At 49.1% G+C, this 144,179-nt stretch overlaps 1 protein-coding gene across 1 annotated transcript; it reads right to left on the reverse strand.

Moving 5' to 3' along the window:
• Nucleotides 1-24,561: 24,561 nt before the first annotated feature.
• PPP1R14C (protein phosphatase 1 regulatory inhibitor subunit 14C) lies at nt 24,562-109,652 on the reverse strand. The gene is made up of 4 exons (XM_075553885.1): nt 109,341-109,652; nt 50,386-50,469; nt 48,705-48,737; nt 24,562-26,164 (listed from the first exon to the last, which is right to left on the reverse strand). The coding sequence occupies exons 1-4, from the start codon at nt 109,650-109,652 to the stop codon at nt 26,090-26,092; spliced, it is 504 nt and encodes a 167-aa protein (XP_075410000.1). The 3' UTR covers nt 24,562-26,089.
• Nucleotides 109,653-144,179: the final 34,527 nt, after the last annotated feature.

Genomic DNA, 144,179 nt, shown 5'->3' on the forward strand with positions numbered 1-144,179 from the left:
CCCTTTGGCGGTCGAACGACTCTTTCACAGGGATCACCCGATTCATAACAGTAGCAAAATAACAGTTATGAAGTAGCAGCAAAAATAATTTGCTGGTTGGGGGGTCACCACCACATGAGGAACTGTATGAAAGGGTCGCGGCATTGGGAAGGTGGAGAACCACTGCTCAAGGACATGGCCCATCCCACCTGGTCCAGAAATCTGATTTCAAGAGCAGAGACTGGTAAGCCACTATGTTGATGAAGACAGCAATGTGTAGGCTTCCAGCAACCCCCTAAGGAGCGGAGAACCTCAACTTGATGGCGAACCACTGTCGCCCACATAGTTGGGAAGAACTGAAGAGAAAGACAAAGAGATGAGCGGCCTTCCGCTGCCCCAGCTGTGTCTGTGTCTCTGGTCTAGGAAAGTGGATCTAGTGATCAGTGCTCCTGGACCAGCCTGGTTTGATGAGTCATTTCTCCAAACCATGATTACCCTGGGTACTGATTGAAGGTGGGAGAGGGTAAACCATTTGGTTCTTTTAAAGAAAATATCTTGACTCATGTGTGCTCCAAAGCCTCACAACTGGCCCAATAAGCAGCCTCCTGAGAAGCAGGGAAGAGATTGAAGTCGCTAAGGTTTCCTTTTACTCGGATTCATAGTCAATGTCCCTGGAAGCAGCAGTTAAGGAATCAATCAGCAGAGTGCACTGGGCACATCTGCTGAAGAAAAGCAAACCCTTTCAGGTGTTGAAGAGCAGAGATGTTGCTTTGAAACCTAAGGGGCGTCTGACCCAAGCCTTGGTATTTCCAATGGCTTCCTTTGCGTGTGAACGCTGGACAACGACTAAGGACGTGCTGAGAAAAGTTGATGCCTTTGAATGATGATGCTGGTGACGAATTTGAAGATACCATAGACTGCCAGAAGAACCATGTGTTAGTCTGGGGAGAATAGAGAAACAAATTCAGGGTGACTCCTATGTGTACAAGAAAGAACTTTATATACAAGAGCAATTGAATATTGAGAAAACATCCCAGCCCAGTCCAGATCAAGTCCATAAGTCTGGTATTGACCCATAGGTCCAATACCAGTCTGTAAATTCCTTTTCAGACTCACGCAACACATGTGATGACACTGAATGCAGGAAAATCACAAGCCAGTGGGTGGAAAGTCTTGTGGATCCAGTGGCAGTGGAAGCATCTTAGCTCTGGCATGCATCTCCATGTGGCTTCTCCAGCAATAAGGCTCTGGTTGCCATCAGCATAGCTCCATGTGGCTTGCCAACAAGAAAATCTCCCAGAGAGCGTATATGTGTGCCTGTCCTCCAGTGAGCTATTTATCTCCATAACGCCTCCAAGTGAGGTCATCAAGCTGCGACCTGACTGACAGACTAAACTCCACCCCTTCACTCTTAATAGTCTCAAGTTGACACTAGATTATGTAACTGCGACAAACCAATAAATCTGTCTTGGAGGAAGTACAGACAGAATGATCCTTAGACATCACACACGTGCTTCTGGGTGTGCTGTCAGGAAGGACCAGTCTTCAGAGAAGGGCTTGACCCTTGGTTTAGTGAAGGATCAGCACAAAAGAGGAAGACCTCCCATGGAGTGGACTGACCACGAGGCAGCAGCAGAGAATGCAAACAAAGCAGTCATATGAGGACTGTGTGGGCGGGCAGTGTTTCGTCCTGCTGTGCTCGGGATTGTTACAGGTAGGAACCAACGTCATGGCACCTGTCAACAAACTGAATTGCTCAGGCTTTGTTTCCTAAAGCCCTGCTTCCTGTCCTGACCATTCCTTGTACGGCCTCACCACCTCACTCTTCAGCTACCTTGTTCTCCAGCCAAGTTGGTTTCTCCGGGGTTCACATCTCACTGTCTTTGCTCTACTTTTTCTGAATTCCTACAGCGCTGGGGGTCACACTCACAATTATATGCTCAGCCTGTGTCCCTTGGGGCCTCCTTGTCATTGTTAGACCTCTGCTGAGCTTGCTTCGTCACCTCCGAGAAGCAGGAGATTAGACACCAATATGTGGATGCTGTTCGACAAGTGTGTGAAGCATCCTGACCTCCACCGTGCCTCACCCGCATTGCCCATGGCGCCCCCCTGGCCGTGCTCTGAAGTTCTCTGAAGTGAGAGCTACAGGAAGAGGAGCAAGGAGGAGGGAGGATCCGTGTGTGCGTGTGTGCGGGGGTGGGAGGAGGGGGGAAGGGACAAGGCCAGCGTGAACCCGGAAGTCCTGAGAACTGGTGCATCTGAGTTGTGATGTTGCAAACAATATGGAATGTCCCATGCTCCGTCACCCGGGAGGTGGGCGAGACTCAAGGCAATCAGGTGAAGAGAAAAGGAAAATGACTTCGGAGTCAGGCTGGCCGATCCTTCTCTGTCCTCATGCCGGAGCATCATTTGGGGACTCACAGGGGAGTGACAACAAAGCAGCCCCAATTCCCAGTCCAATAAACTCACTGCCATCAAGTCAGGACCGATTCACAGCGACTCTGAAGGACAGGGGAGGGCTGCCCCTGTGAGTTTCAAGACTGTAACTCTTAAGGGGAGTAGAAAGCCTCAACTTTCTTTCTCCAGTAGAGCAGTCAGTGATTCCAAACTGCTGGTCTTTCAAATCACAGCCCCGTGAGTACCCAGTACAGCACCAGAGTTCCTATTTTTTTGTTTTGTTTAAATTTTAGGTCATTATTAGACTAGATATTTTTAGGCGATTATCTAGTCCAATAATGCCCTAAAAATCAAACAAACCATACACTCGCAGTGTGTGAAGTCCCAGTCCCCAGCAGCTCACATCACACAAACCAGGGGCATTGTCTAAGAGCCTTCCCTCGATCGCCAACACTCTGGTCGCAAAGGCAACCTCCCGCCACCATGTGCTGCCCACCCTCCTGCTGAGAGTGAAGTCTGCTTGTCCTCCTCTGGGAGCCCAGGAACATAAAGCCCTTCTCCTAGGCCAGACGGATTTTCAATTTGGAGATGGCTTTCGAAAGTCTTAGCCGTGTGTGTGTTTAATCCCCAGAGAGCCCCTCACTTTCCAGTGGAAGGTCCCATCTGAACTGCCCTCATAGGGGTTCTAGGCTTTGAATTACAGGACCAGCTGGCCAAGTCTTCCTCCAGAGGAGCTCCTGCCTGGGTTTGAACCACCAACCTTTTGGTCCCCAGTCAAGCTCTTAACCATTGTGTCCCAGGGCTCCTTGCCTGTAGCATGAGCATCAACAAATACCAAGCAGGCACAGGGACCTACAGGGCTGGATAAAGGACCCCATTGGAAATCAGGAACAGAGCCCCCGCCATCCCCAGGGACTTCTCCCAGGTGTCATAGCTGCGTGCGGCGGCCCCTGAGGTGGAAAATGCCCCCTAACATCAGAGGGCCGCCCAGCAGCTGGAAATCACCTGTCTGCAGGAGAAAGAGGAGGCTGTCTACTTCGATAGAGTTCTAGTCTCGGGAACTGACAGGGGCAGTTCAACACTGCCTAAGGATCCGCTCGAGTCAGGTGGAGTGCATGGGAGAGGCATCGCAGCTCCTGGGTGCCCCTGGAGACTCACTGGCCATGCTTGCCCAGTCCAAGGGCAATGTGAAGGTTCCTCCTTGGCTGAAGTCCCAAGTGTGGCTGCTGCCAAGCCCAGGGCCTTAGCATGCCTCCCCCGTGGCACCCTGGCTTCCTGCGATTCTGACAACCAGCTAGGCCCATCATTCTCTCAATAGTCTCAGCCCCCAAAGAGCCCAGAGAAAGGTTAAAGCACTTAGTGAGGGCCGCTTGTTTACCTACAAGCCTTTAAGATCCCAGATGCTATATCTTTTGATAGCCAGGAACCATCACCTTTCTTCACCACATTTGCTTATGCACTCTTTTGTCTTCAGCAATCATATCGGGGAGTGAGCACACAATGATATGAATTTTTTTTTGTTCTTTGATGCTTGATAACTGATCCTTTTGGCACCTCATGATCACACAGGCTGGTGTGCTTCTTCCATGTGGGCTTTCCTGCTTCTCAGCTAAATGGCTTCTTGTTTACTTCAAGCCTTTAACATCCCAGATGCTATATCTTTTGAGAGCTGGGCACCATCAGCTTTCTTCACCACATTTGCTTATGCACCCATTTGTCTTCAGCAATGGTGTTGGGAAGGTGAGCATCATGGAATGCCAGTTTAATAGAACAAAGTCTTCTTTCATAGAGGGAGTACTTGAGTGGAGGCCCCCAACTCCATCAGCTACCTTAATACTAAACCTGTAAATATATACACATAGATCTATTTCCCCAGCCTCATAATATATTTTCATATGTCCATGCCTTTATTCAGACCTCTAAAATTGTCCTTTGCCTCCTAGATCTTTCCTCTATTTCTTTTTACTTTCCTCTTGTTCCACTACCATGCTCAGCCTTCATTTGGGTTTCAGTAATTCCTCTCGGTTACATTACCCTTGATCAAGTCCTACCAGGCCTCCTTCACCCTCCTCACCACTGAATCGGATCACTTGTTGTTCCCTTGTCCCTGGGTTTGTTAACACCACTTCCTTTCTCCCCACAGGCCCTCTAACTTCTTACTGGAACCACTGCCACCTCACTGCAGCCCCTCCCACCTCTCACCCCTATAGCCATCCTGTCACTGCAGGCCCTGCCCATCTCTCACTGTAAGTCCCTCCCCCACCCCACCCCCCATCAACATAGCCCCTCCAAAACATTTTCAAAAAGGATTCCTGGTGGCCCACTGGTTAAGCACTCGCTGCTAATTAAAGGTTTGTGGTTCAAAATTCGTTTCCTTCTGTCCTCTAGGGTTGCTCCGGTGACCGTGATGTTGTCGTTGGTCCTGTGGTGGGATGTGGTTTCTTTACATTGAGTTGTCCTCCAGACTGAAGGCTGCAGTCCTTGGTTTGCATCAGCAAGTGCTGCAAGTCCTCCTTGTCTCCTGCAAGCACGATTGTGTCCTCGGCCTATCAAAGGTTGCTAAATAGCCGCCCTCCAATCCCGAGGCTGCATTCTTCTTCACGTGCCAGGCTCCCTGCATCATGCACAACAGAGAAAAGACGGAAGTTGTCAAGGATTTCATTTCACTTGGCTCCACAGTCAACACTCAAAGAAGCAGCAGTCAGGGCGTCCTCCAGTGACAGATTGCATTGAGCAAATCTGCCGCCTAAGACCTCTTTAAAGTGTGAAGAGCAAAGTTATTGCTGTCAGACGAAGGTGGACCTGACCCAAGCCAGGATATTTTCAATTGCCTCTAGGCACGTGAGAGTTAGACGTTGAATAAAGAAGTCCAAAGAAGAACCAATGCACTTAATTTATGGGGTTGGCGAAGAACATTGAACATATCATGGATGGTTCTTTCTTAGAAGAAGCACAGCCAGAATGCTCCTTAGAAACAAAGACGTTGAGGCTTCCTCGTAAGGCCTTTGGATATGCTATTGGAGAGAGCAGTCCCTGGAAAAGGACACCATGCTTGGTAACGCAGAGGGTCGGGGGAAGATCCGTGGGGAGACGGATCGACACACGGCTGCAACAAAGGGTTCAAGCAGAGCTCTATTACGAAGATGGCGTGGGACCAGGCAGCGTTTCCTTCTGTCATGCGCAGGGTCGCTAGGAGCAGGACCTGACTTGGTGGCACCTATCAACAACAACGATCACCTAAGATTGCGGTTCGTCAGCACCAACTCACAGCCATGGGCTTGGTTTTAGGATGTGGTTGCGTCTCACCCCAAAGCTGAAAGTCGGAAGGGCAAAAATGGAGGGGGAGGGCCCTCTGTCTCTAGACGGCACTTATTCTGCTTGAGTGTTCTGTATGCGTCTGCACAGCCTGCCCTACAGGGAATTTCCAGTCCTGATCTGCACTTGCCAGCTCCAGTCAGATGAGCCAGTTCCTTAGAATAGTCAGATGTGGGCTGTAGGGATACAGATATGGCGGGGAGGGGATCTTGGAGGACACAGGCAGTCAGCACACCAGCACTCACTGGCACCTCTCTCTGTGCCCTGCCCCGGGTGGACACCAGGACATGTGATAAGCAAACAGTCCCAGTCCCTGTGGTGGGACAGGATCAGGACAGGTGCCCCTGTGGCAGATCCTTCTCTATAATCCTTCCAGGGGCCCCCAGTCCTCACCAGACAAGTGGATGTCCTTCTTCTCTGCCTGCCCCACCCTCATCAGAGGCCCCATCCCTTCATCTCACTCTTCTCCTTTGCTTACCTGTCTCTTCCAGCGGGCCGTCAGTTCCTTGATGTATTTACAGTGCAACGAAGACCCTGCTCTGAGTCAAACCACCTGGGCTCAAAGCCTGACTCTCTCCTCTCCCTCCATCTGTACACCTCTCTCCTCTCCCTCCATCTGTACACCTGGGTGCGTTTGTTCTCCACCCCGTGCCTTGGTTTCCTCATCTGTAACAGGGCACAGTCACAGTACTTCTCATCTCACAGAAATGCTATCACTCTACTTCTGCTACTTGCTGTGGAGGCTCCGGTACCCAGCACACTCCCGGGCACATGGCAGGCTCTTGTGGATGAGACAGCTGAATGCCCCAGGTCCTCAGGCTCCATGACTTCCACTGTCCATCTGGAGTTCTGTTTCCTGTCCTGTTGGGAAATGGGTGTGTCTGTACCCAACATTGACTCTGGACCCCAGAGTTCTTCCCGAACCTCAGGTTCTTCCTCAACCTTGCTACTATTTCCGTCCCTAACAGCAGGCTCAGTGGGGAGGGAAAGTGTCTAATCACCGCAGAAATAAGATGCGGAGCAGGTGGGCAGCTCTTGTGGAAGGCCATGGAGTACTCAAAGCAGCTGGACCAAGAAGCATTGCCACAGATAATGGACACCTTAGGAATGGGTCCATAGCTCTAACGGTTAAGCATTCTGTTACTAACTAGAAGATTGGCTGTCCTTGGAAGAAAGGCCTGCCAGTTTGCTCCTAAAAGTTTAGTCCTGGACACTCTGGGGAGTAGTTCCACTCTGTGCACACGGGGCTGCCGGGAGTCAGCATCAGGTGGATGTCAAGGAGTAATGCTCAGCTTGTCTTTGGGAGCCCACACCAAAGCCAGCTTGACATTCGTGGAAGCGAAGACTGACGTTCACCATACTTGTTCCATCTGTATGCTGAGCAAAGCATCAGAGAAGCTGGAGGAACGCGGCATCAGGATTGGAGGGAGGCTTCCTAGCAACCTGAGATATGCAGATGTCGCAACCTTGCTGGTGCAAAGTGAGGAGGACTTGAAGCATCTACGGATGAAGATCAAGATGGCAGCCTTCAGTGTGGATAACAACTCAATGTACAGAAGACCCCTAATCCTTACGCTAGGCCAATAGGTAACATCATGATAAATGGAGAAAGGTTGGAAGTTGTCAAGGATTTTGACTTGCTTAGATCCACAATCAATGCTCATGGGAGCATCAGTCAAAAGATCAAGAGACACCTTTGTTAGGTAAGTCTGCGGCACAAGACCACTTAGAGTATTGCAAAGCAAGGATGTTACTTTGGGGACTAAGGTGCTCCTGACCCAATCCATGGTATTTTCCATGGCCTCATATGCCTGTGAAAGTTGGACATTGAATAAGGAAGACCAAAGAAGAATTAATGCATTTGAATTGTGGTGCTGGGGGAGAATATTGGAAGTACCATAGACTGCTAAAAGGACAAACCGATCAAGACTTTGTCTTACATACTTAGGACAAATTGTCAGGACAGACCAGTCCCTGCAGAGGAACATCATGCTGGGTAAGGTGGAGGGGCAGCCAAAAAGAGGAAGGCCCTCAATGAGATGGGCTGGCACAGTGGCTGTAACAATGGGCTCAGGCGTGGGAGCAATTGCAAGGATGCTGCAGGCCTGTGCACTCTCGCGTCCTGTTGTGCACTGGGTCGCTATGGGTCAGGATTGACGCGAAGGTGCCAAACAACAACAAAAGGCTGACTTCAGACAATTTTTTAAATTTTGAACTAGTCATTTAAAAAGAAAGAGACCCCACGAGAACCCATTATCAACCACCCAGTCTGAGCTCATAGTGGGCAATTCCAACCCTTCCCATTGGGAGCCCTTCCCACCATCTGTGCAGGGTTAGGAGCAGCTCATTGGACAGTTAGTTCTAGCTCAGGCGTGAAAGGGTGGCACCTCCCTCCCACTGCAGTCTTCCTCCTGGGGCCTCAGAATGAGCCCTCCATCCTACCCTCCCAGTGTCCGAGTCACCTCCTTTGTAAGGTGGGACCGGCCCTTCAGAGGCTCACAGAGGTAATATGATGACAGGGTGTGGAGAGTATGCAGGGCAGGCAGTGGGTGCCGATCAAGAGTTAAGCCTTTGTCAGCGCTCGCTAGAGAAACAGAACCAGTAAGGGATTCATTCATTCATTCATTCAAGCTGGAAACGTTGACAGCAACAAGTTAGGTTTGGGTTAACATGTGCCCTGTAGTCGATAGGGGATGAGGTGGGAGGGGAGGGAAGTTGGGTCAGACCCCTTGATGTTGGGTTGATTCTGACTCTTGGGACTCTCTGGGGAGAGTAGACCTATCCTATAGGGTCTCCAAGGCTGAAATCTTTTAGGGAAGCAGACTGCCACCTCTTTCTCCCTTAGGGAGAAATACAGACTCAGAGTTACCTATAGGACAGCATAGAACTGGCTCTGTGGGTTTCCTAGACTGCAACTCTTTATGGGAGAATTGAGGCTGGCGGTGTCCAATCACCCAGCTCTCTATTGGAAGCCAAGAGCTTAACCATCTGCCATCAGCAAGCCTCTCTGGAATTTTGGCAGGGTGTCTATTTACAGTGTGGAAACAGAACGAACCTTTTCTTTTTAATTAATTTAATAATTTATTTATTTGCTCATAAGGATTCAACTTAGTGGAGGTCCACTAATCTGCTTTATGTAAAACCAGCTGCTTTAAATGCTAATCACACGTGGCTCCGCAGCCACATCTACCCCTGGGGTCTGGCCAAACACTGCTCTCCGACAGAGCGAACTGATCCTCATAACCTTGTAGAATGTTCTCAAGAGCATACCTGCCGGGGAGGGATTGAGGTGGGGTGGAGGGGGATGGACAATGTCTTCTCAGAGCCTGAGGGCTTCAAAAAGCTCAAGGAAAAACAAAACAAAAAGATGGGGGAATGCCCTCCCCGCCCTCTATCCCCTTCACAATTGCTGAAGACAAAATGGGTGCATAAGCAGATGTGGTGAAGACAGAGGAGGGTGCCTGGCTATTAAAATATATAGTGCCTGGGGTCTTAAAGGCTTGAAGTTAAACAAGCGGCACCCAACAGTGAAGCAACAAGCCCACATGGAAGAAGCACACCAGCCAGTGCAATTGTGAGATATCATTGAGACCAGGCAACAGGCATCAGAAGATTCACAACAAACACTAAACAAACAAAAATGCATTGATGAGAACAGAGGGGCATTGGAGCAGGGACCCAAAGCCCATCAATGGACAATGGAACATCCCCCCACAGAGGGGTCGCAGGGAGGGGGTGAGTCAATCAAGGTGCAATGGAGCACTAAGGGGTCACGCAATATACCTCTGATCCCTGGATGCCTCCTCACCCCAACCCCCTGCTATCATGACCTCAATACCGCCTCCCAATCTAGACTAGACGGGAGCATGTACATGGGTATAGGAAAGAGATAAAACTCGCAACACATGGAACCCAGGAACAGGACTGGAAATAGAGATAAAAGGGCTGGGAGAAAGAAGGGAGAGGTGGGGAGGGGGGAGGCCACCAAACGCATTGAATGGCACGTAACCACACACCCCTATCCAGGGGAAGAACAACAGAAACCAGAGGGGAAAGAAGACTGTGGTAGATGTGAGATGTGAAAATAATTAACAATCTATCAAGGGGCCACGAGGGTTGCGGTGGGGAGGGAGGGAAAAAAGAGGAGCTGATCCCATGGGCTCAATGGAAAGTAAAAGTCTAGAAAAGAACGATGGAATATCTGTACGAATATGTCAGATACAATTGATGTATGGTTTGTAACAAGAGTTGTAAGAGCCCCCAATAAAATAATTTTTTTAAAAGATCATGGAATCCACCCTTTCATGAAAGCCCCTGGTCAACCCACCACCGTGCAATCCTCCTGTCTCTGCCCCCGGGGCAGGAGAGGGAGTGGAGATGGGGGGGGGGGGCTAGCTTGGTGTTGGTGCTTGTTTTTCCTTCTCCTTCTAAGGCTCCCTGTCAGCACCAGCACCACCAACTAGCTGAGTGCTTAATGCATGACAGAAAAGGGGGGGGGGTAAAATACGACCAAACCCTGAGTGCCAAGCACACTGCCATCAAGTCGGTACCAACTCATAGCCACCCCTGGGACAGAGTGGACGTGCCCGTGGGTCTCCTGGGCTGACGTCTGTACAGAAGCAGACAGCCGCATCTCTCCTGAGGAGCTGCTGGTGGGTTCGAACTGCCGACCTTTTATGGTTAACAGCTGTGCACTTCACCAGGGTTCCTGTAAATTACAGCCACAGTGCGTGTGAAAATAGCAGGCCTTGGCCACTCTTCAGGCCTGGACCTAAATTGATCCTCCTCACCCCACCACACACACCCTTGAACACCACTCCCCGCCCCAGCCCCTGAGGCTCAGCTTTCAGACAAAGCTCTCAGGCCTAGAGGGTGAACAGTAACCCCCAGGTTCCGTAGGGCAACCAGCCTTAGGAAATCGAGGGCGGCATTTTCCTGGAGATGAAGTTCAGAAGGCAGGAAGGGATGTTAAGAAGAAGGAAGGGAAAGAGGAAGCACAGGAAGTGGGTAGAGTGCTCGTACGTTGTGAAGACTACAGCCAATATCATGCGACAAAATGCGTAGGGATTATTGAATGGAAAACCGATTTGCTCTAAGTGTTCACTCACGTCTCAGGAGAAAGGTGAGGCTTTTCATTCCCGTAAAGAGTTAGTCTTAGAAACCCACAGGGGCAGCTCCAACCTAGCCGATAGAGTCGCTTAGACTCAGAATCCAGTTGGCGGTAGTGAGTCTGAGTTTTGAGACAGTACTACACTGGTGGCAATACGAGGTAAACATTGGGCTGCTAACCATGAGGTCAGTGGTTCAAAGCCACCAGCCACTCTGAGAGAGGAAGTCGAGGCTTCAAACCCCTTAAATGGATATATATCAGAATCCAGTCAATGTCCGTGGAATTTTAAAACTTTAATATAGTTACCTTCCATCTAAGGTACAATCACCTTCAGGAATGCCATCTAATACAGTGTTCTCAATTCATCAGTTGAGGTGGGATCAGGTTGAGTGGGTCCTAGATCTAATAACTTCTGTGTTATAAAGGACAAAACAGACACAGGCAAACACTAACATGAGGAGCGGCCCATGGAAGGTATTGACACAGTCAGGAGCCTAGTTTAGACTTACAGCCCCCATAACTGAGAAAATAAATGTCTGCACTTTACAATCACCCATCTGGGGCATCTCTGTTATGGAGGCACCTACCAGGTTGAAGAACCAAAGCTGGACTAGGTGCAGACCTTGCCTCCTGGGGACGTCATCCCTGGGACACCGGGCCAACGCAAGACTCCAATCTCCTGCGCAGGCCTCTGTGCGAGTGCCCAGGTCTGCCTGCCACAAAGTGATGACCTGCAGTAGGAACATTTCTCTAAAAGCTCACTGCCATCGAGTCGACTCATAGTGACTCCATAGGACAGGGGAGGACTGCCCCTGTGGGTTTCCAAGCCTGTAGCTCTACGCGGGACTCGGAAGACTCATCTTACCCCCTCAGAGCAGTTGGCGTTGTTGAACTACTGACCCTGTCGTTAGCAGCCCTACGTGCAAACGCACCGTCAGAGACCCTTTCTAGAACCTAGCTTAGCTGAAAACTCGCAGGACAGAGAGTGGAAGGCGTGGGTTCGAGCCCCACATCCACCAGGTTTCAACTCTTGGAGCTCCAGAAAGCCTTTCAATTCCTCACCTGTAACTCGACCATAAAGAAGGCAGTTTTAAAGTAACCATATGGTCACCTTCTTCATGGAGACGCATCTGTTCACATTGAGCAGATGAAAGGACGTTTTCCATGACCAAATCGGTCATAAAATTGCCACGCGTGTCTGTGTGGGTTTGGTTTTTACAAATGAGTCAACCATTTCTCATTCTTTCAGACTTTTCCAATTGGCCCGAAGGCAGGGCTCTCTTGGCAACGCTGTTCACAATAGCCAAGAAGTGCAAACCGTCTGAACGTCCACCAAGAGGACAGAGGACAAGCAAATGGCCTTACGACCACTCCCGGGAGTGCGGCTGAGCCCGGGACAGAGGGGATGTGCTGGAACACGCCTCGGTGTGGAGCCTCATGCCGAGTGAAGACAGGCAGGCACACCAACACCAGAGGCTCCCACTGGAATAGAAGCGCTAAATAAACTTAACCCCCTTCCAGCGAGTCCAGGCTGGCTCACAGCGAGCCGATAGGGGAGGGTAGACGTGAGTGGCTGAGACTGTCACTGGTGATGGGAGTAGAAAGCCCCATCTTTCTCGTGCCGAGTGCCGGGTGGAATCAAACTGCTGACCTTGCTGATAGCAGCCCAGCGTGCCACCCCTCCAGTCTCAGGGCTCCCAGATGGGATATCCAGAGCAGCCAGTACTCAGGATGCAGGTTTATCGGGGGTTACCCGGGGCAGAAGGAGGGCGCAGGGAGGCATTGCTTAGGGGGCTGAACTTCCGAGAAGAGGGATGAAAGACTTGGAAACGGATGGTTGCCTGGCATGAAGAGGGTAATGAACGTAATAATGAATTATGCAGGTAAACCATGTTGAAATGGGAGCTTGGGGTTCTTTATAGTTTTACTGTTGCTTTTGATTTTTTTTTCTCTCTTTTGAAAACAGAAGGTGATCAGCTTCCGTGACATGATCAAAGTCCAAGTCAGGCCCGAGGGCTCCATGAATCAGGTCAAGCAGAGAATTGATAACCTCCTTCTGTGGGCTGTCGGTCCCACCCCCGGGTGAGGGAGAGATGGACACTGAGCCTGTTCCTGTAAGCTCGCTGTTGGCATGGAGACAGAGGAAGGAAAACCTTGCAATCCCCTTAAGAGACTCTTAGTTACCCTGCAGCTCTGCGGGGGGCCTGCTGTCTGCAGCCTGGCCCTGAGGGTTGATGCTGGCCCAGCCATCTCTCAGCAGAACTGCAGGAGGGCCTGCCCGACCTTCCCAGAGCCTGACGCAGGCCTTCTAGGCAGGCTGTCACCGGAGAGTCTAAATATCCCTCTGCTGGTGTGTTCTCGTCAAACCCAAACCAGACTCACTGCCATGAAGTTGAGTCTGACATCATAGTGACCCCAGAGGACAGGGTAGAACTGCCCCTGTGGGTTTCCAAGACTGTAGCTCTTGGTGGGAGTAGAAAGCCTCCTCTTCCTCCCGCAGAGTGGCTAGTGGTTTCAAACTGTGGACCCTGTGTTTAGCAGCCCACCTGGTAGTCCACGATGCCACCTTGTCCAGACTCAGCTCTGCCATTTCCACTCTGACTGATCTACAGATGGGAAGCAGTGTTTGAGGGGGTGGGGTGCCGGTCAAACCAGGGCAGGGTGTGTGCTGTGGGTGTGGGGCGGGGGTGGGGTGTGCAGTGTGGAGGGGGTGTGGGTGCATGAAGCAGCTGTGACCCATCAAAGAGTCGTTCCCCTACTTGCACAGTGTGGTGGCCCCACGGCTGGCGCTGTGGAGTCCCAGCTGGGCGGCTGGTGGCGGCTTGGTCTGCTCTAGTGCTGGCCAAAGCTGCACCCCATCACCTCTCTGAAGCGCTCCCGGACAGCAGGCTGCACGGAGGCCAGGAAGCCCCTGGCTGGTGCAAACTGGTCATGTGCTGGGCTGCTAACCGAAGTGTTGGAGGGAGGCGTCCTTCCACCGAGGCACCGTGGAAGAAAGGCCTGGCAATCTTCTTCTGAAATCTCACTGCTGAGGACCCTGAGGGGTGCAGCTCTCCTCAGACACACATCGGGCTGCCAGAGGCAGGACCGAACTCCGTGGCACCTGCAGACGGAAGCCAATTGACACCCCTCCAGGGTCCCCAGCCTTGATCATTTCCCCCATCTCCCTGGACACCGGGTTTCACCCAAAGCAGCACACGAATTCTGGACACAAGCTGCTTTCTTCTGGATGCCAAGCATAACCAACTCATCCCGCTCCCTGAGATTGTCCCTAAGGCCACGTCCACTTCCCGGGGGCGGGGGGGTGGCTCCTCATGTCCTGAGAGCCCCTCACCACACATTCTTCGTACCTCACTCACCCCCTCACGGCTTCCCCCTTTCCTTGTGTTCTTTCGAGATTGTCCTGTGTTCAGACTTTCTTTCTGGTCTTCCAGGATCCCCCCTCGCCCCCATGTACTTTTTCCTCAAAAGAAGGGCCTGCACCTACCTGCCTCCTTCCTGGAAGCAGCAGGGAAATGCTGGTTTCCAATTTTGATTCAATTGGTCAGGACAGCTGGAAGATATACGGGCAGAGCAAGGATGATGAGACTTCAGCGGGCGTGTTGTCAGGAGAGACCAGTCCCTGGAGAAGGACATCATGTTTGGTGAAGTGGCAGGAAGGTGGGAAAGAGGAAGGTTCTCGAGGAGAGGGATTGACAATGGGCTCCGCTGCAGAAACCACAGACCGGAGGGTACTTCCTTCTGCTGTGCCTGGGGTCGCTATGGGTGGGAACTGACCCTCTGGCCGCTAGCAACAAGATTGCCGCTAGCAAGTTGCTGCTAGCAACTTCACACCACTGATTTTGAACCGGCCATGTGTATGGGACGCAGACAGTTGGAGACAGAGGCAGAGGCAAGCTGGTGTCACCAGGGGATAGGCTAGGGTGGGGGTATAGCCCACGGCGCAGGCTCTGCCCTCCGCCGAACTCTTAGCAACAGAGACAGGCTGGGAGAGAAAACAAGCTAACAGAAGGGGCTTCCTGGGAGAAGCGGAGCTCTTGGAGAACAGCCAGACCTGCCCGAGGCCAGGAGAAAGGCTCCGCGGATTGAAGACCATCCCTGACAGGTGAACACAGCCCAAAGCCCAAGGGACAGGCTGCAGGCTTAATGAAACATGAGTTTTCTTGCTGTTACCCTTGATTCGGAAAACTTCAGCTCTGAGAAATGCTCAGAAAGAACAAAACCATGTATCTTTTGGATGGATTTCCTCTTTGTTGAATCTTAACCATAGAGACCCTTTTCCCTGCCTGGAATTTGGTCCACAGGGGAAAGTTGCTGGAGGCAGGCGTCTTGCTTCCCTGCCAACCTCCCGCCGCAGCCTAGTGCACCCTCAAGGAGGCAGAGGGACAGAAAGGGCATTTCTAAAGCAAAATGTGGACCGCGTGCCACGCAGACCCACACATCAGTGGCTGTTTTCAGATCCTCTGGGCCCCTAACTGTGGGATTTAAGAGCTTTACAATCCCTGGGGTGTGGGCACTTGTCTCACAGGGGCAAGGCCCAGCTTCACAAGGCATCTTCTGCCAACTGCGGCCTCTCATAGATGTGAAAAATCTCTGAAGTTTCCCACTTGTGGCTCGAGAGACACCGACTGAGGCCTGAATGAGATGGTTCCCAGCTATCATGCCCGAATGTCTTGATCAAAATGTCCACAGGTGGCTTTTGAGCCAGGGGAGGAGGAAATGCAAGGCAGACTCTCAAGTTCTCACAGACTCTAGACTTTATGGAGACACGGAGGATCGACGGACCCTCCCAACGATTGAGAATCTTTCAACGTTAAACCAAAACGATACCCTCAAGGGATCATCTTAAAACCAAATCGTATTTTGGCTCCACCCTTGTGAACCCTTGATAAATTATTTATTATTATTATTTTCATATCTTACACTGTCCGTTGTCTCCACTCACCCATATTTCTGTTGTTCATTCCCCTGGTGGGGTGGTGGTGGTGGTAATGCATCGATCATTGCCACTGCTTCCTCCTTTCTCCCCCTTCCCTACCCTCCTAGTGTCACTACCCCAGGTACTATTCCTAAGGGTGTTATCTGTCCTGGATTCTATATATCAAGAGCTCTTATCTGTACCAGTGTAAGTGCTCCTGTCTAGCTGGAGTTTTAAGGTAGAACTGGGTTCATAATAGTGTTGGGAGAGGAGGCATTCAATAACTAGAGGAAGGCTGTATGTTTTGTCGGTGCTATACCGCACCCTGGCTGACTCCCACTCATCCCTTCCCTGTGACCCTTCATCCCATTGTTTACAGATGAGCTTTGGGTCTCCACTCCGACAACCCATTGTTCACATCAATATGATTGTTTGTTTTGGATCTTCTGATACCTGAGAACTGATCCCGTCAACACCTATAATTATTGTTTTTCCTATTAGATTTTCACCTCTTAAATGTCTTGTGCAATGTGGCTGGATTAGCTGCTCAAAAGCAAATTTAAAAATTGGGTAGGATCAAAAAAAGAAATATGCTTGTATCTGGTTGCTCATATATTTAGTCATTGTTAGGTGCTATCAAGTCAGCTCTACCAAATCGTGGTCTCCCCTACAGACCACCCAATGAAACACTGCCCAGTCCAGCTTCACTTCCACTCCCAAGGCCAGCTTCCCCACCTACTGCTCTTTCCTCTTTGTTTCAAATTTCCCATTCTAATCACCATTAACTATCCATGCATAGTTCATTGCCAAGCTGATGAATGTCAGACTGAGGAAGTGAACTCGGTAGAATTCTTCAACTCATCATTGGTGCCTAAATGAGAATAATAGTTGTTGTATATGTAGACAGATATTATCCTATCACAGACAGCATTGTACTTCAAGATGGGTCTAGAAATCGTTTCTCTGATAAGGAATGTGATGCCCTTCCTTTTGAATTTGTCATTTCTGGCATATAGAATTATATGACTGGAAATGGCCAGTATCAGTCCGTTCCGGGTCACGAATGCCTAAGAAATCTACCGTGATGCATTTTAATTAACATTTGATCACTTTCAACTCTCCAAGGTTCATACTTTGTACATTCAACCTTCCAACGATCAATGGATGGCTGCAGTTTTCTTCTCGTGTTGCATTGCACCATCAGCAAAGGAAGGTTCTGAAATCCGTGCTCCTTCAATGTCATTAAGGTTGACTCTCTTTTGAGAAGGCAGCTCTTCCCCACTCATTTGAAGTGCCTTCCAACACGAGCACTATATCAGACAATGTTCCGGGATATTCACAAAGTTTTGAATGGCTAATCTCTCAGAAGTGGACGGTCGGTGTTCTTACATCTGGAAGCTCTGCTAAAACTTGTTCACCACGGATGACCCTGCTGGTCTCTGAGAAACCAGTGACCCACTCCTGGCATCATGGCAACAGGCCAGCCACCACAGTGTGACAAACGGACAGCTGCATTGAAGCCGACCTACTTCAGGTGGCAGGGGGGCAGCAAGCCATCAAGCAAGCGTGGTTCCCATTTCCAGTGCTACGCGTGCCACGCATGCCCTCTGTGAAGGGCACTCCGAAGTTCCTTTAGATGTCTTTCACATGAAGTCATAAACTAGCGATTAAATAAGGCTGGTGATAAAACACGAGCAAAACCAGAAATGAAGGGTTTGCATCCTCCTAGGAATTGTAAAATATTTTGAGATTTAAATCCCCAGACCGAAGAAAATGCCGTAGCCTTGTTTCATTGTACAGCTAGGTCAGAACAAAAGAATGTATTAAAAATGCAAAGGGCTTAAGTGGAGAGAAAATGCTTTGAAAATGATGAGGACAAAGAATGTACAGATGTGCTTTATACAATTGATGTATGTATATGTATGGATTGTAGTAAGAGTTGTATGAGCCCCTGATAAAATGTTTTTTAAAAAATGAGGTTTGTCAAGTAGCCAGTCTTTCTCTTACCATTTTCATCTTCATTTTTTCCAAGGACAGGATGATGAAATATGATTTCTTCTTCCACCCATTGCTCTGTATTAAACACCAGGGGTCACACATCTGTCATTTTTTTTTTTGGCTTGGTGTGATAGCTGGGTTTTGTGTCAATTTGGCTGGGCCAGGAATTCTCAGTAGTTTGGCAGTTGAGGCCTCCCCCATGATGGGATCTAACATAATGTAATCAATTCTAAGATAGGATCTACTGTGAGCGGCCACACAAGTGTGGGAAGATGAAGGTGGAGTGAAACCTCTTACTCTGGTCACAGTCCTGTAATGTCCCCTTGGGGCTGTGGTTTACTTTGTATATATAAGTACATGCTGTGGAGAACTTCTTCACTTCTTACTGCATCTGACCCATTGACTTCTGATTCTTGGAGTTGGAGCCAACGGCCCGCTATACTGCATGTCAACCCTGGGAGCCATCAGAGCCCAATAGTTGGCCTGCCAATTTCGGACTTACTCACTTCTAGATCCACCAGCTGTGGTCTTCCTGCCTCCTCCTTTGTCAGTCCCGGCAGCACCTTGAGCCAGGAAAAGCCTTCAGCTAACAGCTGGCCCGTGGGCTTGAACCAGACTGGATTTAGCCGTTCCTATGACTGTGTGAGCTACTTAATGCGCACACATGCACACGCACAGGAATGCATATGTAAGCATCACTGGGAGAGCCCAGCCTCACGCACTTTGTAACCTACAGAAGAGTGTGAGTCAATCAGATCCTACGGGTAATTTATCAGCACTCACGGTGTGGTAGCAAGGGGAGATTTTCTGCCCATAAAGATTTATAGCCTCGGAAACCCAAAGGGACGATTCTACTTTATCCTACAGAGTTGCTATGAGGAAAAAATGGCTTCACAGCAGTGAGCTTTCAGGTACCGGGTGCTGGGTATTGGCAAATGAAGTAGTGCGTCAAATTGAATGTACCGGTGTGGATCTTCCAAAGAGCTTATTGTCAGGAGAAACAATACAAGATTATGGGAAGCAGACCTGGAGCCCACCTCAGGCACAAGCCCATGTCTCTGTGTGAGGGGCTATGAAGTGAGCCATTTCCCAGGGCTCCCTGCCAGGTAGACTGATAGCAGGTGGGGAGAATCTATGGTCAGCATGGACGCTGTAGGTATGAAGAGGGAAGGAAGGAAACCAGGAGGCCCAAACAGGGAGCTGCTGTCAGCAGCAGAGTGTGACATGAGCTCCTCTGGGATGCCTGGCAGCACTGGCCTCCCGAGTAGCTGTGGCCTCAGGTGGTCCTGGCCTCCAAGGCTTTGGTCTCTGCGTTGGCACCTGTTCTGGGGTTTGTCTCTGCTTTTTTCTCTCTTCCTCTTGTCTGTGTCTCTCTTCCTTCTGGCAGTCTCTGTCACTCTGCATCTCTGTGTCAATTTGTCTGCACATACTTACTCCAGCCTTTTAGGAAATTTTAGCTTAAAGTGTTTCCAGTGCTAAGAGTATCACAGACATGAAGCTGAATTTTTTTCTGAAATGGCACAAAATGGGTTCCATGCATAAACGGACAGACAGATGATAGATAGATAGATAGATAGATAGATAGATAGATAGATAGATAGATAGATAGAGATGGATGACACCAGACACTACAAACCGTTTGAGAGCTTTTGTTGGACGCTCACCCCTCACCAGTTTCAGAAGAACTGGTTCTCGGGGGCGCTTGGAGAGTGGGGTTAGAACAATACAAGTCTGAGCTGTAGATCTGTACAGATCACACCCTCATGCTGGAATGCCGCACAACAAGAGCAAAGTGCAAGAAGATATTTTTAAAAGACACATAAAATAATAGTATTTGTCCTCTTATTCCGGAGTTATTAGAAAGGTGGTTTGAGTTAAAAAGTACCCTCACCCCTTTAAAAAATCTGATTAGCACCAACAGGAGCCCTGGTTGTATGTTCTGAGTTGGACTGTGAATGACAAGTTAAGTAGTTTGAAACCACCAGCTGCTTAGAGGGAGAAAGAGGAGGCTTTCTGCTCCTGTAAAGAGTTACAGCTTCAGAAAGACAAAGGAGCAGTTGTGCCCTGTCCTTGCGTGGCTATGAGTTACAATTCATGGGATGGCAGTTGTTTTGTTTCTTTTAGAATTAGCACCAAGGGAGTAAGTTTCCAACTAAGAAGATCTGGTGACCTGCAACTAAACTCTCTGGAAACTCAGGTATCGGAACCCAGCCACCGCTCCACCTGAGAAAGACGTGGTGGTCTGCTCCCGTAAAGATGGCCACCTTGGAAACCGGTGGACTGTTCAAGTCCGTCCGAGAGGGATGCTCTGTTACAGACTGCACAGCATGCTTGTTCGCTTAGGAAGGGTGCCGACTCTGCTCTATAGGCTTTACAGGACATCTATCTTCCAAGACTGTTTGCTACGCAAGTACAAGCATCCTTGAAGATTGTCCAGAATGAGGACAGCTGGTGCCTTGCTCACAAGACGCATGGGGACTTGAGAACATGCGAGAACCACAGAGAAGCCTGGCCCTGAACATATAGCTATAACGGGATCAAATCTATATGGCACCTGTGGTACAAGGGCCCTTTCTTTATCCCTAGATGATTGCTAGGATGACCTACCTCTGGATCCCACCACAACCATACACAGAAGGCAGGCTACTTGGCCAGTTTCATTTCACACGTGACTCAGGAGTTGAAGGCAGTATGTACCAGAGATATTGCTGGTTCTATTTATTCAACTGCCCCAAGGAAGACACCAGAGAACTAGGTTGTTGGGACCTGTTTTAATGTGGGTAGCATTGAAATGCAAGTCTGGGGTGTTGTGATAAGAACACTCCCATAGCCAAGTCAAGTAGGGAAGAATCACATCTCAAATGATTCATCCCCAGGCAAGACACTGGTCCACCAGCCAATGAGAGAGGCCTCTATGTGGTATAGGAAGGCCCCAGGGAACATGGTGCCTCTCCATTGGTCCCTGAAGTTGCCGTGGGGGAAAATGGCATGAAGTCTGGATAGCTGCTCACCCACAGAAAACCTTGAGACTCCCCTGGATTTTGCACCGACAAGTTACCGCCCCAGAGTTATACCTCACGTCCTAAAGAAAGTGGCATACATTTTTAGGAGTAAACTCTTCAGGATTGTTTGGGTGGAAATAAGTAAAGAAATTTTAAGCCAGGAGAAGTATCAGTGGGGGAAAGAGTGGTAGCCACATCTTTGTCTCCTTTGACAAGGATTCTACAAGGTTCTGACAACCAAAGATGTTCGCTTACTCTGGTTTTTAATTTTAATGAAAATCAATTTTTATGCAGGTCACAACAAGGGCTCCCTGCACCCACAGCACTCCCTATACCTTCTAAGGAAAGGGACTCCAAAAGATGGGGTGCTCTGCTTCTGAGAAGGTGGCCCATGAGAGTTGGTGGTAAACCAGAGAGTGGCAGCTTGCTCTCGAAGTACGTGCTTCAGAGTAGACTGCATACCCAAGGGAGGGAGCCCTGGTGATGGAGCAAGTTACATGTTGTGCTGCTAACAGCAAGGTCAGTAGTTCAAAACCCCCAGCCACGCAGTGGGAGCAATACGAGGCTCTCTGATCCCGCAGGGGCAGTTCTACTCTGTCCCATGGGGTTGCTATGAGTTGGACTTAACTAGATGACAGTGAGCTTGATTTGGGGTTTGCCTGGAAGCCTGTCTAGGCATGTCCTTTATGATTCACCAAAAGAGGCCCATCAGGAGTCAAATCAGACTAGATTTGACTGTTCATTCCTGGTCTTTTAATATATAAGCCTTATGTGGCCACTGAGCGTGGCTCTCTTTGTAACGACTTGGTTGCTCTCTGTGGCCCCATTGGGGAATCGCTCTAGACTTCAGTAACTGCCCCCTTCTTGCTTTTACTCTAAGTAGCTGCTGTTCCACGTGGCTATTAAGCAGTCCTGTCTAGCAAGCATGTAGACAGGAGTCTGAGTGACCACAGGTCAGCACTTCCAAAATGACTGGATTCCAGGAAGTTTTCCAGAAGTTGGTGTATGTGTGTAAGCCCTGGGATCTCTGGCTCAGACATTGAGAAGGGGTGGGGGGTTCCCCTCAGGCGTAGGACTCGCCATTCTCCAGGCTGCCAGACTCGGGAAGGGCTAGCCCGATACATTGTGCAGCAATACTGGAGGGATGGAAAGTTCAGTCCTACTGCTGAGAACCCAATCTTGTTAACCGTCACTGAAATACAATAAAACAGTATTCAAAAAAAATTAAACTCAATCCCAGAAGGATGGGGGTAGGGGCAGTGTGGTTCAGTGGGAGAATTCACCCCTCTCATGCAGGCGGACCAGGTTTGATTCCCAGTCAATGCACCACCTGTCCAGCCACTACCCATCAGCCAGTGAAGGGCTACCCATTGTTCTCATGCAAAGGACTGTCTAGATAGAAAGGCCCGGCAATCCCCTACAGAAAATCAACCAATGAAAGCCCACCAGTGGGTCACAGCGTCTCATCTACCTATTACTGATCATGGGGCTGGTGCAGAGTGGTCAGCATTTTGTTCTGTTGGACATGGGGATGGTCCTCAGCCCGGGGTGACTTAAGGGCAGCAACTAGCTGCAGCAGAGGGTCGGGGTTGGCATGGTGCCCATTGCAGAATAGGCTGGGGGGAAATTATAGGCTCCCACCGCAGATTACTCTCACCCAAAAGGGGAAAACACGCAGAGGCTTCTCTGGGGGGCTAAGCACCAGGCCACACCGGTCATCTTGTGTCGGCAGCCCCTCCAAGGCAGCATCCCCAGAAGGTGAGTCATGGCTGGGGAAGAACCTAAGCTCCGATGGTCACGTCTCCTTCGAGAAGCAGGCGTGCTCCTCACTCTCCTGTCATTGACACGTGAATTCTGCCTCGCTCACTGTCTGCTCAGAGATTCGGGGGGTGGGGGGCGGGAATCAGCTGTGCATTTCTGGGTCTGGAAATAATCTCACTCCAAGCTGCTCTTTCTCCCAGGAGCAGAGATAAATGGTTTTCGGAACTCAGCCAGGAAGCCTGCGTGAGGGGACGGGAGAGGAGAGTCTGGGGACGTGGGCTCGGCTGGGCTGCCAGGGAGGGGTGGGCAGTGGGGAAGGACCCCAGAGACAACTGAGGACCCCCCAGCCACAAAGCTCCCCTACCCCAGTTCCTCTTGTAGCGGCAGACAGCCCAGTGAGGATGAGGCTTTGGAATCAAATAAGCCGGGGTGGCTATGTGGCCTCCGGTGAGCTGTTTCACCTCTCTGAGGTGACCGACTTATAAACCGAAGATACCCAGCCTTCCTCAGACGGTTACTGCCAAGATTCAAGAATTTAGCAGTGGGGGGTGGTATCAGTGACAGCCAGTTATAACCTACATAAACGGATGTCCATTCAGATTCAGTGAACACCGAATTGGCAGGGGGGTATATGGGTGTCTTTCGCCAAGCTCTGAGCTCTGTGCTTCAGTTCCCCCCCAGAAGTCGATGTGTTACATTATATATCTATATCTATATAGATATATGATGTCACACACACACACATATATATACACATATCCTATAGCACCAATATGGGGAGGTTACAACCTCTGGTTTGCCACGCATTCACAGATGGCCCCAGGATACTTGGTGCTGGGGAGCTTAAGACACCCCGCCTCTGGGCTGATTCGGATTTCATTAGCCAGGACTGGGGTCAGCTGCCCTGGAGATCCAGATGTGCACTCAGGTCTCAGGACCACTATCCTAGCCTGTCTGGAGCCCGGAGAGTGTAGTGGGGGTTACGAGTTAGGCTGCTAACTGCAAGGACAGCGGTTCAAACCCACCAGCCCCTCTAAGGTAGAAGAGTGGGGCCATCTGCTCCCCTGAAGATTGGCAGTCTTAGGAACCCCACAGGGGATGTTCTACCCCACCCTGTGAGGTCACTCTGAGTCCAAGTTGACTGCAAGGCAGTGGGTGTTGGTCGGCTCACCTGGGCAGGAATCCTTGGGCATTACCAATGGTTGACGTGCTTGCTGGCCACCACCCGGAGAGGGCTCATCACCTGCTTCCAAACAACCAGCCACCAAACGTGGAGTCCTTGATGGCCACCGACTAGCCATTACGGGAGGCCAAATGAGGAGGAGGGGCGGGCGGGGATGATTCCTTAGGAGGATGTTCCTCAGAGGGATCACAGCCAACTTCCAGAAAGAGCACTTGGCTCCTGGGTGGAGACCGGATCCAAGAGAGGTAAGGGGGTGGAGGGACCGCTTGGGGAGGGGGCACAGTTCTAAGATGCTATTCGAGATCGTGGAAGATGTGGCACGGAGCAGACCGGAGCGGTAGCAGCAACAGAAGAGCATCGCGGCTGAGAGCATGTGAAGAGGGAGAGGGAGTCAGGGGTGCAACCGGACATCCGGCTGAAGCCCTTGGGGGGCGTCAGTGGCAGAATGTCAGGTCCGGAGCAAGGGAAGGGAGTGTGTGCTGAGGGTTGGGACCCAGGACTTTGGAGGACAAAGGCATTTTCGCTTCACTTGGAAACCGTAACCTGAGAGACATCCTGCACGATCGGGGCTTTTCTATATTTCTCAGAGTGTGGCATTCCCCCGGTAACTGCAATGTCTGCCTCATTCTAAAGCCAGCCCAAGGGTTTATAACAGGTTGGGAAAAGAACGTTTCAATGGCACCCAGGGGTCCTGGCCTAGGGGAGGGCTGGCGGAGAAGTCAGGCAGGGTGGGAAGGGTAGCAGCATGGACCAGGGTGTCCCCACGCTTGTTTAACCCATGGTTAAATGCCCAAAGGCACCTTCAGAGTTTGAAGCTGGCGGCAGGTGCTGGCTGCTCTCGGCCACAGGACAGAGCACGTGGCTGGGTTTGGGGAGGGACACAATTATGTAAGCAGAGTTGTACGCGACTCCATTTATTCGAGTAAATAGCTTGTAAATAAATCATCGGTAAACATTACAAAAGTAAATACATTTTCCAAAGCCTGCCAGTATACGTAAAATCCACAAACAGAGTTCTTTTAAAAAATAAAATATGTTCAGAGCACCCTTGGTATAAAATGCCTGGCCCCCGCCCTCTCTGACAGGGCCACCTGGAGACATTCCCTGGCAGGTGGGGTCTCAGAGGGGGTGGCCTGGAGCCTCCTGGGTGGAGCACGGGGCTTCTGCTCCTACATGTCACCCCACCCAGGTCCCATCTGGACTTGAATCCTTCTCCAAGGAGCTAGTGTGGAGCTGTGGAGGCAGGTGCCCAGACCTAACTCCAGATAAGGGGTACGAGGTGTGCAATCAGGGTCAGGCAGCTCCCTTGCCCCCTACCGCCCTGGGTCCTACCACACCCATTACTAGCATTGAGACCAGCAAGTGCCCATGTGATCTATCATTTTGAGAGATGGTGAGGCTTTATTGTGGAGTGGAGGGTGGAGGATGGAGTGGGCACTGTGCCCCATACCCACCTCGTACCTGCTCCAATGCTCAATTCACCCCCACTCCGCTCTGAGGCTGCCCAAATACAGGAGCAGCCTGAATCTTCTCCTAAGGAGGAAGATTCTTACTTTGCTGCCTTCCTCCAGATCTGCTTCCACGGAGAGAATCCACAGCACGGGGTGGCAAGGACTTCCCAGTCCCACGACAACACACCACTCAGAGAGCGTGGGGACGTCTCTAGCAACCCACAGAGTTCCTCAAATTCAGGGTCCAGACAACACTTAGAAGACCACCAACGAGCCACTAAGGACTAGGCCTGGCAAAGGGGTCCAACCAAGGAACTCATCTGCCGTCCATGCAGCCAGTCCCGGACCAGCTCGCACCATTTTGGAGCATGGCTCATCAACAGGGAAGACACCTGTAAACGCTTCACTTTGGGGCACCAAGGGCACCTGGAAGGTCGGCAGACGCGTGGCAAGAGTGCCTAGTGGCCGCTGTGATCTTCAAAGAAAAGACCAGCCCAAGTCTAATCCACCCATGGGAAGTGGAACTCACCTCTCCACGTAACTTGGTGTCTGCAAATCTACACGAGAAATGTGACATTGGAGTCAAACGGTACAGCTTCAGGGGGGCGGGACGGGGAGTCTTATCCATCTAGTTGTAAGAAAAACATTTGCCCTGTAGAATAGGGTCCTAAATATCGGGAGCTTCGCAGAAACCACTGCCTGCTGGAGCCCGTCTGGTCATCCACCTGCTGTAGCAGACCCTGGTCGCGCTGCAGCCAGAGACGGGGGATCTTCGCTATTAAAACACTACACTAACAGAAACCTTTAAAAACAGCAAAGGAACGCTCTGGAATAAATGTCTAATACAATCCTTCCCCCCACCCTAGGGAAAAAAAATCTGTTCACAAGGACATCTATCCTTTAATAAATGCCGTCTTGTAGTCCAAGCCCCAGGCTCCTTCTTCATCTCCGGAAGGGCGTCCTCCTGGGCCACACTCATACACCCTTCTTCTGCGGAGGGCTCAGCTTCCTCATGCCTCGTATTCGAGAGAGCAGCTCTTTGATAAATTCCTAAAAGAGATCAGAAGTGGGAGTGTGAGCGGGACCATCCGGGTCAGGTGTGTGTGTGTTTGAAGTCTGGCTGAAGGAAGAACGACCAACTGCAGTAGACCCCCACCCCTCACCCCCAAACCATGAACTGGTGGGGAGACGCAAACCCAACTGGAACAATACAGGAGGGCTCCAGCTTCAAAGCCTTTTCACTGCTACGGGATCTTTAACAGTGATCGCCGGGTTCCCGTTACTCACTTGTGTGCCCCTCCCTGGCCCCTGAAATCCCCTGTGGTTCGAAGCAGGCTTCCCTAGCCTTTAACAAGTGCATTCTATCACTTGGGGAGCTCCTTCCGATGTACATTCTGATTGTTCTAATTGGGGTTGGGGGGTTGAGAGTTTAACAAACTACCAGGTGATGCCCATGTTGGTGCCGGAGCCACAACTCGTCCAGTGTGCACCCCAGGTATGGGTTTAGGGTGGTGTGGGGCGGGGGGACACACAACACTGGCAGAGCAAGGCCTAACTGAATCTCCGGGGCGGGGGGGCTGTGAAAACACAGATTTCCGGGCCCCATTCCCAGAGTGTCTGAGTCAGTAGCACCTGAGAATTGGCATTTCTAACAAACTTCTAGGGTAGTGCTCACCAAACACTTTTAGAAATAAGTACTTTAGGGGAGCCCCCCCCTCCAAAGAATTCCATGGTCTAGTGAAACCAGCCTAGAGGGGTTCTCACTTCATCCCACCAGGAACCTTGGCTGTCTTTTGTTGCAAGAGGATTGGCCACCAATCATTCAAATCATCTCCCTAATGTACTTTTGCCGCAGATCCAGCTGACAGCCAGCCAAATAGACCACGGATGGACGATGCGGATCAACCTCTGCGCAGCCAGTCAAGGACAGTCCAGGAGGGAGCACATCATAGCTCGTGCTCAAGTTGAAAATCCAAGAGCCCGTACTCACTGTGAACCCAACTGCCAGCGTGGATCCCCACTCCCGTGTGCCAGGGTGGAACTATGCTCTGGGGGGTTTCCATGCCTGTGGTTTGGGAAGGGGACAGCCAGACTTTTCTTCCACAGTGCCTCTGGGCGGGCTAGGGCACCTCCGACCTTTGGGTAATAGCCAAGTACAGGAACTGTCTGTACTACCAGGGGGTCCTACTTTCCATTAAAAAGCCCCTGAAGAGGCCAGCCCCAATCCCAACTACTACATGGACACCTGCCCCTCCCACAGAAGAACTTATTTCAAAGGACGGCATTGAATCTGCAGCTCCGGGAGAGGGACTTATCTGATCAGAGCACACAGGAGCAGATGAAGGGGGAGCAGGAGAGAGTGGAGCACATCCTGGCCCACCAGGCCTTGAGGACTATGTTCCTGATTAGAGCAGCCAGTCCACAGAGAGGACCACATGGCCCACCCCACTATGAGACATGACATCCTTCACTGACCCATAACCCTACAAGGGACAACACCGGAGACACAGTGTGGGAATTGCGCCTGATCTGATCCCACCACACTGAGGCAAAACACTAAGGGGGTGCAACAGAACAGCAAGAGAATGGAGCAGCGAGGTCCCCAGGGAATGCCGAAGGTGGACTTTGGGGTCAGGGCTTAGTGCCCCAACAGACTGGACTTGAAAACAATCCTAAAGACCAACAAATAGTCCTTGAACTAACTACAAGCTTTTCTTTCTTGTTGTTGTTGTTTTGTTATATATTGTTGTTTGGTTTTGCTCTGTCTTGTTTTTGTGCATGTTATCTCAGCAGGTCTGTCTAAATAAGATAAGTTGGATGAACAATCTGGAGGAGAAAACAATGGGACCGACAGTTCTAGGCGGACATGGGATGGCGGGGGGGGGAGGGGCGGGAAGGTAGTGGCATTAACAAATCCAGGGACAAGGGAACAACAAGTGATCCAAATCGGTTGGGAGGTGGGTGTAGGAGGCCTGATAGGGCGTGATCAAGGGTAATGTAACCAAGAGGAATTGCTGAAACCCTGGTGGGGACTGAGCATGATAGTGGGACAGGAGGAAAGTGAAAGAAAATACAGGAAAAAGCTAGGAGGAAAAGGGCATTTAAAGAGGTCTAAATACAAAATAACGATGTATAAATTACCAAGGGCACATGAGGGAGGGGGGAAAGGGGAGGGAGGGGGAAAAAAAAGAGGACCTGATGCAAGGGGCTTAAGTGGAGAGCAAATGCCTTGAGAATGATTGGGGCAGGGAAGGTATGGATGTGCTTTATACAATTGATGTATGTATGTGTATGGATTGTGATAAGAGTTGTATGAGTCCGTAATAAAATGTAAAAAAAAAGGGGTCTAAATAAAGGCATGTACATATGAAAATATATGTAAATATGAGGATGGGGAAATAGATCTATGTGCATATATTTATAGGTTTAGTATTGAGATAGCAGATGGACATTGAGCTTCCACTCAAGTACTCCCTCAATGCAAGAATACTTTCTTCTATTAAATTGGCATTCTATGATGCTCACCTTCCCGACACAACCACTGAAGACAAGTAAATGTGGTGAAGAAAGCTGATGGTGCCTGGCTATCAAAAGATATAGCATCTGGGGTCTTAGCAGCTTTAAGGTAAACAAGCGGCCATCTAGCTCAGAAGCAACAAAGCCCACATGGAAGAAGCACACCAGCCTGTGCGATCACAAGGTGTCAAAGAGATCAGGTATCAGGCATCATCAGAACAAAAAATCATATCATAGTGAAGTGAGGGGGTACGGAGTGGAGACCCAAAGCCCACTGGACATTCCCTTGCAGAAGGGTCTCAGGGAGGAGATGAGCCATTCAGGGTGTGATGTAGCAATGATGAAATATACAACTTTCCTCTAGTTCCTAAATGCTTCCCCCCGACCCCCTACTATCATGATCCCAATTCTACCTTACAAATCTGGCTAGACCAGAGGATGTACACTGGTACAGAGAGGAACTGGAAACACAGGGAATCCAGGGCGGATGATCCTTTCAGGACCAGTGGTGTGAGTGGCGATACTGGGAGGGTGGAGGGAGGGTGGGGGAACCGATTACACGGATCTACATGTAACCTCCTCCCTGGGGGACAGACAACAGAAAAGTGGGTGAAGGGAGACATCGGACAGGGCAAGATATGATAAAATAATAATTTATAAATTATCAAGGGCTCATGAGGGAAAGGGGAGTGGGGAGGGAGGGATAAAATAGGAGCTGATGCCAGGGGCTTAGGTGGGGAGCAAATGTTTTGAGAATGATGAGGGCAATGAATGTACAAATGTGCTTTACACAATTGATGTATGTATGGATTGTGATATGAGCTGTATGAGCCCTTAATAAAATGATTTTTTAAAAGCCCCTGAAGAACTGAAAACCACTCTCAGACAGCTCCCCCACCAATTGTAGTGCTCAGTCAGCCCCCACCATTAAAACCCTCAGTCAGTACCCCCCCCCAATTACAACCCTCAGTCAGCCCCCCATTAATTACAGCCCTCACTCACTCAGGAGCTCACACTCAACGCCCCAGGGGTCCCCTCCAGCTCAAACACAACACTTACTTAGTGGTTCATTAAACAACATCATTTATTCTCTTCTAAAGACTTTTATGCTATCATTAAAGTCATATGTGCCTTTTCTAGAAAACTTGAACAATACAAACCAGTGACCATCTATGCCTTCAAATTAGCCACGATGAGCATATTTTCTTCTATGGACATTGTTCTCTCCAATTACAAAACTCGTATAAACATATCCTTTGTTCGGTGTGTCAGAAGCTTCCCCCACCCGCCACAATGTCAAGTATTCTTCCTAAAATTTAATTTTAATAGCTTGGTAATTCTTCATTGTATGGGTGTTTTATAACTAGCTTAAAACCCCATTGTTATGTATTTGAATGGTCTGGGCTCTTTGAAATGACAAACAACGCCAAGCTAACAGCTTTGGGCATGAAGCTTTGCCTAGATTTTGGATGACTTCCTTTGGGTCACTGGCCCAGAAGTGTGGGTCAAAGGATATAAACATTTTAATCACTACCATTTCTGAACGTAAAACGAAGCCCTAGTTTAATTCTCTGAACACTGTCTATTCTACCCAATTTACAGAGAATTTTCCAGGATGAAATAATGCCCCATTTTCACATTTCTATTGTTTTCCTTTCAAAAACCCAAATGTGTTTCCTATTGCCCCCTTTACAGTGTGGCTTAAACAATACATCGTATTCTGCACATATACTTTTAATTTTAGGTTTCTGGAACCCGTTACTCAAATGACTGCTGCAAAGAGTTTTGGCATTTTAATATCTATTTCTTCCTTCTTTTAGAGCAAATGCCAGAATCGCAAACCCTATAACTTATCATGGTGACAGCTCGGGCTGGTGTCTTTCACAAAGATCACTTTTAAAAGTAAAGACTCGATTGCATAAGGTACAATAATGACCTTTTAGATGAAACTAATTTGATAATTTAAACAAAAATCAAAGTCTAGCTGAAAACCAATCATGATAGGCACAAGTCTCAGTAACTCAAATTTCTTTTTAATTTTTACTTATCATCTTAAATGATACAGTATCATTACCTTATGTCTATGATATAGCAGTAGGACTGGGAGCCAGTCATTTCAAATTTCTTAACATCTACACCTTTCCCCCCCATTTTATTTGTGCAACATAACACACACAAGAGGGGCCCTGGAGGCACAGTGGCTACATGTTTGGCTGCGATCGCCAAGGTCAGTGGTTTGAAACTGCCAGCTGCTCCCAGGGAGTAAGCTGGGGCTTTCTAGTCCTGTAAGAGTTGCCGTCTTGGAAACTGACAGGGCAGTTCCCCCCTGTCCTATGTGGTCGCTGAGAGGTGGCACTGACTTGATGGCCGTGAGAGTGAGGACACATACGAAGAAACACAGACTCGATGCAGAGAACCGGGAGACACCATCTTCCACATTATCTAAAGTCAGATAAAAAAGGCTAAAGAGAACAATGACAGGAGTCCCAGAGTGACAGGACAACTTCCAGGGGCTTCTAATTGGAATTATGCATATAATTGGCCTGCCATCAAAACAGCAACAGTGTCCAAGAAAGCCCCTAGGTGGTTCTTTCTACCCTCACCCCTGCCCCACACTCTAATTCATTTACTGTCCTCCCCAGATTTCAGCCTCTTTATCTCTGCCGTTCCCATTCCTCTGGATAGACCCGTTTTCCTTCTGGTTTTGAGAAATTTCATTGTGATGTACCTTTTGGAACTTTTACTTGATTTTTTTCTTGTGGTTCAGGCCTGCTCAGCTTCTTAGATGTAAGTTTACAGTTTTCACCTATTTTGGGAAAGTGAATTCTTTTCTACCAGGCTGTTTGATCACAAGGTGTCAATGGGATCAGATATCAGGCATCAGAACACCCCAAACAAACAATTGTATCTATGTGAGTGAGGGAGTTCAGAGTGAAGACCCAAAGCCATCTGTAGACAATTGGACATTTCTTTTTCCTAGGATTCCAATTATACACTTATTATAAGGTGACCAGATTTTAACATGGGTAAAGCGGGACACCATTGATAAAACTCAGATCCGGAGAAATAGCCACATGGCAGCTGAAAACCATATACCCTAGCTTGTCATGCATTCTTTCCAAAAATCGGGACTTATTAAAAATACCACGAGACACAGGAAAAATTGTTAAAAATCGGGACTGTCCTGCCTTAAAGCGGGACGTCTGGTCACCTTAACTTATTAGGACACTTGTCCTACAACTCTCTGACACTCTGTTCATTGTTCTCTTTAGCCTTTTTTATCTCAAATGAGATACTTTTTAAGGTTATGTCTTCAAGTTCCCTAAACTTTTCTTCTGTAGTGTCTTCTCAGCCAGTGCATTTCCCCTCTAGACTTCATAGCGCTCATCTCTAGAAACATGTTGGTCTTTTTTTACGCCTTCATTTACGTCACACAACCAGCCTCTCCTCTAAATTTGATTATATGAAATAGAATTGCAATACCTGCTTTAATGGCCTGGGTGCTTATTCTAACAGCTGTGTCAATTCTCAGTGGGATTGAGTGGAATGATTTAGCTCAGCATACGTTGCATTTTTTTCTGCTGCTTGGCGTAACTGGTCTTTTTTTAGGCAATCATTGTGAATTTATCATGTTGGGTGGGGCATATTTTTATACCTTTTATGCAAACAAAAACAACCCAAATCCACTGCCATCAAATCAGTTCCAACTCATAACAACCCCATTCAGGGCTTCCAAGGCTTTGTAACAAAGCTGAGCAGACAGCCTCATCTTTCTCCTAAGCAGTGCCTGGTGAGTTTGAATCACCTACATTGTAGTTAGCAATCTAACACTTACCCAACACCACCACCAACGCAATGGGGCTACTAAAAGATACAATGTCTGGGGTCTTAAAGGCTTGAAGTTAAACAAGCAGCCATCTAGCAGGGAAGCAAACACGCCCACACAGAAGAAGCACACCAGCCTGTTTTGATCAATGGGATGAAGGTGTCAATGGGATCAGGTATCAGGCATCAGGAGACCCAAAACAAACAATCATATCTATGTGAGCGAGGATGTTCAGAGTGAAGCCCCAATGCCATCTGTAGACAATTGGACATCCCCTCACAGAAGTATCACAAGGAAGGGACGAACCAGCCAGGGTGCAGTATAGCACCAACAAAATACACAGTATTCCTCTAATTCCTTAATGCTTCCTCCCTCTCACTATCATGACCCCAGTCCTACCTTACAAATCCAGCTTGACCAGGGCATGTACACTGGTACAGATAAGAGCCCTGGACACACGGAACCCAGTACAGATAGAACCATCAGAAACAATAATGGGAGCAATGATTCCATGAGGGTAGAGGGAAGGTGGAGGGAGAAGGGGGAGAAAGGGGAACCAAGCCCAATGATCAACATATAGCCCCCCACCACCACCCAAGGACAAACAACAGAAACATGGGTGAAGGGAGACAGCAGACAATTTAAGATATGAAAATAATAATAATTTACAATTTATCAAGGATCCATAAGGGTTGGAGGGTGGTAGAAGGAAGGGAAAAAGAGGTGCTAATACCAAAGGCTCAAGTAGAAAGAAAATGATGGCAACATATGTACCAATGCTTGACACAATTAATGTATGGAGTCTCACAATAGTTATAAGATTCCCCCATGTGTCCGTCTGGGTACATTAGAGAAACAAATCCACAGAAACTCATGTATAAGAGAGTGTTTTATATAAAGGTTAGTACACAACAAGAAAACATCCCAACCTAGTGCTGCCCAAGCTCACAAGTCTAATATTAACCCACATGTCTGACACCAATCCACAAAGTCCTCCTCCATCTCACAAAACACACACTATAATGCCGACTGCAGAAGGAAAGCCGAATCAGTGAACGTGTAAGCATCTCAGCGCTGGCAGGGGTCTCCACACCCAGGGCTACATCAGGGTAGGTCCATGCAGCTTCTCCTCGGGGATTTCTCACAGAAAGTGAGTCTTGCCAGCTGAAGCAGGGAACTGGCTAAGGCAGCGGCACCTCGTGCAACCATCACAAACAAGAGACCCAAGAACTAGAAAGGCGAGGCTCACGGAACCATTTATCTCTCTGCCCTTCAAATAATCCCATGTGCTTATTGGCCAGGTTGGTACCATAAACTTTAACTATCTCACCCCAATACAATGATTTTTTTAAATTATCAAGACAAGCAATCTGGAAATAGCGCTACGTGTGGCCCGAGCAGCATGTACCGCAGGGCTAACAATTCCCCGAGGGCTGACCCTGCTGAGCGCTCAGCCGGTAGCTGTGAATCACAGGATTTTCCAATCTGGCTACTGAGAACGAACGCTCTTCCTGCCAGGTGTGAGTGCCGAGCCCTCTATTACTTGGGATTCCCAGGCTCTGACCAGCTCTCTGTGGAACGCCCAGTGGGGGTCCCTGCAGGGCATTTCCTGTAGAAGTCCAGCTACCCAGCTTCCTTCCACTCCAAAGCATCCATTCGGGAGCCCCAACCTAGGCCAGCAGCCTCCCATGACAAGTCTTAGCTGCACGGTAGTGGCTCCCTTCAGAGGAGACAATCTTGCCAGTCCCCACCTCTCCGTAGGGTGGCACTTGCCCCCTGACGTTACAGGCCTGCGCCCGATGGATGGCGACAGACCCCTGAGTTTCCAACAAGAGAAAGCAGGGTCCAGAGGGTGCCCGGAGAGAGGCAGAGACACGCGGAGTGAGCCCTCCGAGCCAGGAGACACAGAAGGATAATGCACCCACCGGAAGGCAGTCAGGAAAACTGTTGTGAACTGACGGTGTTAGCTGCCATTGAGGAGGCCCCAGTTCATGCTGAGCCCAACCCGAGCTGAACAAATTGCTGCCTGGTGCACACCGATTGAGGTGGGGCCCAGAGGGCTTTCATTAGCCGATGTGTGGAAGTGGACAATCAGGCCTTTCCCCCCTACCTGTCTTAGTCTGAGAGCTCCACAGACACACGTGGCACCTGCAACATGCAGTCTCCACGGCCGGGGGGGGGGGGGCGGTGCCAGGACACTGGCAGGACGCTGACCTCAGGGGAGAGTGCGCTCACCTTTCACCACTGCTGCTGCCAGCCATCAAGTCGATGCCCACACAAAGTCACCCTGGGCTAGGGCAGAGCAGAACGGCCCCTGGGGCTTCCTGAGCTGCGATCTAGACCATGGCAGACGGCCAGGAGCAACGACAGGGTTCACACTGGTGACACTGCCAGGGCTCACCACCAAGAGTCCTTTTCTAGACTACTATCAAAAACCAAAACCAAAAAACAATGGCCATCCAGTTGATTCCAACTCATAGCGCCCTGGAGGACAGTGGAGAACTTCCCCATAAGATCTCTAGTCTGTCTTCTTGTCCTGCTCAGTAATGTCCATCTCCCACAGAGTGGCTGCTGGATTTGAACCACCAATGTCCTTGGGTAGCAGATAAATGCTTACCACTGTAGCATCAGCGATCCTTGTCCCAGACTATAAACCACATGAACCCACTGTCACCGCACCAATCCAGGTGCATAGCAAGCAACCCTATAGAGGATTTTGAAGGCAGAAGCCTTTAAGGGAGCAAATAATCTCACCTTTCTCTCCAGGGGGAGAGATGGCAGATGGGTGGTAGCCATGCACGAGGTGACTGAGACTCGAATCCAGGTCTCCCAACATAAACCAAAACCCAACTCACTAGCTGCAAGTCCATGCCAACTCACAGCAAGCCTGCCCCGGTGAGTTTCTGGTACTATAACTGTTTCTGGGATTAGAATGCTCCGTCTTTCTCTCTCTCCCAACATACCCACCCCGCTACAAGCCAAATCTATTGAGTGATCTTGAATCTCAATGGTCCTACGTCCGGCTCCCCAGGTTGGAAATCTTTATAGTACCTGAGAGCCTCACCTTTCTCCCTAGGAGTGGCTGGTGGGTTTGAACGGCCAACCTTCCAGTTAGCAGTCAGCTGCTAACAGCTAACCCGACAGCACCACCAGGGCTCCTTAAGTCTCCCTGGTAGAAGGTGAGACTTCTTCCACGGAACCACCATACCCCTTTGAGCATGCGGTGGAAGATTAGAAAGCTCTGTATTCACAAGAGCAAAACCAAACAAGTTCACTGCCATCGAGTTGACTGCCCGCTCACAGCGTTCCCAGAGCACGGGGTGAAACACAAGTTTCTGACACTGTAATTCTTTATGGGGATAGAAAGTCCCACCTTTCTCCTTCAGAGTGGCAGGTGGTTTCAAACTGCTGACCTTGAGATGAGCAGCCCAACGCTTAACCCACTGCACTCCCAGGGCTCCTTCCTCCACCCACAGCCCTGTGGGGGAAATTTGACAATCAGAGCAAGTGAGAAATACGCTGCGTCACACTCACACTCGGCAAAATGGCTGGTGTTTTGGCCAAGCTGTGCACAGCACAGCCAAGCTTCTTAGGAGGAAGTGACCAGTGACATGCACACGCACGCACATCTGCACGCCATATGCAGAAGCTGGCTGAGTCCCAGCTCCCAGCCACAGGGATGCTACGATGGCTAAGAGAACCTGCCCTAGCCTCTTGGTCCTGCCTGGTCTAGAACTGTGTTCCCCACACCAAAAGACCAATGCAATCGTCACTGCTTCTGGTGACCCAGTGTCAGAGTTGGACTGGCTCCACAGGGTTTTCCGTGGCTGGTTTCTGGGAAAGAGATTGTGCCCTTGATCTAAGGAGCCTGGGAGAATGGGGAAACCCATCACAAGGTTGGATATATAGCCGCCCCCCACAAGGGGACGAATAACAGAAAGCTTCATCTTTCGCCCATGGTGGGGCTGGTGGTTTTGAACCGCTGATGGTGCAGTTAGCAGCCCGACACATAACCACTATGCCACCAGGGCTCCTTAAAAGCTACCCGCTTTGTGGTCTTTTGCTTTGGCAGCACCAGGCTGCCACAGTGAATGGGGGCAGGGAAAGGGAGGGAGAAGGGGAAGAGAGTGGATGAGAATGGTAACATTAACCAAGTGTAAGCTAGATTTTACCCAGCAAAGAATTCTACCTAGGTTCTCCCATCGTCTCCACCTAGGTCTGAGTCTTCTGCTTTTGTCCTTTTAAAGTTATGAGCTTTTTAAACTTTAAACTCTTTTTGGAAGAACAAGTTAAAACAAACAGGATCTATTTAAGGCAGTGGTTCTTAACCTTCCTCATGCTGTGACCCTTTAATACAGTTCCTCATGTGGTGATGTCCCCCCAACCTTAACATTATTTTTGTTGCTACTTCATAACTGTCATTTTGCTACTGTTATGAAGCAGGTGACCCCTGTGAAAGAGTCGTTTGACCCCCAAAGGGGTCGCAACCCACAGGTTGAGAACTGCTGATTTAAAGTGCTTCATTTCTGAGTTTTGACAATTGGTCACACCCATCACAATCCAGACCCAGAATGCTCCCTTCACCCCCAGAGTTTTCGTCTCCTCTTTCAGCCCCAACCCTCCTCCATCCAGCCCCCTGTTTTTGTCTGGTATTTTGCATTTCGCAGAAAGGAAACCATTTCTTCTCTGTTTTTGCCTTCTTTCATTCAGCGTAATATCAGTATTATCGAGCATGTCAGTTGAGCGATCTTTGCTATTGGTGAACAGTGTTCTGTTGCATGGATGTATCACAATTTGGTGCGGAAGAAGGTGCTAGAGGGTGTTCTGTCAGCACACGGAAAGGACCCACACTTGGGAGAGTTAGGAGACACAAGAAGTAGTTGAGGAAGAAGAACATCTAGGGGGCTCATCTATACACAGACACAGATACATGAATATACGCACACATATAAGACGCACGTGCAGACACACAGTCACACGTGCAAACACACATAGACAGGCATGCCCTCAGATACACACGGACACACATGCACTCAGACACACACATGCTCTCAGGTACACACACAGACACACATGCACTCATACACAGACACACACACAGTCACTTGCACTAATATACACACAGATACACATGCACTGATAGACACACATGCACAGAGTCACATGCATTCAGATACACACAGATACAAGCACACACAGACACACATGCACTCAGATACACGGACACACACACAGACACACAAATGTGCTCAGGTACACACAGACATGCACACCCAGATACACATGCACTCAGATACACACAGGCACATGCATTCAGATGCACACAGACATACACAGACTGACATGCTCTCAGGTACACACAGACACATGCACTCAGATACACAAACACACATAGACACACACATGCTCTCAGGTACACACAGACACATGCACACACAGACACACATGCCCTTGGATACACAGACACAAATGCATCCAGATACACACAGACACACACACAGATACACATCCACTCAGATACACACAGACACACGTACACACAGACACACATGCACTCAGATACACAGACACACGCACAACACACATTCCCTTGGATACACAGACACACATGCATCCAGATACACACAGACACACGCACACACACAGATACACATCCACTCAGATACACAGACACATGCATGCTCTCAGCTACACACAGACCCATGCACACATAGACACACATGCTCTTGGATACACAGACACACATGCACTCAGATACACACAGACACATGCACACACAGACACATATATGCTCTCAGGTACACACAGACACACTCACAGACAGAGTCACATGCACTCAGATACACATAGACACAACCACAAGGGATTAAAGTAGCAACAGGAAGGAAAGAAAAACAATTCTTTGCAGTGAGCTTGGAAAATAGACTTTATGTAACATGTAGCTACTGGTTCATGGGAGACTTTGGAGATTTCTAAAGACTTTCAAAAGAGATTTTTAAGGCCACAGAAACAGTCTTTCTCTTTTCTCTTCTTTGTCCTTCCCTGAACTGCTAGCGACAGAGCCCTGGTGGCACCGTCACTATGTGAGGCTGCTAACTGCAAGGTCGGCAGTTCAAAACCCCCAGCCACTCCTGAGGAAAAAAACTGGGCTTTCTACTGCCATACAGAAGGTACAGTTTCTACCCTGTCCTATAGGATCACTATGAGTCGGAAAAGACTCTATGGGGAGGGAGCTGGGAGTTGAACGACTAGAGAAGGTTCTGAGGGCCAGGCCGTTGCCCTGAAGACAGATGGCAGCTGGCTCCAGAGCAAGGGCCACAGGGCACTGTCCTGTGGACAGTACTGCCACTCCGTCCCGAGCCCGTGTCCACCTGTGCCCCCTCCCTCCTGGCCCCGCAGCTTCCCGATGCCTTGCTCCTCACCCACGCTGGCCGGCACTAGAGCCTGTGGCAGATGGACACCCATTTTGTAATTATCACCCGAGCCAGGCATCTGGTACCCTTCCCGAGTCATTCAGAGTAATTAATCTGCTGTGCTCATTGCTGATCATGTGCCGCTTAGAAAAGGAGCGGCCCATGGGAAAGGGGAACTGCAGCCTCATTGCCGACCCCTGGTTTGGGCCTCATCCCAACGCACTGGCATCATCCTGCAAACACTGACCAGAGAAACAGGCCAGGTGGCCATTACACGGCACCCCTTTGAATACACGATTCTGTGACAGAGGACGTTTAAGAAACCAATGCTTCAAACCAATGCTTGGGGACTCATGTCACCAACTAGTGTCAGATGGCCCCATAAGCCGGGTAAGCACAGCTTACTGGTGCTTACTTGCCCACCTGCGGTAAACAATAGCACACCTCTTTACCACATCCAAGATCCTGCTTCCAGAGGTGAGTGCCATCTGTCTCTCCCAAGCCCACAGCACTGTCCACAGAATCAAAGCCCTTTCCCAATATCCAACCCCTGGGGATGGATAACCCAGTCAGCATGGTAAGCACGAGCTTCTGGTGCTTCCTGACGAATCCTGGGAAACTGTTCGCTGCAGACTAGTAAGTAAGCACTGGCAACCCTGTTCTTATTTTGCAGATGGGTTACTCGGCCCCCCACACTGACCACAGTAGCTCTGTGCGGTATGCCACCTCCTATTGAGGGCACTCAGGAGAACTCTGGAAACTACCAGCCAGCTCTCGGGCAGCATGGGAGGGTGAGGGGAAGAGGCACAGCAGGTAAGGATAAGGAGCCGGATGGGGTCCCTGTGCGGTACTCTGAGGCCTCACGGACCATTCAGGTCACGCAGCTGTCCCCGTACATTCTCCTGGTCCTTATGGGAGTTACATAATCTGGTGCCAAGTTGAGACTGTTGAGAGTGAAGGGGTGAAGGTTAGCCTGTCAGTCAGGTCACTGCTTGGTGACCTCATTTGGAAGTGCTGGGGAGATAAATAGCTCACCGGAGGTGGGACACACACATTCTCTGCTTTGTATTTCTGATGACAAGACACATGGAGCTACACTAGAGCCCTAGAGCTGGAGAAGCCACGTGTAGACCCACGCCAGTGCTAAGACGCTTCCACCTCCACTGGATCCACAAGACTTTCCACCCACTGGCCTGGGATCTTCTTGCATTTGGCATCATTGCATGTGTTGTGTGAGTCTGGAGAGGAAATTATAAACTGGTACTGGGCATATGAACTAATATCGGACATAATGGGCTTGGTCTGGACTGGGCTGGGATGTTTTCCTAATATACAATTGCTTTTATATAAAGCTCTTTCTTATACACACATGAGCGCCTCTGGATTTGTTCTCTAGTCTACCCAAACTACCACACTCCCGAACCTAACCTCCAAGTCACAGCAAACCCGACAGGACAGAGGAGAGCTGCCCCATGTGGTTCCCAAGGTCCACACCTGGTTGGACGTGCGGAGCAGCTGGGGGTTCAAACTGCTGACCTTTTGTGGCAGCTGGGTCCGTCATGGCACCACCAACGCTCCCTGGACATGCGAGGCCATCAACTCTACCTGCTCCTGGCCCTGAGCCCCTCTGCCAAAGGAAAGCAACTGGGGTCACCTCACAGATGCTTCCAGAAGCTACCTGACACATCCTCCAAAAACGCAGACAGTCAACACGGGCATCAGGGAAGGTGTGAGCACATGGGGGTGGAGGGAGAGAAGACTTCCCAGACCTAGCGGAGTCCAGAGATGCCAAGCGACCCCAACCCTGTGCCACTGAGTCAATACTGACTCACAGCAACCTTGCAGCCCCGAGGGACACTGCTCCGGGCTTCCTGGCAGCAAAGAGCCTCAGCAGTTCTCCCGAGGAACAGCTGGTGGGTTTGAACCACCAACCTTGTGGTAAGCAGTGCAATGCGCCTCCAACGGTGTCTCCAGTGTTGGTGATGAATGAGGGAAACAGAAGGCAGTGTCGCTGTCCGGAGGAGATGGGAACAAGTGGCAAATATTCCAAACAGCCACGCCTAAAGAACCAACGATGTGATTCTGAACGTAACATGGTAAGTCTCCATGAACTGACTACCCAGGTCACGCAGGCAGCCAGCTTGCCAAGCCACAAACCAACGCTGGCCACCCTGCTTCTGGTTCACCTTCACCCCTGGGTGACAGTGGGATGTGTTCCCAGCAGTCAGAGGCCTGAACCAGTCCCAAGAACGTGCTCTCCTGGTTACCATGAGGGAGTCGTTTTCCCATTGGAGGGGAAAGAAGTGCTTATCCTTGTGAGTGGCTTGCTAAGGCTCCCTCAGACCTCCCTCCCTGGCCCATGGCCTGAGAAGAGGCCACAGGTCTGCTAGGGGCAGTCTTGGCTCGAAGGACATCTGCCCACACAATCCCTCACGGTCACAACGGCCTCCCAGTTATTCTGCCTCCTTACACTTAGGCCACGGCACCCTGCTTCCGGCGCCTTCCTTCAAGGATGGATGTGGGCAGCCCCATTCCTTCATTTACAGGTCCCGACCACTGCCCTCAGACTAATTTATGAGTCACCCCGAGTCTGCCCCATGCGCGTGTGCAGAAACAGAGCTCACGTGCCCCCATCAGATTCAATTTACCGGCACTTAAGTCTTCCCTCTCTCGCTAATAGGTTTCTTATAATTCAGACACTGAACTAACCCCACATTTAAAAACACAGCCACACAGACAAGGAGTGGTGGGGGCGGGGGTGACGGGTGGGGGATTGGGCACACGTGTCCCTCACACGTCACAGTCACTCAGGACAGCGGGTTGGATTTGCAGAGGTTCCCGCTATCCACCAGGGAGGAGGATTGCCACCGCTCACCTCTGGAGCCTGCCGACATAAAACCAACCCGCTTCCAAACGCGTTGCAGTGTGCTCTCGGCAAAGACGCCCGCTTGTGGATTCAGAAATCCCAAAGCCCTGCAACCCATCGTCTCCCACTCATTTGAAAAACCCACCCAGTCGTCTATCCCGACGGGCTAAACCTCGAGAAGAGATGGTCAAGCCGTCTTAACCGAGCCGCTTTTAAAACATGAACCCCGCCTCCTGCATCTTGGGAAAACGAGGGAAAGTGTGTAACGAACACAGTCGTTTGAACAGGCCGAGCAGGTGGACTGAACTGCAGCGCCTCCACCTCGCCCTTTAGGAAATTGGACACCACCAGGTGCTGGAGCAGTCCCTGGGTGGCAGAGTGGGCCACACTCTGGGGCCTCACCCCAGAGACACCTCTGCGTCCACCCAGAGACACCTCACAAGCAAGCCCTGGCCACTGACACCTGAAACATCAACCACGGAGAAATCTATGAAGTGCAGGCCTACAAGCGGGAGGGAGAGGGGGTAGCCACCACGAGATGGAACTGACTTTGATGACAAAACAGCCACTGTGACTGGATAGAATGACATCGCTTTCTTCTTCATCTTCCTCTTATGTCAGGGCCACTGCCATGAATACAGCGGCCTCCTGCTTCAGAAGGTCCAGGGCTGCCCACCTGGGCCAAGCTTACCTAACCCTTCCAGGTTGGCCTTCCCCAGTGGAAACTCTCTTCATCCGGGTGATAAATACAGGCAGTCCCTAGACTGTGGACATGTGACGTACATAACAACCCGTAGTTCTGAACCCAACCCTGTGAAGTCTATGATAGTACACAATGAAGGAGTAGCCAATGGTTTAGACAACAAACAGGTGCTACTTCGCGACATGCATCAGAACATTGCAGAACGAGTGTGTTCAGGAGCCCTGGGGGAGTCGTGGTTCCCAGCTGGGCTGCAGTTGGAAACCCCCAGCCACCCTGCAGGAGAAAGATGGGGCGAAGAGTTACCCACAGGGTACACACAGAGGCAGTTCTATCCTGTCCTCTACGATCTCTCTATGCGAGAATGAAGGGGAAGGCAGTGAGTGTGGCTTGGGGTTTTTATTCATGTGTTTGAAATACTTCTGAGTATCTAGAAGTGCTTTATTAATATTTTATTGTTTTGAGTGTGAAAATATACACTATGTACTAAGACAGCATTGACCTCGCTGTTTGAAGCTATAAATTCCATTTACAGCCGGGCTTCGGAAGGGAATCGGGTTGGGATCCGAGGGCTGCATTAGCTAGAATAGCCTCTGTTCACTCGGTGACATTTCAGAAGGCCAAGAGAAAGAGGCAGGTACTTACAACAAACGCTGCTACAACATTCTAGAAACATCAAAAACAATCAAAATGTGAGGCTGGTGTTTCCCCATCCGTCCTCCATGCAGGCCCCTCCACTTCCACCTCACTAACCCTTCCCTGAAGAACAGGCAGCCTCCACTCTCTCCCGTGGACAAGCTTGTGGGCCCAAAGCACTGACCTTGCATAACCTTGGGCTCCAAGAGGACCTGCTGGGCCAGTGAAACTCAAAGCAGAAGTCCGATCGGAAGGTTACGGTAACTGTGCTTAGGTTGCTGCGGCTGCGTTAGAGTCCCAAAGGGTCATCTTGGTAAATTTTATGAAGGACACAGAATGACCATGGGGGCTTCTTAGGAAGAATTTTTAAGGAAATGGGAAACTACATTGGCGGGGAAAAGACCTGGAAAGTTGTGCTAAGGGATGTTCCCAGCAGGACAACACACCTGCTCTTCTTTGAGGGTAGCAAGAATTCCGCCAGGAAACGTCACCTCATCCTGCCTCCCGCCCTGACCTTGCCCCTCCGGGCTTCTTTGTGTTGCCCAAGCTCAAAGGAACTGAGAAGAAATATGAATTGTGTTCTCCGAGCATGCCAAGACCACCATTTTGATGTGGTGTCGGTGTAAATCAAGGAGGGTACAATTCTTCCGGAAGAGTGAGAAACAGAAACGCCACCTGTAGCCCACAGCAATGCCACGTCAAGTGGCCTGCAAGGTTTCCGAGACTCTCAACCTGTACAGAAGCCACATCTTTCTCTCAAGGAGCAGCTGGTAGGTTCAAACCACCAACCCTTCAGTTAGCAGCTGAACACTTACCCTCTAGGCCACCAGGGCTGGGACGCTATGGATCCCCTATGACCACATTCTATGAAGCAGTTTGGTTCCTAACTCAGAGAACCATCCAATAAGCTAACAGTGTGGCATTTCTAGCCTTTTATTCATGTTTTAATATACTTTTAGCAAATTCTCACCAGTCTTCAGGGCAACTTTATCCTTCACCAGACAAGAAGTTATTTTATTTTATTGTGTTTTTTTAAGATCATTTTATTGGGGGCGCCTACAGCAATTATAACAATCTGTATATCAACTGTGTTCAAGCACATTTGTACATATGTTGCCAGCATTACTTTCTGAACATTTACATCCGATTTGAGTCTTTGATATCAGCTCCTCTTTTTACCCCCCCTCTCTCCCACTCATGGCCCCTTGATAAATAATTATACATTATTATTATTTTCATATCTTCCACAGACCGCTGTCTCCCTTCCCCTGAGGTTCCTTCCCCCCTCCTCTGCCCACCTTCTCCATACCCTCCTGGTATCACTACTCCCATTTCTGTTCCTGAGTGACTTATCTGACCTGGACTCCATGTGTCCTGAGCTCTTATCTGTACCTGTGTGCATGTTCCAGCCTAGCCCCAAGTGAAAGGCAGGACAACTGGGGTCATGATAGTGGGAGACAAGGAAGCCTCAAGGAACCAGAGGATATTGTGTGTTTTGCTAGTTATTATTTTTCTTTATGTATATATATACACATGTTTTCTATTTATTTTTTAATTCAATTTTTTGTTTTCTTTTTGTGTTGTCTACATTATTGTGGGTTTGCCTACCTGTAAAAGATAGGCATGGGAAGCAAGACCATGGAGAAAGCAATGGGACTGAAGCTTCCAGAAGGACTTAGAAGTAGGAGGGGGCTGGGGAAGGGAGGAGCAAGCAAAGAACACCATAGACAGAAGGAGTTGTTTTAAAAATGGACTCAGCATTTGCTGCCAAGTCCCAGGCACCAGGACTTAGACAGATGTTAAACACCCATTTATCCAACAAAGGAATAAAAAGAACACAGCCCAATGCCAGCCGCGTGCCCCGCGGCCACCCCCAGAGCTTCTGTGGGTTTTAAATGGCCGGTGTGCACCATCTCCAGCTCAATGAGCAGAGACCCCATCCAGCCATCAGCTCAGGGACAGGGACATGATTACACTGCATGCCCATCCACACAGACAGATGCCGGGCCATCGTTTTAAAGGCAAGGAGAATCTGCTGGGTGGACCGAGATCTGATGGGAGTAGAACCAGTATACCATGGTCAACTCCAAACTTCTCTGAACAGTGGCATGAAGTCACCAGGGTGCCTCTGCCAACAAATGAGGCCTGCCTTCCTAACAAGGGAGGGAGCAGTCCTGACTGGAAAAAGCAAGGGGCGTTTCCCGGCATCAGGTACTCCAGACCTCACCAACACCAGAGCTTGGCGTGCCAATGGTCTAGCAGCTGGTGGGAACCCTGAAAGGCCTCCTACTTGCAGTCTTGGTCCCTCTACATGAAGTCCTAAGGCACGGCCACTCCAGGCTTTGGTCACGCTGCCACCTGTACTTTACAGGAACACGGCAAACACGTGGACAGACAGATAGGAGGTCTGCACCTTCAACTATTAAAAAGAGACGTTTCAGATATGTGCATAAGCAAATGTGGTGAAGAAAGCTGATGGTGCCTGGCTATCAAAAGATATAGCATCTGGGGTCTTAAAGGCTTGCAGGTAAACAAGCAGCCACCTAGCTCAGAAGCAACAAAGTCCACATGGAAGAAGCGCACCAGCATGTGTGACCACAAGGTGTCGAAGGGACCAGGTATCAGACATCAAAGAACAAAAAAGCATAACATTGTAAATGAGGGTGAGTGCAGAGTAGAAACCCAAAGCCCACCTGTAGGTAACTGGACATCCCCTTACAGAAGGGTCACGGGGAGGAGAGGAGCCAGTGAGGGTACAGGGTGGCAACAATGAAACATACAATTTTCTCTAGGTCTTAAATGCTTCCTGCCCCCCACTATCACGATCCCAATTCTACCTTACAACTCTGGCTAGACCAGAGGATGTACACTGGGACAGATAGGAACTGGAAACACAGGGAATCCAAGACAGATGATCCCATCAGGACCAGTGCTGAGAGTGGTGATACCAGGAGGGTGGAGAGAAAGTAAGGTAGAAAGGGGGAACTGATTACAAGTGTCTACATATAACCTCCTCCCTGGGGGATGGACAGCAGAAAAGTGGGTGAAGGGATATGACAAAATAATAATAATGTATAAATTATCAAAGGTTCATGAGGGAGGAGGGAGTGGAGAGGGAGGGGGGAAAATGAGGAGCTGATACCAAGGGCTCAAGTAGAAAGAATGTTTTGAGAATGATGAGGGCAACAAATGTACAAATGTGCTTGACATACAATGGATGGATGTTTGGATTGTGATAAGAGTTGTACGAGCCCCCAATAAAATGATTAAAAAAGAAAGAGAGAGCGAGACGTTTCAAAGGCCACAGACTGAGCAGGCGGGCGATGCCCCTGGCAGAAGGCTAGGCAGACGCCCTTGGGCCCAGAGGAGATGCGTTTTCTGTCCATGTGGGTGCTCTCTGTGGACAACCATGAAAGTGCAGGGTGAAGATTAAGGAAGGAAGCATTTGAGATGAAGCTTTGTAAGGGAAGTGGGGACTAACACCAGTCTGTGGACAAAGTCCACTCCCACGGGCCTCTTTGTCGCTTTCCTCCCTGGCCCAGTGTCTGGGGAACCCCCCTTCTCGTCACCTCCCCCTTATTGCCTGATTGGTTCTGTGAACTGCTAATTAGGCAGCCAGCCCGTCAACATGGTGCTCACACAGCCTCTCCCATCTGGCTGCCCCACCACCTGCCCTTGATTTTGACCACGCTCACTGGGGCTGCTGCAGGCCTTCAGGTCCAGATGATCTCCAAATGAGAGCCATTTGATTCTTTTCTTCTTGCAATCTCTCGAAGTCGCGTCCCTTTTCTACGCCTAAGTCAGCTCTATTGTAGCATCACCGCAATCTATCTCTCTCTCTCTCTCTCTCTCTCTCTCTCTCTCTCTCTCTCTCTCTCTCTCTCTCTCTCTCTCTCTCTCTCTCTCTCTCTCTCTCTCTCAGAGCTGCTGGAGGCCTGCGATGTTACCCTGCCATTGGATCCACACAACTTTGCACCCACCGGCCTGTGAGCTTCCTGTGTTCTGCATCATGGTATGTGGCTCCATGAGTCTGAAGAGGGACTTACAGACTCGTATCAGATTTAAGTCCTTGCGTTGGCCTGTGCTCAGATGTTTTCTTGATATAAAACTCTCTCTTATATGAAGGAGTACCCCCCAAAATGGATTTTGTTTTTCAAAGCTATGTATTTGAAAACAATGGTTGTTTTCATAACCATAAAACCATAAAAATGTGGTTTACAAAGCAACCATATCACCTTCAAAGTACTCTCCATGACACTTCATACATTAGTCAAATCTGCAATTCCATTCTTGGAAACATTTTTCAAACTCATCTGTGGATGGCTGACAGCACCTTCCTTGTTTTTTTTGTTTTGTTTTTTCATCTCTTCTACATCGTCCAATCACCGTCCTTTCATGTCCCTCCGTGTCTCTGAAGCTCTCTGCAGAGGGGTGGGGGTGGGGGGGGAGGGACTTCTGTTCCCAGCTGAGGACCCAGCACTGGCTAGTGAAGGCAGGACAACTCTGTTGGAACAAAAGCAATCTGAATCCCTCAGTCTGTGGATGTAATCTCCTTTGGGAAAAGGGTTGTCTTTGTTATGTTAATGAGATCCATCTAGTCAGGAATGTTTCAGCCATCTCACTTTTGAGATATACACAGAGTCGTGTATGCCCAGAGGAAGAAGCAGGGATGAGGGGGGCAGTGCATGCCACATGGACACAGGCACGGAGTCGAGGGATACCAGGTCTATGAACATGGAGAGGAATTGCCTTCAGAGAAGACAGAGAGAGAGAGAGAGAGAGCCTTCCCCCGGAGCTGGCACCTTCATTTCAGACTTCCTTGTCTCTGAGCCCAGGAGCAAACCCATTTGTGTTCTTTCAACCCACCCACCCGTGGCGCTTCTGTTACAGCAGCTCTAAGAAGCAAAGACACCCCCAAAATCGACATGAACCCCTCTGCGTCAGAGGAGATCCAAAGAACAAGAACAATAAATAATAAAGCGCATGTACAAGTCGGTCTCCCTCCCGTCAGCAGTCCCTCCTCCACATCATACGCTGGCAATGCCCATCACCATTCTTGGCTATGATAACACAAGGCATCCCTGTAAACCTGCCCAACCAGACTCTCGCCGAAAATACCTGCTTGCCTAATATTTTTATTTCTACAATGAATGGTTGATCTGATCAGACTAATACTGTTTTCCACACTCGTATCTGTGCATTGAATATATATCCAAACCGAGCATAAAAGGTCTCCTCCCAGTAAAGGGAATTCTACTGAAAGAGAGATATGACTTTGTTGGTGTTTTTTTTTTCAAGTCCATTTCTATAACCTAATAGAATGTAGTCTCTGGGCATATAGGCCCAACTTTAAACTAATACAATTCCAAATCCTTTTACCACGACCTTGGAAGTTTGGTTTTGACATAAGAGCAAGCGACATAGCCAATTTCATTAGCCTGAGCCAAACATATTGAGGCCTCGAAATAATGAAATTAATACTATTCAAATGCATGCACTCATGGAGAATAATAATTACTACTTAGCATACGGAAAATCAAGCCCACTTATTGTGGTTTAACTTTAAAAATAGACAACATGATTTAATAAAGAACACATTCCAACATGACATTTAGAAAGAGAGGTCTGCTTACCTCTGTTGGTTTGTAGCAGTCTACGAGAGCTTCCTAGGATTAAATATACGAAAGGTCAGTGTTATTATTTCCAGTAAGTATCATTTTAAAAGTAAAACTGAAAATCATAGTATCACCTCGATCTTTATAGTGTTATTTTAAACAAGGTAATCCAAGCTTTTAGATGGGCGTGCTAGAATCATTCTTTTTATTCTAGCACCAGCTGGTCGTTTGGAAATAGAAAAGTTGTATCTTTAATAGGCAGGAATGCCTTACTCTTAGGAACAAGCAAACACACACACACACACACACACACACACACACACACACACACACACCCCTTTCCTAATTAGCTGCCAACTTGGTTCGCATTAGGCTGTATAATATACCTAAAGGTTTGGGCAGTCTGGGAGAGGTGTCAGCAATCACACTGGACAAGGGACGAGGGTCTGCCCAGGGTCAGGCCACTCTCCAGCTGTGACACCACCTCCATTGGCCTCAGATCCTCCCTGTGGGTCTGGGCACCAGGACTGGAAGACAGCTTCAGGTCCTCCCTCTCAAGTCCTGCATTTTAAGAAACATTTCTGTCATTCCACTTTCTTGTCTTTTAAAATTAAATCATTTTATTGAGGAGATTCCATTTTCTATTGAACTAAAAACTATATAACTATTAAGTTGATTTCACTTCCTAAGGATCCTCTAGGTCAGAGACCTGCCCGACAGGGTATGCAAGGCCTATGCCTCATCTTTCTCCCTCGGAGCGGCCGGTGGGTCTGAACCTCTGACCCTTAGGTTAGCAGTCTTAGCCACTGCATTAACCAGATGCCACTTTGCTTTAGTTCATTAAAAAAAAATTTTTTTTTAAACCAACCTATTAGAACTAAGATGTTACTGTCTTCCAAGTCATCCTGCCACCAGAAAAAAAAAACTATTAAATACAGTCTGTTCATTACCTTATGGATGCTAATACTTATTAGCCCATTAAACACGTTCATACGTTAACATGTGCCTTTTTATTGCTTTACATGATCATTTGCCTCTGGGGGACTAACAGTATTTACCCATGAGCATTAAGGAAAACAGCAGGTCAGAGGTCAACTGGCCTCAGAGCTCCCTAATGCAGAGCTGACTCCCTCTGGGAAGGGGAAGGTTTCACGAGTCTAAACTAAGGACAGGAGCCCTGGTGGCATAGTGGTTACACGTTGGGCTGCTAACTGCAAGGTCAGCAGGTCGAAACCACCAGGCACTCCTCTGGAGAAAACAGGTCTTTGCACTCCCGTCTCAGAAACCCACGGGGCAGTTCTACCCTTTCCTATGAGGTCGCTCACTATGTGTGGGCATCGACTCGATGGCAGAGCTTGGTTGTGGAGTTTTGAGGCCAAGGCACAGTACTAGACTGCTGTACGTGAGGATCCTCAAAGAGAAAAACCTCTTACTACACAGAAAGGGGCTCTGGGAAAGAGGGTCTAGAACTTCATTCCATGAATGATACAACTCCAAACTGGTCAACCGCTCTTTGTGGGCAGATGGTGGTCAGGATGGCTTCCTTGCCAGAGACCATCCAGAGCAGCACCCAGCACGTCCCTGTGTGGGGCAGCCAGTGCCCGACGTGGGCAGCATCCACTCATGCCAAGCACGGGAGCCTGAGTACATGGCAGCAGTCGCCATGAGGCGGTTGGCGAGTCTGAGAGCAGCGACTGACCTGTAGTTTTAAAGCTCTGGTCTCCTCGCTGTCGGCGTCCAGCAGGTCGTCAATGTCGATCTCCACATTGGGCATCTCTTCTTCCTAAGGGGGAAGGACAGACATCCCCTGAGTAAGCTGTAAACCATGCTGAATGCCTGAAGTGACTCCCGTGTCCACGGAGGGGCTGGGAAAGAAGGGGAGAGAAAAGTAGGGGGCAGAGGAAGGGGAAGAGGAAGGGTGGGGGAACAGGAAGAGAAGGGGAAGGAGAAGAGAGGGAGGAAGAAAAGGGAGGAGCAGAGGCCACCAAGCACAGTCTCTCCTGAAAGGCAGGAGATAGCGCCGCACACAGGGCCCTGGCCATGGCAGGTCCCGGGAAGGGGAGGGAGACTTGTGGGTGGCGACCACCCTGCTCTTTACTAAGGGCCCACTTCTCACAGCCCAGGTCCGGGGTGGGAGCGGGGACCAGTCCCATCCTAGGGCTCCTGGTGCTGCATCTCTGTGTTTTCTCCCCATGTGTCCTGTGCCCCTGCACCCCAGCACCCCATTCTGTGCATATTTAAAAGCACAGGGTGAGGAATACCGGTGGGGAACAGGGTCCTTTAGGGAGGCCAGGGTTGACAGCTGTATAGTCTTCTAAGGACCAAAGAGAAGCCACCAAATCAGTGGATTCCAACTCCGTGCGAACCTGAAGGACAGAGTGGCACTGTCCCATGGGCCTTCTAAAGCTGCCCTCTTGACAGCAGCAGGCGCCCCGACAGCGGTGGGTGGATCCGAATCACCAACCTTTTGGTTTGCAGTCAAGCGCAGAATGACTGCACCAGCAGGGTCCCCTGTGAAGGGCCAACCAGACTAAGCCACTAAGAAAGAAACTCCCTGGAGAACCCTGAAGCTGACTGCCCGCAGGAAGCCACTGAGCGTGTCCAGTCCACAGGCCCGCCCAGTCAAGGGACGGTGCAAGTGGACGGAGGGTGGGATGTGAAACGGAGGCCAGCACGGGGCCCAGGACGGGTTCAGCAGAGGCCCTGAGAGGCCAAAGAGACCCATCTAGGTAACTCCAGTCAAGAAAAGCCCAGCAAACCGATGCATCCAGAAGTTTCCATCTGTAGCAATCTGTATAACCTCCCTCTTCTCTCTCTTCCTCATCCCAGCAAGAGCCCAGTAGGATCCCCATGCACACTTGATGTGGACAGAGCACACACGGATGCCTTCCAGCACCCCGAAGACCTCCCTGCATAATGCCAGATGCAGGAATGTAATCAAAGTACACATACACACACGCAACTCACATGTGGGCAAGTCTTAGGCCTTTATTTATATCTATATCTATCTATATCTATATCTATATCTATATAGATAGATAGATAGATAGATAGATAGATAGATAGATAGATATAGATATATACAGCCTTCCTATCCATTGAGGAGTCCTGGTGGCAAAGTGGTTACAAATTGGGCTGCTAACTGCAAGGTCAGCAGTTCAAAACCAACAACTGCTCTTCAGGAGAAAGAACTTTCTACTCCTGTAAAGAGTTACAGTCTCAGAAACCCATAGGGGCAGTTCTAGGCCCTACAGAGTCACTATGAGCCAGCATCGATAATAGTGAGGCTGTTTGTTTGTTTGTTTAACCATCCCAGAGGGAAGGCATGCTCACAGGAAAACCTAGGTTTCCAAAGTCCCCAGAAGGCAGACGCCTGGGCTCCTCCCCCTAGCTGTTCTGAGTCATTAGGTTTTAAATAGAGCCCAGGGCTCTCCAGTCTCTCCAGGTCCCTGGGTGTCTCCCCCATCAGCCAGGACTAGGAGCGTAGACGCTAAAACTTGGCTTGTGGTTTCCATCTGCCTGTCAGGACTTCTCTGAACCGTCACCCAAGAAACAGCTGAGCCTCTGCTCTCTGCTGCCTCTGAGCCGCTGGAAGAAATTGGCTCCGGAAGTAGAGAAAGAATTGGGGCTGTGTGCGCTCTATGAAAGGATTTCAATTCCAGTAGGCAAGCATGCTGGAAGAGCCCCATCACCACCCCAGGCTCAGTCCTCTGTTACAGGCGAGCATCGGGCAGAGCTCTGCTCGTCACAGGTGAACGAGAAAGAGGCCAAAGAGCAGGTTTGTAAGTCTGTGCAGATGACTTACGGCAAGGCACTCTGGGAGACTGAGTCAGCCGAAAGGGAGCTGCTGACTCCAGATGTCAACTCTGTTGCCAAAGGAGAGGAACCTGCCCTCCTGGGGAGCTGGGTTGGGCAACTGTGTGTACAGTTCATACCTCATTTAACATTTTGATTAGATTTTTCTAATGGGAAGCATATGGAGTCTGTACCTGCCTGAGACTCAACATTACGATTGCATTTTAAATATGTTCCACTTAGGTGGTGGTGCTCTAGGTGTGGGGCTGCTGATCCTGTGGCCGGCAGTTCAAAACCACCAGCTGCTCCTCAGGAGAAAGATGAGGCTTTCTACTCTCGTAAAGATTGACAAGCAGTTGATTGACAGGGTCCCTGGGAGTCAGAATGAACTCAAAGGCAGTGAGAGGAATTAGAATCAACTTGATAGTAGGTGTTTGCTTGCTTGTTTGTTTGTTTGTTTTGGTAATGTGCATGTAAATAAAATAATGTTATACTGCTAAAACTCCAGATCAACTCTGCACTGGTAATTTGTCTTCGCTTTCTAAGGGGTTCTTGTGGACCCTTAAGCATATCATTATAAGATATTCCAACATCAGGGAGCCAGGGAAGATTCAGGAAGTTTTCAGAAGGAATAGAGTTGTACACAGAAGGACAAATGGAGGTCATCAAACTTCCCAACAGCAGACCCACTGGAAGCCCAAGGAGAGAAGACCCCATAGGCCTGGGGGTTCATGTAGTTCAGGCCTTCAGGCCTGTCCCTCCCAAGGCTGTCAATCAAGGATCAGAGGACAAACTGATGTTTTAAAACACATCAGATCCTTCCTCTTTAATGTATTCACCTCTCATATGCCTGGAAGATGCACTTTAACAAAACAATAAGCAAGGCTGAGGTTCAGGATGGCCAGGGGGCTAGGTTAGCCGGGGAGTAAGGATGGGGTGGACTGAGACATACAGGCCCTGGCAAACAGGAGTGGGGTGAGCCTAGCTAATGAAGACCACAGGCTTTATTTTAGGGCTGGGGGGACCCTCAGGAATGGGCCACATCATTTAATGGAGTTAGGGTGGGGGGCCTCCAATCAGGAAGCAAACTGAACTGAAATGGAATAAGCACATGACATTCTGGTCCCAGCACCCTCCCTCTGCATGTGTGCCAGCATCCTGCGGAACAAACTAAAAACCTGCTGCCATCGAGCTGCTTCCAACTCAGAGCAACCCCATGGGACAGGCCAGAAGTGCACCTCCCTGTGGCTTTTTAAGAAACTGTAATTCTTTAAGTGAATAGAAAGCCTCACCTTTCTCCCAAGGAATGATAGGTGGTGTTGAACTGCTGACATTGTGGTTAGCAGGCCAATGAGTAACCACTACACCCCCCAGGGCTCTTGGTTAGCTTCCCAGAGCTGCCAAAGAAAGGAGGCCCATTGGGGTAAGGGGAAAAGACATGGTCAGATTCACCTTTCAAAGATCGGACTGGGGGTGGGGGTTGGGGGAAACAGCAGGGGGTATGAGCAGGTTGGCCATGTGGAGGACCATGGAACTGTCCTAGTCATAGACGACTCCGATGAGGGTAGAGCAAAACGGATATGCCATTGTTCCAAACAAGCTCCTATCACTTCCAATCCACCTTCAAGGAGCCAACCTTGAAGGCATTTTGCCGTTTTGCAAGACAGTGGGTGTCAAGTGCACATTGAGAAGGCAGGTCCAGAGGACAGTGGGTTTGGCTGGTGGCAGAACAGTCAGGGGTGGGTTAAGTGGGGGCAGTGATGGAATGGACGTGGGTGGGCATGAAGTCCCCAGTGAGAGAGAGGTGCAGAAGGAAGAACAGGGGGGTCATGCCGCAGAACTCAGAGCCAAGCAAGGTGTGGCTTTCCTCCATCAGAAACCCCTTCCCCTCAGCACCAGTGGTAGGAGTTGGCCCCCCGCCTGTGGGAGCCAGTGGGATGAGGCACCAGGGAAGCCTCCCCTCCCCAAGGCTCTCCCCTTCCCTACAGCCCTGCATGTTGCAACTCATGTTAGCAATCAGTTATCTCTGAACAGAGAAGAGATCTCTCCAGACAATGGTTATAAAGAAAAGAAGATGACAAGTAGGCAGCAATGGTGTCCTGTGTCCCACCCTGGTTTACAGTAGCTCAGGAGGTCACCGCCTTTGGGGGATCTGGGTGACCTTGGCACAGCATGAGCATCAAGCACCCAATCCCTCCAGCTCCCCCCAGGTGACCAGAGCCCTCAGGTGGGGCCGCGTGGGGTGTGGTATATGGAGAAAGGAGGCCCAAGTCCCATCCCAACTCCGCCATTGACAACGTAGGTGACTTGGGCAGGATACCTCAGCCCCTTACCTTCTCAGTGACTCTCCCCAGCCGCTGTCACTGCATTTGGTCTCACTGGGAGTGGCCCGGGAGGGCAGAGTAGAAATGCCCCTTACAAATCTCTCAGGAGGAGACCACTTCATCTTTCTCCTTCAGAGCAGCTGGTGGGTTTGAACTGCTGACCTTGGGTTAGCAGCTTAATGCTTAACCCTCTGCATCATCGGGGCTCCCTCATGGTTGTACAGTGGGGCCTAGTAACTAAGTCTCAGGACTGTGGTATTTATATGTCATCAATAAAGGGCTGGAACAGGGTGCAGCATAGCACCAACAGAACACACAACATTCCTCTAGTTCTTTAATGCTGCCTACCCTCCACCATCTATCTTACAAATCTGTCTAGACCAGAGCATGTGCACTGGTACAGATAAGAGCTTGAAACACACAGAGTTCAGGACAGATAAACCCCTCAGGACCAACTGTGGGAAACACAAAGATTTCTCCCAAGTCATCTCCAGCAAATATATGTTACACTTAGGACACTGCTTGCAGTTAATGGTAAATGATTGTCAAGTTACCTCCCTGAAGGCATTCAGTTGCCAGACTACTGTCTGGTCCCAGCACAAGAGGGGCCCACTCCCTGCCATTAAGGACAATGGGCTACTTTTCCCTAAAGGCTTGTGGCCATCAGTCTGGTCCCTGTAGATGGAGTTTACACCCTACTGATAATGGTTTCCATGGAGAGCCAGAGAATAGGTCAAACCTGCTCAGTGACATCCAAAGTTAGGCTGCCATCCTGAATCTAGGATCTGCCCTTCTTGTCACATGTGTGCCCCCAATCCCTCCCCTTCTTATATATATATGTCCCTAGATTGTCCCCCTCTCATTGCTGTATAACCTATAGTGCAACCCCTTCCTGTGATGTATGTCTTCACCTGCAATTAGTGGGCTTGCACGCCCCCCAAAGATATATAAGCCTTGGTCAGCAATAAAGATTTTCCTTGGGCTCTTTCTACTCCCCTATCCTCTCTCCTCTATACTCGATCCCCTGTTCCCTTTCCCCTTGTCCTCCTTCCCCTCCCCCTCTCTCCTGCCCTCTGGTCTCCCATCTCTACGTGGATCACTGAGCAAGCGGGCTGAGGTGAGCAGTGCTACCATGACATGTGTCTGATTCCATTATTTCTATCTCTCATGTTCTCAATGACTTTAATATAAACATATATATACACACACACACACACCGTACAGTTGCACCTATTGAACCCGTGATTAGTTGTGAGTGAGGGGCTGACCTTTTTACCCCCAACCAATAATGATACTACCAATACCAGGAGGGTATGGAGAGGTGGGGGGAGAAAGGGGAACCAATCACAATGATCGACATACAACGCACCCCTCCTGCCCTGCCCCAAGATGATGAACAACAGAAACATGGGTAAAGGGAGACAGCAGATGGTATAAAACATGAAAATAAAAATAATTTTTAAATTATCAATGGTTCATGAGGATGGAGGGAAGGGAATAAAGAGGAGCTGATAGGGCTCAAGTAGAAAGAAAATATTTGGAAATGATGATGGAAAAAGATGTACAAATGTGCGTGATGCCATTGATGTATGGATTCTTCTAAGAGCTATAAGAGCCTGCAACAAAATGATTTAGTAAAAACAAGTTTTTAATTAATAAAAGGCTGGCAATGCCAGGCCCAGGCAAACAGAGCAAAGTCAACGCAAGGTGATGTTCCCTCTGGTGCATGCCAAGCAGCCATGGGACACACAGAGATGGCCTGGCTCCTCTTTCAAAATCCAGCAGGGAATGTCATTGTCTCTTCCAAGGAACCGATTCACACTTCCTGGCTGGCCACTGTCAGTAAAGACCTAAGACATTACCACCCACAAAAAAAGGGAGAGAGGAAGAAAGGGACCTTTGAGGGGAAAAAAACAAACACCCAGATGCTTTCTGGAGACCATCACACATTCAGGTTAGCACTGAACACACCCAGCTGGCAGAGCCCAAAGGCTTGGGTTCCCAGGGATGCACAGGTCCGCCCTCAGGGCCATGGTGCTGAGCTCCAGCAGGGCTGCCCTCCAGAATCTACATCAACTGGGGCGGGGGGGTGTGAAGGCCACCACAGTTGGCTTCCAAGCTGGCTCTGAAGCAACAGGTGTGCGCCGAGGAAGGGCATCGAAGGGGACCCCGGCGTTCAGTCAGGTGGGGCCAGAGAGCTCAAGCACAGGGAGGAGGCAAAACAGATGCATGTTCAAGGTGGGCTTGGGCTACAGGCAAGAGAGAAGGACATGGGGAGGCAGTAACCGTGTCCTTAAATCAGGGACTGGTGCCTCTTGAGAGGCCCATCTGTCTTGAAGAAGTCACAGGAGGCTGTGTCTCAGTGCCTCTGGGTGCAGGGCTCTGGCCTGGCTATCTGCTGCCAAAAGATGGTCCATACCCACCCCGCTAGTGGAAGGCTTGGGGTCAGAGTGAAATCAGGCTGGAAATTCTCAAGTTATCCCAGCATGTCAGCAAGGCACCGTGCACTTGGCGAGAGGACGCCTTCACCGACAGTGGCCAGACCCTTCACCTCAATCCTCAGGACAGCATCCTCTCAAGGGTGCTGTGAGGTCATCGCCATGGGAGACTTCCTGGACACAGACACCAAATCCACCCAGTTCCCAGCTCCTAACTAGGCACGAGGGAGCCTGGTGGGTCACGTGTTTGGCTGCGAATAGCAAGATCAGCGGTTCAAACCCACCAGCCTCTCCTAGAGAGAAAGATGAGGCATTCTACTCACGAGGAGAGCCACAGCCTCATAAACACACATGGGGCAGTTCTACTCCGTGAGTCTGAATTTACTCAATGGCAGTGGGTTGTGCGTGGTGGTGGTGGGGGGGTGATGCTGTTTCTCGGGGGCATCTCCTAAATCGGCTCTGGTCAGATATGGTCAGGACTGGCAGGTGCTAGAGGAGGGTGACCGAGAAGAGGACATGGAAATGGCCGTTGGAAAGGAGGTCAGCCGCGCTGACGGGACTGAGGCTCATGGGGAGACCCTAGGCAAGTGGTCAGCAAGCCCACTGTATCGTGGTGTCGACAGGACTAGTGTTCATCTGAAGGAAGGCCCTCCGTGAGAACGAAGCCAGCGGGCAGACTCTACGCGCAGTGTGATCCCAACCCTGTGGTCTTCTGGAAAAGGCGGAACGATGGTGGTTGCCGGGGGGCCAGGGAGGAGACAGGTGGCTGAATTAGGTGGCATTTTCAGGGAAGTACAAATACAAATTCTACACACCCCTCCAGGGGTGGCTGCATGACCCCGGGAATTTACTAAGGGACTCGGGAGGCAACTGTGGGCTTTAAAAACTTTCAAACCCACTGCTATTGAGCCCATGCCACCACACAGTGACTGTACAGGACAGGGTAGAACTGCCCCCCAACCCATCACCCCCTGGGTTTCTGAGACTGTAATTATTTACAGGATTAGAAAGTCTCGTCTTTCTCTCAAGGGCATACTGGTGGTTTCCAACGGCCGACTTTGTACTCGGCAGCCCTATACTGCCAGGGCTCCTTGATCATAGGAGCAGCAGTGTGGGGAGAAGATGGAGTGCCCTCTGCATGACTTTTCTATGTACCTAAAACTTCTCGGAAACTGAAAACACATTAATGAGAGTAATGTTGTGGGTAGTCCTGCAGGGCAGGGTAAGACACTGAGCCCCCTGCCGAAGGAGGGAATGTGTGCAAACGTCCCGGGGAAGGCCCTGCATTCAACCCACCTGGGCACCTCCAGGAACCCAGTCCCACCCTGGAGAGCTGGCCAGCTGTGGGAGTGGGCATCACAGGGAGGCCCCGGGGAGGACCAGGGCTTGCCCAGCAGGAAAGGTGCCTGCACTGCCCAAACAGAGACGCAGAGACTCCAGGGTAACCCCATGTTACGACAGCCTCCTGGAAGACCCTGCAGGCATCAATGTCAACTCAAATTGTGTAAGGACACCCCTGTTCATCATCTCTGTGCTAGTCACCGATCCTTGGCCACCCTGCGTACAACTAAATAAAATGCTAACCGGTCCTGCCCCAGGCCCATGGCCCGTGGTGGCCTGTGGGGAGTTCCTCTGGTTGGCTTTTGAAGCGAGATTGTGGGCCTTGCCTGGTTTTGTGTGGATGCTTCCCTGAAACCCAGGTCAGTATCAGAGCAACCTCCCAGCCTGCATTGAGGATGGCTGTGCATGGGGTGGCGCTGGCTGGGACTGGCCTGGATCTCCTACCTGGAGGCCTGCAGCTCCATCACGGAGCCCCCGGTGCTTCCTCCTTCAGACTGTGACCCTTCCACTGTCCTGCAAGGATCGAGATCTGAGTCAACACCCAAGGTTACCTGTCGGGAACCAAAGGGCTGAGTGGTGGTGGGAAGGTTATGTTTATGGGAGCGGGGGCAGGCAGGGAGGGGGGAGACCAGCCAACCCTGGTTCCCTGGGGAGATCCTCAGACCCCTTCCTCCAATGTCACCAGTCCTGATCATAAATAATCCTTTCCCGCTTTCAGTCACAGTGCTGTCACGCCGACGTCAGGCAAACAGGACATAACGAAACGCCGATCAACTCCCCCTCAGATTGTGTTATTCTCTATCTGTCAGAAATAAATTTCAACAAATCCGTTGGGCAAGTTGTTAGTTCACCTACATCTGCCACTTCTGCTACCAGGACGGGCACCCATTTCAATCACAAGGCGCAGCAGATGGAGCAGGAGGAGGGGCCGCCCCACTTCAGCTCGGGCTTCCACAAACAGAATCCACAGGACGGCACATATGGTAATTTGTGGGGGCGGCAAGGAGGAACATGGTGGGACAGTCTAAGGGGGCAAGTTCTGCCCACGGTTCTGTGGTTGGGTTCCCCAAAGGGCATGCCGAATGCCCACATCTCTCCCGGACTCTTCATTCCCCCCCCCCCCCCCCCCCCCCGAACAGGGCTCGAAGGTGCACACACACTACAACCTGGCAGACTGAAGAAACAGGGCGGCGGCAAAGCTGAATCCCTGGAACCGAAAGCGGGTTCCCACACCTCAGCTCTGGTCCAGCTCCAGTAAACACTGACGTCAAGGATCGGTGTGGGGGCCTCACGGGATGAGGGAACGATTTATTTTGAGTCCCAGGGCTGGCTACGTGTGCTCCAGCAAGTCCACTCGGCTGCAATAAAGGCAGACGGTTTGAGATTTACGACGCCTGGTTGCCCCTGGTGACCATAAATCTTTGCCTGCCTCTTGGCTGCTCCAATAGGCCCAGACAGGCCTGCCAGCAGCACCCGCGTGGCTCCCGTTTAGGAAGGAAGTGCCGACAGGGACTAGAACTCCAAGTCCCTCCACCACATGGACCAGGAGCCACCAGGCTGCCTCTGACTCAGGGAGACCCCTTGAGGGTTACAGTAGCAGTGCATGCTGTCGCGTTTTCTGTGGCTGATGTTCCAGAAGTGGATGGCCAGGTCTTTCTTACAAGGCGCCTCTGGGTGGCCCGAGCGTGTTCACCATTCGTCACACCCAGGGGAGAATCTCGGGCCTCCACGCACTGAGCAGTCTTCACCCAGACTCAGGTCTTTGAGCTGAAGCGTTCTGTGTACACCAGAGGAGGAAGAGGTTGCAGGGCCCAGGACGTCTTGAATGCAGTTCTTCTTGTCAAAGTCTCTAACTCCCACCACACACCACACCACCTATCCCTGCCAGGGTCTGGCAAGAAGGTGGGGGAAGACACTGATGGAATTCACCTGTGAGTAACTGGGTTCAGGATTCCCTGGAGTGCCATCCTGCTGTGTCTAAAAGGAGCCCTCTGAGAGGCAGGAAGAGGGATCTCATTGCCAGAAAGAGCCCGGAGTGGACCTCGTCCTCTGGACCTGAGATCCCCAGGCAGTGAACGTCCTGGATCCAGATGGCAGCTGTCCCATCAGAGGAGCAGCAGCAGAACAAGGACCCAGAGCATGGAACAGAGTGGTGAACTTCCCAGCCCCCCGGGTAAGCTAAATGAGTGCTTTGGTTCAAGAGGCTGGCTTGCAGAGTGGGGTGCCTCTGGACACTTATTTGGGGAAACTGGGCTTGCTGACCCATGGAAGTGGAGCAGAGAGCTTTTGAGCTGAGGCTTCCTGGAGTGGGGTGCCTTGGGGCACTTAATTCAGGGAGCAGTGTTGCCTGCCCCAAAGAGCTTGAGCTGAATGCCTCCAGGTTGAGGCTTCTAACAGAGTGGTCTGCCCCTTTGGACATTTATTGGCAGACCTGAAACTTTGTAGCATATCCTGGTCAACAACTACCCTGAGAATTTCTCACTGGCATGACAACTTGTTAGCTTCCTGAATAAACCCTTTCACCATGTCTGTGAGTTGCTGGGTACCCATTGCAATGGGTATTAGAATCCAAAGAAGTAAACTGAAGAACATTAATAAGACATTACAGAGGTGGTGGCCATGCAGGCTGACCACTACCCATGTGTGACCTGACCCTGCAACTCTGTGGCCATTGCCCTTAAATCACATCAAGGTCATCATTGGCACATCAAAACCCAGCAAGATTGCTCTCTGTAACACCGTGGCCAAGCCAGTAACTTCAACCAAGCAGGAGCCTAGGCATGGGGCCTGCGGTGGGACAAACAGAGTATGATGCCCACTCAGCTGCTAACAGAGCAGCTGGAGGCTCCAGGCCACTCCAGAGAAGGCCCTGAAAGCTGGCCACCCAAAGCCGCAGCTATTGGTGATGCTATGGAACCGTTCTACCCTGACACACCTGGGGTGGCCATGGGTCAGAATCCACTTGACGGCTAGTGGCCCTTCACCCAGGTGTTGCTGTGAAGGTATCTGTAGATGTGGCCAACATCTGTGCCACACAAGTCGGAGCGATGACTCTTGATCATGTGGGCTTTGTTCAAACAGCTACAGGCTAGCCACCAAAGAGCTTCATCAGCCAGCCACCAAAGAGCTCCTTGTGGGTTGGGATTCTGTGTTCTTTCTTTTCCTAAACCCCATGCATGTATCGTAACACACACACACAGGCATGCACACACACACATACATACACTCACACATACACATGCACATATACACATGCACACATGGATGCAGACACAAGTGCACACATGTACATATACCCTCACATGTGCGCATGCACATACACCCATGGTGACCTTTTTTACTGAATAAATCAATGTTTCTTAAAGTGGATGATGCTGCCCCCTGAAGGGCAACAGAAGAATGGGGGATGGGGCTGCAAAAACAGATACCTACACTTTATCCTGGAATATGGACTACAGTACAAAAGAGTTTCATTGTCGGGGGGACGGGAGCACTGAGTAAAAAAAAATTTTTTTTTTCTGAAAATGGGTGGGAGGCCAAATAAGTGTGGGAACCTATATAATAAATTAAAGCCGTCTCTCAAATAAAATGCTTGGGCCTACAACTACCAGTAAACACATTACCCAGAATCTTTAAGTTAAGAATAACAGTAACCTGTACAACTGCAAACTTACCTAATGTCCTTTTAAGGCTGACCTGGAATTGGAGACAAGGAAACGATGCAGGCTCTTTCAGACAGGCTATAAATAGTAGCTGCTCTAACTGGAAAGTAAAGACAGGCCAGAGGGACCCGGGCACGTATTCTGTTCAAACTCTTGCCTTCCTGGATCGACTCACCCCTGACAGAGGGTATTGATGGACCAGCTTCATCTCACCTTTAAATTCCATGTCGGTAGCTGTCGTCAGAGAATGTGTATGCTTAACCAAGCATATTCAACTCTTGCTCATTGAAACGTTAGCAAATAGCTACAACCAAGCAGCTCACAGAGACAAACCATCATCTTAAATTATGTCACAAATGGTAGAAAATTTTTAAAAAAAGATTTCTAACCCAAGGCAAGCAGAGAAAGGCATTTTGCCAAGTTAACAAGCATCCTATTTGCTCTACAGGTGGCCAGCAAGGCTAGCTGGACTCTCACAGAGTAGAGACGTGAGAGCAAAAGCATTTGTCATTTCAGGGGGAGGTGACCGTGAATTCGTGAGATATAAATTATTCCCCACGAAAAGCTATTTCATCATTTTCAAGTAAGGTTTTAAAAATAAACATCCTAGGAAAACAAACTGTTTACAGGGCAGAGAGTGGGGCGGTTCTTTTAAGTGGTGGGAAGGAGTCGTGTCTAAGTGACACGCAAGTTGTGACTGAGCACTACGTGGTTCTGAAGGAAATCACGCACGCTGATCAAAAGCCAACGCTCCCCTTCATCCTGTGCACGCTCTCAGAAAAGGAAACAGAAGGGGGCTTGGAGGACAAAGATAAATCATAGTTCACGCCGGGCCCAAATCCTGATCACTCATTCACACTCCCTGCCATCAGGTTGACGCCGATTCCTAGCAACAATGTAAGACTGTCTGTGTGGGTTTCTAAGACCGTTGTTGTTGCTGCTGCTGCTGCTGCTAGGTGCTATCAAGTCCGTTCCGCCCCATAGCAACCTCATGCACAACAGAATGAAACACCGCCCAGTCCTGTGCCAGCCTCACAATTGCTCCTATGCTTGATCCCATTGTTGCAGCCACGGCGCCAGTCCAGCTGGAGAAGGGCCTTCCTCTCCTTCACTGCTGCTCCACCTTCCCAAGCATGATGCCCTTCTCCAGGGACCTGTCTCTCCTGACAACATGTCCAAAGTATGTAAGATGAAGTTTGCCATCTTTGCCTCTAAGGACCACCCTGGCCGTACTTCGTCCAAGACAGATCGATCAGTTTGTCCTTTGGCACTTCCAATATTTTCCAGCACCACAATTAAGTGCATTGATTCTTCTTTAGTCTTTTTGATTCAATGTCCAACCCTCACATGCATATGATGCGATGGAGAATACCATGGCTGGGGTCAGGCGCGTCTTAGTCCTCAAAGTGTCAGCCTTGCTTTTCGATACTCTGAAGAGGCCTGGCACAGCAGATTGACCTGATGCAACTCAGCTCTTGACTCTCGATGGCTACTTCCATGAGCATTGACTATTAATCCAAGCAAGACAAAATACATCTTTATGGGCGTAGAAAGACTCATCTTTCTCCTGTGGAGAGGCTGGTGGTATCAAACTGCAGACCTTGTGGTTATCAACTTGATGTACATAACCCACTGCACCAACAGGGCTCTTTACAAGGGCTATGAATTCATTGAGGGGGGTGGGAGGAATTAGAGAAGAGTAACAGAAAAGGAATTTGGAGGGTAAAAGGAGATTTTTATTGTAGAATAAAAACCAAAAGCCATATTCTATGGCCTGTCTACATGGTTCAATTCATGGCCACCCCATGTGTTACAGAGGAGACCTGATCTCCACAAGATCTTCTTGTCTGGAATCTTTACAGAAGCAGGTAGCCAGGCCTTTCTTCCAAAGTCCCAATAAGTGGGTTTGAACTGCCAACCTTTGGGTTAGTGGCCTAGCACAAACCATTTGCCGGTCCCAGCAATATGCATTGACTTATCGGGGTCAAGCCAACATCCAAGCTTGACCTCTTTGATCCCCTGCCTGGACTTCACTGGCTGTCATGAAGCCCTAAGGTTCAGACACCCTGACTCAGTCTCTACGGCCTTCATGCTCTCCCTCACCCTTTGCTCTCATTGCAAGCACACAGCCCTGGAGCCCTTCCTGGCCTGGCCTCTCCTTCCGGTCTCATAGCCTTCACACTGCCCTTCCTCACTTCGTGACACTAACTCACTGGCTCTTCCCCCGGCGGCCAGCTGGTTTCTCAGGCCTTCCCTAGCCAGGCTGCCTCATGAGTTGGAGTCTGTCGGCATCAGCACCAACAACAGCCTGCTGTCCCCTGAGGTGGTCACACGTGAGCGTCCAAGGGTAGTCAGGCTTGCTGGTATTAAGAGGAGGTGACAGTGAGTGAAACAGCCTCTCACACCTTATGGCAGCACCACCTCAGCTCAAAGACAGGACCAGTCGAATGCCGTGGGAGCCTCGCTGTGTGAGTGGCTCATCTGCTCCCTCTGCAGTGGCGAGCGCACTCAGGCGTGCCTGTCACCTGTAGACGTGTGAGTGCAGGGCCCAGGCATGGACTTGTGCACCTTCTAGATCCAAGAAGAAAGTGGCATGTCACAGTCTTTGGCAATGAGTCCTTTTCAAAAGCCTATAGAGCCACTGAGATGACATCAAAAGGGACCGCTCAAAGCAGACACTATTTACTGTCCTTCAGGGACCCTTGGCGGGAGAAAGACGGGGCTTTCTCCTCCCGTAAAGTCACAGTCTCAGAAACCCACAGGGACAGTTCTACCCTATAAGTCAGAATTGACTTAATGGCAGTGAGTTTGGGGTTATTTTCCTTTCTGGGGTCGGATTGGCAGAGACAACTCAAAGGACTCGATAAGAGCCATCAAGCGCGGTGAGTTCTGGTTCAAGAGGAAGGAACAGCTAAGAAAGGAGAGCAGGAACAGTTACACACGCCAATGCAAGCTATGTCACCAAATTTCACATGGAGAAACCAGTGAATTGGTATGTGCTTTGCTGTGTCTGCAGAGCCCTGCTGGTGTAGTAGGTACACATTGGACTGCTAATCACAAGGTCGGCAGTTTGAAACCACCAGCTGCTCCGTAGGAGAAAGATGAGGCTTTCTAATCCCATAAAGAATTACGGATTCAGAAACTGACACTGGTCACTCTACCCTGTCCTATAGGGCTGTTATGAGTCGGATCAGCTCAATGGCCACAAATTTGCTGTTTGGTTTTAGTTGTGCTGTGTGTGTTCTCAACATCAACCTTTTTTTAAGGAGCTACACAAAACTGTAGAAAAAATATGAACAGTCAAAAAGTCAGTCCCATAACCATTCCTGCAGGTATCTGCGTTCTGTAGCTCTCCTGGATCATTCCAGTGCTCGTGGGATGGGGGATGGGGCAGTATCATCCCCTTTGGACAACACTGCTACAGAGGCAGAGAGCTAAAGCTGAATTTATTAGTCCATTTTCACCAACTCATCACCTTGCTTATAATGATAGGGCTAAGTGGACTGTGGAAAATCCCATCCACACAAGCCAACTGGGTGAAAATGTGTTGAATTCAGTTAAATGAGAAGATGCCGTGTTACTTGTCTTTCATATGGTTTGCCCCCAAAGTGAATGAGACGCCTAGCCTGGTCTAAACTCAGCACTCCTCAAAACAGGAACCCTTGCCCCACACCTGCACCCCAGTTTACTTCAGCCCCCAGCTAGATGTTTCCGAGCATGGAATCACAGAGTTGACAAATGTATTAGTAAGTGTGAAGGAGAGTATGAGAGAAGAAGAGGGGGACTGACTCCAGTCTCACGTTATTCCAGCTCAAACTAAAGAGGCCATGAGCAAGGAACGCCGTCACAGTCCAACAAATAAATACAAGTCACAGGCGTAGAAGAGCTCCCAAAGGCACCTGAGGATGCCGCCCTTCGCCAGGAGATGGCTCACGGGCACTCAGACCAGACAAGCCGGTAGCTCGGCGCTCCAGAGGGGCACCGACCGATAGGCCAGGGACACAACTGACTATGTCCCAGGGAGCATTTCTCTTCATTACTGTAGGAGCAAGAAAGCCGTTCTGCACAAGAAACTGTTTTGTTGTTGCTCTTTGGTAAGCAGCAGCCCTAGGGACACAGGAAAGGGCATTAAACGAGATGAGCTGGGGGTGCAGGAAGAACAGGGACAGCTCGGGAGTGACACTGTGCAGGGCAATGACTTCGTGAATGTGGCTCTTCTAGCCAAAGCCTCCACCGCCCACCAAAGGAGACCTTGCCTCGCATGGGTCTGGGAGGAAGGTGGGGAAGATGCTGACAGGATCCTCCTGTGAGTAATTTCCAACAGGATTCCCTGAAGTGCCGTCCCCCTGGGTAGAAAAAGAGCCCTCTAGAAGCAGGAGGGATCTCATTATAACAGGAGGGAACCATGTCCTCTGAACCCCAGAGTCTTGTGTGGGGAACTTCCTAGATCCAGATGACAGCTAGACCATCCAAGGGGCAGAAGCAGAACCAGGAGCCAGATGGTGGAACAGAGTGTTGAGCGGACCACCCACGGAGCCAGTTAAGCTGAGAGCCTTGGTGCAGAAGGCTGGCTTGCTGAGTGTGCTGCCTCCAGACACCTAATCGGGGAGGCTGGACTAGCTGGTGCACAGAAGTGGGGCTGAATGCCTTTGAGCCATGGCTTCCAGCCGAGGGGTCTGCCCTTTGAGCATTTATTAGCAGACCTGAAACTTTGTAACAGGTTCTGGTCAACAACTACCCTGAGCATTTCTCATGGCAGTATAGCTTGTTAACTTCCTGAATAAACCCTTTCATCGTGAACTTTGTGAGTTTCTGTGTAGCCATTGCAATGGGTAATAGAATCCAAAGAAGTTAGAGAACATTAACCAAGACATTTCAAACATTGTAGACCGAGGACCACAAGAGCAAGAATAAGCGGTGGCTCTCTGCTCCCCTAAGAGTTACAGGAGTCGGCATCGGCTCGATGGCAGTGAGCTTGGTTTTGTTTTGTTTTTTTGATAAGTAGAGTGAGGAGGCCCAGTGGCGAAGTGGTTACAGCATTGTGCTGATAACTACCAGTTCAGCAGTTCAAAACCAGCCGCTCGGCAGACAAGGAGGCTTTTCAACTCTTTGTAAAGAGTTAAGTCTCAGAACCCATAGAGGCTGTTTTACCCGGCCTGATGGGGAGCTTATGAGTAGGCAGGACTCGATGGCAGTGAGTTTGGGTGTTTGGAGCAGAGACTAGGGCAAAGATGGAATGCTAGGGCCTCGTGGAAGAATCACTCCAGCCGGGTCTCCAAAAAAGCAGCTCAAGAGATTGCGGAGGGAGCGCCTCACCGCAGCGTCCTCCTCAGCTATGCCACAGACCCTTCTTCCCAGAGCCCTATGAACAGCTCGGTTCATCCCATGGGTGCCAGGGGCTCACCCTGTGCATCACTGGCTGTTTTAATCGGCCAGCATGGCAGGATGTCACACGAGCACCTCATATGTGTATAAGAAAGTTTTATATCAAAGAGTAATTGTATATTCAGAAAACATCCCAGCCCAGTCCACATTAAGTCCATAAGTCCAACATTTGCCTGTATGTCCGATACCAGTCTGTAAATTCCTCTTCAGACTCACACAGCACATGCAATGACACTGAATGCAGGAAGATCACAGGCCAGTGGGTGGAAAGTCTTGTGGATTCCGTGGCGGTAGAAGCGTCTCAGCACTGGTATGGGTCTTCACATGGCTCCTCCAGCTCCAGGGCTCTGGCTGCTATCAGCGTGGCTCCATGTGGCTTGTCAACAGGAATGTCTCACAGGGAGAGTGGGTGTCCCATCCTCCAGGGAGGAAGACAGGAGTTCCCAGAATCCTCAGGAGACGGCCATGCCCACACAGAGGTCTCATTGGCTCTGCTCTGATTGACAAGCTAGACTCCACCCCTTTGCTCCAGTGGACAGTGGCTCATGTACCCGCCACAGGCAGGCCTCCTCCCCACCAGCAGGAAGTCAGCATGGAGTCCTTTAGGAAGCAGAACCAAGTTTTGAAAAGGGCTTCTGTATTCTTAGTGACAAAACTCTCGGAAGCTGAAAAGGACAACTGTCTAGCGAATGAGCTTCGTCTGCAGCCTCCAAGTCGCCAGCCCGCCATCCGCTCAGTACCTGGCTCTCACTTCCTCTCTTTCCTGCCACTGAACCATTAATAGGCATTCAATGACCAGCTGAGAGGTCAGTGGGTCTAAGTACCCAGAAATGCCTCAAAAGAAAGATCCAGAAACCTGCTTCCTTCCACTCGGCACCCAGAGGTTCTCCCCATACGGGAATCAGCCAGAAGCCCGCCAGCACCCTGTGGGCGAGGAAATGGGTCAAATCCTCGCATCAGAAGGCAACACCCAGATGTCTCCAGAGCCCCCAACTCTCCGTTATCATGCTCTTGAGACTCTTCTGTCTGCGTTTGGGGTCACCCCAGCCTCCTGCATGAGCAGGGGTATCAGGCTGGCTGGCCAAAGGCCTGTTGCAGCCGGAATTCCCTGCTCCATTAGAGACAGGCCTGATGCTCTCTGGGGACACATCACAATATTCCTTCCGATGTGTCCAGCAGCTAAGCACATGAGGAAAGTGCCTCGGGAGGGTACGATGACAGTGGGTGTCCCCCCTTTCCCCCATGAAAGGGCTCATGAGCACCCACCACACAAAGCCCTCTTAGAGCTGGGGTCCCAAGGCCCAGCAAGCTAGGTAAAACATGTGAGCCAAACTAGATCAAAACTAGTCAAGCTAGACAAGACCACATGCCAAACCAACCTGCAAACAGACAGCCACACCCAGGGCTCCTTGATGGAAGCTTACTGCCAGGCCTTTCTTCTGTGGCACCAAAGGGTAGATCTGAACCACCAATCTTTCGGTTCCTGGTTGGACACAGACAGCTTGCCCCATGAGTGAAGCTCAAGGCACTGCTTGATCAAACTGGTCTCCAAGAAGAATGGGGGATGGGGGTGGCAGGCATGGTTGGACAAAGCTGGCAAGAAGGGTGGCTAGGTGCAAAACTGCCGGATCCGCAGCCAAGCCCTGTCGCCCGGTGACCAGGAGCCAGGCCACGCTGCCCATGGCCTCTGCTGTCAACGGAAGGACTGCTAGCCCTCAGCCACACTGGCAAAAGAACCCACGCTTATCCGCAAGATAGCATCCTTCCCAATATAACCCTGGCCTGAAAGCTCCACCAGGCGTGAGTCACAGAGGAGCCAACCCCACAGCTTCATTCTCCTCTTCTCCCTGGGCCCCTTTAGAAAACAACAGAAACCGCAGGGGGAGAGGTGCCCGGCTGGATCTCTCGACGCCCAGGCTCCTTCCCTTTCTGATGGACGTAGTGTCAGGGGAAATCCTGGCCTCTTTCTGCAGGGCATTCTGTGTTCCGAGGGGAGAACAGAATCAAGAAAACGTACACTCTTAGCCAGACAGGCATCTGTGGGTACCAGGGTCAGGAAGCAGGGAGCTTCTGGTAGAGGGATCATGTGAGGGTCGGGAACGCGGAAGTCAGCAGCTAGAGAGAGCGGGCTAGCAGACATGCAGGGAAAGGCCAGGTTGCTTGTCAGGGAAGGCCTGGCTAATTCTCCTGAGTGCTCTTCCAGCCTCCTGAGTATAAAACTCTTCAGTGTAAAACTGGGGCTCCTCGTCTACAAAATCCTGCTTGCAGCCATTCCTCCAACCCAGCGCCCTGTGGAAATGCCCTAACCCTTCCCGGTGATGGGGCTCATCCCAAGAACAGTCCAAATGCAAGGGTCATGTCTGTGGTCTGGAAAGGATCCGTGAGGATGTGGCCGAGCTGAAGATGACCATAACGGTGCACCAGGCCCCAGAGATGTCCATCTGCCGAGGTACCAATAGAAACCTGGAACCCGACCGGGGACAAAGACTTGGAAGAACACAAGGAAGGTCGCACGTTCTCAGAGCCCTGAAAGCTTTTGGTATTTGAAATGAGAGCACGACAGCCAGCTGCATTAAGCTGGCTTCTCTAGAGAAGCAAACCCAGGGATGCTTAGCTTGTGTGTGTGTAGACAGGAAGAGATTTATGTTAATAAGTGGCTCACACAGTTGCACAAGCCCAGTCTGGTTCAAGTCTGTAGATCGGACGTAATCTGGAGGTTTCTCCAGACTCCGGTGGCTGCAGGGGCTGATGAACAGGAAGACCACGGGCTGGTGGATGCAGAACTGAATGAATCCACGGTCAGTCTTATGAAAACAAGGTCTGCAGTCCGCTGGCAGGCCCTGGGGACCAGCAGAAACACGATGAGCCAGATGCAGGATCTCGATCCAGCAGAAGGTCAAAGAGCGAGGGAGAGCCTCCTCTGCTCCGAGTCTGTCTCTTATACAAAAGGCCACATCCCATGGAGGTGTCAGCAGGCTGCAACCAGACTGATAGGTTGGGCTCCACCCCTACCCTCACCCAGGGATGGCCGGTTGACATAGATGCTAACCCTCACACCGTCCAACTGCCAATTTGTCGTTATGCAGTGGCTTGCATGGAAACAAGGCAGCAGGGTCACCATGGTGACAGCTCTCAAGCCACATGCAGCTCTTTTGGGACGTACGTGTGACTCGGAAGTAAAACCAAAAAACTGCAAAGGCTATTATTCAGAGGATGGTGATTTCATTTGTTTGTGAAAATGTATTTAGGGCTGTTGAATAAATTTTAAGTGGTGGTGAGGGGCAGGGTTGGCTCCTCCGTCTCAAGGTTGAGACAGATTAGGAAGAAAGGCCTGGAAACCTACTCCAGAAAAATAAACACTGGGAGGCCCCGGATCACAGAGAGCACTATCCAACCACCCGCCGGAGCTGGTGAGGATGGCACTGGAAGACAGAGAAGGTCACCGTGAGTAACTCACCACCACCTCCCCCACCAAATAGAAACAGACTTCGGCTGCTCTATCTCCGCTTTGGCCCTGAACCACACAATTCAGGGGCAGCCTGTCTAACTGGAAAGAAAGGGCCTAGAAGCAATAAACAAGGTGGGAGGTCGTTGCCAAGGATGTCAGACTCAAATTGCATCCCGGCCTCCCAACTCCAACTTGACTCTAAGACGCAGCTCCTGGCTTGAAAACTCAGGGAGGCCAGAGGGAGAACCCCTCCAGGGCTGGCTTTGAGGTCTCCCAGGCAACCAACCATCCCGCCCCTTTCACCAACTGACTCCAATCCTAAAAGTCCTTCTCTTCCACCTCCTCCAAAAAGACAGTAAGAGATCAAAGGATGACACCACAAGACCAGCCAATCGAGACCACCAGGGCGAGGCCAGGTAGGGGGTGGTGGGTGGGATTCTGGTGCACGCAGCAGAACCCAGCCTTCCTCACACCGAGCTGTGGCAGAACGACAGAGTGTTACATGGACACCAGGAGGTTCAAGCCCCGCCACGGCAAATGCATGGCCAACCAGGTGCCACTGCAAAATGCTCCAGCTCCATGCTCTGCTTGGGGGTCAAAGGCATCTGTCCCAACAGCCCAAGGGCAGGATATCCAGGTTTTATTTTAACCAATCCTGCTGAGAAGAAGAAGAAGGAAGGAAGGAAGGAAGGAAGGAAGGAAGGAAGGAAGGAAGGAAGGAAGGAAGGAAGGAAGGGAAAACACCACACATACACACACACACACACACACACTCACCAAACTGCCTTCAACCTAGCACAATCAAAAGCATGGCGCTCCGCTGAGCCTGCCACACAGACAGAAGCTGTCAAATGATTAAACGGTGGGACGGGCCAGGCACACAGAGCGCGAGTCCTGGCGATGACCTGTGTGTGAGACCACGGCCATTAAACTCCCTTCCAGAAAGAGCCTAGCAACTTCCCTGCATTCAGCCATGCTCTACGGAGCTCCCACTCAGGAGCTGGCCTTTCTTTCGGCGGTCTGTGATTGAAGTTTATGGCGGAAATGACTACGTGGTCATAAAAAGCACCAAGTGAAGTGTCATAAAAACGCACACTGTGAACCAGCTTGCTTGAACGTGCTCGGCCAGTCACGAGTTCTAACCCTACACACTTCACAGTATTTGGAGGCCCGTCCTGTGTGTGCACGTAACCTCTCCCGGTGGTTCCTGCCTCATGCTCTCATAGAATGCCATTTATTCTCCCACTGTTTAGGGGGCCTGGAAGTGTAAATTCCCAGCCACAACCCTAGGGGAAGGCTTCTCTCTGCATTGAGGAGGACAAGCTCTGTCTTCTCTCTGCACCTGTAGGCCTCCCACTCCTGAATAGCTCTCTGGGGCTTGGATATAGGAGGTTCCCTGCACCGTGATGGGACCTGGGATCAAAGGACTCGCTCCGCTCCTGGCTCGTCTTTCTTTGTGGTAGAAAGTCTCTCTCTGCTTACGTCTCTCTCCTTTGATCTCATGGAAGGTGAAAGGTGTTGCTCTACAACTCCATGAGACGTTTCATTGTCTTGATGTACATTTCCGTGTATACCTATACGGTCATCAGCATGGGTTTGGCTTCTCGGGGGAGCCCAGCTGAAGACAGCTCCCTTTACTATTTGTGATCAAATGACTTCCAGGGACCATCACACATTTCAAACACATTTACTGAACACAGCAGGTGTGCTCTCGACCCACGTGCCTCCCTTGTAGGAGCTTACAGTCAAGTTGGAAGAATGAGATGCACACCCTCCAGACGCCACACCACAGGTAGACTATCACCAGGGCCAGGTGAGAGGGGCGACCTACTCCCTGCCATGAAGTTAACTCCAACTCATAGTAACCCTACGGGACAGGGCCGAACTGCCCCTGAGGATTTCTGACACAGTCAACCTTCAGGAGGGTAGAAAGCCTTGTCTTTCTCCCAGGAAACCAGCTGATGGTTTCTGACGGCTGCCCTTGTGGTTAGCGACCCCATGCATGATCACGACACACCCAGTTCTTCATAATAATTACTAATGCTATAGGGCAAGGGTGCTACAGCAATTACAAATATTTAGAGGAGCTAAGAATGCCGGGAGATTGCTTTCATGCCAAGAGGAAAGACCTCCTGGAGATAGGGGTTGAGTTGAGCTTTGCAGAACAGACAATCCTGTGGGTGGACTTTGAGGAAGGGCAGGAGCAAAACTCCTGGGACTGACTTGAACCTCAGATGAGAGATGGGGTGCTTTGGAAGCCCAGTCTCAATCTTGTTCTACCTCTTATTCGCTGTGTGACTGTAAACCAGCTACCTCAATCTCTTCAGGATTTTGCTTTCCAATTGGTGTCCTCCTAAGCACTGCTTGGAAAATGACTTCCGATTTCACCCAGAGAGAGTTCAGCACTGTGTCTGACACAAGACAAGGACCCAAAGTTAGAAACTGGCAGAGCCTGAGCAGCGTCAGGGAAGTGCCAATAGATCCATCAGCACAAGAGGGCTGAAGTTGCCAAGTGGAGCAAGAGGACTTTAGGAGCTTGGAAAGAAGAGCTCGTGGACACTCCAACTTCATTTGTGGAGAGATCTGAACTGCTCAGGAACAGTGAACTTGTGCCGGTTCACCTGGCAGCTCTGGGTGGCTCACAAGACAGAGATTCTGAAGACAGCCCACAACAAGACAGTGCCAGAGTCCGTAGGGAGAGCCACAGGGTGAGCCTAGAGCTTGTCAAAGGAATGGAAAGAAAGATGGGTGTACGGTTGGGTCAGAAAGCGCAAGAGTGGGCCACAAAGAACTGCGTAAAAAGAAGAACCGAGTAGGAGGCCTCGCGCTACCTGACCTCAAAACCCCACCACAGGAGTCAAAACAGCCTGGTACTATATTGACAAATGGATCAGAACAGACAACTCACACATAAATGCATCAGCCTACAGGCAAGTAATCGCCGACAAAGGACCTACAAATATCCAATGGGAGAAAGACAGCCATGTGCAGAAGAATGAAATAAGACCCATATCTCTTCCATGCACAAACACAAACTCGAGATGGAGTAAAGACCTAAGTGAAAGCCCCAGAGCCATCAGGATCATCAATGAGAAAGCAGGAACAAACTTAAGAGCCCTACTGCAGGGCCTACTTAGACGACCAAGTATAATGAAGGAGGTGCACACGGAAGAAGACAACACAGATGATGGAGACATCTGAAACTACATCATTCATGCACATCAAAAACTTCATCAGGGAAGGAAAATGAGAGCCTGTGGATTGGGGAAAAAATTGTTTTACCAACAACACATCGAGCAAGGGTCTAATTACCAATATATAAAGCACACTACAACAGCTCAATAAGAAAATAACAAACGACCCAATTAAGAAGTGGGAAAAAGACATGAACAGATAGTTCACCACAAATGAAGTACAAATGTCCAACAAACACATGAAGAAAATGCTCGTGACCACTAGCCATCTGGAAGATGCAAATTAAAACCACAATGAGAGACCACTTTACATCCACAATGCTAGCTGAATTGAAAAAAACAAACAAACAGAAAACAAATGCTGGAGAGGCTGCGGAGAGAAAGAAATTCGTGTATACTGCTGATAGACTTGAAATACATACAACCACGATGGAAAATGCGATGGCAATGCTTAAAGCAAGTGGGAACTGAAATCCCATACAATCCAGCAATACCTCTATGAGGCATGTACCCCAAAGAAATAGGAGACACACATGAGTGGATGTATGCACTCTCATGGTTAAAACAGCACAGTGACAACAGCAACAAAGTGGAAGCAGCCCAAATGCCCAACAGTCGAAGAATGGATAAAAGACCCTCTGGTACATACAACAATGGAACACTACATGCCCCTAAGAAAATAGCGATGAAATCATAAAGCACCGCGTGACATGGCAAGACCTGGGAACCATTAAGTCCAGTGAAGTCAGTCAATCACAGGAGGCCAGATACTGTATGAGTCCACAACGATAACAACAAACATCAACTAATCTTAGAGACCAATTCCCAAAGGGAAGAAAGTTTGCCTACTGCCCATAAACAATACAGCATATCTCACCCCCACCCCACCCCGCCCCTTATGTACGATTTCTAAGGACAACCTCAAATGAGGAGACCTCACATTGGCTGGGGTCACCCCTTCAAGAAGGGGGCAAAGGAAGAAGACCATCCACTTGATGCTAAACAACATTGAGACAAGACTGCCGCAAACCAGCAGACCTTCCACAGGAAAGGGAGGAGAACCCTCCTGGAACATCACGTGCAGAGCAGGGGAGGGGCGCCTCTACAGTTCAGAGGAGGCACAGCTCCTGCTGTTGAGGGGGGTGGTGGGTAAATGGGGAGGGGCAGCCTCGCATCGGGAAGGGAGGTTGACAATGTTTGTAGGGAACCTAAGTGGGAAATAAACCCAATTGTATCTTCCTGGGTAAACACTACAAATGTTTCTACCCAACCCTCAGTGAGTCGTGCCATAAACTAAGGCAGGAATTCTCCACCTTCCTAATGCCGCGATAAACTCCTCATATCAACCGCACTTAAATTTGATGCCAGGGGATAAATTATTGAGGTTTTCAGTGGAATTGCCTTATAGCCCAGGGGGAGGATTAACAATGTTTTTCTCTTCTGTTTGTTTGAGGGTTTGTTTTTGTGGGTGGTTTTTTTAGGGGGGGGGAGTAATTTGTTTTTTGTTGTTGGTGGTGGTTTTTGTTTATGTCATAATATGACTACTAAAGACATTCATGACTCATAGACAAGCAGATGATTCTGGGCTCCCCCTTAATTCTAGGCCCAATCCAAGAAAAGTTAGCTCTTATAACATGTCCCTGCTCAATAGTCAACTTCATGAAGAGATCACTGAAGATAAGTGTGCTACAGCAAAGTGTGGGGAAGAAAACAGAGGGTGCCTGGCTATCAATCAGAATCGTGTCTGGGGGCTTACAGGTTTGTATGCAAACAAACAGCCGTCTAAGCGAGGCATCAACTAAGTTTACATGGAAGAAGCACACCAGCTTGTGTGATCCAAAGATGGCAATAACAAAACCCAAATATGATGAAGGGAAAAGTATCAAAGTTCAGTTGTGAACACCCAATTCATAGAAGGCCATTGGAGGGCAGGGGAACCCCAAATCCATCTGCAGAGTGTGTAGACAGATGAAGCTTCTGGCAGATCCCCTCGGGCCACAGGCAAGGGACTTGAACAGATCATTGCAAATTTGATTACGGTGGAGCGAACCATGATACGATACTAGGTCAGTTGACCTCCCTCTTGACCCAACCTAAAGTTGCTCTAGACTCAAATATGCCTCGCTTGTTCCACAACAGAAATTTCTTCTCTGGCCTTTGTAAGATTGTTGGTGGTCTTTTCTTTCTTACTCTTTACTGTTATTTTGATCTTTATATTATTTTTTTCTTCTTCCTGTTTCATTTTTGTTTTGTTTTTTATTGTTTGTTTCCCGGTTTATTAAGCACAGAAGGGGTGGTAGAGACAAAAACTGATGCAATGGTTTATGGGGCTATAGACGGGGCTGGGGAGTGGGGAGAGGTAAGGGAGATGAGGAGCAAGCAATGAATTCAGGAGGTGGGGAGGGAGCACTAGAATCGATTGTGATGATGCATATCCAACTCTTCTTAAAGCTGACTTAGCTATGAAAGTGTATGATGTGTGAATTTTACATCAAGAAAACTACTGGTGAATAAAGAAAGAAACCAAACATGGCCAGTGGTTACCATGGGTGAAGAAGGAGGAGTTTTTGCTTTGAGGGCATTGAGTTTATGTTGACAGTGGTGGAATAATTTGGAAAAAGGATATCAATAATGGTTGGCCAAGACAAAGAGGATAATCAAAGGTACTGAATTATATTCATAAAAATTGTTGAATTGGAGAATGTTTGGTTGTGTATATTTTTGCTAAAATTAAAAATAATAAAAAATAATTACACTGATGAATATAAGGAAGAAGACAATGTTCTAAAATTGATTAGAGAATAAATGTCCTAAAATTGGCAATAATTGTACAACTTCTTGATATGATTGAACTATTTGAATTGTGTAATAAGTGGATGAAATCTCAATAAAATTTAAAAACAAAAAGAGTGGGCAGAAAACAGGATGGGTCCAAAACCAACTCCCCTAAAGGCAATGTGGGATTCTGGTCCTGATCCTGCAAGAGAAGAGGGACATTCACGGAAACTAAGGTGCGCTCGCCCAAGCTGTGGTGTTTTTCCATCACTTCAGATGCATGTGAAAGTTGGACATTGAATAAAGAAGACCAAAGGGGAATCGGTGCATTTGAATGATGGTGCTGGAGAAGAATACTGAAAGTACCCTGGACTGCTAAAAGGACGCGCCGATCTGTTCCTGAAAGTACAGCCATGTTGCTCCTTAGAGGCAAGGATGGCAAGACTTCGTCTTACAGGCTATGGAGAGCCCAGTCCCTGGAGAAGGACATGATGCTTGGGAAAGCAGAGGGGCAGCGGAAAAGGAGGAAGCCCTCAAGGAGATGGGTGGACACCGTGGCTGCAGCAACGGGCTCAAACATGGGGACCACTGTAAGGGTGGCGCAGGATGGGCAGTGTTTCGTTCTGCTGTGCACAGGGTCACTGTGGGTCAGAACTGACTCGATGGCACCTAACAACAACAACAGAACCACTGGGCAAACCTGGACCAGGACTGCAGTGCAGCTGCCAATGTTGTGTTTGGATAAGGGTGTCATGATCATGGAAGATGATGAAGTTAGAGGAAGCTGGGTGCAGGGCAGATACCCTCTGTTGTCTGTTCAACTCTTTTGTAAATCTGCAAACATTTTAAAACAAAAAAAAACTCCTGAGCAACTCATGCCAGCACCAACAGAAAGAGGAACAATGAAGCCAGCACCAGTGGGGAGGGAAGCGGAAGACTTGATGGACCATCTCAGGAAACAACATGGCAGACAGGAAGGCCAAGAAGATGCCTAGCCCGGGCGGGTGAGAACAGCACCCTGAGAGCATGTGCAGCTAGCTGTGAGCTGGACCCTTGGGGACACAGAGTGGCCAGACTGTTCTCTCATGTTACCGCCTCCACATTCCTTGTCAAGAGCCTGTCTCCTCGTCCAGCGTCAGCACCCACACACCCACTGCTTCCCGTCACAGGACTTTTGTCCACCAGGGGAGGGGTCAGATGGCATTTTCAAAGAGCTTTATCTCCAGGCAAAGAAGTTTCTATTTTGAGACCCATAATCAGCCAAGGCTCCTTAAGGAAAGAAAAAGTGTCCTTATAGCCAGCTCTCAACAGGCCAAAGTAAGAGGGATTGCACAACCTACTGAGCAGCTGAGCCGGGCTGTGTTCTTTCCACCGATCATCACCAGGTCTGCAGCACACACTACTACATTGTAGTAGCCCCAGTGACACAAATTGTTAAGCCTTCAGCTGCTAACTGAGAGCCTGGAAGTTCCAACCTGCGCGATGGCTCTGTAAGGAAAGTCCTGGGGGTCTGCTCCCAGAAAGGGCAGAGCCAAGAAAATCTCTATGGAGCAATTCTACTCTGTCACAGTGAGTCACACTGACATTGCAAGTCAGAGCTCACTCAGCATCAACACTGCATCACACATCGGCCCCAAGGCATACATTGAAGCCTAAGGGACCCTGGAAGTGAGCCTTGGTGATGTAATGGGTTACACAAGGGGCACACCCCCCCCCAAAAAAAAGGCCCAGTTTTTTCAATAGTATGTATTTAATTTAAAAAAATTTTTTTTACAAAACAACCATATCACCTTCAAAGTACTCTCCATGACACTTCATACATTTGTCAAATCTGCGATTCCATTCTTGGAAACATGTTTCCAACCCATCTGTTTGGATGGCTGACAGCACCTCCCTTGTGTTTTTCTTCGCCTCTTCTACTTCAAATCTACTTCTACAGTGAAATCACTGTCCTCTCTGTCCCTCTGCATTCATGGAAACAAGAGAGGTTGCACAAAGAAAGTTCACAGGAGTAAGGTACGTGGGGCAAGAAAGGCATGCTCTTTTTTGGCCCAAAACTGGCTGAGAGAGCTGCATGAGCAGGTGCATTGTCATAATGGCAAAACCAGTCCCCTGGCTGCCACAAATCAGGCCTTTTTTTAAAAAAATCACACACTGTTACCCTATCTTTCAGAACCTCTAAATAGAAAGCTTGATTAACAGTCTGATCTAGCGGAACCAACTTCAAATGCCTTTCGGGAAGTTGTTGAACGTCCAGAAGGAGGTTTGTCATCCATCGACAGTTCACCCTTTTTTGAAATGAGAAAACCACTTGTACACTTGAGGTTTTTCCCTTAGTGCTGTCCTTGTAAACTGTGTTCAACACAACAGTTTCAGTGGCATTTTTCCCCATCAGGAAACAAAATTTCACAGACACACTCTGTTCTCTTAAATCAGCCATGACCAAAAAACAAGGTTCGAGCAAAACTGCTTTCACAAAAACATTCATTGTGACCAGAGAGAACCTTCCCAGGCTACACCACTGGGTGCACTAACTCAGAGTGAGTTGCTCGATGCTCACCTAGTGGAGCTTTTTCCCAGGTTGTTTTTTTTTCCCAGTATCCACTTATGTTGGGAGACTCGCCACCAGGTCACTAGTTTGAACCCACCAGTCTCTGTTTGGAAAAAAGATGAAGCTTTCTGCTCCCTAAAGACTGATATCTTGGGGAACTCAAGGGTGCAGCTCTGCTCTGTCCTCTAGGGTCACTATGAGTTGGAATAGACTTGATGACAGTGAGATGTTTTTCTTTAAGATGCTCATGACCCCCGTCATGGGGTTTTTCAATCTGCATCTGCGAGCTGGACACGGCATAAGGAAGAGCTCAGAAGACCAGGTGCGTTTGAATTCCGTGCTGGGGACGAGTACTGAAAGGACCGTGCGCTGCCAAGAGAACGGCAGCTCTGTCTTGGAAGCACGGCAGCCAGAACACTCCTTAAAAGCAAGGATGGCAAGCCTTCATCTCGTGTACTTTGGACATGTTGTTAGAAGAGATAATCCCTGGAAAGGGGCGTCCTGTGTGGTAAGTAGAGGGTCCGCACGAAGAGGAAGACCCTCACCGAGATGGATTCACAAAGCCGCTGCAACCTGAGGCTCAGACAGCAATGGTGAGCATGGTGCAGCGCCAGGCAGTGTTTCCGCAGAGGCACTCGGAGTTGAAACTGCCTCAGTGACACCAAATATCAGCCAATGAAAACCAAAACGGGCCACAGGCGCGCATGGAGTTGCCATGGGCCAGGGGTTGATTCCGAGGCAGCTAGAAATCCCGGCAATCACCACAACGTCCCACCTGCAAGACTGAAGCCCATTCCTGGCTCCGAATGCCAAAGGGCATAATGACCCGCCTTACAAGTGTCCTCTTACAGTGAGGTTGATGAATCAGCAGGTACATCCTTCAGCCCGAAGCAGGAGCGATTGAATGCCTACCTCGCCGTTAAGTGCAAACAAGCATGTGTTGGTTTTACTTAATGACATGGTTTTATGGTCCTTAGATTAATCCCTACAAATATGCCATGAGCTAAATTATGAAATCGGAGATGGGGTTGCTTCCAGGAGAGTCAATTTAGAGAGGGGTAAGAGGAGGAGATTAAATTCCAATCCCAGCTAGGAGCCTGAAGGAAGTCTCTCACTTTCAAATGTGTCTGTCCATCACACGGACTGCGCTGGGACGTGAGAAATGTGAACAGCAGCCAAAGCCCTGTAATACTACCCCTCTGGGGGGCTGTGGAGGGATCGGCAGAGGGAGCCCGAGGGGAGGGCAGAAGGGGTCATCTCTAGGGTCTCTTGTACCTGTGAGCTTCCAGGACTCTCTCCCCAAGGTAGGATACACAAGTCTCAAATATGATTAACTGCGAAACGTAAGGTACTCTCACTGGTGTGTTAGAGCCCAGGAAGGCCAACCGGCTCATTTTCAATTCAAGTTAGTGATTAAACATAGTCATAACTAAATATTAAATTATGGAAGCATATCAGCAAATCAAGTATATTAGAACAAAGATAATCAAGACTAAGCTCATCGTTTCCTCCTCATATTATTACATTTTACTCTTACCATGCTGCGGATAGCATTTATGTTTCATGTATCTACATGGAAATCAACCGTGGTGATGGTGGAAGTATTGACACCAGGGAAATAGGTAAATGTGTCAAGATTCATATTCCCTCTCTCTCTCCCTCCCTCCCTCCCTCTGTCAGAGGGAAACGGGCGTTTGGGAGGGGCAAGAACAGACGTGGAGAGGAGTCCTAGTAGAGGAGACAGCAAAGGGAGAGGGAGCAGAGGGAGAGGGGGAACATTAGGGAGCCACAGAGGACGGGGATTCTAATCTGTAGTTCAGGTAGCCCACACTTGACTCTGGCTCTGGTCAACCCTCCAGAGGTCCAGCGGTGCAAGGCTTCATCACTTCTGGGAATGAGTGACTCAAGCTAGCCTGAGGTCCCCATGCCACCGTGCAGGGCTGCAGAGATGCCTCCCGGCTCGCCCTACACACAGGGCTCTTTCTGCCTGACAGAAAACGGTGCCTGTCTCCTGAGCTTTTTATAGCTTCTCGTCTCCTCTTGCCATCAGGCTGTCAGCTGTCACTTCTGGGCGTCCTCCGTACTGGCATACCCAGCAGCCCGGTTGGTTGGTTGGCTGGTTGGATCTGAAGCAGGGAATCAAGCGTGTTCGAAAGGAGGCTAGAGGAAAAGTCAAGCAGCCCAAGGCCAGCCTGGGAGGTGCCTGGGGCACCAGAGTCCTGTGGGGACACAGGATTGCCTGGTTCAGACGAGAGAGCTCCTAAGGCTGTTTCCCATCCATGTTCAGTAACAAATGCTGCCAGGGAAACTCCGACTCCAGGTGACCCCACCAGAAGCCCATAGGGCGGTGCTCCAGAGGACTGTCGGTGACCTTTGTTTCGTTTTTTTGAGTAGAGTATCAGGCCTTGCTTCAGCATCTCTAGCTGGCTCACACCACCACCCCTTGAGTTAGCAGTGAAACGAGGCAAATTCCATAGCATTTCTCCAGGTCTTCAGGGTCATCTTACTTCTTCCCTGTGTCCCAAAGGACTGAAGATGCCCACCTAGGGGCTTTCAGATGCTGGGGTTTACTAAGGACAGAAAATATTCGACCCAGGTAAACAAGCAGCCATCTAGCTCAGAAGCAACAAAGCCCACAGGGACGAAGCACACCAGCCTGTGCGATCACGAGGTGCTGAAGGGAACAGTGATCAGGCATCATCAGAACAAAAAATCTTATCATAGTGAATGAGGCAAGGAGTGTGGAGTGGAAACCCAAAGCCTATTTTTAAGCTACTGGACATCCCCTTACAGAAGGGTCTTGGGGAGGAGATGAGCCACTCAGGGTGCAATGTAGCAACGATGAAACATACAACTTTCCTCTAGTTCCTAAATGCTTCCTCCTCCCCCACTATCATGAACCCACTTCTACCTTACAAATCTGACTAGACCAGAGGATATACACTGGTACAGATAAGAACTGGAAACACAGGGAATCCAGGATGATCCCTTCAGGACCAGTGGTGTGAGTGGTGATACTGGAGGGTGGAGGGAGGGTGAGTTGGAAAGGGGGAATCTACAGATAAGAACTGGAAACACAGGGAATCCAGGATGATCCCTTCAGGACCAGTGGTGTGAGTGGTGATACTGGAGGGTGGAGGGAGGGTGAGTTGGAAAGGGGGAATCGATTACAAGGATCTACATGTGACCTTCTCCCTGGGAGATGGACAACAGAAAAGTGGGTGAAGGGAGACGCCAGACAGGGTAAGATATGACAAAATAATAATTTATAAATTATCAAGGGCTCATGAGGGAGGGGTGAGCAAGGAGGGAGAAGAAAAATGAGGAGCTGATGCCAGGGGTTTAGGTGGAGAGTAAATGTTTTGAGAATGATGAGGGTAATGAATGTACAAATGTGCTTTACACAATTTATGTACATATGGATTGTGATAAGAGTTGTATGAGCCCCTAATAAAATGATTTAAAAGAAAATATTTGTTCCAAACATGGCAGGCCACGGATGCAACATGAGCACGACAGAGTCAGTGGCAGCAGACAATCTGTTCCCTTGGGAGGTTACCCACACAGTCCCAACTCTTGCCCCCTGGCCTGTTACACCCACGAAAGGCTCAGAGCGGCCTTCAGACGCTGACAGTGGAGGGTCTGGTTGAGGGCATGCCCCAGGCTGGCCTTCAGCTCAGGGCATCTACCCACACCCTGCCACTCCTTGTCACATTCCTGGAGCAGAGAGGCCCTAGAACAGGAACCCGGATCCAGGAATAGCAGAACCAGGGGACAAGCAAGGGTGCTCTCTCGTCCAGCCAGCTGTGACCAGGAGCCACTTGCCATACAGTTCTGTGTCCCCAGGTGACCAGGAGCCACTTGCCATACAGTTCTGTGTCCCCAGGTGCCACCAGCCTTCTGGACACGGCTTACCATGTCCCTAACTGGCTCTTCATTCTGACACTGAGTTTTTAAAACAAGGAAAGAGACCGGGCTGCTTGGCCTGCCTTCAGTGGATGAAGAAGTAGGCTTTGACAACCTAAAAGCAAACAAACAACACCCCAACAAGGCTTCCTGGTGCAGGGTTTTGTTTGTGTTAAAATATTCTGAAACCCACATGAAAACTCTAATTCACAGGTCGGTTGCCTATTTACCAAGACTGAGCCTTTGTCTCTTTCTCTCACTTGCACACGCACAAATTGAAATAACTATAATGGAACAACAAAGCCATCCCAGAAATAGCAGAAAATCCCTAAAATTACCTCCTTGCACTGGGTGTTTAACTTGTGAAAGAAGAAGAAAACAATGATTCTAAAATTAAAGATGGAAAACTCTGGAAGGGATCCCAGTAAGTCACACTTCTCCTCAATGCCTGGCACCCAGTAGGCCGACACTATTGACTGGAGCTGGGAGGGCTGGCTGAATGAAGAGAGGTAGGGCTACGAACTGGACCGTCAGAGGTCGGCTGGCCCTCCCCAGGACTTTGGCTAAGCAGTGCGGGTTCCACACCATATTTGGGCCCCTGGAGGAAATAGCACAAATTAGAAAACCAAGTCTCCTCTATAAGACAATCTGATTATCTTCCCTTTCACTCTGAGCCTGGGGATTTAAAATACTCTTGCTTCCAGCAAAGTTCCAGGCCTGTCCACTAGCCAGCCGGTATGTACTGAGTGTCTACAATCAGGAGGCGCAGAGGCGACTTAGGATGAGCATTCTCACCTTTCATGGGAAAGACCCGAGTTTGATTCAAAGCCACACACAACACGTGTAGTCTGCACCACTGTCAGGGGAGACTGGCACGTTGTGCTGATGCTTATAAGTGTCCATGGAGTTTTCAGGCTAATACACCTGAGGCAGAAAGGTGTGTGTGTTCTTCTGGGTTGACTAGAGAAACAAATTCATAGATACTCGTGTGTGTATAAGAAAGAGCTTTATATCAAAGAGCAATGGTATATTGAGAAAACACCCCAGCCCAGTCCAGATCAAGTCCATGAGTTTGATATTAGTCTGCATGTCTGATACAAGTCCATGAATTCCTCTTTAGATTCATGCAGCACACACAATGATGCTGAATGCAGGGTTACAGGCCAGTGGGTAGGCTTGTGGATCCAGTGGTAGTAGAAGCATCTCAATGCTTGTGTGGATCTCCACGTGTCTCCTCTAGTTCTCTGAGTGTCTCAACAGCAGGACAGGGAAGGTAGAGAGAGTGGGCCTAGCCTCCAGTGAGCTATTTATCTTCATTGTGCCTCCAAATGAGGTCATCAAGCTGCAACTGGATTGACAGGCTAGACTCCACCTCTTTCGCTCAAGTTGACAGGAGATTATGTATCTGACACAGTGTGGAAATAGATTTCTAAAATTCAGTCCATCAAAACCCTAAGAATTCAGAGTCCAATGGACAATTGATCATGGGGACACTGTAAGACTGGGCAGTGTTTCTGAAAAAGGGATCAGGCAAGGATGCCCCTCGTCCCCACTCTTATTTAACATTGTACTGGAAGTTTTAGCCAACAGCATAAGGCAAAGAAAAGACATCAGAGGTATTCACCTGGAGAAGCAAGAGGTGAAACTATCATTATTTGCAGATGATATGATTTTATATATGGAAAATCCCAAAGGCTTCACAAGGGGAGTACTGGAAGCAATAGGGGAATATGGCAGAGTGGCAGGACACAAGATCAACAAACAGAAATCTATCGGACCGTCATACACATCAAATAAGACCACAGAAGAGGATATCAAAAAGGTGGTACCCTTCACAATAGCCAAACACAAATTGAAATATCTAGGGATATACCTGACTAAAAGAACAAAAGAGTTCTATGAGGAAAACTACAGAACACTATTACAAGAAACCAAGAGTGACCACAACAAATGGATTGGAAGACTCAATATAGTAACGATGTCAGTCTTGCCCAAGGCACTCTACAAGTTTAATGTAGTCCCAATGCAAGTACCCTCATCTTTCTTCAAAGAAATGGATAGACTAATTACTAACTTCATGTGGAGAGGGAAGAACTCCCTCAAGAAGGACGGGGGGGTGGGGGTTGCTTGCTTTACCTGACTTTAGCACACACTATACAGCCACAGTTGTCAAAACCGCATGGTATTGGTGCAATGACAGATACACAGACCAATGGAAAAGAACTGAAGACCCAGAAATAAAATCATCAGCATACACACAGCTGATCTTTGATAAGGGCCCAAAAAATATCCAATGGGAAGCAGATGCCCTCTTTGACAAGTGGTCCTGGAAAAAAAATTGATATCTACCTGCAGAAAAATGAAGCAAGACCCTTATCTCACTCCATGCACAAGAATAAACTCAAGGTGGATCACAGACCTCGAGGTAAACCCCAAACTATTAGGGTAATCAATGATCAAATTGGGATCAACCTGAGAACTTTGGCTCAGGGAATACCTAGGCTACAAGAAATAGGGAAGGACACAAATACAGATGAGTCACAAATTGACAAATGGGATATACTGAAGATAAGATACCTGTGTACATCAAAAGAGAGTAATAAGAGAGCCCACGGACTGGGAAAACATCTTTAGCAATGACACATCAGACAAAGGAGGCCTTATTACTAAAATCTACAATACTCTGTTAGCTTCCGAAAAGAAAACAACTAATTGTCCACTGAGGAGGTGGGCAAAGGACCTGAACAGAAGTTTCACAGGGGCAGAATTCCGAAGGGCCAACAAACAAATGAGAAAATGTTCCTGATCATTAGCCATACGAGAAATGCAAATTAAAACAACTAGGAAATACCACCTAACACCCTCGGAAAGCAACAAGTGTTGGAGAGGCTGTGGGAAGAGGGGAACTCTCATCCACTGTTGGTGGACCTGTAGGTATGTACAGCCACTTTGGAAATCGATCTGGCGATACCTAAAACAGATGGAAATCAAGCTACCATACCTGCTGGGCATATAGCCAGAAGAGGCAAGAAACAAACCACGGCCACACATCTGTGCTCCAATGTTCATCATGGCACAGTTCACACTCGCAAGGAGTTGGAAACAACCCAAATTTCCATCAACGGATGAATGGATTAAATAACTGTGGTACAATGGAGTAATACGCATCCCTAAAAAGCAGTGATGAACGCATGAAGCATATCGTCTATTGGGAAGAACTGGAGGAAATTATGCTAAGGGAAGTAAGCCAAGCACAAAAGGACAAGTACAACATCAGTCTGATTAAGTAAGCTTAAAAAAATGCAAAAGGGGCATAGGGGAAAAGCTACTGTATACAAACACTCCAGGGGTGAGGCCCAGGTAGGATGGCAGGGGGACCAAATCCAGGGATACATATGGTAGCCAACTAAAAATGAGGCAGAAAAAAGAAAATAAAAAGAGAGAAAAATGGGTAGTGAGGGAACAGGACACTAACCCACCCAAGGGGAAGGTATTGTTTATATCTCCACAAGGAGAGAGGGAACAGACTTCCAGCCAGTGCTCCAAGATGTGAATGCAACATGCCAGCATAAAGCAGGGAACTAGTAGAGAGGTCTGAGGGGCTGGCCCCAATCCCAACTACGTGGACAACTGCCCTTCCCCCAGAAGAATTCACTTCAGAGGACAGCACTGAAGCTAGAGCTCAGGGAGAGGGACATGCCTGATCAGAGCACACAGGAGCAAATGAAGGGGGAGGAAGAGAGAGTGGAGCACATCCTGGCCCACCAAGCCTTGAGGACGATATCCTCGCTCAGAGCAGCCAATCCACAGAGAGGCTCATATGGCCGGCCCCACTATGAGACATGACATCCCTCACTGACCCATAGCCAGACAGGAGACACCACTGGAGACACAATGTGGAAATTGCACTGATCTGACCCCACCACACCGAGGCAAAACAGTAAGGGTGTGCAACAGAACAGCACGGGGAGCAGAGCAAGGAAGCCCAGAGGGAGTACCAAAAATAGAGTTCGGGGCCAGGGCGTGGCACCTCATCAGAATCAACCGGAAAACACTCCTAAAGGTCAACAGTCTTTGAACTATTTACAGGCTTTTCTTTTTTTGTCATTGGTTTTGTTGTTGTTTTGTTTTCTTTTGTTGCTTTGTCTTGTTTTTGTGTGTGTGTGTGTGTGTGCATATTGTTATCTCTGCAGGTCTATCTAGATAAACAATCTGGAGGAGAAAACAAGGGGACCGATGGTTCTGGGGGGGACATGGGAGAGGAGGAGGTGGGGGAAATGAAGTGGGTGTTAATAAACCCAGGGACAGGGTACAAGAAGTGATCTGAAATCAGTGGCGAGGAGGGTGTAAGAGGCCTGGTAGGGCTTGATCAAGGGCACAGTAACTGAGAGGAATTACTGAAACCCAAATGAAATCTGAGCATGACAGTGGGACAAGAGGAAAGTAAAAGAAAATAGAGGAAAGAACTAGGAGGCAAAGGGCATTAATAGAGGTCTAAATACAGGCATGTACATATGTAAATATATTTATACATGAGGATGGAGACATAGATCTATGTACACATATTTATAGGTTTAGTATTCAGGTAGCAGATGGGCATTGGGCCTCCACTCAAGTACTCCCTCAATGCAAGAACACTTTGTTCTATTAAACAGGTATTCCATGATGCTCACCTTCCCGATAGGCCTACTGAAGACAAATGTGTTCATAAACAAATGTGGTGAAGAAAGCTGATGGTGCCCGGCTACCAAAAGACATAGCATCTGGGGTCTTAAAAATTTGAAGGTAAACAAGCAACCATCTAGCTCAGAAGCAACAAAGCCCACATGGAAGAAGAACATCGGCCTGTGTGATCACAAGGCATGGAAAGAATCAGGTACCAGGCATCGAAGAATAAAAAATCATATCATTGTGAATGAGGGGGAGTGCAGAGTGGGGACCCAAATACTATCTGTAGGTAATGAGACACCCCCTTGCAGAAGGGTTGTGGGGAGGATACGAGCCAGTAAGGATGCAGTGTAGCAACAATAAAACATACAACTTTCCTTTAGTTCCTAAATGCTTCCTCATCTCCACTATCATGATCCCAATTCTACCTTGCAAATCCGGCTAGACCAGAGGTTGTACACTGGTACAGATAGGAACTGGAAACCCAAGGAATCCAGGACAGATGATCCTTTCAGGACCAGTGGCGAGGGGGGTGATACCTGGAGTATAGAGGGAGGGTCAGGTGGAAAAGGGGAACTGATTACAAGGATCTACATAGAACCCCTTCCTGAGCAATGAACAACAGAAAAGTGGGTGAAAGGAGACATCGGACAGTGTAAGATATGACAAAATAATAATTTCTAAATTATCAAGGGTTCATGAGGAAGAGGGGAGCAGGGAAGGAGGGGAAAAATGAATAGCTGATACCAAGGGCTCAAGTAGAAAGCAAATGTTTTGAGAATGATGAGGGCAACAAATGTACAAATGTGCTTGACATAATGGATGTATATATAGATTGTGATACGAGATGTATGAGGCCCCAATAAAATGATTTTTTTAAAAAGATTGGGCAGTGTTTATTCTGTGCACAGGGTCATCATGCATTGGGGGTCAAGTCAAAGCAGCTAACGACTACAGGGGCAGTGAATCATTTAATGTGAATCCTCTAGCCACCGTCTATAACGCCCACCAAACATCCTTGCACTGTGTGGGTCTGGTAAGAGGGTGTAGGGAGTTACTGATAGGATTCACCTGTGAGTAACTGGTGGGCCATCCTGCTGGGTATAAAAGATGCCCTTGGAGAAGCCAGGAACTTAATGTGTCCTCTGGACCCCAAGACCCCTGCTCAGTGAACCTACTAGATCTAGAGACAACTTTGACATCTGAAACGTGGTTGAGGGGCGGCAGCAGAGCCAGGAGTCAGAGCATGAAGCAGAGTGGTGGGCTTCCCAAGCCACGGGGCAAGTTAAGATGAGTGCTTCTGTGCAGGAGGCTGACTTGGAGAGTGGGGTGCCTCTGGGCACGTAATTCAGGAAGCTGGGTTTACTGACCCTCCGGATGTTGCTGAGTGCCTTCGGGCTGAGGCTTACTGGAAAGGGTGCCCTGAGTACTCCATTCAGAAAGCTGGGTTGCTTACCCAGGGAGCTCAAGCTGATTGCCTTTGGATGGAAGCTTCCAGTGGAGTATCTTGCTTCTTTGGACATTTATTAGCAGAAAGAACTTAGTGGTCCATCCTGATTAGCAGCTATCCTTAGCATTTCTCACTCACATTACAACTTGTTAACTTCCTTAAAAAACCCTTGAATTATGAATTTTGTCTGAGTTCTGTGTAGCCATTGCGATGTCCATTAGAACACAAGAACACAGCTTTCCCCTAGATCCTGGATGCTTCCTCCCCCCAACTACCATGATCCGAATTCTACCTTGCAGGGCTGGATAGGACAGAGGCTGTACGCTGGTACATATGAGGGTTGGAGGTACAGGGAATCCAGGGTGGATGATACCTTCAGGACCAAGGGTGTGAGGGACGATGCTGGGAGAGTGGAGGGTGAATGGGTTGGAAAGGGGGAACTGATTACAAGGATCCACATGTGACCTCTTCCCTGGGAGAGGGACAGCAGAGAAGGGGGGAAGGGAGACTCAGGATAGGGCAAGATATGACAAAATAACGATGTATAAATTACCAAGGGCATATGAGGGAGCGGGGAATGGGGAGGGAGGGGGGGAAAAAAAAGAGGACCTGATGCAAGGGGCTTAAGTGGAGAGCAAATGCCCTGAGAATGATTGGGGCAGGGAATGTATGGATGTGCTTTATACAATTGATGTATGTATATGTATGGATTGTGGTAAGAGTTGTTTGAGTCCCTAATAAAATGTAAAAGAAGAAAAGAGGAGAAAAAAATGATTAGGGCAAAGACTGTACAGATGTGCTTTATACAATTGATGTATGTATATGTATGAACTGTGAAAAGAATTTTATCAGCCCCAATAAATTGTTAAAATAAAAAAAAAATGTTTTAGTCAAAAAAAAAAAAAAAGAACACAATGGGGTAACATGGAGAATACTAATTACTACAATACAACAACCTCAAAAACACCTCCGGGGCCATGGGCCAGGTCATAGAGATGGACCAGGGAACAAAATAGGAAGGCCCACCCAACACTCTCACCAGAATCTAGAAAGAGCCCTCCCCACACAAGGTTCCTGGTTCCTGACTGCAACACGGCAGGCAGAGGATGGTCTCTCCCGGAGATGGTGCTGCAACAACGGGATATCCAAATGTACATCATCTCCTGTCAACTTAAGCAAAGGGATGGAGTCTAGCCTGTCAATCAGGTCATAGCCAATTATGTTTCTGGGTGGGCATAGCCTTCTCCTGAACGATTCTGGGAACTCCTGTATTCCTCCTTGGAGGCGGGAGACAATCTCTCTCTTGACTTACTCCCTGGGAGACATTGCAGCTGACAAGACACAGGGAGACTGGCTGATGGCAGCCAGAGCCTCAGAGCTGAAGAAGCTGCATGGAGACCCCTGTCAGCGCTGAGATGCATCTACCACCACTCGATCCACAAGACTTCCCACCCACTGGCCTGTGATCTTCCTGCACTTGGTGTCATTGTATGTGTTTTGTGAGTCTGAAGAGGAATTAATAGATTGGAATTGGACATATGGGCTAATATTGGATTTATGGACTTGGACTGGGATGGGATTTTTTAAAATGTACACTTACTCTTTATATAAAGCTCTTTCTTATATACATGATTGTCTATGAATTTGTTTCTCTAGCCTACCCAGACTAACACAGATAGTTTTGAATATTATTAATCCTCAAAATGTCCCTGAAAGGGTTGGATCATTTAAAAGGAGAAATTAAAGAAAGCCAAAGATGATGACTCCACAGCCCTCTGTTGAATAAAAGCACATGGGGGGGTGCACAGGGTGCCTGTTCCACCATTCCTGACAGGCCAAGGGACGGTCCCCACAGCCAGAGTTATGGGCAGCTGTGTCTCATTATGACCTATTGGTCCTACTGTCCTGGCTTGCATGTTGCTATGATGCTGGAAGCTAAGCTACCAGGAGGGCAACCATGGTGCACAGCTTTCAGCTGATCTTCCAGACTAAGACAGACTAGAAAGGGGACCTTCCAAGCCTACTTCCAAAAAAGTAGCTAGTGAGCTCTTAAACTTGTCTTAAAACAAGCAATCATCTAAGTGAGGCGTCAAATAAGTTGACATGGAAGCAGCGTACCAGCTGGTGTGATCCAAGGATTGTAAATAATAAAATCCAAGACCAGAGGAGTGAATTGTAGTCACCCAAATTTCAGAAGGCTATGGAAGAGAGTAAAAGTCCAAAATCCATTTGCAGAGTCCCCACATGGATTAAGCCTCTGGTGAATCCCCTCTGGCCATTGACCAGGGATGTGAATAACCTTGCTAGACAGAGTGCAGTGGAAAGGGAATCAATGTAGTTGTTAGGTTAAAATGTAACACCTTATCATTTTTTTTTACCTTTTAACCCTTTTAAAAATTTACTCTAGTCTTTATGATTTTCTTACTTCTTTTAGATTAAGGGTTTTCTGTGTCTTTGTTTCATTTTGCTATTGTTGGGTTCTTTTGTTTTTGTTGTCAATTTTTGTATGAAACCTAGAGAGACAGATTAAGTTTCTTAGGATTATGGCAGGGGATGTTTGGAGCAAAATGGGGAGTGTGGTAGTTACATAATTTCGTGTCAACTTGATAAATAAGTGTCAGGGTGGAGTCTAACCTATCAAAACAGACTGATGATGCCTCATTGTGGGCGTGGCCTTCTCATAAGGATTTTGGGAACTTCTTCTCTTTCTCCCTGGAGGCGAGCCACACACTTTCTCTCTGCTTCACCTTGCTGTTGATAAGCCATGTAGACCCATACTGAGACCTGCATGAACCATGCAGCAAAGACCTGCGCCAACGCTGTGATGCCACCACAGCCAATGGATCCACAAGACTGTTTCCCGACTGACCTGTGATCTTCCTGCATTCTGCATCAGTGCATGTGGCTACACGAATCTGAAGAGGAATTTGTGACTAGTATTGAACTTATGGGCTAATATCAGACTTATGGACTTGATCTGGACTGGGTTGGGATGTTTTCTTGATAGATAATTACTCTTCGGTATAAAGCTCTTTCGTACACTTGTATGAGTGTCCCTGTGTTTGTTTCTCTGGTCCACCTGGTCTAACATGGGGAGTTAATGAATTCAAGAATGAAGGCAATGGCCTACAGTTGGCTGTGGTAATGACCGCACGACTCTTTTTACTATATTTAGACCACTGACTTATGTGATATGTGATTGTGTGTAAGTAAATCGGTTTGTTTGTTTTTTAAGTAGCCAGCGAAACCCCTATGAATCACGACAGAATCACAACTCTCCATTGTTTGGTAGAGAGATAGGAAGGCACTTCACAAGCCCCTTGGATGTACAGCAATGGACCCAGGCATCCCAACCATCATGAGGATGAGGCAGAGCCAGGTAACTTTCCGTCCTGTCATGCAGAAAGCGGTCATGGGTCAGAGCCAACAGGGCAGCCATGAACACCATCTTTCTTTATTTTCCCCTTGATCACCCAATTCTGGCATGTAAATTCAATGGCACAAACTATGACATCCTTCACACTGTGCAACCAATCTTTCTATCCTTTTGCAAATCATCCCATCAGCATTCCCATAAAAGCAATGCCCCCTTTCCTCCTTCCGCCCATCTCTGATAGCTCCCCATCATCGCTGGCCTCTGTCTGGTTGCTTATTTCACCGAGGTGCTAGGGGTCAGCTCTGCCTGCTGTGACTGCCTGAGCGCACTCAGCACTATATTTTCCAGGTCTGTCTGTGGGTGGCCTGCAGCTGGCCTTTGTTTCTCATGATGGTGAATTCTGATGCCTTGTGTAGATGTATCACATTTAATTTCCCCATTCATCTAACCTTTTATCACACCGGAAGATCCCCTTGCCCTGCCACACAGCCTGTAAAAAGAACCTATGATCATAAGCGGCAGGCTTCTCTGAGACGGGGACAGAGCTGCCTGCAGACAGTGGAGATGCCATCTGTAGGTAGGGATGTTCTGCCTGCTTGAATTTTATCGTGGGGTCAGAGGGACAAAGGTGCCCATGATTGTCGCATTCCTTGAGAGCAAGGCCAGGTCCACAATGTACCCCACCTCGCCTGAGCTGCCTTGCCCGTGAGGTGGACACATGGGCAAACGTTGCTCTTCTTTGGAGTGCGATAAAGAAGACCTGGTGGCGTAGTGGGTTCCGTGTCACAAAGTCAGCAGTTCAAATCCACCAAATGATCTGCAGGAGAAAGATGAGGCTTTTTGCTCCTGTGAAGATTCACAGCATTGGGAACCCAAAGGGGCAGTTCTACTCTTTCCTGTAGGGTCTCTGTGAGTCTAAATGCAACTCGGCATCAGTGACTGAATGAGAGTGAATGACGCAAACGCAGGGACCCCTTCAGTGCAGTCCATCGTCACTCTTCCAAGTTTAACATGAAGCCACGTCAGTAGTTTCAGGCCACTAACCGAAAGGATTAAGGTTCGAGCCCGCCCAGCGATCCCACAAAGAAATGCCTGGCACTCTACCTCCAAAGGAAACCGTCCTTGAAAACCCACAGTGACACTGTCCCGCTGCTCAGACACACACAGACCGCCAAGAGGAGAGTCACCTTGAGGGGAAATGGTGTGGATTTTGTTCGGCTTATTCATTCATTCATTCACTGCCATCGGGTTGATGCCGACTCACAGGGACCCTGCAGGACAGGGTGGAACTGCCCCTGTGGGTTTCTCAGACTGTCACGCTTGACGGGAGTAGAAAGCCCTGTCTTTCTCCCTTGGAGCGGCTGGTGGTTTCGAACTGCCGACTCTGCACTGAACAGCTCAACTTGTAATCACCACCCCACCAGGGTTCCTGTTTGGTTTTGTTAACGGTGGTTAAATGATTTTAGAGCCTCGAGCTCATTTAGGTGGCAACCTACGCTACCTATTTACCTGGACATGCAGGTGTTCCTTAACTAAACATCCAACCACAGAACCACTTCTAATGAACTTCTGATGAAGAAATGGAATATGTTAGCTGAACAAAAAGCACTTGTCTACCAGAGAGCACATGCTATTTTTTCCGATGCAGTATTGGTAGGGTGTTTTCACCGTCGCAAGCAGCATCATGTTTCAGCACCAAGTGCATGACTCATTTTCTCTCGGCTGGTCGGAGAGCCGCCACACCCCATCCCCAACCAGAGAGACACTCATCGACAATGAGGATTGCGGTGTCGCGTATCAGTCCACAAGAGCTAAGAATAAAGGGACACTCCACACCTGCCCAAGTGGCTTGATACAGATCGGAGTGGATGATGATTATCCGACGTGAACGCACACCCCTCCTTCCCGCATATGCAGAGTGAGTTGTTCAAGACATTCCCCGTGTGACTGAGAAGAGTTTCACCTTTGGGCTTCTGCCGTGTCCAAGGTCAGATCGGGTACTTTCAACATGTGGGGTACAACGCCCACCGTTTGCTATTTAAAGATCGTTCCTAACATCTAACCTGCAAGGAGGAAGAACACCCCGTCAATTCCATCGAAGATGAGAGAGAGCAGGAGGTCCTATCACGCATGGCCCTACATACCTGGTCATCAAAAAAACAGACACACTCCTTGGGATACACCTTCCTACCCAGGGGCCTTGACTTCTTCTACAGAAATGACTGGATCCTGTGTAGGGTTCACCTGAGAAATCGCTGCAACCTGTAACAGTTCAACTGAGGATGAGGCACACTTGGCAAGTGTGCCAAATAAAGTCAGTAGAGCAGGCTGGCATGCGGGAGTGAGCAAACAAACACGCTCGAATTAGGGGCTGCCAATGATGGGACATCACTGCTTCCAAGAGCGACCTCTGTCTTCCTCCTCTTCTCATTGGCCATGTAGACGCCGGTCCACAGACTTTGGACACGTCATCAGAAAAGACCAGCCCTAGAGAAGGACAGCGTGGCTAGTTAAGGTGGGAGCCCGTGACAAGGAAGGAAATCTTTCCCCCAGATGGACTGATCTCAGCCCCAAGAATGGGCTCAACTCGTGGAGACACAGCAGAGGGTGGGGCAGTCACTCCTTCTGTTAGACACACAGGCTCCTTGCCTGGAAGCCAACGCCACCATGAGGGACAAGAGAGATCACTAGATGCCATGGGTTGGATGGGATCCCTCACCAAAAGACACCTTTCACATCCTAACCCCTGGTCTGTGGCCATGGCCTCCTTGGGGAGCAGGGGCTTGAACATGCTCTCTTGGTAGCAGGAGGTCACACTGGTGAAGCAGGAGTCCTGATCCACCCTGAGTGATGTCCTTGCAAAAGAGCAGAGACAGACACAGAGATGACGTGTGGAGACACATCTACACACCAAAGACCTCCCGGGAGGACCCCAGACACTGAGGAACAAGAACAGATCTTCCCCTGGAGCCTTCAGGCAGAATGTATGCGGCCCTAGAGACACCTTGAAGTCAGACGAGCCTGCAGAACAGTACTGCCACACATTTCTCTCCCTGCCACTCCACTTGTCATGGCTTGTTAAAGCATCTCCCGTGGACTAATACAGCAGGTTACTCTGAGCCTCGGTCTTCTCATCTTTAAAATGAAAGGACTACCTACACGACCAAGTTCTCCGTGGCTGGGCTGGGGTTATCTAATGGTGCTTTAGGAGTCTATCATGATAGAACACACACATGCAGTGTAAAGAGCAAGAGATTCCAAACTCCACTTCCTAAGGGACTGATCCGGGAGTGGGAGTGGGGGATGTATCCCTTTTTTTCTATCATGTCATGCAGATGTTAAGACACACTAGAAAGTGATACTGAGGAATGAGGTCTGGGGACACTCGCTGGTTTGTTAGAGATGTATTTCCCCCTCTGATCTGGGGGACTCGGGACACTCTGCTTTTCTGACCTTTACCCCCAAGACTCCACGGTTGTCCCTCTGCACCTGAACCTTCCGTTCACTATGAGCTGCCACATGAAGGGCAAATAAGAAGACCGGAAAAGCTCTCCGTGTTATCCCAAATACTACGCCGGAAGCGTTTAAGTCAAATATGTGCCAGCTCTTCTTAAAGGCGAACCTCCCAAGATGTAAGTAAGCAGAGGGGGCTGATAACCACCCCATCATATTCCAGTTGAACTTGGAAATCATTAGTTGCAGGGAAGAAGACGGAAGATTTTTAAAAGCCAGCAAGACACGAAACCTCACCCCTCAGGTGATGGATGGACAACCCCGTCCTTTGCTGAAGGAAAACAGCTTCGGAAGACAGATGACACCGTTGGGACACTTGCCTCTGTCTGCTCTGAAAGTGACAGCCACTCCTGTTTCTGCTGCCCCTGTCACTTTCTCTTTCCTATGCCTCCCTTCCTGCAGGGCAGGGGCAGCGTGGCCACAGACTCCCTGGAAGCCCTCAAGGTCCCTCAGTCCTTCTTCAGGTGAGGAAAGAAAGTCCTACCCTGAATATGGCCTGCCAAGGTAGGTCCAGGCTGGGCCAGTGGGACACAAGCCAGGGCCTGGCTGACCACATCATACTGGGAACTGACATGTTCTGGCTGCATCCGTGCCAGCCAGGTCCCCTACACCAAAACCAAATTCACCGCCATTGAGGTGATTCCAACTCTGAGCCACCCTTCAAGACAAGATTTGGATTATCCTATCGGGTTTCTAAAGCTTTATATCTCTCTGGGAGCGGACGGTCTCATCTTTTTCCTTTTAAGTGGCTGATGGGTTCAAAGTACTGACCTTGCAGGTGACCGCTCAATGTGCAGCCCACTAGAGCACCAAAGGCCCCTCACTCACTGCCGCCAGGTCAGCTCTGGCTCATAGTGACCCTAAAAGCCAGGGTAGAGCTAGAGCTGAGGGTCTCTGAGAATGTAAGTCTTTACCGGAATAGAAAGCCCTCTACTAATTAAGCTTACGAGGACTATTTGCTGCAAGGGAGGAGGCTGTTAATTCTGGAATCCCGACAGCAAAATCTGAAGTTATATTTCTAGTATTTTGATGAGCACCAGGCTGACACTTTTTTCACTGCCTCAGTCAAACTGTTTCATTTGTCATGTGAACCACAAAGTAAGAGACTCCAAAGATAAATGCTGCCTGTTCCTTCTCCACCTTACTGTCGATCCATAAGTGACCCACTGCTATGGGTTGAACTGGGTCTTCCAGAAAGATATGCAGAAGCCCTCCACCCAAAGACCTGTGAAGGTGACCTTATTTGGCAGTCAGGCGTGTACAGGTGTAATCAAGTGAACATGAGGGCAGTAGGGTCTGTCCGCATCCAAGATGATTAGTATTCTCTCCAGAGAAGACACCCAGGCCCAGACGCACACAGGAGACACCACACAACAACATGACCAGAGATTGGAGAGGCACCTACATGCCCAGGGCTGCCAGGAATCATCCGAAGCTGTGAGGAAGCCTTGGGACCATCTGCCCTGCAGCCCTGAGGAAGACCAGGGTCCTGCCGACACCTGGAACCCAGATGGTGAGAGAAGACGGCGTTGTTATTTTAAGCCACCAAGTGATCAGCTGCCAGTGTCACCCCTGGTGGCCCAGTGATTACATGTTGGGCTGCTGATCACAAGGTCAGTCATTAGAGACCATCAGCTGCTCCTCAGGAGAAGACTGGACTTTCTGCTCCACAAAGACTTACAGTCTCAGAAACTCACAGAAGCAGTTTTACCCTGTCCTGCAGGGCTGTTAACAGTCGGCAGAGAGTAAGCAGTTATATTACAGCCCCCCCAAGGAAATAAACCACCCCAATCTAGACTCAGAGGTCCTGCATGAAGCAAGTGATCACCACTCAACTGCTAATTCCTAAGTGGTCGAGTCAAACCCACCCAACTAGCACTGCAGAAGAAAGGCCTGGCGCTCTGCTTCCAGAAATCACCCACCACCCTGATGCACACAGATACTTAGACACCCAGACAGACAGACAGCTCTTGCCCAAGGCATTGGAAACAACTGAAAACCCATACCAGCAGGAGTAAGGTCTGGCCTGTCACCCCTGTATGTCCTATATCTAGGACACCACCTCTCCACTCCCACTGTGCACTCAGGGAGCTACTGAACACGCTACACAACTCTGAACAGAATACAGCCTGCTCGCAAAGGACTTTCAGTCATACAGACCTCTCTACCCCTCTCCTGTAACAGAGGAACTATTTATTTGCTTTTCCCATCTATGAAATACCTGGATGGACGGATAGGTAGATGGGTAGATGGGTGGATGGGAGGACGGATGGACAGATGGTATCCCCACCCTCCTAACCTCATTCACTCGAAGGATCCCTCCAAAATTGAAAGCCCTGTTTGGATCCTTCCCCCGTCACTGAGCTACTGTACAGTCTCATTCACACTCTGGCTTCCTGCGCTCAGCACAGATTTCCGAAATGCGAGTGTTGACTAAGAAAACGTCATGGGCTGGTGTGCTGGGGCAGAAGCAGCAATCATGGCTTCCCTTCTTTGCTCTTCAGAGATTCGTACATGCCTGCCACACGGTGGGGGTGGGGGGGTGGGGAACCTCAGCTCCAGATGGAATAGCACACGCCCCTCTCCAGCACAGGCGAGCAGCACCATGCAAGTAAAGCAGTGCTCGGGGGCAGCTCAGAGAAGGATGGCAGGAAGCTGGGATGGTGTCCTTGGGAGACTGGCATTACTCCTGCATCTGTACACTGAAGCCCAGCCTGACGTTCAGGGACAGAAGTCATCATAATGCATAAGATGTCACCTGCAAGTCAACAGTGAAAGAGCAGATTGCTCATGCAGGCGATGTCAAATGGTGCCAGTGTGTGTACTGGGTGTGTCTTTGGCTTCTGAGCGGCCAGAGCTTCGAGAGGCAATGGGGCTTCAAGGACACCCAAAATTCTGCCTCTGGGAAGCTGCAACTGGTGGGGGAGACGGAGGTGACATCACAGGCCTAGAAAGGGGTTAGCACACACCACAGGTCATCAAGCCTGGAGGACACTAGACCTAAGAGGCTTCCTGGGTGAGATGCCACCCAAGTAGAGCCCGCAGATCTGGTAAGAGGCAGGAGGTAATGAGGGAGATGTGTGGTTTGGCATCAGCAGAAGCAAGCAGGAAGGGTCCTGCCCGACCTCCTACAGCAGTTGGACCCCAGCTGACCATGGAGAAGCAGGGTGGGGACAGTGGCAGGGGATGAGGCTCCAGAAGTGGACTGGAGCAAGTTCAGCTTTGGATTATAGAAAGTTTGCCCTGGCCACGGTGCCATGGGAGTGGCACAGAAGCTCTGTACAGAGGATGACTGTCGGGGCGGAAGGACAGAGGAAGCTGCCCCAACCTAGGGACCAAGAACAAGCCTTCATACCATCTCGCAGGTCACCATAAGGGGGAGGAGGGGGAGGCATACAGCAAGGACCCTGTCCATGCCGCTGGCAGCAGAGTGGCAAAGGGGAGGACTTGGGCATCAGTGTGACCTTGGACAAGGTCAAGTAACAACTCCAACTTGGGCTCTCTCCGGTTAAAATGGAGATGACGACCCCGCCTTAGGCACTCAGACAGCTGTGTGCAGACTGCTCGTGGGACACAAAAGGAGAATCCCCTGGCCCTCAGCAGAAAGCGTGGCAGGGGCAGGAGTGGCGAGGAGAAGGCAGGGAGGCATGGTCGTGGTAACACTTGCTGCCATTAGGGGAGCTGGCCTCCACAGGGCCTTCAAGGCTGGCATGTTTCAGCAACAAAGCACCAGACCTGTCTGCCTAGGCTCTTCTGGGGGTGTTCGAGTCACCAACCTTTCAGCCAGGAGTTGAGCACCTAACTGTTTGTAACGTACAACCTCCAGAAAGCACACTCGCTACCATCCAGTCGATGCCGACTCACAGCGACCCTGTACGACAGGGCGGAACGGCCCCTCGTGGCTTTCTGAGACTGTGGCTCTTTACGGGGATTACAAACCTCATCTCCCGTGGAGCGGTGGGTGGTTTTGAACTACTGACGTGGCGGTTGGCAGCCCAATGCGTAACCCACCAGCACCTGGCAGTAGTAAACTGAGATAACTAGACGCCGATGCTGACTGCTAGCCTTCAGGTGAGAATGGTGATGCACTCAGGATCAGCACTGGGCTGCTTAACCTCACGGTGGGCGGTTCAAACCTATCAGCTGCTCCTGGAGAGAAAGATGAGGCTCTTTGCTCCCAGAAGGATTTACAAACTCTGAAACCCTCACGTGGGACATGAGTCAGGATAGACTCGGTGGCAGGGGGAAGACTAAGAAGGGGCAGTGACAAGCCAAGGAATCCGATTCCGGAGCTCCATGGAGCCAGTGGAATATAAAAAGCGAATGCTCAACTGCTCACCAAAAGGTTGGAAGTTCAAGTCCCGCCAGATCACAGGTGCCGTGGAAGCAGGGCCAGGCTGTCAACTTCTGAAAACTCGGCTACTGAGAACACCATGGGGGCAAGCTCTGCCCCACCATGCACAGGGTCACTGGGAGTCCAAATGGGCTCACGGTGGCAAGGCGAGTACCCACAGGCCTTCTGGCTGGCGGGTGGGGCAGGCGAGGGAGGAAATGCCGCAATCACCTTTGGCAGAGACAACCTGGAGCGCAGTCTCCCACTCACTGAAAGGGTGGGAGGGTTCCCATTTGCAGCCCGGCTGGATCTGATGGTCCTGAGGGGGACCGAAGTGGAACTGTCCGTTTCAAGGCTGTCCGGAGGCACCTAGCCCTCCAGAAAGAGCTCTGGGCTAGAGTTGTGGGGTGCGAAACTGCAGTCAGCATGTTGGCAGCCACGGGGTGTTTGACAGCCCTGTCACTAGAAAGAGCTCATGGGAGTGAAAGAGCAGAGGAGAGCAGAGCAGGGACTCAAAGACAGAGCCCTGCCTCATACCGCACAGCAAACAGCAAAGGACAGCAGAGAGGGAAGTACCACCACAGCGGCTCTTAGGAGGAGTTGAGAGTAGCCTTAGGAGTCCTTGGCTGTTGCAGAAAGATACCTACCTGGTAGCACATGGGATTAAGCATTTCCCTGCTAGGTGCTAGGTCAGCAGTTCAAACCCACTAGTCGCTCCTCAGGAGAAAGTTGGGGCAGTGTGGCTGACATGATGAACAGTCTTGAAGCCCTGATGAGCAGGTACACTCTGCCCTCCAGGGTCACTCTGGGTTTGAATCCAGTGATTAACCTGTTTGACTCCTAGGGAATCTTTGGCGGAGGTTCCAGTCCAGCAAGAGTTGTGTTGGTAGAAAGGCCTAGCAAATCTACTTCCGAAAAATCCACCACTGAAAACTCCACAAAGCACAGTTTTCCTCTGACACATGAATCAGGATCCATCGACAGCAGCTGGCTTGGTCCAAGGGGCTGCGAGTTCACGCAAGACACAGTACCCTTCAGGTTTGTGGGCAGTGCCCCAGCTGCTGGCCACCCGGAGGACAGGAGGGGATCCTGCCCTGCCCTGCCCTGCCTGCACAGGATCCAGAGCCCAGGTGGGACTGGGCTTTGATAAGGGAGAAGTTTGTGGTCACAGCTCCCTCCATATGTGCTACAGCCCTTGGACCATGATGTCTTGTGTGGATTTGGTTTTGTGTTTTCCTGCACAAACCAATTAATGTAGGCCAAAGCCCAAGAAGCAGACGCTGCATGCACAAACGCATTTATGCACACTCATACACGCACACACACAGAGATTCTAGACCAATAACTATTTCAAAACCCTGGTGGCAACCAACGGGCAGTCCGTCAACACCAGGAGGCCCCGGGGGATTGAGTGTGGGCAGTTTCCTTGTCTTCTTCTGGCAACAGACTCCTATTATCCATGGGCTTCCAACATGCTTATTGTATTTCATAATGCTTTATAGACAGCTTATGGAGAGAGGCTGGGGGAGGGAGGGAGGGAGAGAGAGAGAGTAGAGAGAGGGAGGGAGCAGTTTTGTTGAAAAATCCGTTTTCAGATCCTTACACAATAGCTTCTGACCCTCTGAGAAGCAGGATGGGGGATCTCACTACCAGCAAGAGCCAGGAGTGGAGCACAGCCTCTGGACCCCGGGATCCCTGTGCAGTGACCCTCCTGTATCCAGAAGACAGCTGTGGTTATCAGAGAAGCAACAGCAGAACCAGGAGCCAGAGCATGAAACAGAGTGATGGACTTCCCACCCCATAGAGCAAGGAAAGCTGAGGTTGGCTTGTGGAGTGGGGTGCCTCTGGGTACTTAATTGGGGGAGCTGTGTTTGCTGATCCATGGGGTTTGGGCTGAATGCCTCTGGGCTGAGGCTTAGAGCAGAGTGGCATGCCCTTTGGGCATGTATTAGCAGCCTTGAAAGAACTTTGTAACATGTCCTGACAGAACAACTGTACCCTAAGCATTTCCCACCTGCATTTTAATCTATTGCTTCCTTACTAAGCCCCTTCATCATGAATATTGTCTTTGATTCCTGCATGGCCATTGCAATTAATTCTAGGACCTAGATATAAAAGTACAGTGTTGTGTGAGGCAGAACACAGGTACTGATAAAGCACCAAACTCATTCAGTGCTGCTAACCATGAGATCGGCAGTTCAAACCTACCAGCTGCTCCTCAGGAGCAAAATGAGGCTATCTGCTCCTGTACAGCTTCAGAAACCCACCAGGGCATTTCTACTCTGTCTTAAAGGGCCGCCGTGAGTCAGACAAGCACAGGGCAGAGCAGGCTAACCTGAAGTTAGAGTGGGGATGACCTACCAACCAAAAACCTGAACTTGCATATTCCTGGTGGTGACTTGTGACTACCCATGTATGTCAATGTAGTGCAGATCACCAAGCCACTCCCTCGAGGTGCTTTTAGGGCAGGGGGATTTCGTGCCACCAGCTCAGCTGGTAGCCAAGTGCTTAATACACACCAAACAAAGACCGGAATCCACAACGATAGGCCTCCTCTAGGTCCAAGAACAACCCTGCTGACCATCAGAAGCTACACGGCCAAATCGGGAGACTCGGTAAGTTCTGGGGTTCGAGAGCTCTGCCCCACCCTTGGCTCCATTTTTAAATGTAATAAAGACATTTCTCTATCCGAGGTTGAATGCCGTGTTTAACAATCCCACTCTCAAACTGGGAAAGCAGGACTGCAGCCCTGGTCCACCCATGCTACTGTGGTGTCATCTGTCCCTGGGAACAAGCGGCCCTCCCACCTAGATCCTGGGTCCTTCAACCTCCATTGCCAGTGCACTTGGTCTCTGTCATTGTTGCTCTTGAGTGCTCTCAGGTCAATTCCAACTCATGGTGACCCTACAGGAGGGGGCAGAACTGCCCCAAGGGTGCACCTAAAGAGCTGCTGGTAGGTTTGAACTGCAAACCTATTAGTTAACAGCCAAGCTCTTAAACATTGCACCACCCAGAGTTCCCTTCTGGGTCCCATAGAATTCCCAGACCATATGCCAAACTGCTTCCAGGGCATGGACTGGCTCCTCCCAAGAGATACTCTTTCCCCAGTGTCAGCGACTAGACACAGAGGCTGGTACATCCGGCACAATGCTCTCCATGCAGTGGGAAAACCATGCCCGGGAGAAAATGGAACCAGATCCTGGGCCAGGGACCAAACCAAAACTAAACTCATGTCATTGAGTCAACGCTAGCTCACAGCGGCCCTGCTGTGGGTTTCCGAGACTGTAATTGTGTATGGGAGTAGAAAGCCCAGTCTTTCTCCCGAAGAGCTGCTGGTGTTCTGAACTGCCAACCATGCGGATTGCAGCCCAACGCTTAACGACAACACCATCACAGCTCCTGGGCAGTATCTCTACCTTGATAACACAACACTATCTCCCAGAACATTCCGACACAGAACCCTGGGACGTCTGTAAAGTCTACATCCACACCCAGTTTCCAGGTCACTAGCCAGGTGGGTGGAGGAGACTCATTTTGTATAAACACCTGTTAGCTAAACTCACAACTTTTAACCATTCAGATCATGATACACAGGGCCAGGGGTCATCTTGTATGAAAACCAAGAAAACCAAACTCACTGGTCTCCGGTCAATTCTGACTGGTAGCAACTGTACAGACGGAGTAGATCAACCCCTGTGGTTTCCAAGGCTGGAAATCTTTTTCAGGAGTAGAAAATCCTCATCGTTCTCCTGAGGAGAGGTTGGTGGGTTCACTTTTGACCTTGTGGTTAACAGTTGTAACGCCAACAGGTGGGCCTGGTGGTTAGAATGTGAATTCAGAGCCACACTGCCTGTGTAGATGTCCCTGCTCCACCACTCACCACTCTATGAGTTTGGGAACACCTCTGGCTATCAGTTGACCCATCAGTGAAGCAGGGCTAAGAACAGGACCCTGCTCACTGGGAGGTCTTCGTGAACTTGTGCATACGAAGTGCTTAGAACAGCACCTGGCACATAACAAAAGTCAGCTGTGACTGAGTCAACTCCAACTAACCAACGGTGACCCCACCTGTGTCATGAGAGAACTATGTACGTCCCATAGAGGATGCACACATCATTAAAGGGGAGGTACTGTTAATTTTAAAAAGTGGGGATGGGAAGGAAGTGGTAGTATCTGATCTCTACCTTCAGAACACAAAAATCTCACCACCATCAAGTTGATTTCACTCCATAGCGACCCCACAGGATAGAGTAGAACTTTGGATTTCCCAGACTGTAAACCTTTCCCAGAGTAGAAAAAATGCCTCAACTTTCTCCTGAAGAGCCACTGGTGGCTTCAAACTGCTGACCTTGTGATTAGCCACCCAAAGCATAACCCACTATACCACCGGGGATGGGGGAGGGGGGAATCACCGTTATCACATCAGCTGCCCAAGGTCCACATCTAGGAGAAAGGGGTCAGATAAACCTCCACCCTCCAACCTTCCTTACCAATTTTGACCCCAACCATCCCTCCACAGGCTTGATAACTCATTGTAATGGCCCAACAGAACACATAGACAACACTCACAATTAGGAGGTTACTAAGGAAGCTAACAGGTTACAAATGCTTAGGATATAATTATACAGTCGGGACAGGGTTGTTTGTTTTTTTTTGGCGGGGGGTGGTTCAGTCATGCTCATAGGCAGGTCTCTCTTGTGTCTTTTCCCTCTCAGCCACGTGGCCCCTTGGCCTCTGCCTTGCTTGGGCAATGTTACAAAGTTCTTTGAGGGTTGCCAATAAATGTCCAAAGGGCTGCCACTCCCCCATAAGCCTCAAACTCAAGGCACTAATTAAGCTCCATGGGTCAGCAAACTTAGCTCCTCCAATTAAGTGCCTGGAGGCACCCCACTCCACAAGCTAGCCTCCTGCTATCTAAGGTATTCCGCTTTACTAGCTCTGGGGGCTGGGGAAGTTCACCACTGTCCCACGCTCTGGCTTTTGGTCCTGCCACTTCTCTGTCACTTCCCTGGTGTCATAGTTTTCTGTCCCTGGATTGAGGAGGCCTGATATGCAGGGATCTCAGCATCCAAAAGCTATGCTCTACTCCTGGCTTGGTAGCAGCAATAGTCAGGTGCCTCCTTCTTCTGAAATGGCTATTCCTACCCAGCAAGGTGATAATACTGATCCACCTCTTCATTAGATTCCCATGTTTTAATCATCACAGTTAACTTGTTAAAAATCACTCATAACTCAATCATCTAGTCCCATCAGCATCTTCCCTCTTCTCTTACCCAGATCCATCAGAAAGAAACGGAAGCACACCAGTCATTTCAGCGGGACTTACAAAGACGAAGTACCACAGATAAATAATAAAAGGTAAAAACCCACAGCTATCGAGTTGGTTCTGACTTACAGTAATTCTATAAAAAAGAGTAGATACAAATCTGGCTAGACCAGAGGATGTACACTGGTACAGATAGGTACTGGAAATGCCGGGAATCCAGGGCGGATGATCCCTTCAGAGGCCGGTGGTGTGAGTGGCGATACTGGGAGGGCACAGAGGGTGGGTTGGAAAGGGAGAACTGATTACAAGGATCTACATGTGACCTCTCCCTGGGGACGGACAACAGAAAAGTGGGTGAAGGAAGACGTCGGAGAGTACAAGATATGATAAAATAATATTTTGTAAATTATCAAGGGTTCATGAGAGAGGGGGAGTGGGGAGGGAGGGGAAAATGAGGAGTTGATGCCAGGGGCTTGGGTGGAGAGCAGATGTTTTGAGAATGATGAGGGCAATGAATGTACAAATGTGCTTTACACAATCGATGTATGTATGGATTGTGACCTAATAAAACTATTAAAAATAAATTAAAAAGAATAGAACGGTCCCCTAAATTTTCCAAGATGGTAAATATTTACAGAAGTAGACACTTTCACCATTCTGCCACGGAGTGGTTGGTGAGTTTCAACCACTGCCCTTGCAGTTAGCAGCTCAGTGCTTAACCAACTGCTACACTAAGACTACTTAATAAGTCAATATTAGCTATTAATAACTCCAAAATACTGCAGACTTCTAGATCAGGCCACAGCCAAGCTATTTCAGGTATTCTTGCCCTGTCCCGTCTCATTTTACATGACAGGCTTTCTGACACTCCAAAAGACAGTGTCATCTCATCTGAAAAAGCCACGTCACCTACTGACTGACCTGCCTGGGTCATGCCCTTCTGGAATCAAGCACAGAATCATGCTCATTTCCTGCCCCAACTCAGCAGGGTAACTGGGGCCCAGGGCCAGCCTAAAGTTTGGCAAATGAGGTTTCTGTGTTGACATCATAAGCTAAACATTCAAAAACACCACCAATTCTCAAGGTAAAAAGGACATTTCCTAATCTCCGCATTCACGAAGTCCTCACTTACAAGTCAGTGTAGACCTTTCTGGATTCACAAAGATGCTCTAAGCAGAGAGGGGAAGAGACCCTAAATCCACACAGTGAGCCTCACCCAGGAGACTGGATGGAAAAAGACAGTCCTTGATTTGGCTACTTACCAATCCACATGTTTTTATTATTCAATGAAGGCGTACCGTCAGCCTATTCATGCTCTGCTGGCAACCTTCCCTATGATCCCTAATCTTTCTGTAGAAAATGACAGAGCCAACACCTTGATGGGAAATGCTTGCCACACTTTAATGGCATGCAGCCTCTCTTCCAGTAAGTTGTATTGTTCCAACCCCCATCCTTACTCTTCCAAATCGCTAGCTGCTTTGCTGTGGGTGGGAGGTCTAAAATCCATCGGGATTGGAGGGCACAGAAAAGAAAAACATTCAAGGTTTTCCATTCCCTTTGAAACACGCTTAATGCCTACCTGCTCAAGATAGTGAAAATCCCAACATCCAATATTTCAACATCCCTCCAAAGAATTTGCATTTTTTTCACATTACCATAGATGATCCGCCAACTAGAACCCTCTCCTAGACTCCACCTAATTAGCCTCTCCAAAAATGAGCTGTTCAAAAGCAGTGGTGATCTCAACAGTAGTTTTTCGATTAAGTCAAATCTTCTCCAAACCCAAGATGGAGTCTAAAGGCTGGTATGAAATACACGCCAGAGCCTTGCTTAATTGAATTCGACAGAGGCAAGATAGAGCACATCTTCTCCCGGCAGGATCTCACCTATAGCAAATACATTGTTTCTTTAGAGTTTTGCCAACTTGCTCTAAAAATCCTATGAACATTTCCAATTTCTCCCAGTGTTTTTTAATTTATGCAATTAAATGTGTGTGTGTGTGTGTGTGTGTGTATTTCCCCCTAAGAAGCCGGCTGGAGAAACATTATTTTTACAAGCCTACTAATCATACAGACAAGCTTTATTGTATCATAATCATGCAGGAGTCCCTAATGAAAATGCTAGTGTTCCCTGTGTCGCGCATGAATGTGCAAGAGAAGATGTATTCACAATAGGCCAGGAGAAGTGGGAGGTGGAGAAGCAGCCCTGAATTGCTGAAAGCCAGCAAGTCGGTTCCTTCACCTGGCTTGGGTTTTCTGCCAAAGCGCACGGGCAGGGAGGTGAACACAAATCTAGCTCTAACTTCGGATTCCAAACCCTGCATTATTAATCGCCTTCCCGTGGCCACCCATTCCAGATTCCATGCCTGAAGGGGCAGCGAGCACTTCATTCCCAACTGCTCCTACCAGACTCCCATGGGGCAGCCTTGGGCTCGCGGACATTTTTCTAGCGTTCGTTTGCTACCGCTATTCTGACCCTTTCGCCCGCGTCCTGAGTTCCCCGGCTGTGGAAAGTCACAGCCTCGCGAAGGGCAGGGGCGCTTAGAGCGCAGCCTGGAGCGAACGCCACCCGCGGGGCTCCCTTCCCATGACCACCAGGGTCGCCCCAGGCTCCGGTTTTGTGCGCACCCAAAGGGGTGACTCGGCTTGGGAAGTGAGGAAAACCCAACTGTTTCCAACAAAGCCCGGTGGGTGTGCGCGGCTTGGGAAGTGCAAGGACGATTTGCGGGGCACGCGTGGGGCTGCCTGGAAAAGGGGGGCGCTCAATCCACGGTTTGGGTGAAATGTAAAGAGAGAGATCACCAGTACCTCTCTCCTGGTCCATGCAAGCTTTCAGGTGTCTTTCTTTTACCCTTCCCCCGAAACTCGGGCTGCTGGGACCCCAGCAATGAATGCTATTTCCCCACCACAGCTAGGGCGCAGCAGGGGTGAGCCACCTCCAAGCCCCCAGCTTCTCGCAGACGCGCCAGCGGCTCGGAGGGGAGCGACGCGCTTCGCTGGTTCAGTCCCACCACCAAGGGGCGTACAGCTCCCCGAGCCCCCTGCAGCTAAACCCAGGCAGCGGCGCCCCAGGCGCTGCGCCCCGACCCTGGGGCCACTCCGCGAAGAGCGCGCGCCGCGCGGCGCTCCCAGCGCTCGGTCCCGGGGGTCCAGGCTTGCATCCCGGAGAGCTAGGTGGGCAGAGCAGGGTCGCGGGAGGCCCCTGCTTCTCCGGGCTCCGAGCCCCGTACCTCGCAGCCGTACAGCTGACCCAGCTGCTCCACGATCCACTCCTCCAGCACCAGCCGCTTCCGCAGCTCCTTCCGATCGTATTTCACCGTCACTTTTCCCTGCTGGTGGCGTCGCTGCTGCTGCTGCTGCTGCTGGAGCTGCCCGCCGGCCGCCGCGGCCACCGGCGTCGAGTCCTCTCGGGAGGAGCCCGCGCTGCGGCTGGAGCCCGGGCTGCCGCCGGCGCCGCCCCGGGGGCTCTGGAAGAAGACCCGCGCGCCGCCGCCGCCGCCGGCCCCGCCGGCCGCCTCGCTGCTGCCCGTCGCCACCGACATGTCCGCGCGCGGCCCCGAGCGCGCCCGGCGCCGCTACTACCCCCGGCCGGGCCGCGGCAGGCGCGGGCTCCGGCACCTGCTTCGCGCGCCGCGCGCTCCCAGGCCAGTCGGGCGGAGCCGGCAGCGGCGGAGGGCGGAGGCAAGGGCGGGGACCGCGGCCTTAAAGACGCCGCCGAGGACCTGCGCGCGAGCCGGCCTGCGGACCCCGGAGGGGCAGACGGGGATCGGGTGCCAGGTGCCGGTGAGACCGGGGCTCCAGCCTCCCGCCGCGCTGAGCTGGGAGCGCGCCGCCGGGCTCGCACCGAGGCCTCCTCGCCCTCCGCCTCCTCGGGCGGCTGGGACGTGCCTCCGCCTCTCCCCGCCCCACCCCGCGGCGGGCGCCCGGCACATTCCTGGTCTTGCCCCAATGTGCGTGCGAGAAAAATCGACGAGGCGAGGTTTGAGCAATCCGATAGCCACCACGCCCGGGGGGAAAAAAAAGGGGGGTGTGGGGGTGGACCAGCTTTGCTTTTCCTTGCAAAGCCACTGTTGAATCGTAGGCAAAGCCTTAAAGACATCTGTGTCGCCAAAGGTCGAAGTGGCTGGGGACATCAGAGTGCAAACCTTTCTGGGCACGAATTGAGACGTTTTCCCTAGCTTCACATTTGGCTTATTGCTTCCCCAGCAAAGCCAGCGCTCCTCCCGTAATGTTAAATCCACACAATCTCCCTCTCTCGTTGTGCCCCGGGAAGCAACCTCAATGACGAACTCAACTTTGGAAACCTCATATAACCCAGCAGAGTTACACATGAATGGGCTTATTATAAGGCTGGGGAGAAGGGGAGGGGAGGAGATTGTACACAGAAGCCGGCGTGTGTAGGTGTGTACAATGGTACGTTTCTGCTGTACAAAAAAAACACGTTTCTGTTCCCACAGCAGAAGGCGCCCACAGAGATGTGCAAATACCAGCAGCCGCTTTCATGACCATTAAAAAAATAAAATAAGAACCAGCTTTGGTCAAGGTTACTACTGGCAGCTGCCCAAGGAAGTTCTCGGAGATATAGAGGTAGCTAAGTCAGTTCCTCTGAAAACTTTCTTGGAGGGGAAATTCTCTTTGGGATTCCAGAGGAGCCCTGTGGCGGGAACAGAGGCTGGGACAACAGGGCTTTTCTGCTGGCTTTTCTGGCTCTGTAGCCCTGGGCACGCAGGTTTATGATCCCTTTGTTCCTCCATTTGGGGCTTTCCAGCTAGAGTCCTGGTGGGGATTTTCCCAGTGATGAAGCCTGGGGCCCACTGCCCAGATAGATGGCTTGGGAAAACAGTGAAAGAGAAGGGATCTAGGAGAGGTCATGCTGGGAGAGAGAGGGTTACCCTGCTGTTAACCAAAATACTAGAAATAGAGCATCATTGAGCTTGTTAAAAATCCAAATGTAACAGTTTCCTCCCTTGCAGGAAAAAATGCCCTTTAAAGCTGAATCCAATCCGCAGGGATGTTCTAACTCAGTAATGGAGGCAAGCCAGATCATTCAGATCAACAGTGGGGCTGAGACCTCAGGGGACGGCCTTCTGACCACCCCTGGAGAAATGTAGATATCAATGGGTGGTCTGATAAACCATTGGAGAATATAGATAGTGTCTAGTGAAGCCTGCTTCTTTTTGTCACATCATTTGGGGGCCTCTGATTATTGTGAAACCTACTAATTATTTTCTGAACCTGTTGTTATTGTTGTTGTTGTTGGGGGATAAGATGGGGGTTGCCACGTAATATAAGATATATACATCGCTTAATTTTCACTGAGTCTTGGAACAGTTTGGAGGTAGCAAACCCCACGGTTTATGTCTGTCTGGCATGTGCAGAAATAAACCTAAGAGTTTCTGGAATCAACCTGGTCTCTGTCTATCTGAAACACTGACAATCGATCCCAGACCCTTGATTCTGGAAGACACTGTAGCTGGCTAAAGGGCGCCTGGGCCCCTGTCTGACTCAGAAGGGCTCAAGGCTGACTGAGTGCTCCAGGAAGGAGGCCAGCTGTCACTCTGGAGGGTGGCTTTCTCCCCAAACCCTTCTGAGACGAACCCAACACACCAAACCCGTTGCTGGGGAGTGGACTCCGACTCACAGTGACCCATTTGTTACATAGCAGAACTATACCCCCGGCAGGCAGCACGATGGTGCGTACTAAGAGGTGAGTGATTCCACCCCACCAGCGGCTCTGCGGGAGAAAAGACCCAGCAGTCCACACCCTTAAAGATTTCAGCCTGGGGACCCTGTGGGGGCAGTTCCAGTCTGTGGCAAAGAGTCGCTGGGGGTGTTAGAAGCCCATTCAAGAGGTTCCACAATCAAGCAACCAGATCTCTCTGCAGGCAATTAGAACTGCCCGGCTTTCTGTCAGCAGTCAAGTAGAGATGACAGTTAGTGAGAACCGTTTGTACTAAGCCCACATGGAAGAAGCATACCAGCCTGTGTGATCACAAGGTGTCGATAGGACCAGGTATCAAAGAACAAAAAAATCATATTATGGTAGAACAAAAAAATCAATCATATCGTGAATGAGAGGGAGTGTGGAGTGGAGAGCCAAAGCCCATCTGTAGGCACTGGACACCCCCTTACAGAAGGGTCTCGGGAGGAGATGAGCCAGTCAGGGTGCAGTATAGTACCCATGAAACTGACAACTTTCCTCTAGTTCATTAATGTTCCCCACCACGGCCACTATCATGATCCCAATTCTACCTTACAAATCCAGCTAGACCAGAGGATGTACACTGGAAACACAGGGAATCCCAGACAGATAAACCCCTCAGGACCAATAATGAGAGTAGGGATACCAGAAAGGGAAAGGGAAGGTGGGGGAAGAAGGGGAAACCAATCACAATGACCTATATACTGCCCCCTCCCTGGGGGACGGACAACATAATAGTAGGTGAAGGGAGATATCAAACAATGTAAGACATGAAAAAATAAAAATTTATAAATTATCCAGGGTTTGTGAGGGAGGGGAAAAAATGAGGAGCTGATACCAAGGGCATAAATAGAAAGAAAATGTTTTGAGAATGATGGTGGCAACAAATGTACAAATGTGCTTGACACAATGGATGGATGGATGGATGGATGGATGGATGGATGGATGGATGGATGGATGGATGGATGGATGGGTTGTGATAAGAGTTGTACGAGCCCCCCAAAAAATGATTTTTTTAAAAAAAGAGCCTTCATCACAGACAAGGGCCAAAATGTCTGTGATGGACCCCTTAAGACTGGTAACCATTGGACACATCACCTCCACCACACCTGTCCCCCCAGGGGGTTGTCGTTCTTACTTGCAGTTGAGTTGTCTGTGATTCATGGTGACCTTCTGTCTGACAGAACCCTGGTTGCCCTGTCCTGTGCCGCCCCAGGATCCATCATGGAAAGCAGTCATTTTAAACTCCACACAGGGAGGCAGGCAGGTGAAGACTTCAACAAACAGGAACGGGAAGAAAGAAGACTACGAAGAAGAAGGAGGAGGAGGAGGAAGGGGGAGGGGAGGGAAGGGGAGAGGGAGGGGGAGGGGGAGGGGGGAGGAGAAAGGCCTGGCTGTTAACAACTAGAGCTCCTCCCTCATTACCAAGCTTCTCCCTGCCCAGACACCTGGTCCAAGCTACTTAGCGTCCAGTGTAACCAACTGAACAAAAGCCACTCCATTGTGAGTTCATGCAGGAGGAACAGGACCAGATCCCTGCCCAACCCCGCTGCTGCGACCTGGGAACACCAATGAGGCTGAGAATTGTGCCTGGGGATGCAGCAGTAGGACAAAAAAGTTCAAACTCACAACCATAGTGTTGATTCTGACTCATCACAACCATATAGCACGGAGTAGAACTGCCCCTGTGGGTTTCTGAGACTGTTGAGAGTAGAAAGCCTCATCTTTCTTCCAGGGAGCAGCTGGTAGATTCAAACTACTGACCAATACATAACTCACTACCCGACCAGGCCTCCCAGCAGTATGTCAGAGAGTGGGACATTCCAGCTCTTCACTCGGAGTCTTTGGACAACAAATCCACTCATTCAAGAAGCACTTCAAAGAATTCATTAACATTCACTACGCTCTTTTGGAGAAATTCTTGAGTGTATTTTTTGGTTTGTTTGTTTGTTTTCTCACCAAGTAGAAGGCTTTTTCTCTTTCTCCTTAAAACCTAACAACGTCATAAACAATAGGTATCAAGAGACATTTGCAGTGACGATTCAGGTTTACAGCAACTTGGAGAAAAATAAAAACAGAGTCAATCTCTTGACACTGGTGTGCTGTGTGTTGGCCTTTAAGATGCCCAGATAAGTCTCTGGGACTTTAGAATTCACAGTTAGTGTTGATATAAATCGACTTGTTCTACCTAGCACAGGATTTACACTTGACAACACCTTACTACCTCTCCCTACACATGGACACTTGAACGCTCCGCACACTTAATCCCAAACTCCTGAGTTTGAGTAATTAAAACCCAATGTACAAATCTTGACAGACAATAGAAAGACTGCTTTTGCAGAATTCCAACACTGGAAGCAAACTCCTTGGGATAATGGAATTCGTTCAGGCCAAAGACTTGACACGGGAGATGATTTAAGTTGCGCAAAACCAAAGATAATTCTCAGCTCCAAGAAGACAGAGGTTGAGAGATTCAGTCGGCCGGCCAGTCAACTCTCAAAACTCAATGCCAGCAAGCCAATTCTGACTCATAGTGACCCTAGAACTGCCCCCTGTGCAGTCCGGAGACTGCCATTCCTTGTTGCATGCCATCAAGTTGGTTTCGACCCATAGCAACGCTGCGTACAACAGAACGAAAGCCCACCTGGTCCTGTGCCATCCTCACAATTGTTCTTATGTTTAAGCCCCTTGCTGCAGACTCTGTGTCAATCCATCAGTATAATAGCACAAGGTCTCAGCTGATGACTTCAAACAGCCAGCCTTCCGGGTAGTCATCCAAGATGTAATTGCTACGCCACCAGGGCTCTTGGTCAGCCCTTGGGTGGTACAAAGAGGCAGGCAGTGGAAGAAAGACTTGGTGGTCTACTTCTGAAAAACCAGCCACTGACAGTCCTGGGGATCCCAGTTCTACTCTGTCACACGTGCGCTTGTCTGAAGGCACAATCAACACAGTGGCGATGGGCATAGGGAGAGAGAGCTAGATCCTGGGTTTGTGTGCGTGTGGGTGGTCACGAACATGAGGCAAATGCTTTCATTCTCATCAAAAACACTAAGTCATTTTTTTTTGTGAATTGAGTCATCTACAATCCCCGAGGGTGTGTTTGCCTCTGGAAGCAATCGTTCCCAGCTGGAGCAGGATCCTAGGGAGGGCCAGCTTGGCGATAGCCTTTCTCTGTAGCTTTGGGTTTGTTTTTAAACTGGGATGTGTTTTACTTGGGGGACCCTGGGGATACTCTCTCGTGAGTCTTGGATTGCTAACCACAAGATCAGTGACTGGAACCCGCCAGCTGCTCGGAGGGTGAAAGGTGAGGCTGGCCACTCCCATAAAAATCGACACACTGGGAAACCCTCTAACACAGTGGATCTCAACCTTCCTCATGCCACGACCCTTTCACGCAGTTCCTCGTGTGGTGGTGACCCCCCCCCCCACCAACCATAACATTATTTTCGTTGCTACTTCATCACTGTCATTTTGCTACTGTTATGAATCGGGCGACCCCTGTGAAAGGGTTGTTTGACCCCCACAGGGGTCAAGACCCACAGGTAGAGAACCACTGCTCTATAAGGTTGCTGAGTTAGAATCGACTGGATGGCAGTGGGTTTGGTTGCTTTGCAGCTTGATCATTGTTTGGCAGAATTTCTTTGTTCTGTTTATTTTATTTTATTTTTTAAGAATTACATATGACCTTTGCCTAAGCATATGATCTTTATGCCAGATGGTCTTTAGACAAAATAACTTGATGGGGGCGGCCCAGGGCTTCTTTGATTGCGCTCACTCAAGAATAAAATACAAATGTTTCTTCTTGTGCATACAAATTTCCTTACACCTTAAAGACTAGCTGTCACAGTAATTACACGACTCCTGGTTTTCTGGCCCAGGAATGTGACCATAGCCCTCCGGTCCACAGATCTGAACATCAAATTCTTCTCCTGAGCAGTAACTGCCAGTGATAAGGTGCCTCTCAAGGACTTGCTGAACAGCACAAGGACAAGGCACAAGTAATATTGAACCTGGTTTCTGTTGTAGAGGGAGAATTCATCTGTATTTTGGCGTCCTACCAGTAACTCCCAGCATTTCCAGTTTTCCAAATGTAGTTCATCACATTGTTGTCCTTTATAAAAAAATCAAACTGGAGTACCTCTTGCTGGGTCAAGCAGAGGGTCAATGAAACCGAGGAAGCCCCTCCATGAGACGGCTTGACCCAGTGGCTACCACAAGGGGCTTCAGCCCAACAGTCTTCATGAGGATGGCACAGGATCCGGTGGTGTCTTGTTCTGTTGTACTTAGTCACTCTGAGGTGGACCTGGTCCAGTGGCACCTAACAGTAACAACAGCAAATAATGAAAAGACTGATAAAGCGCTATGTTCTGAAAGCACAAGTAGACAAAGAAAATAATGAGGTGAATGAAGGTGAATTAAAAGAAATCAAGCAAGATATTTCCAGTCTTCGTTATGAACTTTTGGAAGACAAGAGCCAAGCAACCGAGGAGCTAGCCATTCTAATTCACAAACTCAGTAAGAAGCTGAATCCCAGCATGCTGAGATGTGAATGAAGCAGTAACCTGGAATTTTGAGTTCAACTATAGCATAAATGTGGGCAATAATATTTCTAAGTATGAAATACTTGAAAACTGTGGTGTAAATTTTTAGTACTTTATCATGTGACTCTTTAAAAGGTAGGTCTTAATTATTATTTTATTGTCTTATCCTTCAACAAATGGTCTCCATTTTGTTCGCCTTGACATTACAAACAATGGCACACAGGTGTGTTTAAATGCTCTGTACTTACGACATTGCTGACATCTTTGTCCATTTGAGAATACACTTTAAGCATTTGCACTACCTTTCTGTCCCAAAGAGACGATGAGTTCCTTGGTGGCAGAAACCATGTCTTATTCATCTTTGTGTCCCCCAGCCTCTACTACAGTGCCTGTTACATAGTAGGTGCTCAATAAATATTGTTGAAACCAATTGAATTGAACTGCCAACTAAAGCAAAAAGGACATCTCTATGTAGCCTATGCTCTCTTGTCCATGTACTCAAAGGTTTGTTTGCTTTTTAAGAAACTGAAGGGATTTTACAACCTGCTATGATTTGGTGAAACTTTCGGAGAATTCTTTGGCATCACTGGTAACCTGAAAACCAGAGTCCTGGGTGAAGAGTTTAACAGTGAAATGAGTTAATAAAAGATTTTTTAAAAACAAACAAAAAAAAATCAAACTCACTCCCATCAAGTCAATGCTGACTCAGTGACTGACCGCCCTGTGGGTTTCTGAGACAGACCCTAGCTGGTTACCGGAATGGAAAGCCCCACCTTTCTGATGGTTCTGAACTGCCAACCATGCTGTTCGCAGTCCAACACGTAACCACTACACCACCAGGGATCCTCTCATTGTCCTTGCGAGCGTGATAATAATGATTTTAATAAGAGCCTACCAATGTAATTTTTCTCCTGGCTACTCTTTCATTTTCTTTATTTTTCCTTCCCCTCTCCTAATTCTGAGCCTCTTGTTGACTCCCCTGCTACCAATCGGAATCATAACTTAGAAATGATCTGATCCATGACTTGCATTAAGAACCACAGCCACGGTGATAATAACCACAACTCTAAACTGTAGCTAGGTGATTAACAGAAAGTCTTGCCTGGCCTTTTAGACATGACAGAAAGTTTCATTTCTTTTTAAAAAATCTATAATTTTATATCTCATCCCCTTTTACAAAGATCAAATGCCCCAGGCCTCTCGTGAAAGCCCAGCTTGGGGAATTCTGTGTCTTTTTGTAAAACAAAACCGCACCTGCTGAAAGTAAAGAGGACTCGAGGCAGTGGCTGGTGAAGATCCAAAATGACAAGCTTCGGGATGGATTACCCCTCAACATACACAACAAAACAACAACTTCACAACTGGTCCCCTAAGCAACAATGGGATAAACAGAGAAAACGCTGGCGTTGTCAAGGATTTCATTTTACTTAGCTCTACAGGCAACACCCAGAGAAGCAGCTGTCAGGAAATCAGAAGGATTTCTGACTTTTTGCAGAAGTGTTTCATTGAGCAAATCTGCTGCCAATGGCTTCTTGAACGTGCCAAAAAGCCAAGATGTCGCTTTGGGGACTAAGATGCACCTAACTGACATCAAGATATTTTTCAGTTGCCTCGTATGCATGTGAGAGCTACACAATGAATTACAAAAGATCAGGGGAACCGATAGATTCTGGTCCCCTGGGTTATCAGGCTGAACACTATTAAATATGCCATGACTTCCCAGAAGAACAAACTCCTCGGACTTGAAGGCAGTGCAGGCATAATGCTCTTTAGGAGCAAGGAGGGCGAGACTTCAGCTCGGGTACTTTGAAGGCATATTATCAGGAGAGAACACCCTGGACACGAGGGAGATCCTGGATAAGATGGATGGGCACCGTGGCCGCAACAATGGGCCCAAACATAACAAGCGTGAAGATGGTGCAGGGCCAGGTAGCGTTTCATTCAGGTGTACACAGGGTCGCTAGAGCTGAAGTTGAATTGATGAGCCCTAACAACAACCAGGGTCAACCTTGCCCTTCTGAATTGTGTTGCTAACTACCAGGTCAGCAGTTCGAAACTACCAATGGCTCCGTGGGGAAAAGATGAGACTTTTTAATCCCATAAAAAGTTCCAGTCTCAGAAACCCACAGGGGTGGTTCTACCCTGTCCTATGGGCTCCTTTTGAGTCAGAATTAACTCGATGGCGGTGAGTTTCCAGCCAACAGCCTCTTGCGCTCCTGCCTTTCACAGCTGCCATTCTCAGAGAGGTACTCAGACACCCCATGTAGCTGTGTCGGCCCCGCCTCACTCAGTCTGGGTCCAACAGACTGCAAGGAGATGACCAAAGTCATCCAGAACTGCACGGGCTCAACTCTGGTCTTCCAGCCCTGACCTAGCTAGACCTTCCTGCCGCATCTGACAATCTTGAAATTCTTCCGCTTCGTTCCTTCTCCTCCAGGCTCACCTGAAACTAGGTCATTCTACACAACACTTTTCTCATTCACACTCTCCAGGGGAGCAGGTCGCTGGTGAGGACAGAGGTGACTCACCTTCTGGCCATGATGGCAAATGTACTTCGTATTGTGGTCCCTGGAGAAGGACATCATATTTGGCAAAGTGGAGGGGCAATGAAGGAGGGGAGAACCCTCAAGTAGATGGAGTGACACTGGCTGCAACAAGGGGCTCAAAATTAGGCACAATCATGAGCACGGCCAAGGACCGGCCAGTGTTTCTCATTTTGTTGTGCATAGAGTCGCTATGGGTCAGAATCGGCTCAATACCAGCACATAGTAACAACATTGAGGTTTGTGGCTAAAAATGCTGGATCATCCAGAGATGAAAAGATAAGCCTGGTGTTGACACACACACACCCCCCCCCCAAGGGAGTATGACACAGGCAAGAGCAGACATGAAGTACTGGGGCAGGCAATCACACGGACAGACCTTGCAAACACGATGCTGAACAAACCAAGCTGGTCACCAGATCTCTGAAATGAAATAAACAAATAAACAGACACCAGAGATGAGAGCGGCTACCATTAGACTGTGAGCTCCTGAAGGCCAGGGGCGTGGCTACGAACGTGGACTTTTTAGCCTCAGGACCAAGAACAGCGCTTACTGTGTGGTCCTGGTGTTTGCTAGCTGTTGTAGGAGGGTGGTGGGGTGGGGCCTGATTCATGGGAACCCCGTTCACAACAGGAGTTGACAACTGTGACCCATGGGGTATGTAAGATGGTTTGGGGGAGGTAGATCACCAGACCTTTCTTCCTACTCTTGTCTTAGTCTGGAAGCTCCACCAGAGCCTGTTTAGTCGCAGAGCAACCCACAACTCATCCATGGCGGATGTGGGGCAGCTGGAGACATGGTTTATTGGCTGGGACTTGAAGTTGCTTGTTTAGTAAATGAATGAGACTATTTCCCCCTGACCAGACACATTTTTCTCCTTGATTCTCTAATACAAATATACAAATGCTTAGATCTCTGTCTTGGTAAAACCCCAAGCTGGTGGTGGTGGTGGTGGTGGTGGTGGTGGTGGTGGTGATGTTAAGTAATAGGAAGTCATGCCTCTACTCTTGTCTGTCTCCGTTTTTGTTTTGTTTTTGTTTTTGAATAGGCCTACATTTTAATCAATTGTAGAATGTGGGTTTTTTTTAACATTTTATTAGGGACTCATACAACTCTTATCACAATCCATACATACATCAATTATGTAAAGCACTTCTGTACATTCTTTGCGCTCATCATTTTCAAAGCATTTGCTCTCCACTTAAGCCCTTTGCATCAGGTCCTCTTTTTACCCCTCCCTCCTTCCTCCCCCCCTTCCTCGTGAGCCCTTGATAATTTACAAATTATTATTTCATCATATCTTGTCCTGTCTGACGTCTCTCTTCACCCCCTTTTCTGTTGTCCGTTCCCCAGGGAGGAGGTCACATGTAGATCCTTGTAATTGGTTCCCTCTTTCCAACCCCCTCTCCCTCTACCCTCCCAGTATCGCCCCTCACACCCCTGGTCCTGAAGGGATCATCAGCCCTGGATTCCCTGTGCCTCCAGTTCCTATCTACACCAGTGTACATCCTCTGCTCTATCCAGACTTGCAAGGTAGAATTTGGATCATGATAGTCGGGGCAGGGGGCGGGAAAAGGGGGGAAGCATTTAGGAACTAGAGGAAAGCAGTGTTCTTCATCGGTGCTACATCGCACCCTGAATGATTCATCTCCTCCCCTAGGCCCCTCTGCAAGGGGATCTCCAGTGGCCAACAAATGGGCTTTGGGTCTCCACTCTGCACTTCCCCCTTCATTCACTATGGTAAGATTTTTTTTGTTCTGATGATGCCTTATACCTGATCCCTTCGACACCACATGATCACACAGGCTGGTGTGTTCTTCCATGTGGGCTTTGTTGCTTCTGAGCTAGATGGCTGCTTGTTTACCTTCAAGCCTTTAAGACTCCATACACTATCTCTTTTGATAGCCGGGCACCATCAGCTTTCTTCGCCACATTTGTTTAATTGCCCGTTTGTTCTTGGCATATCATGGAGGTGTGCACCAAATGATATAACTTTTTGTTCTTTGATGCCTGATAACTGATTCCTTCAGAACCATGTGATCACACAGGCTGGTGTGTTCTTCCATGTAGGCTTTGTTGCTTCTGAGCTAGATGGCCGCTTGTTTATCTTCAGGCCTTTAAGACCCCAGATGCTATATCTTTTTATAGCTGGGCACCATCAGCTTTCTTCACCACATTTGCTCATTCACCTGCTTTGTCTTCAGTAGTTATGCCTGGAGGGTGAGCATTAAAGAATGCCAATTTAATAGAAGAAAGTATTCATGCATTGAGGGAGTACTTGAGTAGAGGCCCAATGTCCTTCGGCCACTTTAATACTAAACCTATACATATAAGAACATAGATCTATTTCCCAATCCTCATATATATATTTGCATATGTACCTGTCTTTTTCTAGACCTCTATAAATTCTCTTTGCCTCCCAGCTCTTTCCTCTATTTCCCTTGACTTTCCTCCTGTCCACTGTCATGCTCTGTCCCCACCTGGGTTCCAGTAATACCTCTTCATTACATTACCCTTGATCATGTCCTACCAGGCCTGCCACACCCACCTCACCACCAATTTGGATCACTTGTTGTTCCCTTGTCCCTGGGTTTGTTAACACCACTTCCTTACCCACCACCTCCCCCTAGCCCATTTCCCGCCGGAACTGTCGGTTCCGTTGTTTTTCCTCCAGCTTGTTCATCCAGCCTATCTTATTTAGACAGACCTGTGGAGATAATAACATGCACAAATAAAGACAGAGAAAAACCAAACAACAATATACAACAAAACAAAAACAACAAACCACTGAAAGAACAAAATACAAGAAAGAAAAGCTGGTAGTTAGTTCAAGAATCGTTTGTTGGTCTTTAGGAGTGTTTTCCAGTCCATTATTTTGAAGCACCATGTCCTGACCCCAAAGTCCACCTTCCGCATTCCCTGGGGACCTTGCCACTCCATTCCCTTGCTGTTCCGCTGCACTCCCCCAGTGCTTTGCCTAGGTGTGGTGGGATCAGGTCGGGTGCAATTCCCACACTGTGTCTTCGGTGCTGTCCCCCGTAGGGCCATGGGTTAGTGAGGGACGTCATGTCTCATCATGGGGCTGGCCATGTGGTCCTTTCAGTGGACTGGCTGCTCTAATTGGGGTCATCGTCCTCAGGGCCTGGTGGACCAGGATGTGCCCCACTCTCTCCTATTCCCCCTTACTCTGTTCCCGTGTGCTCTGATCAGATATGTCCCTCTCTCAGAGCTGCAGATTCAATGCTATCCTTTGAAATAAATTCTTCTTGGGGGAGGGACAGGCATCCACTTAGTATTTGGTACTGGGGCCAGCCCCCCAGACCTCTTCACTGGTTCCCTACTCTACAGGGGAATGTTGCATTCACACCTTGGGGCACTGGGTTGAAGTCTGGCCCTCTTTCCCTGTGGAGATATAAACAATACCCTCCCCTTGGGTCTGTCTCCGTTTTTATTAGGTTTCCCAGCAGAAACAGCTGTCACCCAGGGGCCAGCACACAGACTGAATCTCTGGTCACCTCTGCTTCAGTTCAAAGTCCCAGTGTGCTTTGTGTCAGCTTTCTAGTGCCGCTGCTGAGGAATACAGGGTAGAGTCACACTGTAAACCCAACTCTACTCTTATCTGCCTTGCCATCAGCAAGGTTGTTTTCTTATCTGGAAAAGCAGGAGGCTTCTGAAGTAGACCACCTAGGGCCATCGGCCATCGCTGGTGGAGGACAAGGTGTTTTCCCCAGCCAGTCACAGACCACACAACTAAGACCCAAGGGTGGTCCCCACAATGCACCAGGTCAGTGGAGCAGTCTGTTCCTGGAGGCCAGCCTACAGAACTGGTCTCAGCAATGTCATCTTTCTCAACACATTCTTTCATCTCCCCTGTACTTACCTGGTCGTGGGCCAGTGATCCACAGTTAGTTCATTCATCAACCGCCAGGGCCGGTGCCACACTCTTCGGAGAAGCTCTGAGGCAGAGGACTGGGTTTGTCATTATGAATGGCTTCTGAACGTCCATAAGAAACATCATAGCAGTGGTAACTGGGCACTGCCCTCCAGCTGAAAGAATGAGACACGGACTTCATGTCCTCCTGTGGGTCCTTCATCACACGTGTGGACCCTGGTGGCCGAGAAAGATATGAACCTTCTAACCAAGGCCTGTGGTGTCCCCACTGACTGCACACCACGCACTGTGGAGGGCGGCTCCTTTCATAAGTCAGCGTCCCTGTTGGCATAGGTGCTGTCACGATGGTCGGGATTGCCGCCTTGTACTGGAAATGCTACAGTAGGTTCCAGACTTGTAGATGGCATGAAGCACCCTCCTCAGAAGCTAGGATTCCTCAGATGCCACCAAGGGAGGCGGGAGAGGCAACTTCACTGTGACCTTGTCAGTAGGCTCTGAGGAGGGAGGTATCTAGGTTTACCTGTGCTGGTGGTGTGCTCCACGGGAGGTAGACCTGCAACCAGGAGGGGCCACGTGCTGAGCAGTCTTATCTGTGAGCAGATGGCAGGTAGATAGGCAGGTAGGTAGGTAGGTGGATGATTGATTGACAGATAGAGGAGGGATGATTGATAGATGATAGATAGATAGGTAGATGCCAATGAGTGGATTCCAGTTCAAGCGGGACAGCATCTACAACAAAATGAAATGTTGCCCATTCCTGTATCTCCCCACAAACAAGCTCAAATCCATCAGGTTCAAGTCACCTCGTGCCCGTTATGCAAACCCTCTCACAGAGGGTCTTTAACCCCTTGCTGACCTCTTTCCACTGAACACGACGTTCTCTTCCAGCAACTGATCCCTCCCTGTGATGTGTCCTGACAGAGTAATTTAGACGCTATCTGGTTGTCATCCAAAGGTGTTCGTTGGACAATTTTCAGAAGTAGGTCACCAAGCATTCCTTCCTGGGTAGATGAAAATTTGGGCCTAATAATTCCAAAAGCTACCCATCACCGAGGAACCTTGGTGGCATAGTGGTTCCGAGTTCAGCTGCCAACCACAAGGTCAGCAGTTTGAAATCACTGGTTGCTCTTTGGGAGAAATACAGGGTTTCCTAGTCCCATAAAGAATCACTCTCAGAAACCCACCAGGGCAATTCTACCCTGTCCTATAAGGTCGCTGTGAATCAGAATCAACTCAATGACAGTGTGGTCTGTGCCCATTGCTGACAATGATTTTGCAGTAGGTACTATATAATAAATGCTATCTCCTGCAACTTTCCCACAGCCTGCAAGATCACCTACCTGCAAGGTTGGCTCTCCTGCTCATGTGAATAAGAAGCCAAGACCAGAGGAGCGAAGTGACCGGCTCCCTCCAGCCTGAGGCCTTACAGGCTGTGGCACTGAGATCTGCTGCCCTGGTCTTCAGTAAGCCTTACATGAGTGGTCTAGTCCCATCTCTGTTCTATAATGGCCTGCGGGGTCTTGGGCATCTAGCCTCCCCTCCCTTCTGTCCCTGCCTGGCTTGATGGGACCTGCGGTCCTTGTGCGGGAGCCTCCTCGGACCATCAGCTTTGTGGGGAATGAGCCCACGCCTCACAAAAACTGCCAGCTTTCCCAGTTCCAAATTTGGAGCAGCCACATTCCCCCTAACGATGACTGATAGCTTTCCCTCTTCCTTCTCGACCGAGAAGTGGCTGGCTGCACTCAGCCCAACTGGCAATTGCATCTAGCATCTGCTAGATGCGCAGTCTCCAGATCTGTGCCCTCCCCATAATCGAGGGCTTTCGTGTCTGCGGGGCGGAAGTGAGATAAAAGCAGCATTGTCTCCCCCACCCCAACCAACGAAAGGCTCTGGGACTCCAGCCTGGGCACAGGTTGTCTAAAGGTATCCAGGTGATTACACTGAGCAGTTAGGCTGGAGGACCACTGGGGGATAATCTGTGGGAGGCAGCTATCCCCCATCCCCACCCCAGACGCTGCCCTGTCTTCTCAACCCTCCTTGATTCTTTCCCACTACCAAGGACCTTGTCTCCTGGGGTTCGCTCCTCAAATACTGCCTCAGTGGCAGCAGCATCAACTAACCCATAACTGTTTATTCAAATAGATCGGTTCCTATGGGAATGCACTACTCAGACATGGAGGAAACTGCATTCTATAGTTTGGAATTGTAAAAAAAAAATCCAACACCATTTTATTGGGAGCTAATACAGAGATCATATCATTCCATAGTTCAGGTGGGGAAAAATCACCAGCTGTTTTGCCATATAAAGAGTAGTATTTTTGCAGACAGATTAAAACACCCAGCTGATAGAATAAAAGATAGGAGTCGATGGATTTCTTGATTAATGCAGTGACATAAGTAGATCGTACCATCAAGAGAGTGCGGTCCTTAATTTAAGTTTGACCTCTCAGAAACGTGGACAATTATGTCAATCCTAGAACCATCGAGATACCTTTGGAAAATAGAGTTGGTTCTTCCTGTTGTTCTTCCACCCACTACTCCCCACCCCCAACCCTCTCGCCCACTCAGAGCATTCGTATTTTCACTTCCACAGAAAAATCTGTTGCGTACAGACGGCTTGGAAAACAGACCAGATTATATACAATTGTAACACCGTGACAGCCCAGACAGCGAGCAGAGCAGTGGCTGCACCGGTGCCATCGGCTGCAGAATAAACCATGATGGCATTGGCCTCCTCTGCCCGGCAGCCAGCCGACGGAAAGAAACCTCGTAAACGACTCCATAGATGGCCTTTGGTGGCCGGCACCCATCTGATCTGAGACAGGGGTCATGCAGCAAACCCCAGAAATGCTGTAAAGCACAACAAATGAAGATAGGTCTCAAGGCGCTTCCAGACCTGTCGCTACTTTATGTCCTCAAAGGATTGCGTTGTAATCAAGCCCTCATTTCAGAAAAGCAGCATTTTAACTAAAACCGCAGTGGTGCCAAACCAAGAACCGTCGGTCTCTCTGGGAAGCAGGGCTGTTGTCGTTGGCAGGGGGCCTGCTCGCACAATGGGTAAAGCACTCAGCTACTCACATGGAGGCTGCTGATTTGAACCCACCTCCATGCTGTGGGGGAAAGATGGGCAGTCGGCTCCCGTAAGGTTTACAGCCTTGGAAAGACCGAGGGGCGGATCCATCTGTGTGATCGGGTGAGGCAGTGGGTAGGCTGTGGTTGTCACTGTCATAGAGTGGCCTCCAACACATGCCATCCTGCACACAACGGAACGAAACGCAGACAGGTCCTGGGTCATCCTCACAACCGTTTGTGAGGTTTGAGCCCACTGTCGCAGCCACTGGGTCAACCTATCTTTTGGAGAGTCGACCTCTTTTTCACTGACTCTCTACTTGACTGAGCATGACGTCTGTGTTAGTCCTGGTAGACCACAGAAACACATCCATACACACTCAATGTGTATAAGAGAGAGTTTTAGACACAAGAACAGTTAAATATTGAGGAAACATCCCAGCCCAGTCCAGATCAAGTCCCTACATCTGATATTAGCCCATATGTCCGAGATCAATCTATAAAGTCCTCTTCTGACTCACAAAACACATACAATGACACTGAATGCAGGAAGGTCACAGGCCAGTAGGTAGCAAGTTTTCTGATCCAGTGGTGTTGTAAACATCTCAGTGCTGGCACGGATCTCCACATGGCTTCTCCAGGATGGTCCATGGGGCTTCTCCTCAGGGATGTCTCTGTCAAAGGGAGTCAACCTTGTCAGTAAAACATCTCCAAGGAGGAAGTCCCAGATTTCCCAGAATTCTCAGGAGAAGGCCACGCCCACACAGAGGTCTCATTAACTATTTCCGGATTGACAGACTAGACTCTATCCCTACATACTTAAGCCTCAAAGTGACAAGGGATGATAGTACCACAACATCCCTCTCCAGGGACGGCTCTCTCCTGACAACATGCCCAAAGTACAAGAGATGAAGTCTCACCCTCCTCCCTTCTAAGGAGCATTCTGGCTGTACTTCTTCCCACACACAGTAGTCATCCTTCTGGCAGCCCCGGCATACTCAACATTCTTCATCAACGTCACTATCTGATGTGGCCATTCATCTCCAGCATTCCTTTCATGTGCCTCTGCCAAAAGCCACCACTTCTGAAATCCACTCGATGGCAGGGTTGGCTTCCGGGACATGATGCTGCAGTTCCTAAATAAAAGATCAGAATGACATTTAAGCACAAAATGCTATCTGGACCTAAAAATATCTTCCTGATAAGTGATCTCTGCCCTACGCTCTTTGACTCCTTCTATTAAGAAGACCCTTCGAATCTCAACACCAATATTCAAGGACAATGTCCACCCCTCATGATTTCCATTGAGACTGCGTGAGGCGGTGTGCATTTTCAATGGCTGATTTTTTGGCAAGATCACCAGACCTTTCTTCCAAGGAGCCTCCGGGTGGACTGAAATCTCTAATCTTTGGGTCAGTAGCTGAGTGTATTGACCATTTGTAACACCCAGGGATTCCACTATAGAGATGATCACAACATGAATTAACACTGACTGAATGCCAGCCATCCACACAGATGTCTGCCTGGCACCTGTGAACTCTTTAATCCTTCTGATAATGCACCACTGTACAGATGAGGCCATGGAGGCCCAGAGAGGTTAAGTGACCTATTCAAATCACCCCAGCCTCATCATAGTCTTTAAAGTCGTATCCTTTGGTCTGAAAACCAGTTTCCTTTTTCTACTTATAATGATGGTGTCATAGAATACGTCTCTTTATAAGATGGACTAACTTTGCTGAGCGTGATGTTCTCTAATCCTGTCCATGTCGTAACGTCTTCGACTGGCTCGACGTTATTTTTTAAGGATACATCATATTCCCTGGTGTGAATGCAGCAGAGTCTGGTTATCCAGTCCTCTCTCGTCCAGGATTTTGATTGCCTCCATCTTACTTGCTACTCTAGAAATTGCTGCAACGAACATAGGTGTTGTTTTGCTCTTTATTTCTTTAGGGTAAATACCAAGTAGAGAGAATACAGGACCATAAGTTATCGTTATACATTTGTTTCAGGAAAAACCACACTGCTTTCCATAGTGGTTGCACCGTTCTACAATCCTACCAGAGATGTCTGCGCATTACAACCTCTCCACCTCCTCTTGTCAACCTTGACCGGTTGACAGACTCATCTTTCTCCCACAGAGCAGCTGGTGGGCTTGACCCTCCAAGGTCACTGCTAGCAATCCAGTACTGACCTACGCCTGCTCCCACCTAACTCAAGATTCCAAGGACCCCCAACCTCTTCCTGGAGCTGAACAGCAGAGTCAGCAAGCCTTCCCTTGCCCACAGATTGACCCCCTCTCCCAAGCTGGGCAACCAAAAGGACTGCTTACAAATCCACCACCACACGAGCCAGGTGTGCTTGGGAAGGACTCAGAACTTGACTCGTCTTCCTGAGTCGAAGGAAAGTTGGTTGTTTGCAAGCGAAGTACTTTAGCTATTTGCTTATCTACCTGGCTGCCTCGGCAGTTATTACGTATCCTCAAACATGGTTAGGAAGGCCGAGGCTGAAACCACATTTCAGACAGACAGATGAGCATGAAGGAGAGGCGTGATGATTGTGTTTGCAGGATCAAGATGGATGGCTTCCTTTCCCTAAATGACCCAGAGGCCTTAGTCAAATTTCTGAGCATACACAAAAAATTAGACTGGGATTTGGGGAGTTTTGCTAACAGGGATCATTTGCCTGATGTGGTCAAGGTAATTTTCAGGTTATGCTGATTTAGGGACTCTTTCAGACCGCCCCCAGGCTACATCCCAGGCTGGGGCTAGTTAGCTGGCCCTTTATGTGAATTCAATGCTGTCTTAAGGCTATTCGGCACATGTTTAAATGGTGCATTTCTTTTTCTGGAAACCACACAGCAGCATCAGCAGAGCTGCCTGGATTGGATGGGCCGTTATCTCCATCTGGCTTGTGAGCCCCACGTTCTGTTCTGGCCTGTTTATGTGTCAATCTCTGTGGGTGTTCATGCAAATGTGCTTACTGCTGTGGCAGCGACCCAAAATACATGACGGCGCAGCTGCTGCAGGTGCTCTGGCACGCTCATGAATTGATTCGAAATTCATTTTACTTGGATCCACAAGCAACCCCTGTGGAAGCCACAGTTAAGAAGGCAAATGGCGGTCTGCCCTGGGCAAATCTGCGGCACAAGACTGACTTAGTGTGTTCCAAGGTGAAGATAGCGCTTTGAGGACCGACATCCCCCTGACCCAACCCATGGGATTCTCAGTGAAGAATACTGACTGGGCCAGGGATGACCAGAAGAACCAGCAAATCTGTGTTGGATGAAGTATGGCCAGAATGTTTCCCAGGAGCAAGGATGGCGAGACTTCATCTCACATACATTTGGACATGAGATCAGGAGAGATCAGCCCTGGAGAAGGACATCATGCTTGGTCAAGTAGAGGGCCAGGGGAAAAAACGATGGGTTGACTCGGTGGCCTGCAAAGGTGGCTCAAACAGAGAAGTCGCTGTGAGGATACTGCAGGATGGGGCAGTGGGGGATTGTGGTGTGTATTAGGTCAATAGAATTGAACTGACTTAATGGCACCAGACTCAGTAACAGCCACAGGTGAGCAACCCTCTTCTGTGCCATTTAAGAAGAGAGCCACTAGACCAGAGCACATGCACAGGTACAGATAGGTGCTCAGGACACGCAGAATCCAGGTCACATAAACCCCTCGGGAACAAAAATGGGAGGGTAGTGATACCAGGAGGGTAGAGGGAAGGTGAGGAGAGGAGGGGGGGAGAAAGCACGGGGGAAGGGAGGCAGTGGTTGGTGAAAGATATAAAATCAATAGTACTTTATTATTTCTCAAGGGGTCAGGAGGACTGGGGGGGGGGAGGGTCCAAAGAGGAGCTCATACCAAGGGCTCAAATAGAACGTGAATGTTTAGAAAATTATGATGGCAACATATGTACAATATGCTTGATACAATTGATGTATGGGTTATTCTAAGAGCCGTCAGAGCCCCCAATGAAAGGATCTCTAAAGAAGAAGAAGAAGAAGAAGAAGAAGAAGAAGAAGAAGAAGAAGAAGAAGAAGAAGAAGAAGAAGAAGAAGAAGAAGATGGCAGCCAGGCTCGTGGAAGCTCTGTCATCTTCAGCTCATGATTTCCAAGGTGACCTGTGGATTGCCGAGTGGCCCCGTAAAAGATCTGCTGAAACCCTAGTCCCTTGTACCAGTGCATGTGATCATCCTTGTTTGGAAATTGTCTTTGAAGATATTATCCATCATCACAAGAGTATGCAGAGTATGGTGGGCTCAAATCCAACACGAGTGGTGTCTTCATAGAGAGAGGAGCAGACAGAGAGGAGGAGTACGGGCCACATGAAGAAGGAAAGTGGAGACTGGAGTCATGATGCCAAAGCCAAGGAATAAATGAGGCTCCCAGAAGCTGGTGGAGGCCAAGAAGGCTCTTCCATGAGAGCCTTCCAAGAGAATATGGCCCTGCTGGTGCCCAACATTTGGATTTCCATCCTCCAGGGGGAATAAATGCTTATTGTCTTCAACCATCGAATGTGTGGGAATGTGTTGTGGCAGCCCAAGAAAACGAACGCATCACCCTCAGTTTTGACATCAAGCCTTTCCAAAGAGGAACATGTGGAGGACAGCCTGGGCCTGGTTTTTCTCAGCCAGGCCAAGAAACAGCCATCATTTCTCTTCCAGCCCATTGGGTAGGACATGGTGATCTGAGACACAACTAAATGCAAGGGAACCTGAGTGATGGAGCCCAGGGATGCGCCCAGGAAGGAAGAACATGGGCTTTGATGAGCCCTGAGCAGTGACTAACTACACAGTGAATTCAGAGATGATGGAGAAACCTTGATATTATTTCCCACGTTCAACCAAGAGATACCATTTTTTAAAAGTAGATACAGTAGGAAGTCTTAGTATTTTAAGGTTCTTTTCAAGGACTTTTCTGGACAAATAAAAACCAATTGCATACATGGTCATGTGCCCACAAAACTGGTTAAAATTAATAGAGAAATAATTTGAAGAAACTCATCACAGTAAACCTTAATAGGACTCAGAGTCAGAGGAACCTGGGTGTGAATATGGGCTTTGTCCCTTGCTGGTTAGAAGAAAAACCTGGATAAGATGTTACATTTTCTTAGCCTCAGTTTCCACCTACATAGAATGGGTGTTAGACTAGTACCTTCCTCCCAGGGTTGTTATGAGAATCAGGTGTACATAGATTCTACGTTACAGAGTGATTAACATCGGGCCTGGTGCTGATGTAGATTAAATTGCACCCCTGGGAATACGTGGTGGAACACTAACCTCTGTGAATGGAATCCTGTCTGGGCACAGGACTGCCTTTGTCATGTTAGTGAGACTATATCAGGGTAGGCCTGGTCACTTCTGTGTTATAAGCAGCAGCTTAGACTCAGAGACAAGCACAGAAGAAGACAGATGTCTGTTCTTATAAGCCACCCACTGCGATTATTTCTGCCGTTAACAGCACGTTGTTGTTGTTGTTGTAGTTAGATGTGAAACACTCTAAACTCACTGCCAGCAAGTTGGTTCCAGCCACCAGGGAGCAGATAGCCTCAACTTTCTCCCCAGGAGGGGCTGGTGGGTTTGAACTGCTGACCTTGCCTCCGAGCAAGTAGGAATTGACTGGACAGCAACAATTCACATTGAAGAATTGCAAGTGTAATTCTCAAAAAAGACATGAAAGACCAGCTTTCCAACCCTCCCAAGCCCAGAGACACAATGCTTCTGTCTTATTTAATGCATCCTTTTTTTTTCCAACAAATGTTCACTGAGCATCTACTAAGGCCAAGGATTCTTCTAGGAGGTCAGCGTGCCTCATTGAAGAAAGCAAAGAGCTTGCCCTTTTGTCACCTACATATTAGTGATAGGAAACAGTACAGAGGAGAAAAAAGTGGGGGGCCCAGTTCTAAGGACTGGGCTACTGAAAACATGATGAACAGTGGAGGAGCACCGTCTGATATGGTGGCAGAAGATGAGCCCCTCAGGTCAGAACCCCAAACTCAAAGCTACGGCCATCAAGTCAAGACCAACTCATAAAGACCCTGCAGAGGGTGTCTGAGACTGTACATCTTGACGGGAGCACACAGCCTCTACTGTCCCCCTCAGAGTGGCTGGTGGGTTTGAACCACGGACCTGGGGCTAGCAGCCCAACGCTTGACTGACAGGACCATCCGGGCTGTCAAAATACGACTGGGGAAGAGTTGCCTCCGCAAGGCAGGGTCCGCCTGAATGATGCGGATGGAGAAAAGCTTTAGGGCCTTCATTTGCTGGGCAGGCACAATGAGAAGAAGCAGCTGAAAGCATGTGTTAATAATTAGATTGGGGGTTGTATAAAGTATGAACCTGGGAAATTGGAAATGGAATGAATAAAGCTCGAAATCTTAGACACCAGTGAGCTGACATGGACTGGCATGAGCTATTTTGAGTCAGACAATCATAAAGGCTGCTATACCAGGAGTGACAAATTCATGAGGGATGGCAGCACCTTCATCATCAAGAAACACACTACAAGATCGATCTTGAAGTAAAACGTTGTCTGTGATAGAAAAATATCTGTATGCCTATAAGAAAGTCCAGTTAACACACCTATTCTTCAGATTTCTGCATCAACCACTAATGTCAGTGATAAGGAAGTAAATAATTCTACCTGCTTCTTCAGTCTGAAATGGATCAAGGCCCACTGAGAATTACCTGTGATCAGAATGAAAAAGTTAGGAACCAAGAGAAAGGGTCAGTATTCAGAAAATACAGCCTTGGTGATAGAAACGACACTGACTGCATGAGAGAGCATTGCAAAACAAATACTTCTTCGTTGCAAATACCATTTTCAGCAGCATAAAACAGCAACTGTGCACATGGGGCTCACCAGATGGACGACATAGGACTCACAGTGGCTCTCACCATCCAAAACAAAGCCAGGGGCCTCCTGACTCTTATGCAAGTTCAGATCGAAGGTGAAGAAAATAAAAATAAATCCATGAGCGTCAAAGGATGACCTCAACTCTATCCCACCTGAATGTCAAGAACATCTTGAGAACAGATGGGATGCACGGAACATGAACCAGCATATGCAACAGGAGCTGTGGACCTGCATCAAGAACTTCATACATGAAGAAAGCAAGGGGTCATTCAAAAGACAGGGACGGAAGAAACCACAAAAGTGGATCTCAGAAGGGATATGAGACTTTTTCCTGACATAGGGTTAGGTAATTATGAAGTAAAAAAGTTGAATAGAAAATTTCAAAATGTAGCCGGAGGAGACAAAGCAAAGCATTAAAATTGCTTTACAATGACCTGGAGATAGAAAACAAAACGGAAGAATGCACTCAGCATACCTCAACCTGAAAGAACTGAGTAAAAACATTCAAGCCTTGGGTGACAATACCGAAGGATTTTATGAGTCAAATAATGAGTGATGCAAGAATCATCAAAAAAGGATGGGAAAAACACAGAGTCATGATACCCAAAAAAATAGTCAACATTCAATGTTTTCGAGAAGTAGCGTATGATGGAGAATCAAAAGTGCTGAAAGAAGTCTATGTGCACAGAAGGCATTCCTGAGAAAGCAAGGCTCCAAGAATGGATGGATACCGATATAATGTTCCCACATGCTGATACAACCTTGGAAATACTCACTCATCTCATACCAAGAAATTAGGCCACCCAGCTGGAAGGGATCCCATAGGTGTGCCCATTCCAGAGAAAGGTTATGTGACAGAATGGAGAAATGATGGTACAGTATCATTAATACAACATACTACTAGAATTTTGCAGGAGATAATTCCAAAAAATGTTGCAGCAGTACCTTGACAGGACATTCCCAGAAATTCAAGCTAGTGAAGAATATGGAAAATACCATGGACGGTCAGAAGGACAAACAAGTCTGCCTTGACAGAAGTATGGCCAGAGTGGTCTTTAGAGGCAAGGCAGGAGAGCCTTCCTCTTACGTGGTTTGGACATATTGTCAGCGGAGACGGGTCCAGACACGGACACCATGCTTGGGAAGAGAGAGGGGCAGTGACAAAGAGGAAGGCCCTGGATGAGATGGATGGACACAGTGGCTGCAACGATGGGCTCAAAGCTAGGAAGCATCATGAGGATGGCACAGGACCGGGCAGTGTTTCCTTCTGTGTGCCGTGAGTCGAATCAACCCAATTCCCCTGAACAGCAACACTACTTAATGATCATGAACACCAGGTGCGAGCTGGAAAATTCAGCCTAAGATTCAAATATACTATCATACTGTTGCATTTTTGCTTTAAGTTCTCAAATGCATTTGATTGAGTGAGTGCTATCATGGTCTGATATTTATACTGTATTTATTTGAAAGTCAAGTAGCAAGCCTGAGATTACCATATAGACTCAAGTATAAGTCGACCCAAATATCAGCCGAGTCACCTCATTTTACCACAAAAACTGCATTTAAAATGTGCTGAAAAACTCGGCTTATGCACGAGTATATACGGTACTCTCAAAAGGTACCTGAAGCAGGAGGAATCACAGCCTCATGCCAGCTGGGTTCCACACGGGATCCCCTCTGACTCTGGTCTACGCACACCACAATCGCACCAACTTCTTAAAGCAGAAAAATATTAGGTCCCCCTTAGTGCTCAGCAGTCTCTTTCTGAGCATTGGCCCGGGAGTACTGTCTCCTCTAGACCATATCATCATAGACTAGGCGTTCTAATTTCACTGACTGGAACAGGATGGCATTCAATTCTAACACCCACTTCTCAGTTGGTTGTGAGGCTCCTGGGTTGCGATGATACTGGAAGGTTGTTGTTAGTAGATGCTGTTGAATTGGGTCCAACCCACAGTGACCTTATGCACAACAGAACAAAACACGGCCCGGTCCTGCACCATCCTCACAATGGTTCCTGTGCTTGAGCCCATTGTTGAAGCCACTGTGTCAATCCATCTCCGTGAGGGCCTTCCTCTTTCTCACTGCCCCTCTGCTTTACCAAGCATGGTGTCCTTCTTCAGGGATGACACGTGTCCAAATTAGGTAAGACAACACCTTGCCATCCTTGCCTCTAAGGAGCACTCCGGCCGTACTTCTTCCAGGACCGATTGGTTTGTTCTTGAGGCAGGATGTGGTACTTTCAACATTCGTCCTGAGCATCAGCATTCAAATGCATCAAGTCCTCCTCAGTCTTCCTCATTCCATGACCAACTCGCGCATGCGCATGAGTCCGTGGAGAACACCATGGCTTGGGTGCGGGGCGCCTTAGTCCTCAAAATCACATCCTTGCTTTTTAAAACTCTAAAGAGGTCTTGCGCAGCAGATTTACCTCATGCAACTCGTCTTTTGTCCTCGTGAGGACTGGAAGGTATGCCTCCGCTGGTATTTCAAGGACCAGGGTCACCCAGACGGACAGGTTTCAGTGGAGCTTCCAGACTAAGACAGGGTAGGAGGACAGGTCTAAAGGTCTACTTCTGAAAATCAGCCAGTGACAGCTCTCAGATCATGAGAGCCCACTATAGTACGTAATGAGCATGCTTTGGACACATCGCAGGAGAGATCAGTCGCTAGAGGACACCATGCTCGGGAAGGAGACGGCCATCCAGGGCGCAGGAGACCTTGAACGTGCTGGCCGTGGTGAGGATGGTGCAGGACTGGGCGGTGTGTCATTCTGCTGCAGGAAATGCTGCTACAGCAACTAACAACAACATTAAATTGCTCTACTCTCTGCTCAGAACACAAGAGGGATAGGGCACCCATGGGAGATTTCCATTTCTCTAAAGCTCCAGTCTCAAGAGCCTCTCTTTCACGAGGTTAGGGGTCCTGCTTGGGTTAGGCTCTGCCAGGAGCTTTGGTTAGTGTGTGGTGGGTCTGGGTGGGAATGCAGTCCGGGGCAAAATGAAACTGGTGGACCCTTGTGCAAAAGTCGTTAGTCGTTTCAAGGCAGGAACAGCAGAGCCTTGAACCAAGCACAGGACCCTTCTGTTAGGCTGGCCTCACCACTGGTACCAGGTCCCATGTCCTGCCTGAGGCTGCCGGAGCTTGGCCCTTCTCCCCAGAATGGAATTTCGGAGACTTCTGGAACTTCCTGGGCAAGATGGCCACTTGAGTTGGTTCTAAGTGTTGACTCTGCCTTCCTTGTGCAACGGTGACCCTTGAGGTGCAAGCTTGTCACGTACGTCTGTCCCTCTAGTTTGATCCCTCTCCAGTTCTGAGGGGAGAACCCCCACGTTGGCCCCCAGGTGACCAGATGGCCCCAGCACTCCTGAGCCCCGTGCCCCTGGTCTCCTCCATCCATGCCCTCCCCAGCCTGGGACCCTCAGGCTCCCTGAGGTGGGGGTCCCAAGGCAAGAAGGCTGCTGATCGTGTCTTCAAGATGCTAAACACAGGTACTTCGTCGTGGTCGGAAGCCCTGTAGGTCTTGTACTCCGAGGAGAGAGTGCACACTGGGAATTATTTAGATCCGGTATTCGACCTGTCCAGATTCCCAGGGGAAGTCAAAAAGGCCCGTGTTTATTGAAAGGCTCCTCAGTTTAACACAGGGGCGGTTGCGGAAGCCTTGATTGGCTGCCGATCAGTTTCCGGCCCACATGCGTCATGTGCAGACACCACCTGTCTCTCAGCGGGGCTTCTGTGGTCCTAGGATGCGGCATAAGGTTCAGCAGAGCTTCCAGACTAAGCCTGACAAGGAAGAAAGGCCCGTTTGTTTACTTCAGAAGCATGAGCCAGTGAAACTCTGCGGATCACACCAGGCTGCTCCACAGCCCATCGAGGGGGGTGGCACAGGACTAGGCGGCTCTTTGTGCTGTTGCCTGGGCAGGCCGAGTTAGGGGTCCCCATAATGGTAGCTCGCTCACACCAACTTTAGCATTATGCTACTCAAATAAAAATGTCCCGCGAACCAGCAGCCATCAGGCAGGGAAGCAAATAAGCCCCCATGGAAGAAGCACACCAACCTCTGTGATCATGAGGTATGGACGGGATCAGCGATGACGTTATCAGAAGACCCAGAAACAAACTATATCTATGTGAAGGAGGAGGGTTGGAATGGAGAACCCAAAGCCATCTGTAGACAATTGGATATCCCCCCAACCAAAGGATTATAAGGAAGGGATGATTCAACCGGGTATAGTGTAGCACCGATGAAACACCCATCATTCCTCTAGACCTCTAGGTCCTGAATGCTTCCTCACCACTCCCCCCACCCCCAACCACCATGACCTAGTCCTACCTTACAAACCCCTCAGGAAGAGCAGTGGGAACACGGATATCATGACGGTAGGGGGATGGTCAGGACGGGGGAAGGGGAGAAAGGGGAACCATCACAAGGTTGGATACTTATCCCCTGAAGGGGATGAATAACACAAATGTGGGTGAAGGGAGACAGCAGACAGTATAAAATACAAAATAATAACAATATATAATTGATCAAGGATTCACAAGGGTGGGAAGAGGGGGGGGAGAAAAGGAGCTTATACCAAGGGCTGAAGTAGACAATGTTTTGGAAATGATGACGGCAACATATGTACAAATATGCTTGATACAACTGATGCATGGAATGCTATATGAGCTGCAAAAGCCCCAATAAAATGATTTTTTTTAATGTTCAGAGAGAACAGCACAAGCCAGTGGGCTATGAGCTCTGGGTGGTTGCGGACCCTTCTCCCCAGAGAGCAAAGAAGCCGTTGGGGATTGCAGTGGTCTTTGATGAGCTCTGGAGTGGGAACGTTTCTCAGGTAAGGGGAGGCGTGGGAGAAAGAGGAGGCTGTCCACTCCCATAAAGTTACACCCTCAGAAACTCAAAGGGGAAGTTCTACCCTGTCCTATGGGGCCTCTTGAAAGAAGTATGGCCAGCATGCTCCTTAAAGCAGCGGTTCTCAACCTGTGTGTCACGACCCCCGGGGAGGGGGTGTGTGTAAAGGACCGTTTCACAGGAGTCACCCAAGACCACCAGAAAACATATTACAATTTACATGACAATTCATAACAGTAGCAATATTACAGTGATGAAGCAGCAACGAAACTAATTTGATGGTTGGGGGTCACCACCACATGAGGAACTGTATGAAAGGGTTGCGGCATTGGGAAGGTTGAGAGCCACTGCCTTGGAGGGAATGATGGCAAGACTTCTTCTTACCTAATTTGGACATGCTGTAGGGAGACCAGTCCCCGGAGAAGGGCGTCATGCTGGGGAAAGTAAAAGGACAATGAGAAAAAGCAAGGCCCTCAAGGAGATGGATGGATGAGTCACTACAACAATGGGCTCAAGCAGAACAATTGTGAGGACGGAGCAGGTGGGCCATGCTTCCTTCTGTGTTGCTTGAAGTCACATTGAGTCAGCATGACTCAATGGCCCGTAACAATAGGGTTGCTATGAGTCAGCATGGACTGGATGGCAGTGAGTGGGTTTGGGGGTGTGAGGGGGAGGGGAGGTGAAGCCTGGAGTATCTGAACAGGAAGCAGGAGGATCCAGCTGTGAAGCCAGCTGTCCTGGGTCCCCACGACCCAGTGAAAGGCAGATGGGAGGGGAGCTAAGTCTGGTGATAGGAGACACTAGAAAGAAGGTCCCTCCAGGGAGAGAGCCCAACAAGACAAGTCCACCCACCTTCTTGTTCTGTCCATCGCCATCCCTGGACTAATTGTCCCTGGATCCAGGTCTCACCAGGGAGCTGGCCTATGGAAAAGTGTCAGTTGGCCTGGGTACTTCCATTGGCCATCTTGAAGACAGATGCCTCCTATACAGGCAGGAGGACCGTGTCTCACGGTTGTGCTTGAGACTCAGCTGGGCAGCCCCTCCTCGGGGTTTCTCCAAGGGCAAGAGGCACGCAAAGCTCCCTAAGCTGACCTGGCAGCCCATAGTTGGTGACCCGAAGGAGTTTGTGGGCCTGACCTCCCCCGTTGACCCTCTGAGAGGGGCAAACACTTGTTGCATGTGTTGATACTTCTCATGACGGGTTTCTGTTTGATGAATTCCCCGTTGCCAGGAAATGTCCTCAGCGCTTTCAACAGCACAATAGCTCTTACTAGGCTGGCGACAAGGGGGCGGGGGACACTTCTGTAAAGTGCCCGACTGACCCAATAAATAGAGAAAAGCAGTCAGGCACCTTTCCTGTCAGACCGGACAGAGTGACTGAGTCCAGAGACCCAGAAAGAGAGGGCCAGGCCTGGGGCGAGAAACTCAGACCTGGTTCACAAGCCAGGAGGCATGCTTTTGAAACCAGGCCCTAGAGATCTAAGACACTAGAAGAGAGAGGAGGGTCCCAGGCCAGCCCCCCTCCCGTTAGTTCACATTCAGGCAGGCCCATGTTGACTACAATCCTCAGGAAGACTTGAACTTCCAAAGAGGCTAGAGAGGATCAAAACTTCCTTGTAATCCCTTAGCTCCCAGGGCTCAGATAAATTACCTAGGTCTGAGTCAGACCACTTACGGTCATTGGCAATGGACATGGGCCGTTTGACCTCTGTCTCAGGTCTCAAGTGCTACTGTAACAGAAATACCAAAGTGGAGGCTTTCAAAGAACAGAACTTTATTTTCTCACAGTTTGAGAAGCTAAAAGTGCAAATTTGGGTCTTGGACGCATCAATTTCTTCTGTATCCATAGCCCTGGGCATCCCTTGGCTCGGTGGCTTGTAGCGCATCTCCATATGGTGTTTCTGTGTCTGTTCCCTTTTTATAACTCAGAAATGATTAGATATAGAACCCATCCTACTTGGGTGTGTCCTCATTAATATAACAAACAAAGAAGACTCTAGTTTCAAACATCCATAGGCATAAGCCCAAACAAATCCATGCTGTGCACCAGAATTGCCCCCACATTTTCCAAGGCTGTAGTCTTTAGGGACTTAGAAAGTCTCATCTTCCTACTACAGAGTGACTGGTGGGTTCAAACCACCAACCTTTTGGTTAGCAGCCCAGTGCTTAACCCCCTGGACCTCCCAGGCATGTGGGTGGGGGAGGGGTGGGGTGGTTAGGTCCAGTTGGGTCCGTTGCAGCTCATAGCCACCCGATGTATAACTGAGCAAAATAGTGCCAAGTCTTGGGCCATCCTCACATTTGTGATGCTGGAGCCGTTGGAGCCACTGTGCCAAGCCCTCCTCTTTGTCAGTGGTCCTCTCCTCTATCCAGCATGACCTCCTTTCCGTGGACTGGGCTCTCTTGATAAGGTGTCCAAAGTATACCGAGCATAGTGTCAGCAGCCTCAATTCTAGAGAGCGTTTTGGCTGTGCTTCCTTCAGGACAGACTTGTTTGTTCTTCTAGCGATCCATGGAATTGTAACCTTCTGGGCCAACAGCACAAGTCAAAGGCACGAGCTCCTCTCCGGTCTTCCCTGTCCCTTGTTTTACAGGTGTACAGTTTCCCCATGCATGCGAAGGGATTGAATAGACCATGGCTCTAGTCACTTGTTCTTAGTCACTAGCTTCTTCGATTTTAGGGTGACATCTTTGCTCTTTAACATTTAAAAGAGGTCTTATTCAGCAGACTTGCCCAATGGCATATGTCTCCACTGGTAGACGGGTGAGAATACTCAGACATATTTTGAGAGGAACACAATTCAATCTATAACAACCTACTTGCATCTGCACAAAGTGAACATCGGTAGACAGAAACCTAAAAAATGTGGGATGGGCAGTTTCCAGGACTGTCTGCGTCCCAGTACACAGAATTATTGACAATATCTTTCAAAACCTTGAGCTGTGTAATATGGAGCCCAGTAAGTATTTGGCAAATTTGGTATTGTGTTAATTTTATCAAAGCAGATATTTTTCATGCCTGAATGATCCAGTGTGACTTTGAGCACGGAATGCGATAACCATCTGTATGTTTAACTTTCATTTCTCTAACCATATAGATTCGTGGCAAAGATTTACATTAGAGATGAGTGGTGGTCTCAAACACTTTAAGAAAAGAGTTTCACACTTAATATATTGGCTTCTTGTTTTGTTTTGGCTTTTATTTGTTTATTGTCTGGACTTTCAAAAGTGTGGAGGAGGTCAGATGCTCATAGGCATCCTCCCTGAGGGCCATCAGTTGCCAGACTGCAGTGGGCCCCACTCCCTGCTGTTAAGGACAATGGACAGGTCATCTATTTGGTTCCTGTAGGTGGGGTTTACACACTACTGATGATGGTTCCTATGGAGGTCCAGAGAACAGTTCAAACAAGGTTAAGCTGCCATCCTAAATCTAGGATCCACTTATCTTGTCACATGTATATCCCCAATCCCTCCTCTTCCTATTGTGTGTATGTCCCTAGACCACCCCCTCTCACTGCTGTGTAACATAGTGCAGCCCCTTCCTGTGACGTATGTCTTTACCTGTAATTAGTGGCCTTGTATGCCCCCAAAGATATATAAGCCTGGGTTAGCAATAGAGGTATTTCTCACTGGTCTCTCCCCCCACCTCTCTCATGGGTTCCCTCTCCTCCCATTTCCCTTTCCCCTCTCTCCACGTGGACCACCAAGCGGGGCTGAGGTGAGCATGCTACCATGAAATGTGTCTGACTGCATTATTGTAATGTCTCTTCTATCGCTCATGCTCTCAATGACTTCAATATAATATTTATATATCTCAACCTTAAAATTGTGCTTATTGAAGCCATGACTGGCTGCCCCCAAACTCATGCCACACAAAAGGAACAGACTGAATGTTTACAGCCATTCACATCATGTTCCCCATACTCCTTGCCTAGAAAGCCATGCAGAATTTTCACTAATTAACTGTTGTTAATTGCTGCTGAGTCAGCCCCAATTCCGGGTGACCCCACATGCAAGAGAACGGAGCCTGCCTGGCCCTGCGTTGTCCTCATGAGTTCCAGCATGCTGAGTCCACCCCTGCCTCCCAATGCACAGGACTCCTCTCAGCCTGCTGACAAAATTCTCCATTGATCTGTACTGTTTTCACTGGCTGATTTTCAGAAGAAGATGACCAGGCCTTTTTTCCTAGTCTTAGTCTGGAAGCCCCACTGAAGCTGTCCATTGTGGATAACCCTGCTAGTAGATGAAATACCAGTGGCGAAGCTTCCAGCATCATTGACTCACATACACCATAGTAGAATTGTAACGATCATTTTGCTATTTCTATATGATTACGCCTGCGTGGAAGAGTACAAAGATGGAGGAGGCTGAGAAGAGGGGGACAGTGGGAGAAAAGGGGAGCCCTCTGTATCTCAGACAGGTGATGGAGATTTCCTTCGTCAGCAGGGCCACCCTTAGAACAGACAGGAGAAGACAGCTAGTGGGAAGCAGCCCACAGAATACGTATTTGTTTCCAGGTGCCTCTGTCGTGCACCCATGTCAGAACTGGACTTGGCGTGTCTTGCACAAGGTGGCTTTGGTGATTCCACGTGCTCAGTCAGGTCGTGGGGGCCCAGAGCCACCAGGTGGGTCCTTGGGGTTTAGAGTCGGTTTGTGCTATTACAGGAATGACAGACTCACTTCAACCCACCATGCGTACAGCAGACTTCAGACCATTCAGCCCTTTCTTTCAGTCACTAGCTCGATATTGGCACTGGTGAGTTGGCCCCTCAGTGATTTTACTCTTGCAAAAATCATGTGGAGATGGTGTTATGGGGTTGAGGGAGAACATCCTTTGAAAAGATAGGCAAAGCCACATTAGATATAGGCAGATGGTAGATATGAGAAACATCGAACTCCAGTGAGTCTGAATAGGACTTTATAGATTGGTGTCGGACATATGGACTAATAGTAGACTTGTGGGCTTGATCTGGACGGAGCTGGGACGTTTTCTCAGGCTACAATTACTCTTAGATATAAAGCTCTCTCTTACACACATATGAGCGTCTCTGGATTTGTTTCTCTAGTCAACCCAGAGTAACACAGATGATAAACATTTATCATCACACCTAGACTCTGTAGAGCAATTTGCCTGGGCTGATCCAGCTCCTGGTGTCTTGTGAGTTACCATCTAAAGGCTGGTAGGGCATCAGTCGTGTGGAGATCTGACTGGAGCTGGAGAACCCGATGCTAAGACATCGGCTTCAGACTGCTGGCAAGTTGGTTCTGGCTGTTGGTAGGTGGCATCGATGCCTTCCCCCACAGAGCTGCTGGCACGTCCTTTTGACCCACAGCCTGGCTTTCCCCAGAGAGTGGCCCAAGAGAACGCAATGGAAACCCAAAGGTTTTGTTGTTTGTTTGTTTGTTTTAATAATCTAGTCTCCGAAGTTATGGTCAGTCACTTCTCAACATCCTATTGGCTATCCAGGACTGGTTCCTGATTTAAATAGGAAAAGTCCAAACAATGGTATGAATGCCAGAAGATGGGGCCCTTTGAGGTCCGCTTGGAGGGTGACTGCCGTACCACGAAAATGCAGACCTCCACACACATACACTTTTGGTCAAAATGATTAACTGCAATCCCGAGAAAGTCTGATTTTGTTCCAGTTTCAGATTCTTCTTCCTACCTTTGAACAGAAATATTTGTACTACAAATGTCTAGACTCTCACTTGCCATCTAACTTCCTGTCCTCCCCTGGGGAACCAGACTCACTGCCACCGAGTCAATAGTGACCCAGAGCCCATAGTGACCGTACAGGGCAGAGCAGAACTGTCCCCTGTGGGTTTATGAGATGTTAACTCTTTACGAGAGTAGAAAGCCTCACTTTCTCCCTCAGGGTGGCTGGTTTTGAACCACTGACCTTGCAGTTAGCAGCCCAGGGCCTGACCACTACACCATCAGGACTCCCATCCCTAGGAGGAAGGGGGAAGACTTCATAGAAGCCTGAAAGGTGAGATTTTAAAGGGAGAAAAATGAGAGGCGAGGACACCATCTTTTCCTTTCGTTCTTTAACATCTAGACCACTCTCTACTCGAAAGTACCGCTAGGATAAAAGATGGCTCTTCGTCAATAAATCAAAGCTAAGAAATCATTTAGATTCTGTTCTAATGGAAAGACCAAAGGAGCAATTTGCTAACATGACACAGACGAGAAGTGATAGCATCAAACTCAGGGAAATGAGAACAGATAGAGGGGATGGGTAGGTGGGTGGGGAATCTGGTATTAACAAGTCACTTTTCACACCACGGGAGTGGGAAATCAAAGCCAGGGTCACTTAACATGTGAAAGGGTGGCATTACTATCTTCTGCCAAGAAGCCAAGCCTTTAAGGAAATGTCCCTTTAGGTTAGTTGCACAGATTGTTGAATGTAAAACTACCATCTGCTCTGCAAATCCTCACCTAATTCACAATAATGCATTTCTTTAAAAGTAATTGAGGAGACACTGTCCCGACACAACCACTGAAAACAAAGCAGGTGAACAAGCAAATGTGGTGAAGAAAGCTGATGGTGCCCGGCTATCAAAAGAGATAGCACCTGGGGTCTTAAAGGCTTGAAGGTAAACAAGCGG

This window comes from Tenrec ecaudatus, chromosome 7 (genome assembly GCF_050624435.1).
Source record: "Tenrec ecaudatus isolate mTenEca1 chromosome 7, mTenEca1.hap1, whole genome shotgun sequence".
NCBI classification, from domain to species: Eukaryota; Metazoa; Chordata; class Mammalia; order Afrosoricida; family Tenrecidae; genus Tenrec; species Tenrec ecaudatus.

Coding starts and splice junctions, on each gene's coding strand:
- PPP1R14C (XM_075553885.1), bottom strand. CDS start 109,652: ATGTCGGTGGCGACGGGCAGCAGCGAGGCGGCCGGCGGGGCCGGCGGC. Junction 50,470..109,340: donor GTCAGCTGTACGGCTGCGAG/GTACGGGGCTCG, acceptor CTTCCCCCTTAG/GAAGAAGAGATGCCCAATGT. Junction 48,738..50,385: donor CCAGAGCTTTAAAACTACAG/GTCAGTCGCTGC, acceptor ATTTAATCCTAG/GAAGCTCTCGTAGACTGCTA.